General features: G+C 35.2%; 16 protein-coding genes and 8 pseudogenes across 18 annotated transcripts in view; 13 read left to right on the forward strand and 11 right to left on the reverse strand.

Annotated features, from left to right (window-relative positions):
- Positions 1-1027: 1027 nt before the first annotated feature.
- Positions 1028-2875, forward strand: LOC120218542. The gene is made up of 2 exons (XM_039215468.1): positions 1028-1210; positions 1598-2875. Exons 1-2 carry the CDS (start codon positions 1028-1030, stop codon positions 2873-2875), a joined length of 1461 nt encoding a protein of 486 aa, XP_039071399.1.
- A 13394-nt stretch (positions 2876-16269) lies between these two features.
- Positions 16270-23685, forward strand: LOC120113956 (clathrin interactor EPSIN 2-like). Its single transcript, XM_039135013.1, has 14 exons — positions 16270-16393; positions 16869-16938; positions 17166-17217; positions 18138-18217; positions 18299-18377; positions 18671-18754; positions 18865-19010; positions 19700-20038; positions 20409-20450; positions 20700-20795; positions 20885-21042; positions 21414-21628; positions 21807-22854; positions 22945-23685. Exons 2-14 carry the CDS (start codon positions 16904-16906, stop codon positions 23367-23369), a joined length of 2799 nt encoding a protein of 932 aa, XP_038990944.1. The 5' UTR covers positions 16270-16393; positions 16869-16903; the 3' UTR covers positions 23370-23685.
- An 811-nt stretch (positions 23686-24496) lies between these two features.
- Positions 24497-25945, reverse strand: LOC120218552. Its single transcript, XM_039215480.1, has one exon. It carries the CDS (start codon positions 25943-25945, stop codon positions 24497-24499), a length of 1449 nt encoding a protein of 482 aa, XP_039071411.1.
- Positions 25946-25948: 3 nt separating this feature from the next.
- LOC120218560 lies at positions 25949-26506 on the reverse strand. Its single transcript, XM_039215491.1, has one exon. The coding sequence runs from the start codon at positions 26504-26506 to the stop codon at positions 25949-25951; it is 558 nt and encodes a 185-aa protein (XP_039071422.1).
- A 518-nt stretch (positions 26507-27024) lies between these two features.
- On the reverse strand, positions 27025-29341 carry LOC120219342. Its single transcript, XM_039216157.1, has one exon. It carries the CDS (start codon positions 29234-29236, stop codon positions 27236-27238), a length of 2001 nt encoding a protein of 666 aa, XP_039072088.1. The 5' UTR covers positions 29237-29341; the 3' UTR covers positions 27025-27235.
- A 2128-nt stretch (positions 29342-31469) lies between these two features.
- LOC120218570 lies at positions 31470-32841 on the reverse strand (annotated as a pseudogene).
- A 2765-nt stretch (positions 32842-35606) lies between these two features.
- Positions 35607-37433, reverse strand: LOC120218578 (the record flags this gene model as incomplete). The annotated part of the gene is made up of 1 exon (XM_039215512.1): positions 35607-37433. A coding segment is annotated over exon 1 (1719 nt), but the record flags the coding sequence as incomplete, so codon positions are not given.
- Positions 37434-39626: 2193 nt separating this feature from the next.
- Positions 39627-40706, reverse strand: LOC120218587. Its single transcript, XM_039215521.1, has 2 exons — positions 40373-40706; positions 39627-40276 (listed from the first exon to the last, which is right to left on the reverse strand). The coding sequence occupies exons 1-2, from the start codon at positions 40704-40706 to the stop codon at positions 39627-39629; spliced, it is 984 nt and encodes a 327-aa protein (XP_039071452.1).
- Positions 40707-42353: 1647 nt separating this feature from the next.
- Positions 42354-43223, forward strand: LOC120218595. The gene has a single exon (XM_039215531.1). It carries the CDS (start codon positions 42354-42356, stop codon positions 43221-43223), a length of 870 nt encoding a protein of 289 aa, XP_039071462.1.
- Positions 43224-46682: 3459 nt separating this feature from the next.
- Positions 46683-50384, forward strand: LOC120114017 (pentatricopeptide repeat-containing protein At1g06710, mitochondrial-like). The gene is given in 3 exon segments (XM_039135052.1): positions 46683-46868; positions 46871-49680; positions 49781-50384. Coding segments are annotated over 3 exon segments (2979 nt in total). The 5' UTR covers positions 46683-46744; the 3' UTR covers positions 49826-50384.
- A 4913-nt stretch (positions 50385-55297) lies between these two features.
- On the forward strand, positions 55298-58512 carry LOC120114035 (PTI1-like tyrosine-protein kinase 3). The gene is made up of 8 exons (XM_039135071.1): positions 55298-55458; positions 56007-56175; positions 56805-57058; positions 57158-57284; positions 57390-57663; positions 57787-57919; positions 58006-58092; positions 58192-58512. The coding sequence occupies exons 2-8, from the start codon at positions 56082-56084 to the stop codon at positions 58318-58320; spliced, it is 1098 nt and encodes a 365-aa protein (XP_038991002.1). The 5' UTR covers positions 55298-55458; positions 56007-56081; the 3' UTR covers positions 58321-58512.
- A 2946-nt stretch (positions 58513-61458) lies between these two features.
- LOC120114026 (probable E3 ubiquitin-protein ligase ARI7) lies at positions 61459-68589 on the forward strand. Its single transcript, XM_039135063.1, has 15 exons — positions 61459-61844; positions 62504-62628; positions 62933-63038; positions 63150-63240; positions 63503-63675; positions 63869-63973; positions 64062-64150; positions 64677-64784; positions 65491-65581; positions 65679-65768; positions 66828-66875; positions 67206-67277; positions 67363-67462; positions 67569-67695; positions 68224-68589. The coding sequence occupies exons 1-15, from the start codon at positions 61683-61685 to the stop codon at positions 68396-68398; spliced, it is 1662 nt and encodes a 553-aa protein (XP_038990994.1). The 5' UTR covers positions 61459-61682; the 3' UTR covers positions 68399-68589.
- A 188-nt stretch (positions 68590-68777) lies between these two features.
- On the reverse strand, positions 68778-70501 carry LOC120114080 (annotated as a pseudogene).
- A 1735-nt stretch (positions 70502-72236) lies between these two features.
- Positions 72237-75172, forward strand: LOC120114069 (L-aminoadipate-semialdehyde dehydrogenase-phosphopantetheinyl transferase-like). The gene is given in 6 exon segments (XM_039135092.1): positions 72237-72465; positions 72679-72811; positions 73466-73607; positions 73610-73709; positions 74056-74227; positions 74793-75172. Coding segments are annotated over 6 exon segments (858 nt in total). The 5' UTR covers positions 72237-72349; the 3' UTR covers positions 74988-75172.
- An 859-nt stretch (positions 75173-76031) lies between these two features.
- On the forward strand, positions 76032-79738 carry LOC120114045. Of its 3 annotated transcripts, none has more exons than XM_039135080.1 (8): positions 76032-76188; positions 77155-77331; positions 77485-77547; positions 77657-77723; positions 77818-77918; positions 78322-78366; positions 78669-79139; positions 79392-79738. In XM_039135080.1, exons 2-8 carry the CDS (start codon positions 77197-77199, stop codon positions 79560-79562), a joined length of 1053 nt encoding a protein of 350 aa, XP_038991011.1. In that variant the 5' UTR covers positions 76032-76188; positions 77155-77196; the 3' UTR covers positions 79563-79738. The 3 variants fall into 3 exon arrangements, with proteins under 3 accessions (XP_038991011.1, XP_038991018.1, XP_038991014.1); XM_039135087.1 differs by having other exon boundaries at positions 77192-77331; XM_039135083.1 differs by having other exon boundaries at positions 76033-76188; positions 77184-77331.
- A 452-nt stretch (positions 79739-80190) lies between these two features.
- On the reverse strand, positions 80191-84285 carry LOC120218605 (annotated as a pseudogene).
- A 763-nt stretch (positions 84286-85048) lies between these two features.
- LOC120218615 lies at positions 85049-87054 on the forward strand. The gene is made up of 2 exons (XM_039215552.1): positions 85049-85715; positions 86666-87054. The coding sequence occupies exons 1-2, from the start codon at positions 85049-85051 to the stop codon at positions 87052-87054; spliced, it is 1056 nt and encodes a 351-aa protein (XP_039071483.1).
- A 486-nt stretch (positions 87055-87540) lies between these two features.
- On the reverse strand, positions 87541-95822 carry LOC120114091 (annotated as a pseudogene).
- A 1168-nt stretch (positions 95823-96990) lies between these two features.
- Positions 96991-98817, reverse strand: LOC120114101 (protein WHAT'S THIS FACTOR 1 homolog, chloroplastic-like). The gene has a single exon (XM_039135107.1). It carries the CDS (start codon positions 98534-98536, stop codon positions 97061-97063), a length of 1476 nt encoding a protein of 491 aa, XP_038991038.1. The 5' UTR covers positions 98537-98817; the 3' UTR covers positions 96991-97060.
- Positions 98818-104253: 5436 nt separating this feature from the next.
- On the forward strand, positions 104254-105805 carry LOC120218626 (annotated as a pseudogene).
- A 3931-nt stretch (positions 105806-109736) lies between these two features.
- LOC120218635 lies at positions 109737-110684 on the forward strand (annotated as a pseudogene).
- Positions 110685-119386: 8702 nt separating this feature from the next.
- LOC120114112 lies at positions 119387-120262 on the forward strand (annotated as a pseudogene).
- A 1925-nt stretch (positions 120263-122187) lies between these two features.
- Positions 122188-123837, reverse strand: LOC120218646 (annotated as a pseudogene).
- A 19305-nt stretch (positions 123838-143142) lies between these two features.
- Positions 143143-144179, forward strand: part of LOC120114122 (xyloglucan endotransglucosylase/hydrolase 2-like) — a 1109-nt gene continuing 72 nt past the window's right edge. The window contains exons 1-3 of the mRNA XM_039135125.1: positions 143143-143460; positions 143552-143745; positions 143826-144179. The exon at positions 143826-144179 is cut by the window's right edge and continues 72 nt beyond it. Coding sequence (XP_038991056.1) covers positions 143179-143460; positions 143552-143745; positions 143826-144179 — 830 coding nt within the window. The 5' untranslated portion in view covers positions 143143-143178. The remainder of the gene's footprint in view (positions 143461-143551; positions 143746-143825) is intronic.

The following is a 144179-nucleotide window of genomic DNA, read 5'->3' on the forward strand; positions in this document are numbered from 1 at the left end:
TTAAAAGTTACAAAATGAGTTATTTGATACTCAACTCGAAAAGCTCGCGAACAACTCGAAAAAATTATATATTAAATTTTAATTTTTAAAAAATAAATTATTAAAAATATCAATATTTAGTGTTTATTTTCTTTAAAAAATACAATAGAATGTTTTCATGTACTTAACGTTCAGGTTTGAATTTGAGTTTGAGCTTCAAACAAGTTAAATTCAATATTTTTTTTATTTCGAGTTATTCCGAGCTTCAATTCACGATTTTGAGTTCGATTCGAGATTGAAAATTTTAGACTCGTAAATTTTCGAGCTGAGTCGAGCTCCATTTTAGAGTTTTCTAATCGAGTCGAGCTCCACAATATCGAGCTCGACTCGGCTCGTTTATATCCCTACATTAACCTATTGACTGAAATATGATAAAATCTAATTTCAGAATCTCAAAACACTATCATATCCAAGTCAACATGTTAATGTCTAGCTCACGACCGCCAAATTTTTAACCGAAAATGATAAGTCTGGAACATATGAATAGTCACGTGACTATTTTATAACTTTTAATAGTCGAGAGACTTAATAAAACAACATCCTATAATTAGAGAACCATCTTGTAAGTTTTAATAATCGGAGACTAAACAAAGTAATAACTTATAATTGTAGAGTTCATCTCAAAATAAATAGCTTACTCTCTGTAAAAGATACTACAATGATGAATGATAAAATAGATATAATTATAGCGACCAAGTCCGGACCCCCGATGATGAGATGAAAGAAACTGAGTATGAAAATTAGTATAAAATGAAATAATGTGTGGAGCAGAGCAGAGCCTAAAAAAGAAAAAAGATAAGATTGAAGCATTGACATGTTGACCTCTGTTTACTATAATTGAGTGTCTCCCTCTAAACCTCAAATGATCTCTCAGTTCCTGAACCATTACCTTTCTTCACTTGTGATGCTGTTTTTCCATTGAAACTTTGCTTTCAAAATCAAGCTGTTGCTTTATTCATTTGGGGACAAACACAGGAAAGAAGGAGAAATGGAGGTTTCAAAGAATTATGGCCACCAACATCCACTCGTGTTGTTGAATGAAGAGCAGCTGATGAGCAATCCAAGTGGAACAATACTAGCTGATGAGCAATCCAAGTGGACGACTTCCCTAACAACTCCCTTACAGGATATGCCAAGAAACACAAAGGACATGATTAGTTTATTATTGATTGTAGATCACCATCACCCCCACTCATGATCGAAGATGAAAATCACCCACACCCATTTACCTTGTTTTGGAGACGAGTTCCGTTAATTTGTGAAGCATGTGGCACCGAGGGAAACCGTGTTGCATATACATGTGGAACATGCAGCGTTATAGTCCACCAAAACTGCGTCTCATTGCCCTGCATTATTAAAAGTAGGTGACATGATCATCGTCTCTTTTACCAAAATTTTCTACGAAGAAGATTTTAGAACTTATGATTGCATAATATGTCATGAGGAGGTCGATGCAGGATTCAAACAATTATGACCACCTTTGGTACGCTTGAACGAAGAGCAGCTCATCGGCAATCAAAGTGGAGTATCAGCTGACTGCTGAAGATGTGGGGAGAAGGTGTCTGCTCCATGTTTTGGCTGTGCCGAAGACTGTGGGTTTTACGTCCACAAGATATACGCCGAGGCACCTTCGGAGCTCAATCACCCTTTCCATCAGCAACATCCTCTTGTTCTTCTGCAAAATCCACCGTCTACATACACATGGTACGCTTGCTATTTCTGTGGCCAAAGATGTGAGAAATTCGTTTATCATTGCTCCCCTTGCAATTTGGGATTTCATATTAAATGTGCTTGGTTTACATTTAATATTGCTCAAAATAATTTGAAAGAGCTTGAGCATGTTCCCCTCGAACCTCCAATGATTTCCACTAATAAAGATGATGAGCAACTTGAAAATGTTCCCGAGTGCTTCGCCTGCTGGGAACCATTAGCAAATTATACATACTTCTCTCCTCATTGTGGATTTAATCTACATCAGAAATGTGCTGAGCTTCCTCTCAGACTGAATCATATATGCCATCGCAAACATCCGCTTCTTTTACAATTTAATAGCGATGGGCTCTCTTGCAAGATATGCCAAGAAACCCCAGGAAGAGGATTTCCTTATGTTTGTTCATCTCGTAAGTTTGTTGTTCATTTTGAATGTTTATCGTTACATCTTGCTCCTGTTATCAAAGATGAACGTCATGAACACCCATTCAGTTTGTTTCCGAGACGAGCACCTTTCGTCTGTGATGCATGTGGTACTGAAGGAACTTACTCTGCTTATATATGTTGTGAATGCAACATTATAGTGCATAAAAAGTGTACCTCATTGCCAAGCATCATCAAGAGCAAGTGGCATGATCATGCTATCTTCCACAACTATTTCCTTCCTGATGATTTTGGAAGCTCAGACTGCATTATTTGTCATGACGCGGTAAGTCCAGAGCATGGGAGTTGTTGTTGCTCATATTGCAGTATTACATTCCATGTTCGTTGTGTGACGGAGGAAGCGAGTTCATATTATATACTTTCACGTGAAGAAGCATATAAGATATCAGATGAAAGTTCCGTCACTTGTGTTTTGGAGAGGAACGATGCTGGACAAACTACATATATTCAACATTTCAAGCATACGCATAATCTTCAATTAAGTGCTTATGTTGGAGGGTACGAAAACAACTGCGATGGGTGTATGTTACCGATATCGAATCCATTTTACTGTTGTTCACAATGCCAGTTTTTTATTCATAACGCTTGTGCCGAGTTACCGAAGAAGAAGCATGAGTGGCACTATAAATGCCGGCAACAACTACAAGATGTTTCTCACTTTACAAGTCATGTTTATTATTAAACTTGTTTCCGAACATGTTCTGACCTAACTGCCCATTTTGCCAAGCTTTCCAACTATCATCTGCAACAACTCCTCCTATAGGTCTTGGCATGCAACTTCTTAGAAAAATATAATCTCAAAAGCGTTTCCACATAACACCTCTTTGTCATATATAATATAATATAAGGTAAATTGTGCGTTTAGTACTTAAATTATCAGTTTTGATCCGTTTTAGTACCTAATCTTTCAAAATTTTCAAAATTATATCTAACATTTAGTTTTTGTTTCATTTTAGTACCCTGTCGTTAAAAATTCAACGGATGGGCTCGTTGGCCACTGCGTCTATAGTCGTATGACGTTGCATTCATAGGCCGATGAAGCACAAATTTTCCGGCCCACATCTTTCAAGCCCTTGAATGTGATTTTGACTTTCATTTCACTAGAAAATGTCTCAATCTCACTAAATCAACGATAGATTCTTCGACTTCTTCATCATTCGATCTCCGTCTTCAACCGTCCGATAAGCCTGAAACTGAACTATGTTGGTCGACTCATCATTCTCGTGTGGTCCACTATTCAATTGTTCATCCGTCCATCAGAGCTATGCCTCATCAGCTTGTCCGTTAAGTTTTTAATGGTGTGGTACTAAATGAAACAAAAACTAAACGTTAGGTATGAATATGATTTTGATTTTTTTAAAAAAAATTAGGTACTAAAACAAACCAAAATTGATAGTTTAGGTACTAAATGCATTGTTTACCCTGAAATATATAGTAATTCAAAAAATACTTTTAAATGGATATTACTTTATATTAATAGTTGCATAAATAATGTATTTAGTCACTCAATTATTCGTGTACTACCATTTCGATCATTCAAATGCTTTTCTTTTAAAAATCATACATAAAGTTACATATTGGTTTCATTTTGGTCACCAACATTAAAAACTTAAGGGTAAACTATACCATTGACCACTCAACTATATAGCCCTTTTACTTTTACCACCAATTTTTTAATTTGTTAATCAAACCACTCAACTATTTTATTGTTGTCAATCAAACCACTTGTCGTTAACATTTGACGGAAATGCTGACATGGCAGTTAACGAAATTGGCATATTTCTACATTTAGTCCTCAATATTTATACATTCTATTAATTTGATCTTAATTTTAATTTAATTTAATGAATTTAATATAATGTATAAATATTGAGGACTAAATAGAATTATGCCAATTTTTTAACTGCCACATCAACATTTTCGTCAACTGTTAACGGCAAGTGGCTTGATTGATAACAACTAAATAGTTAGGTGGTCTGATTGATAAAATTAAAAGTTCGATGGTAAAAGTAAAAAGGCTACATAGTTGAGTGGTCAATGGTATAATTTACCCAAAAATTAATGATGATGCTAACATATCACCATAAGATAATGTCAAGTCATCATTAAAAAACTGCATATCAAAAGTTTTGTTAATTTTTTAACAACGAATAATCAAAATGTAACATCAAATGATCTTAAAAAATAGTTGAGTGACTTAAACAAAACTACATACTTAGTTCACCCTAAAATTTTTAATGATATTTATGTAAAAATGCCAAAATATTCACAAACAATTATCTCTTGCACCTTAAAAAAAAAAAAAGGTGATGGGAAATAGACTAGCAACCGAACCTTCTACCCACTTCTCTCTTCTGGTTATTCTAATATTTTTTAATTCTATTGAAAACCCTAACAAAATCTATATTTATAGCATAGCTAGTCAAAGTACCCAACTTAGTCAAAAACTCTCTAGAAGTAATAAAATAACAAAATTACTTCTTTTAAAAATAAAATGGGTTTTCATTCATTTATTTAAAATCACGAAGTTGTTTTCTAATAGGGTGGTAATCGAGCGAGTTTATCATGAGTTGAACAGTGTTCGATTTGTGTACGTTAAAATATTTTGTTACTTGATTCGTTGTTCATTAAACTCGTTAAAATTTTGTTTAATTTGTGCACGTTAAAAAACTTGTTGCTCTACTCGTTGCTTATTAAGCTCACTGAAATTTTTATCTTATTTTTTAACTATAGGTAAAATCTACTAATCTTATATAGAGCTTAATATAAACTTAAATTAATAACTTTAACAAAAATTTATCAAAAGAGTATAAAACAAATTTAAAGTTTAAACTCTAAAATTATAATCCATAAATATTTAAAATAATAATTAGAGTTTGATTTTTTAGTGCAGTAAAATAATAATTATTAATTAATAATTTAGTCTCTTTTTTCTTATTTATTAGAAAATTAATAGATTAATAATTTATCGTATTTTTATTGTCTATCAGTAAATTAATATTTTTTGAATAAAATATTTTTAAGATAATCACTAAAAATTATAAAAAAAATATTAACGAACTGCTCACAAACTTATCGAGTTAAGTTTGGTTTTGTTCGATTCAATTTGTTATGTTATCGAGTCGAACTCGAGTACAACTCGAATCAATCCAAATAAAACTTTTATCGAGTTTTAACTGAATTAAACTTAAGCTACTCACGAGCTACTCAACTCATTAAGCGCTCATACTTTTAATATAGAAAGAGAGAAAGAGAAGAACGAGATTCAAACATATTATTTTATATTTAAGTTAGCTAGTAAAGAGTGTTTAGGGTCAACTTGGTACCTAAGATCAAATTCAAGAACCAAATGAGTCCAAGAAAATTAGGTGTCAACCATGGTTTTCAGAACCGGACCGGTTAGCGAACCGGTCATGCTATCAGTTTACTGGTTCAACCGGTCAAACCGGTTCGACCGGTCGGAAGAACCGGACGACGTCATAATTATTTAAAAATTAAATAAAAATACCAAAAATATTTAATAAAAAATAATTTTTTATATCACGAGTCATATTCAAAGCAAGTCATAACATATATAAGTTAAAAACCATAAAATCAAGTGAAACAAAATGATTCAAATCAACTACAACATAATATTTAAGGTAAAACATATTAAATAATAAATATAATTATATAACTATAATTAAAAAAATAAATTTGGGGTTAAAAAAATCATAACAAAATGATATTGTTTGGTTTAATTTTTTAAAAAAAAAATCTCACATGACTAAGAAACATAGAAGAGCATCCCAAAAGTCTAAAGAGTAAAAATATGAGAACAAAACAATCTCACATTTCTAAGAAACATAGAAGAGCATCACAACTAACTTCTATAAATAATAGATGTAATTTGGCATTCAAAATCATGGAGCCTTTTGGTGAGCATTGAGTGAACTATTCTTTCACTTCAATCAAGCTCGAATTTTAGGCTTCAATCGAGCTTCTAAATTTTTTTTGAGTTCAAGCCTTTTTGAGTTCAAGTTTCAATATTATATTTCGAGTTTGAGTTGAACTTGATAATTTTTAGCTTGTGAGTTTGAGTTGAGTTGAGCTTACTTTTAAAGTTTTCAAGTTCGAGTCGAGCTCAGCAATACTCGAGTTCGACTTGGCTCGTTTAACAAACGACGTTGTTTGGTTTAATTTAAAAAAAACAAAAATCCCAGTTTTCAGCCGGTCCGGTTCGAACGGTTCAGCGGTTCTGGCCGGTTCACTAATAGCGGTTCAACCGATTTAGATTGAACCAGACTAAACAACGGTTCCCGGTTGAACCGACCGGTCCGGTCCGGTTTTCAAAACAGAGGTGTCAACTAGGTACTTGAGACCAAATTCATAAGGTAAAACATACCTTAACCCTAATCTTTAAGTACCATAGTTATTATCAAATTAAAATGCTCCAATTATTTTAGATTTAAATTAGCTAGTAATGAGATGCTAGAGGAAAGTAGTGGAGAACCTTTGGTCGAAAACAATTCTCTAATAATTCTCCTTTTGTACCTAAAAATGAAGCATTTATTCTCAACAACGGGCATTCAAAGAACTTGTAGAGAAGACTAGAACTAGCTAAGTTGATGCCATTAATTCATTCATTCATTCAGTTGGACATCAACTTTTTAATTTGATATATACAATTAGGGATGGACACCGGACCGACGGGTTTCGATTCTGTTGTGTTAGAATTTTTTTTAAAAAATTCGAGTTTGGATCGGATTTTTCAGAATAGAAGTTCAGGTCAGGTTGGGTTCGAGATTAGGATGAAAAATATTCGTCCAATCCGACCCAAACATAATATAATTTTATCTAATATATTTAGAGATAATTACAAGAGTTTCTCTCTTTACATTATTTTTTTCAATTAGATCATTATTTTGTTGAATAAAATTAGTATTTTTTACAAATATATTTATTTCGAATCGGGTCGGGTTCAAGTTTTATTTTAAAAACTAGGATCGAATTTTGGGTCGTGTGAAGTCACTCTAAACTCGAGTGGGGTCGGGTCGGGTTCAAGTTGAGGAGATCTATTTTTCAGGCAGGCCGGGTTGATTGAAATTTGATCTAACCCGACCCATGTCATCCCTAGATATAATGTTTTGTTAATTTATACCTTTTAACTAATAAACGTGATTAAATATCAACTCTTTGATAGATAGATTTTTTAATTTAATTCGATTTGATTTAAAATTAAAAGAATTAAAAATTCTAATCTAATAATAAAATCTTAAATACTTTATTATGATTTGAATGATAGAAAAAAGTTGATCAATGGATGAAGTCGAACTTAATTTAAATCTGAAACATAATTTTTTTTAATTAGATCATGTAATCTTTTACATTGACAAGTCTAATTATGGAAAGGAAAGTTTATTAAAATTATTTGTCAATTTAAAGAGAGTTAAAGCACATGAATTAATCAGAGGAACCCATAGATAAATTTAAATTATATACCAAAAAAACCATTTAGAAAAGTGGTTGAATATTCTTAATGGAAATAAAATTTTATATCAGACTCTGAACTTTCAGAAAGTTATATTAAAAATGAACAGAAGTGTAGAATATTTTATTCAATAAAAAATATTAGTATAAATTTTCTAAGGTAAATTACATCTTTAGTATTTAAATTATCAGTTTTAGTCTGTTTTAGTATTTAAACTTTTAATTTTTTCAAAACCATACCTAAAGTTTAGTTTTTGTTTCATTCTAGTACCCTATTCAAAATTTAAATAATTGACAGTGGAGGTACTAAAACGGATCAAAACTGATAGTTTAGGTACTAAACTCATTAAGTTTTTAATAGCGGGTACTAAAATGAAACAAAAACTAAACGGTATGTATGATTTTGAAAAAATTGAAAGTTTAGATACTAAAATGGATCAAAACTGATAGTTTAGGTACTATATTTGTAGTTTGCCCATTTTTTAAAATAATATGAGATGATTACAAGATAATAATTTTTTTTTTAAATTTTCATAATTTATTCACAATACACAACTTGTAAACGTTGTTGTTTGAATATATAATTTCTGGAGAGAATAATCTTGTTTTTTTTATCACTGAGAGCACTTAATTATTTCAAAATATCAATATATTTAAAGTAAAATAAAATATTTTTTCACAACCCAAAGTAGGGCCTAAATTTGTTTCTTTTAATTTTCAATAAAATCTAATTTAATTTTAGTTGCATTCGAGGCTAAAATGAACTTTCTGTTAACCTACGAGCCTAAAACCTAAATCCTTGGAACCTCAATGACTTATGGTGCAAATTTTCCATTTCTTTTAATTAGATAGTGGTTCGATAAAGTTGGGACCAATCCCGGTTTGAACAAAAAATCAACATTTTCTCTCTTTTTTCTTTCTCCTCCAAATAACTTTCACCTATGTTTTGTCGATGCTCGGGCCTCTGTTTGCAACACCGCCGGTGCCATTGTGTTTTTGGAGTTGAGAGTAGTCGGCTGGTGTCCTTGGTTTTCCCACCGTTGCCGATGTAAATGGTGGTGAAAGAATTTTCAACGAAGCTCTAAAATGCTCCCTGTCGTGCTTCATCGCCATTTAGCATCGGTAAGTGTCACCTCGTTGTATAAAATTCAATTATACGTATTTTGATGGCCGATCGACCTCCAAAATCGGTCGCACGCACCACCGTCGTGCGTGGGCTTGCTTTTGGTCAGCCAAATTGGTTTGAACCCTCTAAACTGCAACCCATCCGAGCCAAGCCAAGTCGAGCCGAACCGTGCGCCTGAGCCATTGACCGCGTTGACTGTAGTTGACTTTTCTCGGGACCACCTATCCTAAGGTTTTTCGACATTCTGAGTTCAATTTTTGCTGTTCGTTTCGCCATATTCCAACCTGAAAACCTCGAATCGAGCACTTTCATCCGAAACTACTTAGTATTTTTAGCTTATTTATTTAAGATTCAGATATGGTATTGATATGAACTTATATTTTCGTGAAGGCACTCGTGTTTCCTCTGATCTAGGGTCAACTAGATTTGGTGTGTCACGTCCAAAAGACCAGTACGGTTCGCGTTCTTCGAGCATTACCCGTAGGTTTCGAAACTTATTTAATTAGAGTCTTAAACTAGGATTTTTACTTAGTTTCAATTCATAGGATCTAGAATTGCCCCGCTCGTGATAGGTAGACCAAACCCACTTGTGGACTTCCATACCTGACTACTCAGACCGGTTTAAGTGTGTTTATGTTGGTGTTACACTTATGTCTTAAACTATTTGTTTGAACTATTTTGGAAATTCTGATGATACTGAATACTTCGTTTTATGACGATTGTTTTATTGTATTGTTTTTATTTATGATATATATATTCTGCATATTCTGATATGATATCTGGTTATTGCATTTCTGTATCTGATACTAGAAAATTGCATGGTTAATGTTTTACAAATTACGTTCGATTTTCACTAACATTTAGGGGGTCTGTTTGGAGGAAGTTCTTAGGCATAGTCTAGTCTACGACTACTATGACCTTCTGTTAGGCACCTTTATTTTGTGCATACGTTGTTCTTTTGTAGGCCTTATACTTTCAATATAGGGTACTCCTGGGCATACAAGTGGGTGTATGATTCTGGGAAACCTACACACTTCGGTATTCAGATGGGGGTAGCTAGGGTTCGGAATAGGCCAGGCCGGCCTACAGGGGCCTACGGCCTGGCCTATTTAATAAAAAGGCCAGACCAGGCCTTTTTAAAAGCCTATTTAATTAAACAGGCCAGGCTTAGGCCTATTAAAAAGCCTTATAAGCTTGATAGGCCGACCTATTTAGAGTGACTACTTTGTAAAATTCACTAAGTTAGAGTGACTTAATAGGGATTTTACTCTAAAATTAATGACTAAACTGAAAATATTAAATGTTTATTGTTAAACAGACTTTTAAACATGCTTTTAAACAGGCCAAGCTTTTAAATAGGCCAGGCCAGTCCTAAATAAAAGCCTTTGACAGGCCACAGGCCAGGCTCAGGCCTACAAAAATCATTGTAGGCCAGGCCTATTAAAGCCAGGCCTGGCCTGGCCTATTCTGACCCCTAGGGGTAGCATCCATACTTTAAAAACATGTTTTCTGAAATACATTTGAAATAAACTATATAAAAATAATTATTTATATTTCTCGTTATATCGTAAGAAGTACACTGAGCTTTTTAGCTAACACTATAATTTTTACATTTTCAGATATTACCTGACAGTAGGCTAGCTGACTGGGCATCAGGAGAATTTACCGTTCTCCATTTTAAAATTGTGTATTGACTATCTGCCCCCTTTTGATATATTTTGGTGATATGTATTTTGCTATTGTCTTTATATTCTTTTTTATCAGTATTTTATATTTTTGACATTGGAAACTTTATCCGCTTATTGTATGGATGTTTCGATTATTGTTTTCTATTTAGTATCGTATTATGGACTTCTATTTAGTATCGTATTATGGACTTGAAATTTCTTGTGGCTTTTCTGGTGTTTATTTCGTGCCACTCTATTATCTGTATTCTAATTTTTGAACTATTTTAAAAATGTTTTAAATATGGAAGGAATATGTATTCGTTATGTGATCATCTAGACTTGGTCAAAACGCTTAGGCCATGTCTAGGGGTTACACTTGGTGGTATCAAAGCTTCAAGTTTTAAACATTCGGCCTATGGATGAGTTTTAAATATTTTCAAACAATGTTTTCTAATGTTTTCAGACAACATGTCATCATACTTTTAAACTTATATATATATATATATATATATATATATATATATATTGAGGCCATTGATGCCAGTCTAACATATATTTTAATTTCTTTCTATAGAGCCTAGTGGACTGAGATGAGTGCTCGTAACCAAAGGACTGGTCGTGGTAGAGATCGACTTAATCAATTATTGTTTTCGTAGATGACCAAACATTGGCTAGAGATCCTTATGCTCTGCGTGTTCGATCGTCTCCTGTTACGCTAGTGAAAGACTCTTCTGCCTCTAAGCACAAGTTTTTTTAGTTCGATCACAACGCCTTCGACAGGATTGTTTACCACATGTTTCAGAGAGCATCTTGGGCCCATATTAATATGTCTGTTATGGATATATCTTCTTCTTTGGTGGTTGTTGGGGTAGTACTGTTTGAGGGTATTTATGGGGGACCTCCGACCGACACAACGTATTAGTTGGATGATAAAGAGAGGACTATGAATGTGATGGAGCGATGCCCTAGTAGAAACTGTAGGGAGCGTTAGCTTTACTCTTGAAAGAAAGGTTTGACATGGTGCGTTCGATCTCTAGGAGTATTCTAGCGGATCAGTTGACTTGAGATTTTTTCAATGAGCATTTCTGTAGTCGCTATATCGGGGAGAGGTACTTGCAAAAGCAACGTTAGGAGTTTCAAAATTTGCAGTAGGGTAGAATGTATGTCATGGATTATGAGATCGAGTTTATTAGATTGAGTTTCTATACCCCTAGGTTGGTGGACTATGAGATAGATTGATGTTTGAGGTTTGAGAATAGACTCAGATATTAGATCAAGAATCGGGTCGCTACTCACCGAGAGATGAACTTTGACAACTTGGTTGAGATAGCCAATACTACTGAGGAGTTAGAGCATTTGGGTTTAGAGCGTAGTAAGGATCGATATCATTTTAATAGGCATTCTGGTTCAGTTGACACGTCTTCACATCCCAATAAGAAGAGTAGTGATGGATCTTCTCAGAGATGTGGTACGACTTCTAGGTCTACAACGTCAGTCACATCGATGACTCTAGTTTCTAGCCATGGTGGTTCCTCTAGGTTACCATTATTGATCGCTTGTGAGCATTGTAGAAAATATCACTTGGTAGAATGTTGAAAGACGACGGGTACTTGTTTAGATGTGGATATGGTGATCATTTTCTGAGAGATTGTCCGGAGTTAGCTCATACTGTTCAGATTTCAATTCAGATGTTTGTTCATACTCAGAGTATTGTTCAGACTCCAATTGAGAGTAGTAGTCAGTAGAAGACATCTGTCAGAATAGGGGTACAACTAGGACAAAGACCATGCAACCTGTGTTGGTGTATGTAACTAGAGCCCGACAGGACCGTGATAGACTCGACGTGATTGCAGGTACTATTACTATTCATTCAGTCTCTTATTTTGCTTTAATTAATCCTAGTTCTACTATTTCCTACTTGTCGTATTATGTGTCTGGTGGACTTAATATTCCTATAGAGTTTATCGAGAATGTCGTAACAATTCAGAGTCCGTTAAGCCATTCCGTACAATTGAACCAAGTTTTTAGAGGGTGTCCTATAGAGGTTTATAGGGAGTTTTTCTTGTTCGACCTATTGGAGATACCATTAAAAGACTTTGACTTAATTATGGGAATGGACTGGCTAGATAAACATCAGGTTAATGTTGACTGTGATACCAAAAGAGTTGTTTTGAAGACTCTTGATGACAGGAGGATAGTGTTAATTAGGGAACATCATGGTTTTTTGACGAATGTTGTATTTACTTTGGTTGCTGAAAGGATGATCAGGAAAGGTTTTGAAGCGTTCCTCGCCTCTATTCTAAATACTAGGGTTCTCAATCTGACTTGGAGAGAATTCAGACTATTAGGGAGTTTTATGATGTTTTCTTTTATGAGAAATTGCCTGTTGTACTGTCGAATAGGGAGGTTGAGTTCTAGATTAAAGTCTATTATGGTTTGGTTCCAGTTTCGATGACCCCTTACCATGTGGCCCAAAGGAGCTTAAGAAATTGAAGGTCCAACTTCAAGAGTTGTTGGATAGAGGCTTTATCCGGCCTAGCATTTCACCGTAAGGTGCTTTAGTTTTTTCATCAAAAAGAATGATAGGACTTTGAGACTCTGTGTTGACCATCGAAAACTGAACAATCTTACAGTTAAGAATAAGTATCTTCTGCCTAGAATTGATGATTTGTTTGGCCAGTTCCAAGGTGTTACCATATTTTTAAATATAGATTTGAGGTATGGTTATTATCAACTCAATGTGAAGATTTTTGACATCCCTAAGACTACTTTATGTACTCGATATGGGCATTACGAGTTCCTAGTGACATCATTTGGGTTAGCCAATGCCCCTACCACCTTTATGAACCTGATGAATCGGGTATTTTTACCTTTTTTTGAACCATTTTGTAGTCGTTTTTATAGACGACATCCTGGTGTATTTCGAACTGAGGTAGAGCACAATGAGCATCTGAGTATTGTTCTACAAACCTTAAGGGAGCATAAGTTGTTTGCTAAGTTGAGCGAGTATAAGTTATGGCTCAGCGAGGTGACTTTTTGGGCACATAGTCTCTGCTGAAGGTATTCGAGTAAATCCGAATAAAATGGAGGCTATTCTGAACTGAAAATAACCCAATAATGTTTTGAATATCCATAGTTTCCTAAGCTTAGCTGGTTACTATCATCGTTTCGTTGGGTGTTTTCTATCATCACGACTTATTTATCGAAGCTACTAAGGAAGAATGTTCCATTTGTTTGGTCCCAAGCTCAACAGTCTAGTTTTGAGAAATTGAAAATCGTTCTGACTGAAGCTCCTGTGTTGATCCAACCCGAGTCTGGGAAGGATTTTTTAATTTAGTGATGTTTCTCACTCTCGATAGGGTGTGTTCTGATGCAAGATAGAAGAATTGTGGCTTATGCGTCCCGTCAGTTGAAACCGCATTAGTGTAATTACCCCACCCACGATCTGGAGTTAGTTGCCGTTGTTTTTGCTCTAAAAATCTGAAGACACTATCTCTATGGGGAGAAGTGTCATATCTTTACTGACTATAAAAGTCTAAAGTATCTACTTACTCAAAAGGAACTGAACTTGAGGCAGTGTCACTGGTTGAAACTTCTGAATGACTACGATTTTGAGATCAAGTATCATATGGGTAAGGTTAACGTGGTGGCTAATGCCTTGAGTCATAAGATGATTTTGGATCTGAGAGCCTTATTTCCAGGTTGAGTTTATATAAAGATGGAAGTTTGTTGACAAAGTTGCAAGTTAAACCGACCTTAGTTGAGGAAATTAAGGCTAAACAACTTTTGGATAACTCATTGTTTCCCTTGATAGAGCATATTGAGCAAGGATTGAGCTCAAATTATAGTTTTGATCAGGATTGTATTCTGTGTTTCCGTGGCCACTATTGTGTTCATAAGGATAGTGAGTTGAGGCAGACTATTTTTCAGGAAGTCCATAATAATCCTCATACTATGCACCCTGGTGGAGACAATATGTATAAGAATCTCAAGGAACGTTACTATTGGGTTGATATGAAAATGGATATTTCTGAGTTCGTGGCGAGGTGCCTGACTTGTCAACAGGTTAAAGAAAAGCATCAACATTTGTCCGGTCTGTTGTAACCCATCATGATTCTGGAGTGGAAGTGAGATCATATTACGATGAAATTTGTGATTGTTTTACCTCTGACTCTATTTTAAAATCGTGTATTGACTATATGTCCCTTTTTGATATATTTTGGTGACATGTACTTTGTTACTATCTTTATATAATGTTTTACCGATATTTTATATTTCAACGATGGAAACTTTATCCGATTATTGTATGGATGTTTCGGTGACTGATTTCTATTTAGTATCGTATTATGGACTTGAAATTTCTTATGGCTTTTCTGGTGGTTATTTCACGCCACTCTAATATCTGTATTCTAATTTTCGAACTGTATTTTGAAAATGTTTTAAATATGAATCTGTATCCGTTCTATGATCGTCTAGACTTAATCGAAACGCTTAGATCGGGTCTGGTTAGATAATTAATTTTACTTAAATACAATTTTAAATTCAAGTGGATTAATAATGATTGTGGGTGAAAAATGAAGATGAAAAGTAATAATAATAAACAAATAAAAAAGCAGGTGGGAGTGTAAAGACATATATATTCCTCCAAAGCATCTTCTCACTATTATTACAACTCGAAATGTGGAGGAAAAGCTTTGCATTACGAGATTCTTTTTTTTAAATAAAGAATAAAATACTAAATGCAATACTTGGTTTAATTAAAAAAAGTTTTATTTTGTGTAGGTTGAGCTGTCTTTTTTATATTTTATTTTATGAAATTACAAAAATGGGGCTCTGTTAAGGTTTTATTAGTGGATAAATGAGAAAACTATTATAAGTAAACTATTAAAATAAAAAATAATTATTTATTAATTGATGATGATGCATTAATTTTTCTTAAAAAAAAAATACTAAAAGAATATAAATAGACAAATTATTACAGCTTTAATCTTTACTTTCATAATTTTTTTATGAATTACCCATATAATAAAAATTTAATCACTGAGGTCACTTAGTTTGTATTATAATTTTAACCACTCACATAAATAATAGCTAAAAAACTAAAATATTTTAATTTTTTTTATTTATTTACAATATTTCTTTTACATTAAATGTATTTTTACTAAAATATCATAAATAATATGTTTTAAAATTAACATATATAGTACTTTTTTTTGAAATTGATATCCTTTTATAAATATACGTCACGTTAGATTTGTGTTTAACAGAAAATATATTTTGTTTTCGTGATAAATAATATCTTTGTTGTCGTGATCGGAAATTAGTTAAAATTTTTAAAGATTAAGACGATAAAGTAAAGAAAAAATTTAAAATATAAAAATATTATACAATTTGATCTAAAATTATACTTATAATATATGTTGTAGATATATATTTTTTATTAATTTGAGGTAAGTATAAGATAATATTTGTTCAAAAATAGCTTTTAATCTTTTGATATTGAACGCTTACATCTCTGACACGGATGATACTCAAACCCTGATCCTCAAGAATACCAATAATTTTTTACCATAAAAACCATTTGATTCTTGTATATTATAGATACAGATTTATATTTATATGAACACAAATATAAATCGATTAATTATATACAAATATTATCCTGACCAACTTATAAATATTTAATATTAATTTTCAAAAATTAATTATAGTTTCTTAAAAGTTAATTAAAAATATGAATAAAAGGGGTAGTTTTGAACTTCTGCAATTTACTATTTTTTTCTCAATTGCTAATGTGAATAAATGACTTCGTCGCATAATTTTCTATTGAAATTTCCCATTTTCTCTTCAATTTTTTTTCCTCGCTCTAACAGCGACGATCGATTTCATTCAATTTCTTTGCCGTCAGATCTTAAATTTTCATTCTAGATTCAATCAGGTTAAGATTTCTCTTCTCTTTTTTGTGTATTTTCGTTCTCTATTTCACTCTCTTTCAGATCTGATTCTATTTTTTTTTTTGAATTTGTAGTTTCGTTTTGATATCTCATTTTCATAGACCTAATTTTCATGTATCTAGATTCAGCTGAATTTCACTTCGTTTTGATTGATTTCTGTTTTTTGAATTCGTAATTGTTCTGAAAATTTCGTTTTCATATTTATTTATCTGTTTGTTTTTCTTCGTAAAAGATTCTTGTTTTGAATATTTGAAGATTTAGGGATCTTTCGGATTACTCAAAAACCGAGAGGTCTATGACAATTGTCATTATTTTTCCTGTGATCGGTCTTCAATTGTTCGCTTTTGTGTTCTTTGACTTTTCTTTGTAATGATTTTAATTTATTTGTCTGGATGTATTTAATTATATACATTTGTATGCCTGAAAATGGTCTAAGCTTTATTTTTTCCCCTTCTTTAGTGTGACAGGCTGCTTCATTTCGAACTCAGGCGAGGATGAAGAAGGCTATCGGTCAAACTGTTAGAGAACTGTAAGTGTATTACTAGATACTAATTCCCTTATAATTTATATGATGTAATTTATTTATTTTTCTTCAAATATCTAATAGTTTAAAGAAATAATTTGGTCGTAAATATTTTACCTACGAATGATGATTACTGCCAGTTTAGTTGCTTTTGAATCAATTTTTTGTATTCCTTATTATCGGTATTTGCTGTAACTAGTTGCTAAATGATCGTTTGTTCTATATTCTTGCAGCAAGAGAGAGGTTAATAAGAAGGTTCTAAAAGTTCCTGGAATAGAGCAGAAGGTAAGAGATACTCTAGAAAGTTCACTGTTCATTTGAGTACTTAAAAACCTATTGTTGCATAATTGTAAGTATCAATGGTTGGTAGACAAGGGGGTTTAATAAACTATCCAGATATCTGATTCCCTGTTGAGGTACTAAAAAGTTGGGGCTATTTAGCATTATTATTAAAGTGCTATTGTGATTTTATAATTTTCATGTTCTAGCAATGGGATGGAAGAAAATGAAGAGAACAAAGTGTGAGATTATATTAATTGGGCTTGGTTGTGACTGTTGGATACGATATGGTTATGTGCCTGACATTGTTATGTTCATTTTTTTCTTAGCTTTCCATGTATTTGGAGGGTCCATGGAGGGTCATATCCCCATACCTATATTTGTATATGCATTAGACATGGTGTTGTACACCTGTACTCCACGAAAAGTGAAGAGTTGGTGCACATAGGTGTGCGAGCTAATTTCAAATTAATTAAGTATTTGGATTTGTAGCCTAATTGATATTTAATATATGAGGGGTAGTTCCCTACCGGTCAAAGGCCTACATATGACACCAAATACTACTACGAATGGGGTCAGAATAGTATAATTTGGACAAGCGGCCAATTCGGTTTGGGAGAGGAGCTCACTGACCTGTGTTCTCTACATCCTTTGCCTGTCTTATCAAGTTTGTCCTAACATGCTGAATCTTGATTAAGTGCCTAACATGCCGGTTGAGCTGAATCTTGATATAACATATTGGTTCCGAACTACTTTCTCCATACTTATTTTTTGTCCTTTTGGTAAGGAGGGGATTGTACGTAGAAGTATTTAACTTAAATAGGTATAGTAACCTTGAACAAAAATGATCTATAACGTTATATGTAATACTATTAAAATTTGCTTTATCCTAATGAAATAATATTCTTTTTCTTTTTGTCTTTCAGGTTCTTGATGCCACCAGTAATGAGCCCTGGGGTCCTCATGGATCACTTCTTGCAGATATTGCAATGGCTACAAGAAACTAGTAAGCTTGAGACAAGTTATGTATGATTTTCATTCTATCCATGTTACAGGGGAACTCATTTTCTTTTAAATATTCATGCAGTCATGAGTATCAGATGATCATGACAGTAATCTGGAAACGTCTAAGTGACACTGGAAAGAATTGGCGTCATGTCTACAAGGTCAGCAAATTAGTTGTATTCATTATCAATTTGTTTCTCTGCAACATGTAAAAGAGATCGTATGGAAATCTCATTTAATTGCGTGCATTTATCATTTTACTAAATTTCCATCTTTAATTTTGAAACTGTCATTGTGTTCTAACACAATTTTTGTGTACTACATTTCTCTTCTCTCTTTCTCTGTATATATTTTATGTTTGTTTTTTTTTTGATAGGATATTTTATGTTTCTTCAACTTTCCCTCTAAATAAACTGTACCAATTTAGTTAGGCTTTTGCTTTAATGATCTTCAGGCTCTGACAGTTCTGGAATATCTTGTTGCTAATGGATCAGAGCGAGTCATAGATGACATAAGAGAACATTCTTATCAAGTATCGGTAATTTCTGTTTCTTAATTCTATACGACACTATTGATGATACAATCTGCAGCTTACTGTACTTAAATGCTTCAGTCTAAATTCTAATTAAATATTTCTTTCCGTGTCAGACCTTGTCCAATTTTCAGTATATTGATTCTAGTGGAAGGGACCAAGGTAACAATGTCAAAAAAAAATCTCAGAGCCTTGTGGCCCTAGTAAGTGATAAAGAAAGAATAATTGAAGTAAGACAAAAGGCTGCAGCTAACAGGGACAAGTGAGTTGGCAAACTGCCTTTATGCTTCAATATTGTTGCTGTATTTAATCATCCTCTCAAATAAAAGTGTTTTAACACTAGCATTGGAAAATATTGGTGGTTCTTTTGGTTCTCTCCTGCTTTTAACATTACATTCATCCGTATGGTTATCAATAGTATTTATCTTTGTGCTCTCAACTTGACAAGTACATGTATGCTTGAACATGCATATATGCAGATGCACTTTCTCTTTGGTAGGAGACTTAATGTGTTATGTGGTAGCTGTTGTTCCCATAGCAACGAGAGACATGTGCATGCTACATGTCAGTTTCGATTGGAAGCATCATTAATATGTCCATGGAAAATTGGTTGAGATTGATTAAAATGAGTTTTCTCTCCAAAGGTGCAATTGAATTTTCGCAATTGTGGGATATTTCTTGTTCATCTGTTCACCAGTTGACATCCTTTTTATCTTCCTTTCTTGACTAATAAACTTAAACCTTTGAGAATATTAGCACAGAAATGGAAGTCAAATAGAAAAGGTTCTAGTAATATTTCTTGCTCATGATCAGTGGGATCTGTATGATTACTCTTCTTCTCCCATTAGCAGTTAGTTAAAGATATTGCTTCGGAGTTTCAGTCTTGATATGAGAATATAAACTAATGGGGATGTTGAATTTTTCCATGATGTACTCTTTTTTGTTCTACAGGTTTCGGAATACATCAACAGGTGGAATGTATAGACCAGGTTCAGGGGGATATGGTGACAGATATGATTATGGAAACAAAGATTATGATGATCAAAATGGTTATGGAAGAGACCGGGAGTATGGCTACAAAGATGATGATCGGTATGGCAGATATGGGGATTCAAACAGTCGCGATGGAGATCGTTATGGCAGAGATTATGAAGACCGCAACAGTAGAGATGGTTACAGGGATGATGACTACCGAGGTAGAAGTACAAGTGTTGATGATTATCAATATGGCACAAGATCTAGGAGCTCTGATAGAGACCATACTTTTGATGAGGATGGTGCTTCTTCTCGGTATGCACGTATTTACATTGTTATATTCTTTTACGAAACATTAATATTTTGATTCAATTATGTTAACCATGTCTCAATTTTCTGTTGGAAGTATTTTTCCCCTTTTTTTTGGATGTCATGAAAATAATTCAAAATTCAAGGTGTAATATTAGTAGTTTCTGTTGCACTAGATTAGGATTCTTAAATGGTGCATTTACTTGGCAACTTTTCTTGGAATTTTTCTATCCAAATGTGCTTTTGGATGCCACTTCACCAAGTAGCACATCCAGATTTAATAGTTCTGATCCTTGTGAATTTTAAGTATGGTGTTCATACCTTTTTCGTGTGCTTGACATGAAGAATGTAATTAGCTTGATCATCTTCTTTGCAGGGACAGCGGTGTTAGAGCTGATGTTCACTCTCAGGATGGAAGGTAACCATGTGTTTATGCAGTCTCAACTTGTATTAGTTGATTTTTTGAATCGAGATCACAGCTTAGAGATTACAGAAGAGGTTACAACTGCTGAAATTCAAATTCTAGGCTTGTTGAATGCCACCTCATAAGGATGTCTTCGTGAATCAGCTAGTCTAACCTTTGATTGCAGTCAATGAAATTTTTTATTAGACAGTAATTATTGGTTTCTAGTTTCTAAAATTCTGGAAAAAATATATTTTTGTGCAGACAGCATGAGCGGAAGCATTCTGAACAAAATGTTGGTGCTCCTCCTAGTTATGAAGAAGCAGGGAATGAGACTCAGAGTCCTGTCCATAGTGGAAGGTATTTCATTTCAGCTTAAGTTACAGAGACATGTTGCTTGCAATTGTGTGTTGTTTGATGGTGCATACTGAAAAAATCTTTCATTATAGGGTTGGCCAAACTTCTGCAGCAGCTGCTCCCGGGGCTTCTCCTCCTGCTAGTAATAATAATCCTAACCAAGCAGCCCCTGATCGTATTAATTCAGCTTCTCCTCCAAATCAACAAGTCGAGGCCTTTGATGAATTTGATCCCCGCAGTCCAGTTTCAGGTATGAAATACTATATGAATTCCATGGTTTTTATGTTCCAATGTATTAAATGGATGGTTATAGTTGTCTTTCACAAGGAATACTGTGACCTTTTGCTAATCTATTATGAAACTTAGTTAATATGCTGTTCTTTTGTCTTGACATATCATCCTTGGAAGTGTATTTTTCTGAGTTGTCCAAATATTTGGTTTGACATGCTCTGTTGCTTCACATTCCATTTTATTATTATTATTATTTATTTTTCATGTGGTGGATTTTAGTGTATTTTCTTCTCTGTGTAAAATGTATATATCTTGACATAAAAGACTATTTGGTGACTTATCCCTTATAACTAGAACTAATTTTTCATCTATTTCTCTCATCAATTGCAGCTGCCCCAACTGCTGCTCCTGCAGCTGTCCCTGCTCCTGCTGTTCCCACTGCTTTAACCAATGTTGAAATGGATTTGTTGGACGCTCTGTCTGATTCATTTGCCATCGTGCCAGTTACACCTGAAACCCTTTCTACCGAGTCTGATGCCCATGCAAACTCCGGTGCTATGTCCACCTTTGCTGCTAATCAGTCGGCATCTAGTTTTGGAAATCAGGTAATATGGTTCATATAATTGCTGCTCTTGTTAAAGATTTTGCTCTATTTCCTCTTTCTCATCCCTTCCTTTTTTGCTCTGAACTTTTTCTTCGTTCTTTGAGTTCAGTGGACTTCAATGTGTATTTTCTATTTACTTTGTTGCCATCTATATTTATGGGATATTGTTCTCGATTCAGGGTTTTAATGATCCATTTGGTGATAATCCTTTTAAAGCCGTCCCTTCAACTGATACTGCCCCAGCTGCACAACAAATTTCTACTTCCATGCCTACTTTCCAACCTGCAACAAACCAAAATGCAGTAGCTCCTCAACTACCTGCAAATTCCGAGACAGTTGCAAACTTCGACTTTGGGGATTCATTCTCTGCCAATGCTTACTCTGCACCTGGTGTCTCCACCGTACAACCTCCATCAACAAACCCCCAGTTTCTGCCTCAGGAATTGTCAACTCCAAATCAGGAAAATAATACACTGGCAGATATTTTTCCACCTTCTGGACCTGCACAGCTGAGTGCTAGCGCATATGGCCAATCTGTGCAGCCAAGTGCTAATCCTTATAGCCAACCGCCACAATCTGGTGCTAATCCCTATGGCCAACCCTCACAGCCAAATGCTAATCCATATGGTCAACCTGCACAGCCAAATGCCAGTCCATATGGTCAACCTGCTCAGCCAAATGCCAGTCCATATGGTCAACCTGCACAGCCAAATGCCAGTCCATATGGTCAACCTGCACAGCCAAATGCCAGTCCATATGGTCAACCTGCACAGCCAAATGCCAGTCCATATGGTCTACCTGCACAGCCAAATGCCAGTCCATATGGTCAACCTGCACAGCCAAATGTCAGTCCATATGCCCAAACCATGCAATCAAGTTCGAATAATTCATATGGTAATTTCAACCCACAGATCGTGTCTATGGCCCCTCAGATCCCAGAATGTGCTGCCCAAAGCAGTAATGGGAGCTTCAACTCTCAGATAGGTTCTAATGCTCCTGTCAGTTCACACATGCCTGCTCAACCTCTAAATAACAATGATCTCCTGGGTGGCTTAATGTCACAACCAGGCTCAAAGCCTTCAATGGCACCACAGACAGTCACTCCATCGGCAGGAGCACTTGGTATAGTTCCAGTTTCACAACTATCGAAGGATAAATTTGAGACCAAGTCAGCAGTTTGGGCTGATACATTGAGCAGAGGACTAGTCAATCTGAACATATCTGGACGTAAGTATCAACTATTCCTTTGTAAAAAAAAAATCTCATGCAGTAGCTCCTTTCCACATGCGCTAACTTCCTTTTTATTTCTGTATGCAGCTAAAACAAATCCGCTGGCTGATATCGGAGTGGACTTTGATGCTCTTAATCGGAAGGAAAAGAGGATGGAAAAACCCGCCCCAAATGCAGTAACATCTACAATCACAATGGGTAAGGCTATGGGATCGGGTTCTGGGATTGGTCGTTCTGGTGCTAACACTTTTAGACCTCCAGCAAATCCTATGGCTGGAGGCATGGGCATGGGGGGAGGCTATGGTGGTATGAATCAACAACCTATGGGCATGGGAATGGGGATGAACAACATGGGAATGAATCCAGGAATGGGGATGAACAACATGGGCATGAATCCGGGAATGGGGCAGAGACCCTACATGCAACCACAAGCTGGAATGCCTGGTGGTTATAACCCTATGATGGGTTCCGGTGGCTATTCTCAACAGCCATATGGTGGCGGTTATCGATGAGAATGAGTTGCCATACCAGACGTGTAAAACGAAGTTACATACGAAGCTTGTGATATAACAGAGTTAAAAAGAGATTGAAATATAGCTAAACCTTAGGTGTCCCTGGTCGAATCCCCCGAGTAGAAGCTGTAGTTTTGAAGTCCCGCAAAATTGTGTTGGCAGTGGCCTGATGGGATCCAATGATGCTTTTATTATTTCTCATTCTTGCTTAAGCTATTGCACAGTTTGGACCATACTGAGTCCTATTGGTTCAATGCCTGGTTTGAGCTGTTGTGAAATTGTGTATTTCTCATGTTTGCTTTATTAGTATTTCTGCCTTCCAACTCTTCCATGTAATATATTTTTTTAGAAAAGACTTGGATCTAACCTCACTTACATGTGAAGGTTCGCTATTCGAACCCGGGTTAAAGATTATGTTATTCGAATCCGGATTATCAAGGGAGAACAAAATTTTCATTTAATATTTATACACAACAAAAATAGGCTCAAACTAAAAAAAGTAATTAAATTATGTTATTTTTTTACTTTAGTTATCTAAATTATTTTTTGGTCATATGTAATCATTTTGGTCATATGTAATCATTTAAACTATTGTTTGATCATATGTAATCATTTTAAGTATGAACTATTTTTTGATCAAAATAAATTCTTAAATTATAGTCATTTTTCTTTAAGTTAAAAATAAATACGTAATTTTGTATGATTTGTCAATGTCGAAAAATAATTTTCTAACTGAAAATATTAGGACTAAAAATAATTAAATATAATAGTTTAATTTCTTACTTTAAACAATAATTTAACTACCTAAATTAAAAAAAAGTATAGTTTAGGTACTTATTTGTACTTTCAAGTCATAAAAGTATACTATTTAAATACATTTCCTTATTGAAACTCAAAACAGAACAAGGTGTGAAAGATAGCTCACACTTCTTTTCTACTAAACATTACAACATTTATCCAACACCAAGTACATGATGAAAAGCTAATTTGAGCTCAAATGTTGAAAAAACCAAATCACAATGACAAATGTAGCTAGTACCAGTACAAGGATATGACCAAACTCTATTTTCCACTCTTTGATTTTCCCTACAAAAGAAGGGGCCATTTTAAAAAATTAGTACTTACTACTACATATCATAAAAACAAAATCCTTGTAGATCATCAGGTGCTACCCAATTCCAGTGGACAATATAGTTGCATCCGGACTTCGAGCATTCAAGAGCCAAATCTTCACAGGGCTCACCACAGACACCGCAATCGGGGTAGTAGTAGCTCTTCTTGACGAAGGCGAGTGGGTGTGGATGATTCTTTTCTTCGTAGATTCTCCCGAGTTTGATGAATGGATACTTTCCAAGAACACAATTGACATGAGCATAAGTATCACATAGTGTACAACGATAAAACCAACGATTTGGATCTCGACTTTCTTCACAAATATCACAATAATGACTTTCTGGATAATTATTACCACCACGGTAGATGAGTTTGAGAAGATGTTCATCACATTTTTGATGAGCTGTGATCGGTAGAGAAAAACATTCAAGGTCTAGCACAAAATCACTATCCTTACAACGGAATGCAGCTACTATATCATCATTGCCACAAGCATTGCATTGCCCTTCACACTCTCTATAGTAAAAGAGGGGGTGATCATGTTTCGAACATGTTTGAGCTCCAGGAGTAAGAGCAATCACACATTGGAGACGTGTCTTTTCCTCACATTCACAACACTCATAAGCAAAGGCATTAGACACTTGCCAACACTTTTCACACTGAAAAGCTTCGTCTGAAATAAGACGGAGAGGTATTTGGCAAGGATGATGCCAAACATGCTTCATTCGAGGAAACTCGGTACAAGCTTTGTGAAGAAGAAAATCACATTCCGAACAGCAGTAGAACGGATCCGACATCGATAACATACAACCGTCACAACTGTTTTCATGCTCTCCAAGGGAAGAACTTAACATTAGATTATGACCATGCTTGCAATGTTTTATTTTTGTAGCTTCTCTAGCATCATTCCTCTCCAAAACATTAATTGAACTTTCATAAGATAACTCATCATCATCCTCATCTAAAACTATAAAATATGAATCTTTGTCCTCTATGACGCAATTTACATGGGATGTAATATTGCAATATGAACAAGAGTAACTTCCGTGGTCTGAATTGACTTTATCATGACAAATAATGCAATCCAAACTTCTAAAATCGTCAGGAAGGAAATATTTGTGAAAAATGCGATGATCATGCCACTTGCTTTTGATGACGCGGGGCAATGAAATGCACTTTTTATGAACTACGATGTTACAAGTAGAGCATACATGGGAAACGTAAATTCCTTCGGTGCCACATGCATCACAAACGAACGGTACTCGTCTCAGAAGTCGAGTGAATGGGTGCGGATGGTTTTTCTCTTCAACAACAGGTGGTGGAAATGCACAATCAATATGAATAACAAACTTACAAGGTGAACAACAGTAAACAAATCCTCTTCGTTGAGTTGATTGGCATATCTTACAAGATAGCCGTTCGGTATTAAATTGCAGCACAAGCGGATGTTCCCGATGACACATGATTCATTTTAAGAGGAAGCTCAACACATTTTTATGCATACTAAACCCAGAATCAAGAGCGAAGTATGCATAATTTGCTAATGGTTTCCAGCACCAGAAGCAGTTAGTAACATCTCCAAGTTCTTCATCATCTTTTTTAGTGGAAATCAAAGGGTCTTCAAGGCCAACATGCTCAAGCTCTTTCAAGTTATGTTGAACAACGTCAAGCGTAAACAAAGCACATTTAATATGAAAGTCAAGATCGCAAGAGGAGCAGCGATATATGACCTTGTTACCATCTTTATCGCAAAAATCACAAATGCAAGAAGATGGCTTTATATGCTTAAGAAGAAGAGGGTGATCGTGATGTAAAGGGTGATTAAGCTCCAAAGGTACATCGGCGCATACCTCGTGAAGGTGAAACCCACAGTCATTGACACAGCTGAAACATGGGGCCGAAACCTTCTCCCCACACCTGGAGCAGTCAGCTACTAGTCCGCTTTGATTGTCCATGATCAGCTGCTGGTCTTCCTTCAAGAGTGCCAAAGGATGTTGGTGGCCATAATTCTTTGAATCCTCCATTGCATTAGTAGAACAACTTTGTTTTGAAAATTCAGTTTTGGGTCGGGTTGTATTTGAGTTTAAGATGAAAAAAATCAATCCAACATAATGTTATAATTATCCTCTATATATTTAAGAATAATTGCAATAATACAATTTCTATATTTTTTTCAATTATGTCCTTATTTTATCTAATAAAAATGAATATATATATATTGGGTTAAATCAAGTGTGAGTTTTGACCTTAAAAATTGGGTTAACTTTCGGGTCAGATGGACCCTCCTAAATTTGGGTCAGATCAAGTACCTATGGAGGGATTTAATTTTTGGGTCAGATTTGAGTAGGTTAAAAATTTGACCCGACCTATGATCATCCCTAAAGATATTATTTAAATACATTTCCTTATTGAAACTCAAACATAAAAAAGATAATGTCCTTTTCAAATGAAAAATAATCAAAGCAATGCAATCAGCACTTGAAATTTGTAAAAGAAAGAACAAAATAGAACAGGTTGTGAAAGATAGTTCACACTTCTCTTCTACTAAACATCACAACATATATTCAACACTTCTACTAAACATCACAACATATATTCAACAACAAATACATAATGAAAAGCTGTTTGGAACTTAAATGTTGAGAAAAAAAACCAAATTACAATGACAAATGCAGCTGGTACCATTACAAGCAACAAGACAAGGACCACACTCGGTTTTCCAGTCTTAATTTTTCTTGTAGAAGGGACGGTTTTCAGGTGTGATTAGCTCCGAATAATTGCGGCATAAACCTCAAAAACGACAGATTTAAATCTACACAATCCCAGTGAATGATGTAATTGCATTCTGTGCATTCAAGAGCCAAACCTTCACAAGGCACACCACATTCATTGCAATCAGGATAGTAGTAACTCTTCTTGACAAAGGTGAGCGGGTGCGGATGATGCTCAACTTTGTAGATGCTCCCCACTTTGATGAATGGATAATCTCCAAGAACGCAGTTGACATGAGCAGAAGTATCGCACGTTGCACAATGATAGAACCAGTTATTCGGATCTCGACTCTTTTCACAGATATCACAAAAATGACTTTCTGAATAACTATTATCATCATGATCGGTGAGTGAAAGCAAATGTTCATCGCATTTGTGATGAGCTGTAATTGGCAGCGAAAAGCAGTGATGATCCAATACAAAATCATCTTCCTTACAACGAAATGCACCCCATGTTGTATCTCCACATGCATTGCAACGCCCTTTGTAGTTCCGGTAGAAAAAGAGGGGGTGCTCATGCTTTGGACATTTTTGAACACCAGGAGTAAGAGTAATCACACATCGGAGACATATCTTTTTCAGACATTCACAACATTCATAAGCAAAGGCATTACACAACAGGCTACACTCTTCACACTTGAAAACTTCGTTTGAAATAAGGACGAGAGGTTTTCGACAACTATGATGCCAGACATGCTTTTTCCGAGGTAATTCAGCGCAGCCTTTATGAAGACAAAAACCACATTCTGAACAATGGTAACATGAATCCGAAATAGGTAACATACACCCATCACAACTATTTTCATACCCTCCAACAAGGGTTAGATTATGATCATGCATGAAATGTTTTATTTTTGTAGCTTCTCCAGCATCATTCCTCTCCAAAACAGTGATTGAACTTTCATCGGATATTTCATATTCCAATGGAAAGATAAAATATGAATGTTTGTCCTCCGTCACGCAATTTACATGGAACGTAACATTGCAGTACGAACAACAATAACTCCCGTGCTCTGGATCGATCTCCTTGTGACAGATAATGCAGTCCGAGCTTCTAAAATCATCTAGAAGGAAATATTTGTGAAAGATGCAATGATCATGCCACTTGCTCTTTATGATGTGTGGTAATAAAGTGCACCTTTTATGGACTATGATGTTGCATGTACAACATATGTAGGCAGAGTAAGCTCCCCCTGTACCACATGCATCACAAATGAACGGTGCTTGTCTCGGAAACAGACGGAATGGATGTTCATGATGCATCGATTCGATGACAGGAGCAAGACATGGTGATAGACATTCAATATGAACAATAAACTCACAAGGTGAACAGCCATATACAAGTCCTCTATGTGGAGTTACTTGACAGATCTTGCAAGTGAGCTCCTTCTCATTAAATTGCAGAACAAGAGCATGTTTTCGGTGGCACATATGATTCAATTCGATAGGAAGTTCGGAACATTTCTTGTGTAGATTAAATCCAGAATCAGGAGAAAAGTATGTATAATTGGCTAATGGTTCCCAACACCCGAAGCACTTGGTAACATCTTCAAGTCGTTCATCATCTCTTTTAGTGGGAGGTTGAAGAGCAACATGCTGAAGCTCTTTCAAATTATTTTGAGAAATGTTAAATGTAAGCAAAGCACATTTAATGTGAAGGTCCAATTCGCAAGAGCCATGATAAACGAACTTCTCACCGGGTTTATCGCAAAAATTGCAAATGTATGCTTCATTACTATAAGGTGCTTTTTTCATAAGAAGAAGAGGATTATGATGGAAAGGGTGGTTAAGCTCCGAAGGTGCTTCGGCACATACCTTGTGGAGGTAAAATCTACAGCCCTCGGCACAGCCAAAACATGGAGCAGACACCTTCTCCTCACACATGGAGCAGTCTGCTGATGCTCCACTTTGATTGCTGATCAACTGCTCTTCATTCAACAAGACAAGTGGATGTTGATGACCATAATTGTTTGAGTCCTCCATTTCTTCTTCTTCCCTGTGTTCTATCTTTCTCTTCAAATAAATAAAGCAAGATCTTGATTTTGGGAGCAAAGTTTCAATGGAAAAACAACATAACAAGCGACTGAGAGAGAGAGGATGTGAGGTTGATAGGGAGGCTAGCTTACATAGAAGAGTCCAACTGGTGGGTCTGAAGTTGTTGGCCATAATTATATCTATTTATTGCTAGAATATAATAGTTGCTCACAGATTTTGTACCATTTCGTAGCAGTAGTAGTAATAACACTGTTGTTTTAATTTTATCATTAGTGTCTCCTAATTATTTAATTATTATCAATGAAAATTTTGATGCACGAGGAGAGATGATAGTTAAAAATTAGTATAATTATACATTTGGTCATCATTATTTACACATTCAATTAATTTAGGATCAAATGTAAGTAATAAGAAACAAATATGTAATTATACATGTAATTATACTAATTTTTTAACTATTATCTCAACTCCTCCGTCAAATATTAACGACACGTGACTTAATTAACAATATTAAATAATTAAGTGGTCTGATTGATAATGTCTTATATTGACACATCAGCATTACCTTTAATTTTTAATGACGAATAATCAAAATGAAACCAAAACATAACCTTATAGTGGTCTAATTTTTTAAAAAAAATCAATGATTAAGTAATGTTACCTTATAGTGACACATCAGCATTACCTTTAATTTTTAGTAACGGTAATCAAAATGAAACCAAAATATAACGTTAGTGATGATTTTATAAAAATAACAATTGAGTGACCAAACCGAAACCAAAATGATAATTTGATAACTAAATATGCAATTTACCCTAGAAAATATAATTGCACATAGATTTTGTACCACTTTCGTAGTTCTAGTAATAGCTGTTATTGACTAAGATCCACTGGGTATGGATGGATTTATTTTCTTCACCAGATTCATTTATTTCAGCAACGATGGGTACCGGTTTGGTGGCTATAATTATATCTATTTATTGCTATCTTTCGTATAGTTTTTTTTTCGATTTTAAAGGATTTATATTGACTAATCTAAATCGATTCGGATCACATATCTAATTTTTTGTAGGTGAATTTTTTAGCGGAAATTTTCAGCATGCACAAGAACTCGAACTTAAAACTTACTTAAATAATATCAAACTACTTACTATTTAAACAAATATGTTAGTATATAATTTCTTTCATTATCATAAGTGACAGAGAGAGAGAGCATGTGAGATTGATAGAGTGGTCTCTTATCTTTTCTGTAAGGCTATGCTTCACACATTATTTAATTTAATAGAAATTTTGGTTCACGGTTGGTGGCTATAATTATATCTAGGGTAAAGTATATAATTAATATCTTGACTATATGATATTATTTTATTAAGTCTTTGACTAATAAAATTATAAAATGGTTCTTCAACTATAATGATTTGTTTTGTTGAGTCTCTTTAATATTAAAAGTTACAAAATATCATTCGATTGTTCATTATGTTTCAAATTCGTCATTTCCATTAAAAATTTGAAAATAGATTGAACTATACATTAATATGTTGATTGAATTATGATAAAATGTGTTCCCATAATCTCAAATGACTATCATATCTCAGTCAGCATATTAAAGTCCAACTCAGATGATCATTAATTTTTTAATGTAAAAAGATGAGTTTAGAATATAATAAATAGTCAAATGATCATTTAATAACTTTTAATAGTTGAAAAGCAACTCTCTATAATTGGGGGACAATTTTATAACTTTTAATAGTCAAAAAAATTCAATAAAGTAGTATCCTATAATCGGGACCATTTGTCCCTTATATCTATTTATAATTGGTGATTAAAAAAACAGAGAAATGGTGATTGTGAAAAATTAGAGAAAAATGGGGACTAAAATCTTCACAAGGACCACACTTTGTTTTCCACTCTTCAATTTTCTTGTTAAAGGATCAGTTTCCAGGTATGATTTGATCTGAATAATCACCACCCCATCCTCGTCGTCGTAGATCATCGGGTGCTACACAATCCCAGTGAACGATATAGTTGCAACCAGACTGTGTGCATTCGAGAGCTAAATCTTCACAGGGCTTACTACATTTATAACAACCAGGGTAGTAGTAGCTCTTCTCGACAAAGGTGAGTGGGTGTGGATGATCCTCTTCTTCGTAGATGCTCCCGAGTTTGATGAATTGTTATTTTCCAATAACACAATTGATATGAGCAGAAGTTTGAGGAAATATATACCTTAATAGCAACTTGCATCTAATTTCCTCCGTCTGCAAGACCACTAGAGTCACCGGACTCCTGTTTCTCCCTCCAGATCGCGTGCACCTCGTCAGTCCGAAACCGTTGAGTGAATGTTGATTCCACGAGTGCTGTTGTGGACCCATGAGCATAGGCAAGGAGACCCGTATACGCTATCATTGCCCCGTTGTCAATGCAGTACCTGTCATCAGTAGCGAACAATCTCCCACCCCGTTCAGAACACATGTCCGCACCATCTCTTGCAACCTCTCATTGCAACCCACACCGCCAACTATGAGAACGTTTTTCGAGTCGCAATGAGCCATCACTCGTTCTGTGATCTCCACGAGCATTGCAAACAAAGTTTCCTTCAACTTTTTACTGTATAAGTCGAAAGCAATACATAAGGATGCAGACATAAAGATCCTTGGCCTCTTAAGTAATTCACCTGAAGCGAATAGCATAAATCCGCAGGGGTGCATTCGTTGTTCTTAAGCTTCTCCACAGCAGTAGCTTCAATGTGGCTCAATGTTCCACTAAAGGAAACATCCATCCCTTTCACCACATATGGAAGATCGATAAATTTTACTGTATATGTCAACTGAATGATTAAATCGAACTTCTGCAAGATGTACAGATTTGAAATGGATGGAACCAGATTGAATCAAACTCGGACTTGTGTGTGAGTGCATGGTATGTTCAATTTTTTCTAAGTTGTCCAAGTTTTCGGGGCCCCAGGAAGACCATATCGCCATACCGATTCACCAAAATCCGACTCCTTTCCTTATAACATACGGTTATATATACACACACACAAATCACTTTAAGTACAAACATGCCCTGCATTTGACAACCTAAAGGTATTCAAGCAGTGGGAAAACTTCCAATGTTTGAACATCTAAAGCATAACAGTAAATCGGAAATATGTTCAACATAAGCATTGCAGAGGAACTCTGTTATATCCAGGAATCAGAAAAATATTTGTTGTTTCTGAACTCGAAAAATACAACACAACAACTTTAAAGTACCTGCTCGATGTTATATCCAGGGCTCGGATCATTTGAGACTCGAGCAAACCGATCCAAGCAATTCCAGACAGCAATATCAATGGTCTCTTGTTCTTTATTTGTATTATTTCATAAGTTTTCTAGGGTTTTAGAGGCTATAAATACTCAACTCGGATAAGTCATTTGGATCATTCGGTAGCGTTCTTTATTTCTTTTATAAAAAGTTCTTTCCCTTTACTTTTCTTGTTTTTAATTTTTAAGTTTTTGTTCTTAACCTTTTTAGCTGCGGGTAAAAGTGATGACTCAATTATGACGAGAGAATTGAATAGTACTTCAATTACTTCGAAATTTTTCTCTCATTCTCTGTGCTTATTTTTATAAAATCAAAACAATTTTTCAAAACTAAAGATTGACTTCGGTCTTGATTATTGTCGCGATTATATATGTGGGAGGAAGGATCGGCTCAAAGGACTTCCTATGAACACAATTTAACAAGATTGCCTTGTTAAGTGGGAATTGAGATCGGGGAAGCGATTATTGAAATATCTTGTCCAAGTTGGTTGCAAATGTGCTTGGATCTTGATCATTATCAAGATTGTCTTGGTTTGATTAATTTCCAAAATCGAAATCGAAGATTGACTTGGGTATTCGGTGTACAACTTAGTCGCTTGGATTGCCCATGCTTGACGAGGTAGCCAACGTAATTCCCGAAAGATAAATCCGTTTTGATGATCCCAAGAATTTGAGTCAGAAATATTACCCAAGGCTGTCTAAATCAAATGAATTTTCAAATTTTATTTTCTTTTATTTACCGTTCTTTATTTTCTTTAATTGTTTTTCTTCTTTAATTTCTTTTCAATTTTTTCAATTTTATTTTTTATTCTCAAACCATCAAATCCCCCATCTTATTTACTTTCTACGCAAATCACGCCTAGGCTATAATCAAGGACGAAGAAATTTATTAGTCTTCTTAGTCCATGTGAGATCGATCTTACTTCTCCTATACTATTTAATTTAATTTCCTTTATTTATTTTTATTTTTATTTGAGAAGGAATGAAATTATTTGACGTGAAAAACGACGCATGTCACAACTTTACCCCTATTTCTTCTATTTCAATCAATATATTTTCAGTTTTTCCAATTTAATCATTAAACTTTTGAATTACTACTATTTTGACTGTTCTAAATTATTTTATTATTATTATTCTATGATGTGACATTTTTTATTATTGTTAAAATATAAAAATAATTTAAAATAAATAACAAAATAAAATATTTTCACTTCTCCAACATCTATGTCATCACCACCACCCTTTCTCGTCGTCGTCGACCACCGTCGCCCTTTGGAATCGACAACCGTTTGATCCCAAATTGTATCAAAAAACTCGCTTTGACATGCTGAGTTTGAATCTGATGGTTGTTTTACTAGAAAAATATCTCAAAACACGTGAATCTCGATTGAAATATTTCAGTTTTCTCACTTTCGATCTCTATTCGTGGATTTCAGAGTATGTTCCAACAAAATGAAGGTCAGATCCGAACTCAAGGGGTCGAGATGAAGCGACCCATGAACTCAGGTACCGAACGATCACTATCTATGGCGGTTAATGGTGGCATCCAACATTGGCAAACAGGGAAATACCACCGTATGGTTTTATATTTATATTCTAAATTATTTTTATATTAAATAATAATAAAAAATGTCACATCATACCAAAATAATAATATAATAATTTAGAGTGGCCAAAATAGTAGCAATTCGAAAGTTTAATAAGTAAACTAAAAAAATTAAAAAGTACATTGAATGAAATAGGATAAAGATAGTTATGTTCAGTAAAAAATGATGTAGTTTACCTTTTTTAAAAAGTTATAATTTAAACACTCATTTACAAACTCTTCTTTTAAAAATGAAATGTAAGTCTGTCGTTACTTGGTATAATAACAATTGTAGTCTCCAAATTTTCTATATTTCGATCTTAATTCATTTTATTAATTTGATCTTAATTTTAAATAGTTAAAAAAATTTAACCATTCGTATTTAAAAATTTCATCAATTTCATCCTTTTTCTTAGGGTACTGTCAAACCAATAGAGTCTACTTATTCTACTATAAAGCATCAACAAGTTATTAATAAAAGTCTTCCATCAATGAACAATAGCCAATTATATGGTTGAACAAGTTCATCTTGCAGCCTCACAAAGTACATGTGTAACAAAATATACGACTCGAAAATGAGATTGATCAACGGTTGATACAACATGCACTCGGTTTTTCGCAAGCAACAATATAATACAAGATGAAAGAGCGATAGATTAGAGTAGATTAACGTTTTTTCTAAGGTAAGAAACATGTTGAGACTATTGCATGACAAACAACCTTATGAATATCATCATTATGTAAGTAAAATCACACAGCAAATTACAATCGAAGTCTAGAAATCAACACTCAAAGACAATCCAAACCACACCTACTCAAAGTTGAGATTATTACATGACAATCAATACGAACTTAAAAGGTTGAAAAACCAAGTTACAAGGACAAGCATAGCAAGCATCACAAGTAACAAAGCAAAGATCATACATTGGGAAGCCAAATTTTCACGAGGCTTATCACATTCATCGCAGTCCGGACGGTAATTAATCTTCTCGATGACGGTGAGTGGGTGCCGATGGACTTCACTTCGTAGTAGCCAACAGCCATTGCAAAGAAGAAAATGACAACATGATCAAGATAGAATATATGACAACAACAATAAGCAATCCAAACGAATAAAGTGTCCGCATTACATTATATAAACTTACATCAGTTTCTTCACTCGTCCGAATTGTCTCCGGAAGCGAAACGGCTATCAGAGCCATCTGGGTTTTATACATTTCCAATGAACAATGTAGTTGCACTCAGGCTCTGCACATTCAAGGGCTAGATCTTCACAGGGCCTACCACATTGGGTGCATTCTGGGTAGGAATTTATCTTCCTAACAAATGTGAGAGGGTGTGGATGATCCTCTTGTTTGTAGATGCTTCCGGTTTTGATAAATGGATATTTTCCAAGAGCGCAATCCACGTGAGCCGAAGTATCACAAGTAGCACAATGATAAAACCAGAGTTCCGGATCGGTTTTTTCCTCACAAATGTCGCAGCGATGGTGCTTCGAATAATCATTAAGCTCGTGATAAGTGAGTGCAAGGAGATGATCGTCGCATTTGTGTCTTACTCTCTCTGGCAGTCGAATACACCGAAGATCTACAGAATACTCGCAATCCTTACAACGATATAAATACCTCCATCTAAATAGACCGCAAGCATTGCACTTCACTTCCTCTTCTATATAGAAAAGAAGGGGATGTTGGTGTCCTGGACATGTCAGAGAATCAGGAGTAAGAGTGGCACATCGAAGGCACATGCGACGTCCACATTCATTACATTTATAGGCAAAGCCATTAGAAACCCAATAACATGCTTCACATTCGAAAATGTCGTCTGAAGTGAGGACAAGGGCGGCTAATTGGCAATAATGAAGGCAAATATTCTTCATTTTTGGTAATTCGGCACAACTTTTATGAAGAAAGAACTCACACCGACTACAATAATAGAACGAATCTGAGACCGGTAATATGCACCCATCGCAACATTTATCATCGAACTCCCTATTTTTTTCACTTAATGTTAAGTAGTGGTTGTGCTTGAAATGTTCGATTAATGTGGCTTCTCCGGCATCGTTCCTCTCAAGAACATTAGTGATGGAGTCAGGAGCCTTCTCATCTTCAATTTCCAGTGAAACAGCATAATACCAATGACTGAATTTCGTTGCACACTTCACATGGAATATGACATTACAATCTGCACAATAATAGCTGCCATACTCTATATTGACCTCATCGTGACATATTAAACAATTCAAACTTTCAAAATCTTCTTTGTGAAGAAAATATGTGTGAAAAACACGATGATCATGCCACCTACTTTTGATAATTCGTGGCAATGAAATGCATTTTTTATGGACCATAATGTTGCACGTACCACATGTATAGGCAGCATGACTTCCTTCAGTACCGCATGCATCGCAGGTGAATGGAGCTTGTCTCAAGAGCAAAGAGAATGGGTGTGGATGGCTTTTATCTTCAATTATGGGTGACGGTGACACACATTCAATGTGGATAGCAAACTTACAAGCTGAACAACCATAAACAAATCCTCTTCGTTGGGTTTCTTGGCATATCTTACAAGCGAGCCAATCGCTATTAAATTGCAAAAGAAGCTGGTGTTTGCGATGGCACTTATGATTCAGTTTGAGAGGAAGCTCAGCGCATTTTTTGTGCAAATTAAACCCACAATGAGGAGAGAAGAAGGCATAATTTGTTAACGGTTCCCAGCACCCAAAGCACTTTCTAACATCTTCAAGTTGTTCATCATCTTTGTTAGGGGAAATCATTGGGGGTTGAAGGGCAACATGCTCAAGTTCTTTCAAATTATTTTGAGCGATATTAAATGTAAACAAAGCACATCTAATATGAAAGTCCAGATCGCAAGAGGAGAAGCGATAGCGATACACGAAATCCCCACTCCGTTTATTGCAAAAATCACAAATCCAGGGTATTGAGCTTCTTTGCAAAAGAAGAGGATGCTTGCGATGGAAAGGGTGATTAAGCTCTAAAGGTGCATCGGCACATACCTTGTGAATGTAAAACCCACAGTCCTCGGCACAGACAAAACATGGAGCTGACACCTTCTCCCCACACCTGTAGCACTCAGCTAGTATTGTTCCACTTTGATTGCTCGTCAGCTGCTCTTCATTCAACAACACGAGTGGATGTTGATGCCCATAATTCTTTGAATCCTCCATTGCTCCTTGTGATTTAGCACCGAAATTGAAATCCAATAATCAAAGTAAAAAGCAGACAATTTGGAGAAAGGAGAGAATGGTGAGCAATCTTACTGATATTTCTTTGGTTTTTAAAGTCTCTCTCTCTCTATCTATGCTGCTTTGGATACTTTGCTTGAGTGCTTGGGGGTGTAGGTTACCCTTATATTTTTCACTTTATTCTTTGTTCAATGTGTGCTAGGAGTGTGTCAAGAAAGAATATTGGGAATCTTCTTAATCATTTGGACAGGAGAGTATACATTTATTACTTTTCACTTTATTCTTTGCTTTGGGGATTGGGCAAATGATATTTGATGCCAAACCAAATGTGTGTTACGTGTTATCTATGTTTCAAGAAGAATGTTGGATAAGTTTGATTCATTTTAACCAATTATATTCAATTCTTAAAAGTAAGAGCCAGTGTTTGATCAAATTGAATTAAAAAATTTCGAGTTTATCAAGTTGACGGGACTTATTTTAGGATTTAAATTTTATTTATAAAAATTTCAAGTTGTGTTTATGAAATTCAAATCGAATTTTTACATTTATGTTCAAATTTAATTGTAAATAATAGTAATGTTCGAGTGCAGATTGATTCAATGTAACAAATTTATTTGAAATTTTTTCGAGTTAAATTTCAAGTTTTTATTCTATTTTAATTATAAATATTTACATTTATATATTTTTATATTATATGTTATTTAATAAATCAAATATCATACAAAATTATAAAATATATTTATATTTTTAAAGAAGGCATCTTAGGGACAATATTAATTGGAGTAAAAATGAGTCAAGAAAATGATTTGAAAAATAAATTTTATAAAATTTGCAGTAAAAAAATTTAAATTGAATAAAATATAAAATTGAGAGATTAAATTATAAAAAAAGTAAATTTGTTGTTAAAAATCAGAATTGAAGCTACATAGATATTTTATAATAGTAGGGAAGAATGTAATTCAAATTTGATATAAAAAATAAGGTAAAGTAAACAAATAATCCCCCGACTATAGGGTATTACTTCATTAAGTCTCTCGACTATTAAAAGTCACCAAATTGTCCTCCGACTATAGAGTGTTTCTTTGTTGAGTCTTTCGACTATTAAAAGTTACAAAACGATCATTCAACTATTTATTAGGTTCAAAACTGCCTCTTTTTGTTAATTATTGACGATAATATGAGCTGAACATTAACTTGCTAATTGTGATATGATAAAATCAGATCCTAGAATCACAAACGATTGTCATATCTTAGTGATCATGTTAACATTCAACTTAAATATTTGTCAATTTTTTAACGGAAAGGGACGAGTTTGAAACATAATGAATAGTCGGGTGATGCTTTTGTAACTTTAAATACTCGAGAGACTTAATATAGCAATACCCTATAGTCAAGGGACCATTTGTGTACTTTGCCTAAAAAATTAAACATAAAATGAATGAAATATTAAAGCGAATATTTATTGAATTAAGTAAAATATTTAGATTAATAAAGACTAATTCGAAAAAGGATTTAGATGTGAAATCATAGAATATAGAATTATGTTCCAAACTCGACTATTACCAGAGTGCCAATGCTTTACCTGACCGGTCCCCTGCATGAACATCCGAAAACGCGACCATGACACCACCAGCAACGCGTATAATCTCACCGGCGATCTCTCGGAACCAGCAATCCAACAGCACATGAAGTCTTTCTAATTTTCGTATAATCGAAGTCGAATCCGTTTCGAGTGGTAATAACACAGAAATGTGATGATAAAAGATATATTAAGACATAAAGACATGATTACACAACAAGATAGACAAACAACCTTATGATTATCATCGTTATGCAAGTAAAATCACACTCCCAAATAACAACAGAAGTCTAGAAATCAATACTCAAAGACAATCCAAACCACACCAACTCAAAGTTGAGATTATTACATTACAATCAATACGAACTTAAGAGGTTGAAAAACCAAGTTACAAGGACAAACATAGCAAGCATCACAAGTAACAAAGCAAAGATCATACTCTGTTTTTCTAGTTTATGACGTGCTACCCTGACATTGGGAGGCCAAATCTTCACGAGGCTTATCACATTCATCGTAGTCCGGACGGTAATTAATCTTCTCGATGACGGTGAGTGGGTGCCGATGGACTTCACTTCGTAGTAGCCAACAGCCATTGCAAAGAAGAAAATGACAACATGATCGAGATAGAATATATGACAACAACAATTTGCAATCCAAACTAAAAAAGTGTCTGCATTACATTATATAAACTTACATCACTGTTGTCACTCGTCCGAATCGTCTCCGGAAGATAAACTGCTATCAGAGCCATCTGGGTTTATACATTGCCAATGAACAATGTAGTTGCACTCAGGCTCTGCACATTCAAGGGCTAGACCTTCACAGGGCTTACCACATTGAGTGCATTCTGGGTAGGAATTTATCTTCCTTACAAATGTGAGAGGGTGTGGATGATCCCTCCAGGTTTTGATAAATGGATATTTTCCGAGAACACAGTTTACGTGAGCAGAAGTATCACAAGTAGCACAATGATAAAACCAGAGTTCTGGATCCGTTTTTCGCTCACAAATGTCACAGCAATGGTGCTTTGAATAATCATTGACCTCGTGATAAGTGAGTGCAAGGAGATGATCGTCGCATTTGTGTCTTACTCTCTCTGGCAGTCGAATACACCGAAGATCTACAGAATACTTGCAATCTTTACAACAATATATCGGCTCGCTATTCTCGCCACAAGCACTACACTTCCCTTCCTCGTCTATATAGAAAAGAAGGGGATGTTGGTGTCCTGGACATGTCAGAGAATCAGGAGTAAGAGTGGCACATCGAAGGCACATGCGACTTCCACATTCATTACATCTATACGCAAAGCCATTAGAAACCCAATCGCATCGTTCACATTCGAAAATGTCGTCTGAATTGAGGACAAGGGCGGCTTATTGGCAATAATGAAGCCAAATATTCTTCATTTTTGGTAATTCGGCACAACTTTTATGAAGAAAGAACTCACACCGAGAACAATAATAGAACGGATCCAAGACCAATAACATGCACCCATCACAACATTTATCATCGAACTCTCTGCTTTTGTCACTTAATGTTAAGTAGTGATTATGCTTGAAATGTTCTATTAACGTGGCTTCTCCGGTGTCGTTCCTCTCAAGAATATTAGTGATGGAGTTAACATCAAGAGGTTTCTCATCTTCATTTTCAGGTGAAACAACACAATACCAACCACTGTATTTCATCACACACTTCACATGGAATATGACATTACAATCTGTACAGTAATAGCTGCCATACACATTCAATGTGGATAGCAAACTTGCAAGGTGAACAACCATAAATAAATCCTCTATTCTGGGTTTCTTGGCATATCTTACAGGACAGGGCTTGGCTATCAAATTGCAAAAGAAGCGGATGCTTGCGATGGCACAAATGATTCAGTTTGAGAGGAAGCTCAGCACATCTCTTGTGTAAATTAAACCCACAATTAGGAGAGAAATATGCATAATTTACTAATGGTTCCCAACACCCAAAGCACTTTCTAACATCCTTTTTAGTGGAAATCATTGGGGGTTCAAGGGAAACATGCTGAAGCTCTTTCAAAGTATTTTGAGCAATATTAAATGTAAACAAAGCACATTTAATATGAAAGTCCAATTCGCAAGAGCAATGATAAATGAATTTCTCACATGTTCCATCACAGAAATCGCAGACGCACTGTGAGTAATAAGATGGTGGATACTTCGCTTGAGTGCTTGGGTGTATGTAGGGGTGTAAACGAGCCGAGTCGACCTCGAATATTGCTGAGCTCGACTTGAATCGAAAACTCTGAAATGGAGCTCGACTCGACTCGACTCGAAAACTCGCGAGCTTAAAATTTTTAAGCTCGACTTGAACTCGAAATCTTAAACTGAAGCTCGTGAGCAGCTCGAAAAACTCGAAATAAAAAAAAATCTTAAACTTAACTCGATTGAAGCCTCAAACTCAAAATCGAACCTGAACCTTAAATACATGAAAATCTTATAGTTTGTTTTTTTTTAAAAAAATTCAATACATAAATGTTAATATTATTAAGATTTTATTTTAAAAAAAATAAAATCTTAATATATATTATATTTTAGAGTTGCTCATGAGTTTTTCGAGTCGAATATAAAGTACCTCGTTTCAGCTCATTAAGAACTCGAGTTCGAGTCGAGTCCATTCGATCCGAGTATTTATCGAGCCTTAATCGAGTTAATATGGAGTAGCTCGCGATCTGTCTCGTCTCATTTACAGCTCTAGGTGTATGTAGTTTACCCTTATATCATTCACTTCATTCTTTGTTCAATGTGTGTAGGAGTGTGTCAAGAAAGAATATTGCGATTCTTCTTAATCATTTGGAGAATGTATATTTATTACTCTTCACTTTATTCTTTGCTTTGTTGTTTGGACAAATGATATTTTATACCAAATGTGAGTGTTTGGTTCTATCTCTGTGTCAAGAAAGAATATCTTCCTTGTATTTATTTATCTTACCATTTTATTATTTTCTTTATGTTTCTTTAAGGGGAAAATGTTGGTAATTTATGACTTTTCGTTAATATTATTTATAATTAATAAAATATAACTTTTTTCTGAATAAAAAGTGACAAAGCTAACAACACCTATATCTTCCACTCGTTTACGATAGCATGTCACATTTCTTTGCTCAACGTTAAAATTGTCACCCGACTGTTCATTATGTTCCAAACTCGTACTTTTCCGTTAAAATATGGACAATATTCTAAACTGAATGTTAATCTGTTGACTATGATATATATTACATTATATTAACTGTAATTAGTTGTTAGTTAGCCTTACGATTAGTTAGGTTTTATGTAACTTTATAGATGCATATAAGCAATCTTTGTATTCTTCTTCATATAATGAAGCAAAAACATTTCTTCATTCTTGAGCTCTTTAGTCGTAATATGGTATCAGAAGATTATTTTTTTTTCCGCTTCACCATGGTCAATTCTTTAAGTGATAGTTTCGATAATGGGGTCAATCCCTATTATTTGCATCAGTCTGATAATTCTGGTACGATTTTGGTAACTCAGCTTCTTTCCAACGATAACTTTCATAGTTGGAAAAGGTCGACGATGCTTGCTCTTTCTGCCAAAAACAAGATTGGTTTCATTGATGGTTCGATTACAGCTCCTGATTCGTCCATGGTAGATCAATACAACGCCTGGATGCGAGCCAACAACTTAGTCAATTCCTGGATTCTCAATTTCTTTTCCAAAGATATTGCTGCAAGCTTGCTTTATCACACCAGTGCAGCCGAAATGTGGAAGGATTTGGTTGATCGTTTTCAGCAGTCGAATGGACCAAGATTATTCCAATTGAAAAAGCGTTTGTGTGAGTTTATGCAAGATCAAATGTCAGTAAGCCATTACTATACCCAATTGAAGAACGTTTGGGATGAACTATTTTCAATTCGGCAGTTGTGTAGTTGTCTTCAGTGCACTTGTGGAGTAGTGCAACGTATGATTGCTGAACAGCAGCAAGAAGAGGTGATTCAGTTTCTAATGGGGTTAAATGAGTCTTATGCTCATATCAGGGGGCAAATTCTTTTAATGGATCATCTTCCTTCCATTTCAAAGGTGTTTACTTTGGTTGTTCAAGAAGAGAACCAAAGAAATGTGCAAACTATTCATCCTATTTCCGAGCCCACCTTTGCTGTCAAGGCTCGTCCTGGTGTTAGCGGTCGCAAGAACGGGCCTTTGTGTAGTCATTGTAATATTCTTGGTCACACAAAGGACAAATGTTATAAATTGATACGAGAAGAAGAGGTGTCAAAGCAAAGAAATACCTTAAGCTCTTGCCTTCGGTAAAGCATGACACTTCCATAGACAACCATCAAGAGTACATAATTCAGAAAAGACAGATGTCGGAGCATTGATTCCTGACATACAACATAAAACAGAGAAATAAATGAAACTACAGACTGATATCACCAGACAACTGGAAAACTACCTTCATATAAACGATCGGTCAATGCTACATAATTCAAACACCATGTCAATGCATTACTCTTTTCTCTTTTGTGATTTATAGTTTGAGCTTTGACAATCTACCACAACATAGAACAAGCAGCAGCTAAGAAAGTACCAATTGTTATTTCTCGAAGTATTTATGTATGACTCGTTTCCTAAGGATATCAAGACATAAGTACGGAGATGAGATCCACCGAGGACCCTCCGAATACATAGGAAACTGAGAAAAACATATAAGATATCCATCTCACACATACTATCATCCAACACTAACACCCAAATCCGAGTATAGAGGTTCTCAAAACACATAATTTAAAACTTTTTGTGCTAATGAGTTAAAAACAAGGAGAAAAATCAGAACAAATACTGAAATTAGAACAAGAAATACAGTTAACCAAACCATAAATTCACTCTTTTTTAACCTAATATCATGAACAAACAGCAGCAAAAAGCTTTAAAAAAACCCCAGAAGATCACTCTCTGCAATCAATCAGCACATGAAAAATACATACAAGTTCAAGACTGAAAAAACAATCAAATCAAGCACAGAATTAAACTATATTTCCTTTTCGATCCTACCCAAATTTCCATACTATCACCAAGGGCAAAACACAAAAATATAGAAGTCAGAAACTAAAAAAGAAACCTCTCTTCGCATGCTCAGAGGAAGAGAAGCTAGTAGAAGTGATGAGAAGAGACAGAAACTGACAAAAGTCTTGAGCTTTTTGAACAAATGGGTCCCAAGGGTGTTGCTCCAAACTCCATCACATATAGGGTTTTGATAAACCACTGTTGTACAGTCGGCCTGTTGGATAAGGCGTATGACCTTTTGGAAGAGATGAAACAGACACACTGGCCGAGGCATACGTCAGGCTACTGTAAGGTCATTGAAGGGCTCAGCAAAGAGTTCATAATGTCTCAAGGGCTCTTAGACGAGGTCGGTAAAAGTGAATCTCTGCCGGTTATTCCTGCTTATAGAGTGCCTATGAATAATTTTATAAAGGCTGGGAGACTGGAGGTGGCTTTACAGCTTCATCAGGAGATAGCATCATTTTCACACGTTTCTGAAGCATACTATAGTACATGTAATGCCCTTATTGAGAGCCTTTCGCTGGCTCTCAAGGTTAACGAGGCTTTTGAACTGTACACTGAGATGACAGGAATGGGCGGAGTTCCTGAGCTAAGCACGTTTATTCACCTTTGTGCATGAGCACTTGTTTTTTTTCCTTTATTGTCTGTGATTCTTTATTATATAGTCGTGTCTTTTCTTTCTTTCTTTTCCTAGTATCTTTATTGTTTTTAATTCTCACTTGTGCAGGATGTTCAATGGCTTCAAGGAAAAGAGACGCCTGATGCGGCTTAAGCTTTTATGAACATTTGGTTTTCCGGTTTGCCCGATTGATCACCGAGCGGTTCTGGTAAAGGTTGAATTGCTTGGTTGAGTATTTGTTTTGTTGCATGCATAAGAATACAGAAGACAAGGCCAACAATGGAATGCTCGAGATAACCGTCTCACAGAGACGGTGGCGATGGTGTGAAGTTGATTCGAATTGGAAGCGAGCCATGCCAGCTTTACGTCACATGGATTGTGTACTCTTCATGTTACATCATCACGTACAATGTGGTGCCTGTAAAGTTTAGGTGCAATTCATATCATCTTTGTTAGCTTTGCTCATATTGGTAGGAAAAATCTCTCATTCATAGTTGCTACATTGATCCAAACCCTACACCACAAAACGACTAGGGTGAGCCGACGGCAGGAACAAAAAACCGACGACCAGCAACTTCGCGATGAAGGGTTTATACAAAGGGGTTATTGAACAATAAATCCATGCCATGAATGAATTCCTGTGCTTATTTTCTATTGACATGTTCAAATCTTATTTTCAGACCCTAATCACATTGGCTATACAAAAGGTGAAGTTTTATTGTTGTACTTGGTTTGACTTTCTTCTCTTTGGTACTTGCATTTTGTTTGGTTATAAGGAAAGTGAAAGAAAATAAATAGGGTGGGAGGAAAATATTGAGTTATTTACTTATTTTTATTTTGCATATTTTGTCAGGTTTCCAAATCACGGTTCGAAAACGTGATAGTGCCTGCGAAATAACGATAGCGCCGCCGTCCGAATTACCCGTTACACCCGCAATAACGCCCGCGACGGTCACAATCACGATATACATGAAAATACCGAAAACGCGACCGCTGTGTAAAATCATGTAGGTTGTATCTTGTAGTTTTTTTATCTGTTTTTCATGGATTACTTAAATTAATAAAATTTATATTTATTTTATTTATTGATTTCTTGTAAAGTTTTGTGATGAAACTCAATAATTATTTTTTTATTTTAAATATAAAAGGTAATATAAAAGCAAATATCATTGTTTCTCGAATATCTAAATTAAAAAATAATAAATCATATGTTGTCTGGGACTTCTAAAAAAAAATTCATTCCTTGAACCACTAAGATAGTTTAAAACAATCACTTATTTAATTACTGAGGTAATTTGGTTCGTATTAAATCTTCAAAAAGTTGAATATCCTTTCGGGATATTCCTTTCGGTATTATATAGATTTGATAATAATATATTTCTATTTGTTTTAAATCTCTGACGAATGTTATTGTTAATATCTAGGATGAATTTGTTACGTTCGACGAGTACTGTTGAGTACCACTAACGATGAGCACAATTAATTTGATTTATAAAAAATTTAAAATTCTAAAAACTCAACGCATAATTATAAATTAGTTGAAAATTTAAAGATAAAATATTTAAAATAAAATATTAATTACATTATTTTCCATAATCTTTTTTAAAATACTAATTCCTAAATTAAAAAATCCTAAATATTTATATTTTTAAATAAATATTTAAATATATAATTTGAATATATTGATGAACCTATAAAGTAGTATCTGCTTTAAATATTCTTAATCATATGACAATGAACACTCAATTTCTCTTGTTACAGTTTCTGATGCTCGAACTCGAAACCTCTAAAACAATCATTTCTTCAACTACCGAGATAACTTAATTCGTGCTAATTAACTTATTTAAACCTGATCCGAGTATTATATTCTTCATTTGTCATTCGAGTTTAGGGAGGCTCCAGCTAACACTTTGGATAAAAAATCATACTTGATCCGATATTCATACGATCCGACTCGAATACAATTTAAAAGGAAATCGATCCTAGAGTTGGAGAATTAACTGATGGCTTAATTTTAATTTTTTAAAATTGACTTAATATTTGGCTTAACGTTTTCCTAAACCCCATGGCCGTCGTCTCCATCTTAAACCCTACACCAGAGCCCTTAACTGCTGAATTCTAATAGAATCCAAAGTATACCCCAAAGCAAATGAGAAAAAGATTGTTTAACCCTCTCTTCTCTTACTCGAAATCACTGCCTTTTTCCTCTCAAAATCCCCAACTTCCCCGCCAATTCTTCTTCTCTCCACTCACCCACTTCATTTCCACCTCTTCCCTGACAATCTCGATGGCCTGATCGATCCAAACGACCCATTCCCGATGCAAAACAACCCACGGGTCGAGCCCGTTTCATCCCAAGACTTTGCCTTCATAAAGACCGATTCAAAGCCTTCTTCACAACCTAAACTCGATGCTGGTAAGTTCTCTGACGTCGCCGTTTTGATTGCCAATGCCATTCTGAGTGACGATGGGGAGTTTGGGAGCAAAACCCAGATTTTTCTTAGGCAATTTAGGGAAAGAATCAATGAAAAATTGGTCGTTGAAGTTTTGAACTTGGTGAAACTGAAACCTTATTTGGGTGTTAAGTTTTTCATTTGGGCTGGGAGGCAAATTGGGTATAGTCATACTGCTGCTGTGTTTAATTCTTTAATTGATTCGTTGGAATCCGGTGCTAACGACCGAATTCCAGAGAAATTTTTGTTGGAAATTAGAAATGATGATAAGGAAGTGCTGAAAAAGTTGCTTACTTTATTGATTGGGAGATGTTGCAAAACTGGGTGTTGGAATATGGCATTAGAGGAATTAGGTAGGCTTAAGGATTTCGGCTACAAGCCGTCGAGAGCTACTTACTGTGCATTGGTTCAGGTGTTTTTGCAAGCTGATAGATTAGACACTGCTCATTTGGTTTATAGAGAGATGTCAGATGCTGGGTTTCGCATGGATAGCTATACACTAAGATGTTATGCCTATTCCCTTTGTAGAACAGGGCAATGTAGTGAGGCCCTTACATTGATCGAGAAGGAAGAGTTCAAGCCGGATACCGTTTTCTACACTAAAATGATAGCCGGGTTGTGTGAAGCTTCGCTTTTTGAAGAAGCTATGGATTTTTTGAATAGAATGCGTGCTAATTCATGCATTCCTAATGTTGTGACATACAGGGTTTTGCTTTGTGGCTGTTTGAATAAGAGACAGCTCGGTCGGTGTAAGAGAATTCTTAACATGATGATTACGGAAGGCTGTTATCCTAGCCCTAGCATTTTTAATTCTCTTGTCCATGCTTATTGCAAATCAGGAGATTACCCTTATGCATATAAATTGCTAAAGAAAATGATGAAATGCGGGTGCCAACCAGGCTATGTGGTTTATAACATATTGATTGGTGGCATTTGTGGCAATGAGGAGTTACCCGGCTCAGGAGTGCTAGAATTGGCCGAGAATGCTTATACCGAAATGCTTGCTGCTGGAGTTGTACTTAATAAGATCAATGTCAGCAACTTTGCCAGGTGTCTATGTGGTGTTGGGAAATTCGAGAAAGCGTGTAAAATTATCCACGAAATGATGCGCAAAGGCTTTATACCCGATACTAGTACATATTCCAAAGTGATTGCTCATCTGTGTGATGCCAAAAAAGTAGAAAAAACTTTTCTATTGTTCGGAGAAATGAAAAAGAACGGTGTCCTACCTGATGTATATACATACACAATTTTAATTGATAGTTTTTGTAAGGCTGGTCTGATAGAACAGGCTCGTAGTTGGTTTGATGAGATGGTAAAGGGTGGTTGTGCCCCTAATGTGGTGACTTACACTGCCCTAATACATGCTTATCTTAAAGCAAGGAAGGTGTCCAAGGCAGATGAACTCTTCGAGACGATGTTGTCGAAAGGTTGCACTCCGAATGTTGTTACATATACAGCTTTGATTGATGGCCATTGTAAAGCTGGACAGATTGAAAAAGCTTGTCAGATTTATGCTCGAATGCGCACAAATGAGGAAATCCCGGATGTAGATTTATATTTTAAAGTGGTCGACAGTGATACCAAAGCTCCAAATGTTTTTACATATGGAGCTTTGGTGGATGGTTTATGCAAGGCTCACAAGGTCAAAGAGGCCCATGACTTATTGGAAGCCATGTCCGTGGTTGATTGTAAGCCGAACCACGTTGTGTACGATGCTCTTATAGATGGATTTTGCAAGGTTGGGAAGCTAGACGAAGCACAAGAGGTGTTTTCCAAAATGTCTGAGCATGGCATTAGCCCAAGTATTTTTACCTACAGTTCATTAATCGACAGGTTGTTTAAAGATAAACGACTGGATCTTGCTTTAAAAGTCTTATCGAAGATGCTTGAAAATTCTTGCGCTCCCAATGTCGTCGTTTATACAGAAATGATCGATGGCCTATGTAAGGCTGGTAAAACAGATGAGGCCTTTAAGCTTATGCTGATGATGGAAGAAAAGGGGTGCTATCCTAATGTGGTGACTTACACTGCAATGATTGATGGCTTCGGCAAAGCAGGTAAAATCGACGAAAGCCTCGAGCTTTTAGAACAAATGGGATCCAAGGGTGTTGCTCCAAATTTCATCACATATAGTGTTTTGATCAACCACTGTTGTAACCTTGGCCTATTGGACAAAGCTTATGAACTTTTGGAAGAGATGAAACAGACATACTGGCCGAGGCATATGGCAGGCTACCGTAAGGTTATTGAAGGTTTCAACAAAGAGTTCATAATGTCTCTTGGGATCTTAGACGAGGTCGGTAAAACCAAATCTCTGCCAGTTATTCCTGTTTATAGAGTGCTTATTAATAATTTTATAAAGGCCGGGAGACTAGAGATGGCTTTACAGCTTCATCATGAGATAACATCGTTTTCACGAGTATCTGCAGCATATTGTAGTACATATAATGCCCTTATCGAGAGCCTTTCACATGCGCGTAAGGTTAACAAGGCTTTTGAACTGTATGCCGACATGACAAGGAAGGGCGGAGTTCCAGAGCTAAGTACATTTATTCACCTTATTAAGGGGCTCATCGCCGTGAACAAGTGGGAAGAGGCACTTCAGCTTTCGGATAGCTTCTGTCAGATGGTTTGTTTCCATAACCTCATTTCTTCGTTATGCTGTTATGTTTTTCCTTTTTCCCCCCTTCCCTCGCATCTTTGTCGTCTCAAAATCTTCACTTGGGCAGGATATTCAATGGATTCGAGAAAACGAGACGGCCGCTGTGGCCTAGGCTTGTTTAAACATTTGGATTCCGGTTTACTTGATCGATCACCGAATGGTTGTGGTAAAGTTCTGCTCTATATGCATACGGAAGCAGAAGACATGGCCAACAAGGGAATACTTAACAAACTGAGATAACAGTCTCACATAGACCTTGGTCGTTGTTTAAAGTCGTTTTGAATCGAAGCAAGCCATGCCGACTTTAACCGAGTATCACTATTCGCTTATTCAATCTAATAATGGTTGTATGGTGCAAGAATGTAACTATTTGCATCACACTTGATGCATATGATGCAAGGTGGCACCTCCGAAGCTCAGGTGCAATTATCGACCAGTAGTTGTGTCTTCTGTCCGGTAACCGGACTCCGGTTATATTCTATAGCTTGTAGATTTGTTCATATCCTTCAGCTGATAAAGACTGCTTATTCATTATGGCTTGATTGCAATTACAGGACTTGGCTGGGAGAGAAACGGGTTTTATTCACCGAACTTGCCGAACCAAAGCACTTCAAAGTTCAACCGGAAGTGACGGTGGCCGGTGTGAAAAGGCCCACCACTCACAGCTTCCGATACGGCAGCGATATTCACACACCACACAATGTATGGTGGTACTAGAGTCTACCGGTCAAAGATGGTCTCCGTGACTCGATTGGTTTTTTGGTATAATGTTAAGGGCTTAATTGAGTGCGCATTAGTGCGAGTTATTTAATTGATTTTTGGCTTAATACTTATTTTGGCCCCTGTATTATGGTGAAATTCTCATTTCGTCCTATTAATTTTTCCGATTAGTTTGATCTTTGTACTTTCATTCGCTCTAAAATTATTAATAATTTTAAGAAAACACTAAATTGATAAATAACTTTTTTCCATTTTCTAAATCAACAAAGAATCATTGATAATTGCTTATACATTTAATATTATTTATATTTTTTAATCATTGATATCATTTTTATTAATCGATTAATTCAAATCGGATAACATCAAAATTCATTACGGGAACAACACAATTTGCTTCATTCACAATTAATAATAATTTATTTCATTAGTGGACATGCTATTGTAATCCTTCTCAAAGCACGCCGCTATCGCTTGCTGGAAACCATCGATCACGTCGTGGTAAGTGTTTTCGCATGTCGTGAGCGCGTTCTTTTCTGCCGGATCGATCGCCTTCTCGACAAGTCCCTCGACAAGAGTATGTGTGTCGATCGTGATCTTCAGGGTTTGTTCCACAGTTATCTGTGTTAGAGTCGTGATATCCACGGTCAGACCTCGTAGGTTCCGATTAAATGTATCATTTTAGTACCCGTTCAAAATATAATGTTAAATTTTGAAAAGATTGAAAGTTTAGGTACTAAATAGACTAAAACAGATAGTTTAGATAGTGATTGTGTTATGTTTTTAACGGAAGGATAATAAAAATGAAATGAAAACTAAACGTTGTGTATGATTTTGAAAAAAAAAATAAAAGTTTAGATACTAAAACGGACCAAAATTAATCACTTAAGTACTAAATGCATAGTGTATCTAGTGTTAGATATAAGATTTGGAAATTTTGATATAAGTACATATAATCTTTTTCTTATAGAAAGTAAAATTTCAATCCCATGTGTCATTTCAATTTTATGACCTACATATGATACCACAAGGACAAAATGTTTAAAATTTTGGCCAAACTGAAAACCGATTAGATTAAGTGATTAAATGTTAATTTCTTAAAAATTGATGATAAAAATAAACAAAAATGAAACTGAAGTGAGCATTTAATAGTTTACACAAATGATTAGCAAATACTTTTTAATATACATTTTGTTCTAATTCCTATAGATCTCCTCTAAAAATGGCACTTTCGCAATTATTCATCTATTGATATGACCATTAGTAGATTAGACCCACATAATATATCCGAGCTAAATCAGACTTTATGACATCTATATGGACTACATTTACAAATCTTGTCAAGTCTACTAATCAGAGACGGAGCCAGAATTCCAATTCAAGGGGGCAAGGTATATTTAACAATATAAAATGAGAGAGATAAAATCAAAATAAATAAAAAAAATAGGGACAAAATCAAAATAAACCAAAAGTTAAGGTCTAAATACATGTTTTTCCCTATATATTTTTTGATAATAATAAAAAATTAAGGGACAGTGGCCCTCAACCATACACATGGCTCCGTCTACTAGGGAGAGGCATGGAACCCAAATCCAATGAGTTTCGATTTGATCTGATCTGATCGGGTTTGATTTTTTTAAAAAAAATTAGGTTCATGTCATTTTTTAAGTTATGTTCGGGTCGGGTTGAATTTCGGGTTTAGGGTGAAAATACTCAATCCTGTTTAGGGATAATTACAATAATATCCCTATATATTATTTTCTTTCAATTCTATCCATATTTTTATTGAATAAAAAGTTTTTTTTCAATAAATATATTATTTCTTGTCATGTTGGAGATTTAAAATTTTTTGGTCAGGTCAGATAGATCGGCTACTAATAGTCATTGTGACCCTAAATTTTACACCAACACTAAGGGCTTAAATATAAATTCTCATGTAAGATTAAAAAAAGATCTCAGATTTTGGACAATTCAAATAAAAATATATGAATTGTCCATAATCATTACAACTCACGATTTAATCATTAACACGTCTAAACAAAATATATATTAATTAAAATTTAAGATAAAGTATATAAATGATTCCATTTGGTATTACTTTAATGAGCCATTTGACTATTAAAAGTTATAAAATGATCCTCTAATTATATGACATTGTTTTTTTTAGTTTTGCGACTATTAAAAATTATAGAACAGTCACTCGACTATTTATTGTATTCCAAACTCATCGATTTTTGTTAAAAATTGATAGCAGTTTGAGTTAGACGTTAACCTACTGTCTGAGACATGATAATTATTCGAGATTCTGAGGTCATATCATATCATATATCAGTTAGCAAGCCGATGTCAAACTCAAATTGTCATCGTTTTCAATAAAATATCGTTCAACTATTCATTACGTTTAAAATTATTTCAACATTTATTTTACACGCATCATATGGATAATTCTACTCTTAAACAAGAATTTTTTTAATTAAAAAAAAGCCATGGTTATCTTCTCTCCACCAAGCATCCATTCTTGATTCTTTCTCCTAAAGCAAAGCTAAGAAATTGTCCTCTTTTCAACTAGAGGCAATAAAGAGAACCGACCAATATTCCTTTTTCTAGTATTGGGGAAATTAATATTTTTTGTAAAAAAATTTGGTTTAATCATGACTTTCATCCTTCAATTTTGATTTATCATAAATTAGTACATATATTTTTATGAAATTTGAAAAATCGGTTTAATTAATTGTTTTTATTTTGTCAAGCAATTTGGTTTAAGGAAAATTTCATCAATGGAGCATGGAATTCGAGATAATGGGTATAAACCAATGTTGTTAGAATCATTGGATTCTTACAACATAGGTACAAATAAATTAATATTAATTTCTGAAATTAGTTATAACATAGGTACCAATTGTGATATCAGCTAAGAAACAATGACTAATTCATGATAAATCAAAGTTGATGGGTCAACTTTGTCATTTTCATAAAATAAAATTTTCAGAAATTAATTTTGAAATCTAATATTAATTGGAACTAAAACGATATTTGTTGGCTATATATAATAGGCTTGGAATATGCTATATTATTATTAATATTATGGTAAAGTATCTAAATGGTCCCTGATTATAGGAAGCTATTTTATTGAGTCCATAATTATTAAAATTTACAAAATGGTCCCTCTACTATAGGACGTTATTTTGTTGAGTCTCTCAACTATTAAACATTACAAGATGATCATCTAATTATTCATTCCAAACTCGTCATTTTTTGTTAAAAAATAATGATAACCTGAGCTCGATGTTAACATGTTGACTGAGATATAATAGTCGTTTGAGATTTTATAATCATATTTTATCATATCACAGTCGATGGGTTAAAGTTCATGGTAGACTGCCGTCACTTTTTTAATAGAAAATGACGAGTTTGGAACATATGAATAGCCGAGTGATCATTTTTGTAACTTTTAATAGTCTAGGGACTTAACAAAGCAATGGCATACAGTCAAGGGATCATTTCATATCTTTAAATAGTTAAGAGACTTGAAAAAAATATCACTCTATAATTTAGGGACCATTTATGTACTTTATCCTTATATTATAAAGTTTACTTTTTTTTTCTTAATGTATAGTCTTATCAGCTTCAATTACTAGCACAATAGGTGGAAATATTCCATTCATTGTTTATTTATTTTATCATTTTCCCCGCGTTGCCTCTCTGTCATATCTTCTTGGTATAATAAGAAATTAGTCCTCAATAGTTATTTTTTTGTCAATTTAACCTTTATTCTTTTTATCTTAAATTGACTATCAACATTTGGAAAAGAAAAAAAAATTATTTTCAACTTCTTAAAAGAGTTAAATCATTATTTTTTTTTTTTTGTAAAAATGATAATTGAAATATTTAAATTTTAATGATATTCACAAAATTACTTACAATAATAATATATATGTTTCATGTTTATCAGAGTCGGCTTTAAAGGGGAGCACCCTGAGCGATTGCTCAGGGCCCTCACTTTTTAGTTTTTATTATTGACCTCTAAATTTTTAAAATTTATAAAATAGTCCTTATTTTTATTTTTATAATTGAGGAACCATAATTTAATCATTTTCTATGATTTATTAATGTAATATTAAATTAATTGCTCAAAATAATATAGTATATTTTCATTCTATAAGACCAATTTTTGAGTTTTCGCTCAAGGTTTATTACTAAGGATCCCTAATGCTTTTTCAATTTTATAAAATAATTCCTACTTTCTTCTTTTATAATTAAGGGCCCATAATTTAATCATTTTATATGGTTCATTAATGTAATATTAAATTAGTTTTTTTTCAAAATAATATAATATACTTTTTTTTCTATAGGGTCTTTTTTTTAGTTTTCAATTGAGGTTTATAACTAAGGGCCCCTAATTTTTTTTTCAATTTTATAAAATAGTTCATACTTTCTACCTTTATAACCAGACACATAATTTAAACATTTTTCTATGATATAATAATATAATATTAAAATAATTTTTAATTTTCGCTCAAGACCCTAAAAATATTCGAGACACCTCTGATTTTTATTATTAAAATATTTATTAGTATGGTCTAATAAGATAAACAATATCATACCAATAAATTATAATAAAAAAATTTCATAATTATCAAGTCAATAAAAACCAATGTTTTAATCAATTTTTTATTAAAAATGATTTGAATCTGTAAAACTAAATTTAGTTCAAGAAATATAAAGAGTTAAATTGAAAACTTATATAAATATTGAGGACTACAGTTGTTATTATACTTTTTTTAAAATTTTCTGTCCTCTTTCCTTCAAAAACAAACCCACAAAAGCATAAAAAAACAACCTTTAAAAATTAAAATTCTTAAAATTTTCCTCTCTCAGTTATATTTTCTTTTCTCTATTTTCTCTCTTTAACAATCCCTTCATCCCAAACCAATTAACTGATAACAAACCCTAGAAAGAGGAAGAGAAAAGGGGAGGAATTTCTTCCAACAAACCAAAAGAGGAAATCTAGAAAGAGAGGAACTCCAGGTATTCTTCTTCTTCTTCCAATTTTAATCCATTAGTTTATTGGATGATGTTTCTTTTTCTGTTTGCCTATCTGTATCTTTTCTTTTAATATTTTTCAACAGTTCAGTTGTACCCTCTCTTTTTCTTCATATCTTTTCATTTCGAGAAGAAATTTGAGGGTCTCATTTATATTTAGATTTTTTGGAGTTATTTCTTGAATTTGAAGCAAACCCATTTCAGAATCGGGGCTTAATTTTTCTGGGTTGTGGTTTGATTTTAGAATCGTTTATCTTTTCCTTTGGTATAATGGTAAGCGAGTATAATCGGCCCGGCTTGTTGGTAAGGCTTTTAATGAGTCTCATTCCTCTTACAATTTTATATTTATTTGAATGTTTAATTAGTTCATTATGATTAATTGGAACTTTTAGTTTGAATTTATCACTTATGTTCCAGACTCTTAATTGTTATAGGATGATAGGGTGAATTTGTTGCTTATTAATGTGTTAAAATGACTTGTTTTAATAATGTTTACGTTGGATCATGAATGGATGTATTCTGGAACTATGCAGGCACATGCATCTCCTAGAGGCTACTTGTTCAATTAGAAAATACTGACAATTTGTATTTGAAGAAAAAGATCGAGGATGCGTCGTTGGCTTTGCTGTTCCTGTCAGGCAGACGAGAGTTACCAACCACATGAAAACGAGCACCTGAAAGCCCACAAGGATCATACAGATGGTGTGCCACTTTATTGTTAACTTGAATCGATAATTCCGATTTACTGTTAGAAATCCATTGGCATTGTGAATACTGTAGTTATTTTCTTACAATCTTATATGTATTTAACATTTAGCGCAATCGGGTTCACGGGAAGGTGATGCATATTTTCTATTTGTTAGTTCTTCACCAGAAAACTATGTTACTGTTGGGTGCTAGTGTCGGGCATGGTATGGTTAGGTTTTTCTAAGTTTTTCCATATTTGGAGGATCCCCTCATATCCCAGTGTTGGAAATGAGTGTCGGACACAAGTACTTCACGAAAAATGTAGAGTCCAAGCGGAATAGCCCAAAAGTACCAAGTGCCATGTACGTTATCTGATGGCTGTTCTTTGACTCTCTTTGTTTCCGCTTCAACAATGAACAATTATCATTTTTGTATACGTGACTAAGCCGTTTCTTATTTGTTTTATATTCGGCTTTTACTTGCTGAGATAGGAAGATTGTTTTAGCATGTCTTCTTAATTTGTTAATGTTCCCCGAAAAGAAAATGGGTTTCATGAAATGTAAAATAATTGGTCTGATCATTTTTCTGTTTGCATGATTATGTTTTTGTAATAATTTCTCATTGCTCATGCTACGGGCTTTCAGGGTATAATAGAAACTCAAAGGTTCCAGCCCCTATCAAACCTGAAGTGCAGAAATCACCGCCACCTATCGAAGTTCCTGCATTATCATTGGAAGAATTGAAAGAAAAAACCGATAGTTTCGGATCAAAGGCTTTGATCGGTGAGGGTTCCTACGGAAGAGTTTATTATGCCAACTTGGACAATGGAAGAGCTGTGGCTGTTAAAAAGCTCGATGTTTCCTCCGAGTCTGAATCAAATGTGGAGTTTTTGACCCAGGTGTGTATAAGAAATTGTACTCCGTAAATTCAGGTTGTTGTCACGTCATGTTTCCCCTTGCTTCTTGACACTTCCACTGCATGAATTTTCTATGTTTAGGTTTCCATGGTTTCAAAACTGAAGCATGACAATTTTGTCGAGTTGCAAGGTTACTGTGTTGAAGGAAATCACCGTGTGCTTGCCTACGAGTTTGCAACAATGGGTTCACTACATGACATATTGCATGGTTTGTGATGCCATCACATTATATATCGATTCCCGATATAGGCCAAATGGATTCTAATGTCTGTATCATTTAGTTTTGACATTTTCTTGCTTTTGGGAACCATAGGAAGGAAGGGAGTTCAAGGGGCACAACCAGGTCCAGTTCTTGACTGGATGCAGAGGGTAAGAATTGCAGTTGATGCGGCAAGGGGCTTGGAGTACTTGCACGAGAAGGTTCAACCCTCGATTATCCACAGAGATATCAGATCTAGCAACGTGCTTCTTTTTGAAGACTTCAAAGCGAAGATTGCAGATTTTAACCTCTCAAACCAGGCTCCTGACATGGCTGCTCGTCTTCATTCTACTCGAGTTTTGGGAACCTTTGGCTACCATGCGCCAGAGTATGCTTTCAAAGCCCTTTATACCCTTTTTTTTCCCTTCTCGAACTAACCAGTTATTGCCTATTGCCGAGCTGCAAAGATTATTCAGGTTTAGAACTCATTTTATGGCTCTAATGTTTCCAGGTATGCAATGACTGGTCAGTTGACGCAAAAGAGTGATGTTTACAGCTTTGGGGTTGTCCTTCTAGAACTTCTTACAGGGAGGAAACCCGTTGACAACACGATGCCTCGTGGACAGCAAAGTCTTGTTACCTGGGTGCGGATATTGTTTTCTCTTTCTTCTGCTAATCTTTTTACTTAAAATTCGATCAACACTAAAACGTTTTGTTTTCTCGATTTCAGGCTACTCCAAGACTGAGCGAAGATAAAGTTAAACAATGTGTAGATCCAAAACTGAAGGGAGAGTATCCTCCTAAAGCCGTTGCCAAGGTATTCTTATTCCGTGTCTGCATAAATTGCACGAGTTCAATTTCATAAAGCACACCATACTAACACTTGATCGCTTTCGATATGCTTCTGCTGGTACAGTTGGCAGCTGTGGCAGCATTGTGTGTGCAGTATGAAGCCGAGTTCCGTCCAAACATGAGCATCATGGTCAAGGCTCTCCAACCACTGTTGAAGGCTCCAGCAGCAGCAGTAACGGCACCTGAGACTTAAAGAGACCCAGGTTTCTTCACCAATTATCGAAATTTCCACAACCCGTGAATGGTTTGGTTTCATAATCAAATACAGATTTTAATCTGATCACTAAATATTAATTATATATACATTTTCATATTCCTTCATATATGACATCTTAGGATCGGGTTGGTCTGTTTAATTTCTGTCAGTTGCCCGTTTTCGGACCCGCAAAGTTGTTTCCGGATGTAGTCATAAAATTGACCAAGGGATTGGGTCGTGTTGGTGTTGGGTACGTATCGATTGGTTTGTACTTTTTTTCTCCCTTATTTCATCGATATGCTTCGTAAATTTGTATGAATAATGTCGTCGAGTAAGATTGAAAATTAATTGAAGTGCTGTAGTCTGTGATTTGTTGTTTATATCTTTCTCCATGAAAAATCTGGGGTTTGTTATAATTTTCAATGATATCTGCCAAGCTTAGATGACAATGATCAATGAATACACACTTCCATAATGCAGGTTTTGATGATTGAACATTCAAAACTTGTATGCAGTTATTGAACTTTTAATTTCTTTTTAGGCATAATAACAAAATTTACCCTCAATGTGTATACAGATGGTCACTTTGGTCCCCATCCTGGTTTTTTTTTGGAACATTTTTCATTTTGGAGCAAAGTATCATCTCGTTCGATAAAAATTGTTAGTTGACTAACCGTCAATGTTTCATACAGATAATACATATCCATGTGTGATGCCACTTTAACAAAAAAAAATATTTTTAGAGTAAACTATAATTATAATTATTCACATATATATTTATGACGTGAAATCACACAAGGACCTATCACTTCAATAGGAAGCGTTTCGTTAGTCAACTTACGGTTTTCATCCTCTCAGTGGTCCTTTTATTCTAAAATAAAACATTAAGGGTTAAAATGCTCTAAGAAAAAATAGCGGTAAAGTGACAATTTGTACAAAAATGGTGGATAATTTTATTATTGTCTTGTTTTTGTTAAGGTTATTGTTGTCTAACTGCAATTAGAAAATGGTGATGTGATATGTTAAAGTGACTTTCTTTATGAAAAATCTTATGTTTCTCGCATTATTTGACAGTCGTCGATCGATCTCTTTTCGCTTGTGTCATCACCCTCTAGCATTCTTCCGATCATTGTTGCATGTAGACACATCATATTATATTCAAGAGTTTTTTCATCTATTCATGATTATCGAATTATTCATCATCATCATTTCATTTAAGTCTCAAACATCGTAATCACAAGTTATAGTCATCATCTAGGACTATATTAATCTTGAGTCAAAGAAGAGAAAAGAAAAATCACTTATCTCGACCTTGATGAGTTTTTAATGAACGGAGTGGTTATCAATTAATTATAACGGTGGAAAAGTTCTATTTGACTAAAACAATTAACATAGTGTGATTTGAAGTTAATCCGGCGATTAACAATATCGGGTAGTAGAGTTTTAACTTCTAATTTTAGTTAAGATTTGAGAAGATTAAAAAAGTTATATGGTAATATCTATTTGAAAAGCTCAGTTTTCGACAATGAACACTCATATATTCCTATAGACGTCGTGATTAAACTTAGGATCTTAAAAAATTAACAATTATCTATTTAATCATTGAAATCGTTTAATTTGCATAAATTATTATATATTTAAATATGTAAAATATTCCTTTCCTCTTGAAAAGCTATCAAGCAATACCCTTATTTTGCATCAACGTATTCTTTGCTTAAAACCATTTAATAAATAATTTACTTTTGAAAATATTATTTAATTTTGTTAGTGTTTAAACAATTCAATAACAATATTTAAATGCATTAATCATGCTCCTTAATCACATTAATTATATTTATTACCTTTTCTATTAACTCCATTTGAGAGTTTAGTGTATTTTTTTTTATAAATCTAGATTGTAAATAAGGTAGTATTTGCTTAAAGACTCGTAATCATTTGATATTAAACGCTCATACTCTTGTATACACGGTGTTCGAACCCGAGACCTTAAGCATAACAACAATCATTTAACCATTAAGGTCACTTAGTTAATGCATTTTGCTTGTATTATTAAATTCCAAATATTATAAAAGTATTTTATTTAAATTGAATAGTTTATTTAATTAATATTTTAAACTAGGGTAAAGTACATAAATGGTTTCTCGATTGTAGGATACTGCTTTGTTGAGTCTCTGATTAGTAAAAGTTACAAAATGATTACCCGACTATTCATATGTTTCAAACTCGCCATTTTTCATTAAAAAATTGACGAGAGTCTGAGTTGGACGTTAACTTGTTGACTAGGATATGATAGAATATGATATCAGAATCTCAAAAGACTATCATATATCAGCCACCATGCTAACGTCCAACTTAGACAACCACCAATTTTTAATGAAAAGATGAGTTTGAAACGTATTAATAGCCAAATGACTATTTTGTAACTTTTAATAGTTAAAGACACAATATATCAATACCATATAATCAAAATAACGAATTAAAAGACTCAATAAAACAATATCCTATAGTACAGTACAAGTAATCATTTGTGTACTTTCCGCTTTAAAAATAAACATGATAAAATTATATTATTATTTTCATTTAGACTTTAGTTATAACTCATTTTTTGGGTAAATATAAAACATATTATTACCAACGATGATTTTATCGAGGAAGAGACAACAAATTAAATTGATATATATATATATATATATATATATATATTAAATTTTAGGATAAATTATATATTTAGTATCTAAACTATCTGTTTTAATACTTAAACTTTTAATGTTTCAAAATCATACATAAACATTTAATTTTCATTTCATTTTATTTTAGTACCAAAAATTAAAAACTTGACGCATTTAGTACCTAAATTATCAGTTTTGGTCCGTTTTAGTACTTAAACTTTCAATATATTCAAAACTTAACATTAAATTTTGAACGTGATACTAAAATGAAACAAAAACTAAAGTTTTAACCGAGAGGTATTAAAATCAAACAAAAACTAAACTTTATGTATGATTTAAAAAAATGAATGTTTAAGTACTAAAACAGATAAAAATTAATAATTTAAGTACTAAATACATAATTTACCCTAAAATTTAATACTTAAAAAATTCAATTAAATATGTACACAAATGTAATGAAAAATTGTAACAAAAAAATGTAATGAAAAATAAAGAAATATATAGTTTTAGTCCATTTCTCTTCCTTTACACCTAATTCAATTACATATCTTTTTCTTACCAAAATTTCCTTCTCGTTCCTCACCTAAGCTTTTGTTTCCCTTCTCTTTGTGCTTTCCACTTTCTCTCCATCCAAACAAGACTTTGTCTTCCTCATCTTAGGTTTGTCGGGAAACGGAATCGGAGGACGATATGATTGATGACTCGGAAGACGATTTCTACAGCGGCGATTTGAGCTATTGCTACGACGACCCCAACGACAACGATTATTACTCCGACGATGACAATGATTACGGCTTACTTGAAGACGGAGATGAGGACGATCAAGATGCCATGATTTCTCGTCGCCCTCAGGTCATGTTATTGATATTTTCTTCATTTCCGCGGAATATTAAAAAAAAAATTATAGGTCGATTCCGTTTTAAGTTCAATACATTTTTAGTTTTTTGTGGAATTTGGAGCTACTGAATAAATTCCATGGAATTACGGATGTTTTGATTTTGTAAAATGGACAATTTAGACAAAACTAGAAAGGAAGATATAATTTTTAGTGGATTTAGTTGCCAAAGTTGAGGCGGCAACGACGAACTTTGATAATATGACAAGTAAAAGAAAGAAAAGGATAATTCAAGGGAATGATTGGGAATTTGTATCCTTTTGCTTATCAGATCAGTGGTAGAATGATGAAATAGAGTTATATGCAGTTAATAATGACTAATTTTCAGACTTACATAAAAATATTTGATAGTTGTTGTCGTTAAGGAGGGGTAAATTGGATTAACAGGATTGTATATGGTGTCACAGAATCTTCATCAATACATATGCTGATGTTTTTGTTGATTATTTTTCTCCTTTGATTGGTTTGGAATTCAATTAGCTGGTTCTTGATTATATCTTGAGTTTAATAGAGTGGTTAAATATTTTCAAGGTTAGGTTTTGTGGTGTGAGTTGTTAATGATGATGAAAACTGAAACTGGGTACTAATAACATTTTTTTTTTGTTTACTATTTCAGCTAAGTTATACTGTTTTGAAGGAAGCAGATATAAAACAACGACAGGAGGATGATATTTCTAAGGTTTCTACTGTTCTTTCAATATCAAGAGTTGAGGCAACTATTTTGCTCCGATACTTTAATTGGTAATTTGTTTTTTTACCCATTCTTCTGTTCTTTTGGTGGTATTTAGGTTGATATTGCATTATTCATATTTGTCTGCTGGTATAATTCTCAAAAGTCAAGGTTGTCCATGTTTTCTATTTTAAGTATTAGTCTTTGTTCGCCATTTTTAGGCATCCTTTGTTGTATCAATCATCTCAAGTGAGCCATTCTGCTTTTTCGGAAAGGTTGATGTGGCTGCTTCACTTGCTGTTAATTTTCATGCATTAGGCTGTTTGTATTATTAGATTTGGAAACTTGTTTTCCTGAACATGGTTGGCATAGCAGGAGTGTCAGTAAAGTACACGATGAATGGTTTGCCGATGAAGGAGGAGTTCGGCAATCTGTTGGATTGTTGGAGAGACCGGCTGTTCAAGTATCCAATTCTAGAGAAGTAAGTTTTACAGATCTGTGGATTTGCTTATTCTTTTAGAAACTTGTTCTTTTCTGATCGTTTATCTTTTTGAATTACCTATCCATGACACTCTTGTTGCTTCCCTATCAGCTCACTTGCGGGATTTGTTTTGAATCTCTTCTGCATGACAATATTACTTCAGCTGCTTGTGGTCATCCTTTTTGCTTTTCTTGCTGGCGAGGTATATCTCATATGCTTCGTCTGATAGGTTAATTTTGTACAAATGCAAGTGATAGTTTTAGGCAAATGTGTTTAGATTTCTTTGAAGTTAATGTTTTCTTCCTTAATAACATACCACCGGTTGGCTTCGCTTATCAGTGGTTTTATTAGCTAAAATCTAAACACCGTGTGCTTTGTCATTCAAATATTTCATCCTTTTCTTTTATTATGCTTTTGACTGGAAAACTTATATTTTTGTTGCTATATTTGGTCTATTGTCGTAGGTTACATTTCCACAACCATTAAGGATGGTCCTGGTTGTTTATCACTGAGATGTCCCGATCCATCTTGCAATGTTGCTGTTGGCCAAGATATGATTGATAAAGTGGCAACTTGTGAAGAAAAAATGAAGTATTCTCGTTACCTACTTAGGTCCTATATTGAAGACAGCAGGAAGGTATGTTTTGTATTTTAAAATCCTGAGATGTGACATTGCATGAATGCATGCAAGTGTCCCATCTTGTTTAGCACTTGTATTGTGCGTGCAATGGATACATGAGCTTGAATTAGTAATTCTGTTAGTATCCATGGGGTATGCCTTTTTGCTTCTTACCGTTGTTGTCCTTATTTCTTCTTTTATTCACTGGTAGACCAAGTGGTGTCCTGCACCGGGGTGTGAGTATGCTGTTGATTTTGCTGTTGGCGGTGAAAATTTTGATGTCTCCTGCATATGCTCACACAGCTTTTGCTGGAATGTAAGTCCTGATTTTTTTATTATACTACATTAGATTTCATGACATTACTCTCGAACGAATGTCTAAGTTAAGAAAAATCATGTCTCAGTGTACCGAAGAAGCTCATCGTCCCGTCGACTGTGATACTGTGGCGAAATGGATCTTGAAGAACAGTGCAGAGTCAGAAAACATGAACTGGTAAATATACTTCTCTTCATTTTTTTAATTTTTTTGGCTGGATTCATATTCCTTAATCTGAATTTGGAATGAAGTGCTAGAACTGTTTTTCTATTTGACATATGATAATCATATCGGTAATTTGAGAAATCCAAAAGGTTCTACACTAAACCTCTTTTCTTTTTGGCCAAAAGTAAAACCCCTTTTTTGCATTTGCATTGACTTCCTATATGCCTGTATTTTCTGTATTCCTTTATTTGCTTAAGAGAAGGTGCAAGGGAGATGGAAGGAAGTATCTGAGCTAGGTTATTTTCTAAGTTAATTTTTTTTTATGATTGCACATGCTAATGATACATTGTTAACTTTTATATAGAAGAGTGCAACTTTTCTTAAATTCATTTTATTATAAAACCAGTACTCCTATTTTTACCCTATTCCACATATTACCCCCTTAATTTGTTTATAGTCTCTTCTCTTGTAGCTTGGGTAGAATATGGTGGAAACTCTTGCTATCTTGTTTACCATTTTTGTTGGATGTTATGTTCAGGATACTAGCCAACTCCAAGCCTTGCCCCAAATGCAAGCGGCCAATTGAAAAGAACCAAGGTTGTATGCACATTACATGCACCCCACCTTGTAAATTTGAGTTTTGCTGGTAAGCTTCAAAGCCTTCATTGATCCAAGGAAAAAAAATGCTGCTTGATATGAGACATTTTTGGGGTAGTCGCTGTCTGTCTACTTGGGGTACATAGCGGGTATGGTTAGAGCTAGTAATTTCATTGATCAATCAAGGTTTGATTTAATCATAAGTCTCAAAAAGAAGATTGAAATTGAGTGAAAAGATTTGCTGGAAATTCTGAACAGTTTGCTGTAAATGGTAAACCAAAATTACTTTAACAAAAAAATAAGTAGGGGTAGGGAGAACGAGGAAGAATAATTTGGGTATCCCTAACTTAATAATCTTTACTCTTGTAATCAATTGATTAAAAAGATTACATTAATTCACATTTTTCTGGCTTTTTTTGATTAATTCCAGAATGTGAAGATTAATAAAGAACACAGGGCTATCCTTAAATTTACTAGGACTAGGATTTGTAATAAGAATTAGCCAGTACATAGAAACTTTGGAGAAAATAAGATTAAATTTGTAACGTAAATTAAACCATTACTAGGGTAGGGTGGATTATTTACTGAAATTATGATCCTGTTCCTGAAATATTATCTACTTAAAAGTTCATGATAGATAATACTAAGTTCCTAAAAGCATGTTACTGAAAATTTGGGGGAAAAAATTAAGGTCTCCAGTCACTGTACATATAACATTTGTAACCTTTATGGGATTTCAATTTATGTAAATGCAGGTTATGCCTTGGTGCATGGGCAGAACATGGTGAGAGAACTGGTGGTTTCTATGCTTGTAACCGTTATGAAGCCGCTAAGCAAGAGGGTGTGGTATGGAGACTAGTAATGTATTTTTGGTCTCTGTGTTTTTAAAATCTGCTTGATAATGGTTGAGCTAGTGATTCATGATTCATATTATTTCTTGCAGTACGATGAGGCTGAAAGAAGGCGAGAAATGGCAAAGAACTCCTTGGAGAAATACACCCATTATTATGAACGCTGGGCAAGCAATCAATTGGTACTTGGAAGGCTTCCCTTATTTGTCATTGCATAGGCCCTCAATAAATTTTCATCTTCTTTTGCATTTTCTTAAATCAATATCTATAATCTGGATTTTATCTGCTTTATGAATGTGCTGCTGACATGAATGTGCTGCTGACATGAATGTGCTGCTTCATGTCAAATATGAGCCTTCATGTGCCTGTGTATCAAACCATGGTGTTTGGCATGCCAAGGGTTTCTTAAGTTACTTCTATATGAGCTATCAACTTATTATATGTAAAAAAACAGAGAGAGTAAGTGATGAAGAGGGTATACTAGATACAAGAAAGAAGTCATTATCTGTTTCTGTGAACCTGGAACCCTTGAGACCTTTTCTCTTTCGATGTGTCATCTTTGAAATTGCATTTAGAATAGAGGATCCTGTACACTGCTTCAGATTATAGTAACTAGTAATATATTCTATTGGTAACTTGGCAAGTATTAGAATTTTGAAAAGAATTTTATTCACTGATATTTTAGAGGCTGTTGTTGTAGCTATGTTGGATTAGGCTTGAGCTACTGTTGCTGTTTGGGGTTGTTTTTGGTGTATTGTTTTATGTTGGGGGTGGATCTCTGGTTGTATCTTGGTTTTATTATGTTTAATAAAATCCTAAGGCACTCTTTTCCTCCTTCCGCTGATTAAGGAGCTTCTCTATAAGCCCCTCTAATCAAGAAGGAGGTTTTTAATGAGGCCTTCAATTCCTATCAAAAAAAAAATACAGAAACTTTACATATATATACAAATCGAATCAGTAACTAATTAAGTTACAAACTGTTATAGCTAACTTAACTAGTGAATTAACTAACTACTGCTGCAGACTAATACGTAATAACAAGTGTAAGTGGAGAAAGTTATAGCTTTAGTTGAAAACAATGAGTTGGCATTGTTTTCTAAATGTTATTTTGGATGCTATATGCTTCTGCAACTGATTTTATCTTAGCTTCCTCTTTTGTTTCCTTTTTTGATCACATTGGTAAAATATTGAATTTTTCTGTTGATAATAAATTTGCATAACCTGAAAGTTCCTATTTGCAGTCGAGACAAAAAGCTCTTGCAGATTTAAATCAGATGCACACTGTGCAAGTAAGTTCTTACCAACTTTCTTTTTCAAGTTTGAGATGTCATCTAGGTATTCCTTTTTATACCTTCTGTAAGCAATATCATTTGTGCTTTGGTTTCTGCATCTTCATCTTTTTTGGCTCACGTGGTTGGTTCACTTGTCGTTTCTGATGGTTTTCTCTTCAAGTGTATTTTTTTTGCCAAAGTTCTTTAAGTGAAGTTTAAAAACTTATTTTCAACGGAAGTAGCACTTAAAAATGATATTATGAAGTTTTCAGTGTAGAATGAAGCAATTCTACTACATTTTTATTCGGCTTAGCTTATATTCCGAGCAAATTTCTTTAATTTTGCCAGCTTGAGAAGCTGAGTGACTTACAATGCACACCCGAGTCCCAGCTTAAGTTTATAACAGAGGCATGGCTTCAGGTAAATGATTGTTGAGCATCCTCTGCTTATTTCTTTGTCAGGAAAATATGTAATTCATGTTTTTGTGGTGCATTTAATGTTGCAGATAGTTGAATGTAGACGAGTTCTCAAATGGACTTATGCGTATGGATATTACCGTCCTGAGCGTGAGCATGCTAAGAGACAATTTTTTGAGTACTTGCAAGGTATATGCAAATTTAAAAAAATGATTGGACGAAGTTAAATTTGTTTAGAAAATTGTTTTTTTTAAATGGACTAGTAATAATATGATCTACTTTGTATTTTGTTTAGGGGAGGCCGAGTCTGGTTTGGAAAGGCTTCATCAGTGTGCCGAGAAGGAATTAAATAAATTTGTTACTGGCGATGGCCCATCAAAGGAGTTTGATGACTTTCGTGCAAAGTTAGCTGGGCTAACTAGGTATGTTTATTTACTTCTGAATGAATGACTAGGTTGCTCTGATCCTTCATTTTTCTTGAGCATATCCGAATCATATTCAAACATGAATACGTAGGATATGATCCTCTAAGAACCCTCCAAGTATATGGAAATAATTAAACAAGCGAACATACTTGTGCAGGCACATACCCGAGCATTCACACATGTATTCAACTACCTAGTAAAATAGTTCATGGGTAACCCGACTTTCTATTTTTCTCATCTTGAAGCAGTGGGAATAAAAATTAAACCTATCTTGACTACATTGGGAGGGACTCGCTGAGTCTTGATGATTTTTTATTTTTTTACACCTTATTCTTTTGATTTTTACCCTTCGTTTGTTTGTACTTCTCTATTTTTTGTTCTCCTTTGCATTGCTCTCGACTTGCACAAACTTCTTTTCTGCATTTTTAACAACATTTAGTCAAAATGTTCCGCACGAGTGGCAGGATCTAGAATGATTGCAAGTGTCTTTTCTGATTCAAATTCTGTCACATTTCTCTTTTACAGCGTGACAAAGAATTACTTTGAGAATTTGGTTAGAGCACTTGAAAATGGCCTAGCAGACGTCGACTCCCAGGCTGCAGCCGCCAGCAGTAAGACAACGAGCTCGAAAAATACAGGAGGGACTAGCAAAAGAGGGGGCAGGGGAAAAGGGAGTTCTAAATCTGGTGGTTCAAGCTGAAATGTAGATGATACGGGTAATTAGTCTTGTAAACTGCTGTGCCACTATTTCCCCACGGGGAGGATCCTACCGTTTATCGTAAGTGTTATCTTTTGCTGTATATATATCTATATAATATATGTACACATACATATAATACACAACATATTACCATATATATATATATAACTTGCCAACTTGCTTTTGTTCTTGAATTATGGTATTTGTTCCATGATCTATTGGTTTTACCTTGTTTCTTGTACAACAAATTTGTAGCATTAAGAATCACTTTTAAGCTAATGATAGGACAAATTTTAGAACCAAAACAAAGCTGAAATATAAAAAAGAATTAGGGTTAAAAAAATTTACAGATTGACAGATTTTTCGGTGCTCGAGTTTGTTACTTTAGTTGGCCAGATTGTCTTAACATTTTGATACCCACTGCATTTATCAATGCTCTGGAATATTGGCGGGAAGCCATTTTCCAGTCCATTCCTGTTAGCATCATTGCCTTGAACTCTTGGTAACTGATTTGAACATCCTACAAAACAATCGATAAACTCGGGTTTAGTTCAGTTATTTCATTCAATAACTTCTTGATTTCTAGGGTGTAATCGAGCTGAGCTGAGCTTGAGCAGTAAGAAACTCGAGCTCGATTTGAGATGGAAGTCGAACTGTTTGATCTCTCTAGGTTAGTTGATGAAGCTTTTGGTTATTTACCAAAAAATGAACTCGGTTCTTATGTTTGACTTCTAACTCTGATTGCTTATGTTTGAGTCAGTTCATTACCTTATCCTTGTCAACATCCTGCATTATATCCTTGATGAGCTGTTCATTGTTAGGACCAGGGTCATCCTTCAGTAAAGCTTCCCTCAATTCTTCGAATTCGATATAACCACTTTGGTTCTTGTCGAAGTGATGGAAAGCTTGTGTTAGGTGCTCGTCGTTCCTTATCCTTTTCAAGTGAACCACCATTATCACGAATTCCTCACAGCTCAACGACCCATTTCCATCAATGTCCGCCTTCCCCACACACAAAAAAAAAAGTTTCAGTTCGATATTCATAGTAATTTATTAACTACCGCAACCGCAATAAAGAAAACAATGACCTACTGCTTCTATTAACATCTTGACATCATGTTCACAAACAGAGTGACCGATCTTTTGAAGCCCGTCTCTCAGTTCCTCGAACGACAAGTACCTGTTGGCGTTGGTGTCCATCGTATTGAACATCTCGATGATCAAATCGATTTGCTCATTCGGCAAGTTGTTCTTAAACACTTAAAATGGCGTGTTCTTTTTTTTTTTTCCTTCGTAAAGCCTTACCCTTAGAACCTTCTTCTTGAACTTACTCATCAATGAGAACTGCTTAATCCTGCTTCCCACATTTTCACCGAGATTAAAGTTTGGTGCTAGCTGCAGGTTTTGTATCCATTCGTCTTCTTTATATAGCACACAGAAAGAAACATGTTCAACCTATATTACTCGAAGTCCGATTCAAGAAAAATTAACGATCGTAATATCGTGTTATGATCGGTTACGTACTGAGAACCTCTTGAATGGACATGCGAGTTAAGGGATTAGGATCGAGCATGCTTCTAACAATATCCTTGGCTTCATCAGAAACTTTAGGCCAAGGATCACTTTCAAAATCTATTCTACCTTCCATTAATGACCTTTAGCGACGATTCTATCAAAAAATCCACCTCCACGGCAAAGCTCCATCACAAGATAAACAGCTTCATTATCCTCAAATGCTTCCCTAAAGGCCACCAAATTTGGATGTCTAGGCAAATGTTTCACGATCTCGACTTCCCTCATTATATCGTCGATGTCGATCTCCGTCTTCAGCTTCGTCTTCGATATTTTCTTGCACGCGCAAGCTTCTCCGGTTTTTAAATCGAAACATTGATACGTGACCCCGAACTCGCCTCTTCCTAATTCTTTCCCGATGCCGTATTTCTCCAAGTTCTCTTCCAACGGATCTTTCAAGACCTTGTGGTTAGCCGATTGTGTGCTCTTCGATTTTCGCATGCGTTTCGGGTTGAAATAGGATCTCAACTTCGGATGATGACTTCTTTTTACGCCTATTAGTTTCGACGGTTTCGCGACACAACTTCCCATTGTATGGAAGATATTACGAAGATGATGAAGTTTGAGTCAATTCGAGTCGATTCGGCTTTATCTTTTAGATCGTAAACTATCCAATGGGAAGCATGAGAAAGATCATTATTTTTGTTTGGATAGGAGGAAAATGTAAACCCTAGCAAAGAAAAAGGGAGGGTAAATTTGATATTTTTTTAAGTTATTGATTTTTGTTAGATTTGTTCCCTCGTTTTCTTAAGACTGTTTAAAATTAGATTATCTCACTGCTCAAATTCTAAGGTTTTAATGCTTTATTACTACCACCTCTAAAACCTTGGAATTTTATTTTGATGTTCTTGAATTTTCTTTTATATATATATATACACCTTTGATTAATAATGTCAAATCAAATTAAAATAAATAATATACGAAATTTGCTTAAACAGTTCAACGATCTTATATAAAATTATATTCATAATTTGACATGCATGGAATATAACGTTTATAAGAGAATCGAGGTGGCGGAACATCGGCACGGATGTACACAAAATTTTATGTTACGTTATAAAAAAATACTTAAAATATATATATAAATTTAAAAATTTTAGAGGGATGACCGCCCTATCCACCTTTCGTAGCTCCATAAAACAATGCGCATGGAAAACGGAGGTGCATAGAAGAAGAAGAAACCGAGATGATTAGTAAAAATTAAGGGTAAAATAGGATTGGATTTTAAGGGTCGATGGGATTTAAAAAGATGAGTTAAATAGTCAATTATTTTAACCGACAGTTAATATTGATCGATCAGTCACATCAATATTATGTTATTCTCAATAACGATGATTAACGGTGAATAATTGATTTATTATAAATTGATAATGTTAGTGACTAATTTATTGCTTTTAAAATTTTAATATGGAAAATAAAAATTTACTCTAACATTAGTGACCATTTTTGTAATTTTCTCTAAATGCATTCACAATTAACTAAAAAAAGAGCTTACAGATTTTTTTAAGAAAGAGAAATGAAATAAGAAAAAAATAAAGTTAATATGTCACACGAACTTACTTTAACGACAGTTAGCAATAATGACTATAGTAGGAAATTAGGTTTAAATGTTACTTTCGTAATAAATTTAATTTATCATTTTTATCGTTATCGTTTTTTTCCCATCAATTTAACATGAAAGGTGCTCATTTTAATTCTTAAAGTCTATTGATTGTTTTGATTAATAAAACTATAAGTTTTCCGCGTCTATAGTTTAAAGTATTATGTTAAAATATTTATTAAATACAATGATTAGCATAATTTTCTAAAAAATTATTATTTATTTCAATAAGATTAAAAGATTAGATTAAATTTTAGAGATTTTTCCTCGGTTTTATTTATTGAATATTTTAAAAATTTTATTTATTTTTAATAAATATCACATCATCAAGCCGCATTAGTAATATTAGATTATCTAGAAACTGTCAATAGACTTTGAAGACTAGGAGGAACACCCTGAACAACTTCGAGGACTAAATTGATGTAAAAAATGATAAGGATAAAACTGATAAATTGAGTATAACAGAGGGCAAGAATACCCTTAAGGATAAAAATAAATTAAAACTTAATGATTGTATCTCATAAGGTTTAAAAGTAGATGACTAAAATGCATCTAAAATGTTGGGGACTATATATGTAGTTTATCCTAAAATAAAGTATAAAGACTATATTTTAAATTTATAATAGTATAGAGACGTGTGACTGATTTATACCTATTTCCCGTTGTTACTGGCTCCTCTTAAAGAATCTAATGATCATCACTTTTGGCACTTCAATGGCTGTATATAATACGACAGAAAGCAAAGTGAGAAACTTTGGGTAGAAATTTTTGTTGCGTTAATGGAGAAGGGAGTTCAAAGATGGTTAGTGGACATATCGAAGTGGAACCCATCTTCCATCGATTTCTCATTTGCTCTTTCTCATCTTCCTCAAACCCATCATTCTTCCATCACCAGGTTTGCCTCTTCTGCAACTTTCTGGTTTTTTTCTTAATTATGTTTGGGTTTTTTTGTTTGATGATGTTGATTATGTTGCTTTGGTTCAGTATGTCTGGTTAAGTTATTGATGTATGGTATGTTTCCAAATATGATATGCTGCTTGGATAATGGATATGTATGAGCAAAGTTTGTAAAATTAAACAGATTTTTCATGGATTTTCACCTTTGTAGATTTGTGAAGATGGAGGATAGAAAGAGGGCTCTTGTTAGCTTGTTGCTTCAATACACTGTTGTACATGAGGTGCTGGGAATCCCGTTTGCCGATATCGCTATAAACCGCACATTGGAAGGCAAACCCTTTTTGGTATGGTAGAACTCGATGAACTTTTCGCTAGCTTTGATTCGAATGCCTGCAGTCTTTCTTTGTTATCATGGTTAAATGAATATTTTAGTAGAATTTGGATGGCAGATTTTATGCATATTTTTGGTAGGAATATAGCAAACTTCTGACCGAATCCAGTAGATTTTTTGGGTGTATTTGGATGGGTTGAATCATGTTTGTGGGGTTTGTGTTTTGTTTATCCCCCTTTGGCACTTCTGCAGTGTCTATGATCAGTGTCATTTTCGTTTGTGCGTACAAACCGCACATCGGAAGGCAAACCCTTTTCGGTGTGATAGAAATCAGTGAACTTATTCGATAACTTCAATTCAAATACCTGCAGCCTTTCTTTGTTTTCTTTGTTAAATGAAATTTTACTAGAATTTGGATGACAGATTGTATGCCATGCATAACTTCTGACTGAATCTATTTGATTTTTTCGGGTGTATTTGGGTAGGTTGAATCATGTTATTGGGGTTGCTGGATTGGGCTATTTCCAATTTTGCGTTTTCTTTATCCTCCATTTGGCACTTGTGCCTATGTTCGTGTTGATATTCTGTCAATAACATCTCTTGATTTCGTTTGTCGGCTTCCACGTATAGCGACTTTTATCATTCCATGAACATTCTGTATCTCCAGGAATGTGATGGATTTTGCTTGGACTTTCCCAATTTTAATTTCAATGTTTCTCATCATGGTGACTATGTGGCAATAGCATCTGAACCTCTATGCCTTGTGGGGTTGGACATCGTTAATTTTATGGTTCCCGGCAAAGAGACCGTTCGGAATACATTCAGAGTTTCTCATCATGCTTCTCAAGTTTGGAATGGGATCGGATAACAACTGCCGGTAGTGATGAGGAGGTTTTGACCGATTTTTACAGGTGTGTTTGTACAAATCTATTAAAAGTAAAACTTTTAAAAGTAATAACTGGCGTATTTTGATTAGTATTCTCAGAATTTAGTTTCTCAAATATATGTAATCGATCATAAGTTCATGATTACTAGCCGAGTTATAGCCGCACAAATTAACAGGACATCGATTGGAGTTCAATTTCTACCCCCAGTTATATAGTGTTTTTCTTGTACTTAGCAAGGAAATCATGTTGAACCCTATGCTTCAAACTATGTGTTAACTTGTATTCCCGTACTTATGGCTGTTTAACTTGCATAACACTTCTAGTTTAGAGTTGCCGATAAATCCGTTTACGGTTTGGACATGCTTTGTAGATACTGGTGTTTGAAAGAAGCGTATGTCAAAGCAATCGGGAGCGGTATAGCATATGGGTTGAATAAAGTGGAGTTTCATCACACGAACTGGACAAACCTATCTGTTAAAGTCAATGGCATTATAAATCCACAGTGGAAATTTTGGCTTTTCGATCTGGGCAAAGGACACTTGGTGAGTCCTCCATCTGATTTCCTCTGTTACTTTTATTCATTTTCTCTTTCACGGAACTGCACCGTGTAGGTTTCGAGAAACGAACATTTTAAAGTTCTGTTTGATATATGCATGGAATTAACATGATGTGCATGAGAAGAATTTGAATTCGGCAGCAATTCATCGAATCTGCTAACTTTCCACCGGAAGTGTGCCTATGTTACTCAGACTCGAGTCTCAGTGTGGGATATGGATACACGTCCGACATGAATATATTCGATCTTGAATCCTCAAAGGATCATATCGCAATACCCCATATATGGATATATGTCGTAGACCAATTAAAAAATGAAGAGTTGGAGCAACATAAGAGTCTAGAATTGGCAGAAGGCTCTGTCCCTCTCTAAGAAACCTAAATATTAAGTCGGTACTTCGGATGCAAGTAATTTCTTAAACAATAGTTTAAAATTTGTTACGCCATCGTACCGAGAATACTTTTTTTTGTTCTTTCGGGTTTATGGTAATAGGATTGGTAGAAGGGTACTCGAGTTATCCATGTAAATAGAAAGCTTTTGTTGGATTTCAGGCATCGATCGCAAGAGGGCACCCGGGATCGGCCATCGAGAGTTATAAGAGATCATTAAAACGAACAAAGTTTGATGAAGAAGAGTACAATGTGAGTCTTCATCTTCCCAATCCAAGGTTTGTCTTGAAAACTGTAGAAGAGCTCATTTCAGTCATACACAAAAGTGTGCTCGTTGATGGGAAACACAAGGTATAATAAAACGTCCCTAAAGAGGACATTGAAGTTGTTCAAACTCGAGACTCGAACTTGTTGACCCCGACTTCGAACCTTGAGAGCCAAAGGGTCGAACATATGTTACTTGGACTCGAGTGTGATTGTTATATGTCTAGCATAGGCATGTTTAATTATTTGACGATAAATATTCATATACTCTTGTACACGAAGTGCTTGAATTCAGTATCTCAAGAGATAACAATAATCTCTTAATCACTGAGATTGATTGATTCGTGCAAGTAAACATGAAATTAAATGTAATTAAACACGTAATATCTTTTATGTATGGCAAGTATTTAATTCTTGATTATGATGAGCATATACATGCTTTCTTTTCTTTGTTTTTTCCTTCTTTACGCAAATAATGAAGAGTATGCATGTGCAAATGTGATGTTAAGTGTAATTTTACTAATTACCCATCTAATGCTTAATTATGCATTGTTTTAAGTATTTGGTTTGCTAAAATTACTAATTTCATTGAATTATAATATATTAATGGCATATTCCTTTTGACAAAAAGACATCAAAGGTCCATGTGCTTTTAAAAAAGATCAATGTGGGCCTCGATTATTTTCTCTTAATGAGATCCTCCTACTCATAAAATAAACTCAATGTGGCCCTTTAATCAACATTTTCTGTTATTGACTGTTACGGTACTGACGTGACAATTCACAATGTTGATATGATAGTTCACGGTGCTGACATACACGATAATGGTTAAATGTTGTGCATAAATTGTATATGAAATTTATGTTCTTCAATTATATTTTTTTCTTAATTGTTTAGTTATTTATTTAAATCTGAATTGAAATTTAAAATAACATACGTTAAAATCGATCAAAAGAGAATGTAAAGACTAAATACTTAAGTTATGCACAATAAAGGGACTATTTGGAAAACTTTAACCACTTCTTGTTCGAATGTTAATGGCATATCCAATAATGGAAAATAACACAGTAGGGGCAAAACCGGAATAAAACTATTTCAGTGAAAGGAAGTCTGAAATCGAAGCTTCTTCTCTCCTGCATTCTTCTAAACGAGTCATCTTTTTCTTTTTTGACTTTCCAATATCGTAAATCTCCTCCCTCAGAAAATTACAAAGCTTTGGTCTTTACTTATAAACCCTCAAGCAACTGAATTTTTGTATTTGACAACTTGTTTTCTGATCATTTCTCTTTTCTGGGTAAGTTTAGTTTCAGGTTTTGGATTCTGGGTTTTTGTTTTTTGATTTAATTTCGATGTGGGTTGGCTTTAATTTTCTGTTTTTACAAAGCTTTTTTTTTTGGTAATTTGATTTTGGTTTTTTTCAGGTTGAATGCTATGAACAGCTCTTTTTTAGTTTGTGTGGTTAAGTAAATCTTGTAATGACAGCTGTTTTTGATTCTATTGATGATAATTAGGACTCGGATTCATCTTGACTTTCGTTAATTACCCGTAGTTTAGCATTTTTTTTCTGAATTATATATGAACTTTCTTTGTAGTTTTTTTCCTTCTTGAAGAAGTTAAAGATTTGAGTTTGTTTTTTTCTGAATTATATAAGGAAAAACCATTGCTGAAGAACGATTTTGATGTTGTCTGCGTTTAAAACTGCTTATTTTAGTGCAAATTTGTTGTCTTGTTTTGTCAGAACATTTAGGTGCGTCCATGGAAGCTGAGTTATCTCATGGTATTATATTGGATTTTTGGCCCCTCTGATCACTTCCCTTGTTCTTTTCCTTTGCTTGGGAGTTAGGCTGAATTATGTGCTTTGAATGCCATTGTATGACTTTATACCAGTTTTAGTCGTTACGAATGCTATTCCGATTTTCTTTTTTCGAGCAATAGATTGCATTATTGCAACTCTTGTGATGTTTCTCTGGAATTTGAATTGAAATCAGTATTTTTAGTTTAGTTACTTGGATTTTTTATGATATGTATTGTAGTTTGTAATGTATTAGTTGAATCCAACCCGGTTTCTGTCTCCTGTAATGTTGTCCTATATAGATTTTCCATTATCATGCTGAGTCCTTTTTGATCTTTCATGATGATTATGCATATATGTGTCTTCCCCCTTTATTAGTTTTGATATTGCGAAGGGTTCTTATTACCGGTAGCAAGTATTTCTTCTACAAAATGATCTTCGTATTAATGGAAATGTTGATATTTTCAGATTCTTCGTTCTACATATCTATTTCCTAGTATATCAGCCAAGATGCGTGCAACCTCATTGCTTGCACAATGCTTGCCGGGGTTGGTGCCCCAAGACCGAGGAAGCCAAAGCATGTCCTCTGTATCAGAGAAAGATGTGTATCTCTCGTCTCCGGCGGTGGAGATTCTCCCCTCAAAGGTACATTTCATCTCCCTACCAAGACGTACTTGTGAAATTTACACGTGTCAAGTATATATGGTTGAGTATCGTCTAAATAGATGGCTTACTATGTGAGTGACTTGGCGGCGGTTAAACTTGCATACAAAATTAAGACATCCGATAATTGTGCAGACAGCTCACCCTTATAAGTATGCTGGGGATAATGTAGACCTGCAAGGACTCAACGTGTTCAAGGTGTGTTGACTCATTGCTTTTTCCAGACATCTTATCTTTTCTCGCTCACCCTTATAATGTTTATTGTGGCTTAGGATATGTTTGCTGATACCTGTAAAAACTTCTACAGGGAAGAATTAGTGTCGTTGATATTATTGGTTTCACTGGTTCCGAACTGATTTCTTCAAAACCTGACGGTAAGCTAGTTATCCGCTACTTTTTGAGTCGTATATTTTATTTGTTACAAAGTATGATGTAAGTTCAAGTATTTAATACTATTTTGTTTTGCAGGGTTTCTGAAATCTTGTGACAGCTCTATTGATCTAGTTAACGTCCTTAAGCACGAGATTCGTGATGGACAATTGAGCTTTAGAGGGAAAAGGGTTCTTGAGGTAGTTCAATCATAGAAACATCTGAAAATATTATCGATCACTGCACGCAGCCTTTGTTTTCATTTCTTTGAATTAAGTTTTCAACATAAAACACGATATATAGGATTTTTCATTTTCCTTATAGAAAAACATGTTTTAGGTCCATTTAATGATATTATTAAACTGGTGAAATAAAATGCTTTGAAGGTCAAGTAGATATACTAAGACGGAAAACAATTTTGGCTTTTATGTTCGACTTGAACTAACCGACCTAAGATGCTATAAGTTGCTGCATTCTTGTGTTTCTCTGAAAGTTCTCATTTCATTTAAGGAATAAAATCTTAGAGTTATGGAACAACTTCATCGGTTTTGTAGCTTTTGATGTAGACTGTGCGCTAATTATCCTATTCGATCACTTTTACAGTTGGGTTGTAGTTACGGACTTCCCGGGATTTTTGCTTGTCTGAAGGTATACCTTTTCATTGATCTTAGATTGTTTATAAGATCTTAACTCTGGCTACTATTAATAGACTGCGAATTACATTTGTGCATATATTATTGTTGTTACTCAAGCATCAGGACTGTCTTAGCATTTTCATGTATTTGGAATGTCCTTGGAGGATCGTGTCCTCGTATCCATGCCGGATATTGGTTCGGACATGGGCGTTGGACATGAGTACTTAGTTGCCCGACTTCTTACGCTGAAAAAGAAGAGCAATTTATTTCTTATAAAGGATTAAGTTGCACCCCATTTTTTCATTTCCGATACAGGGTGCTTCCACTGTGCACTTTCAAGACCTCAGTGCGGAGAAAATTCGATGCACTACCATACCAAATGTTCTTGCAAACCTTGAGCAAGCCCGGGACAGGCAAAGCCGACAGCCGGAGAGTCCTTTGACTCCATCCAGACAAACTATTGCCCCAACAGTGCACTTCTACGCGGGGGACTGGGAAGAACTCCCCTCTGTATTATCTGTTGTCCGGAATGATGTGCCCGATCTGACTAATGGGTTGAGCTTTAGCTTCTCCGAGGAGGATTTCTTGGATGGATGCAGTAGCCAAGATGGAAGCATCATGGCACAAGAAATTTCCTCGAGGAGATCGAGAAGGCTTTCGAGAAGTCGGGCATGGGAAAGAGCTAACGAGATCGATCAAGGAGAAGGCGGTTATGATGTTATATTGATGACTGAAATCCCATACCCGGTGTCATCATTGAAGAAGTTATATGCACTAATTAAAAAGGTAAGGTTCTCATTTCGCTTTGCCTGTTTTCTTTATTATGTCCTTGCTGGTTTTATAAACGGACTGAAGTGACACTGGCATCCCGAGAAATGCATGATTTTTCGTAAGGGTGTACGTCTATAGAGCCCTACATAACACCCGAAGCCCTGATGCCGCTGCATATGTGAACTTCCTCTCTTATAGCCTCATTGCCTTTTTAACTCCGCATTTCGACATAATGTATCATTTCTAATTCTTATTATGAACAACCAGTGTCTGAGGCCTCCGTACGGAGTGGTCTACTTGGCAACGAAGAAGAACTACGTCGGCTACAACAGCCCAGCGAGGCACCTAAGAAGTCTAGTCGACGAAGAAGGCATTTTCAGAGCCCATTTGATCAAAGAGGTGACCGATAGAGATATTTGGAAGTTCTTCCTCAAGTGAAAAGTTTCAGGACTACACAAAGAACAAAAATGGCTGCTGAAGTGATTGCAAATGTTGTGCTTACTTCTGTGGTATTGGTGTTAGTTATTACATATACCAGAAATTGTTTCAATTCTTTTAATAGTAATAATCAAAGTGAAACATTTGGGAAGAATTAGTGCAGGCTAATCTTGCTATTTTTTTGTCATATTTTGTTTCATTTATTATTGTAAATCATATATATATGATTTTTCTAGTTTTCTTCATGCATTTAAAGGGGGGTTATTCTCGTACTCATGTCCGAATATGCGATACGCACAGACAGATGTTTTCGAGGAAAATGAAGAATCGATGTAACATAGATGAAACTGATAGATGAAACAACAAAAGCTTCACAATATGATCAAATTGACTACTGAAAAGTCTCAAAGATAGATAAGCAAACTAAACATCCATTGAAGTAGGCAAACTAAGTAGAAGTGCCTCTGTGGTGTAGGAACTTGTCATTGTTGCCTTGCCGCATGAAATAACAAGAAAAACGGACCGGGGCAAGACGATGCCAAAACTATACGACTCGTTAAGCATCACGACCATAAACAGTATGCATATAATAATCCGCTAGACGGGTTCAAAAGAATCGTCTTAGTTGTTGCGAACTTTCATTCCTTGAAAAAGGAGACAATACATGGATTATATGTTCTACTACTTGCATGAGAAGAACTGTGCAGGTGCCAACTAAACAAAGGGAGAAACTGCAAAGTTTCGAATTTTTATGAGTTACCCTGCCTTTGTTTTTCGCTAATCTCCGCCAAACCATCCTCCCGCAGTGCATCAGGTCAGGATTGCCATTAAGAAGAGAAGAGGAATCCCGATAACACAGCCATCATAAGCAAAATTTATTAAAATCTGGAGGAAAAATGTCGGCAAGAATCATTCACAAACGCCAAAAGTTATACGAGAGAAGCGAACTAATTTCGACAATACAAGAGGACAAATTACGAATTATCGACATGTCAAAGGAAAAAAAGTAGTTGTTTGAAAAGCAACAGGTGAATGCTTATATCGTAAACTATCTGCTGTTAAATGGTCCGACGTGCATGGAATAAGCATCAACTCATGAGGCTACTTTACCAAATTCATTTCTTTTACTAAAATTTCATGTATTCGAGTAAATAGTAATCTCACAAGGTATTTATAACAAACTGAACCAACGGAAAACATCCACTGGCTACAAAAGTCGAATCCGAACGCATGAGGCTACCGATGCATAGATTATTGATATTATCAGTTATTTTATGCCTCAATGTTGCATGGCTCAAACGAATAAGGCTACATGGATGCTGAACAATCACTGTTTAAAGATTTGAAAATTTGCAAATTATTGGGATGATAAACTGTTGCAACTGAACATGAAAGTGTGGCATAAGCTCGTAAAACAGAAGTAGAATGTTACCCTTTATATTCCCTTCAGCGTAGCCATTAAATGCCATAACCACTAAGAAAGTGTGGGCCGTTACAAATGCAAGAGCAATAATTGCAGCAATGTTAGATGAAAGCTATTAGAAAAGATAAACTTAACTTCAAGTCCAATTTTTACATGGTTCTTAATATGTGCTAATCCACAGAAAATTAAGACTACCTAAACCTTGAAATCTGTTCACTAATCCAATCTCAATCTACGGGTTGCATGATGCTTGATGCATCACATGCAAATGAAAATATACATATAGATGCGTGTAATAGAAATAAAGAAAACACAACTCACCGGAAACAAGGAAAACTGTATCTGTGAAACCGATCGACAAAATAGGTTGCTGGACCAAATGCTGGCGTTAAGAGGCTGAGACAAAAGAATACTGCACTGCATATGCTACACCATGACCTAACCCGCCAGCTGAAGCAGTTAACAGAAATTTGATATCAGTGCATAAATCAAGAAATAATGTTAACAGAGAATATAAAATGGATAAAAATGAAATTTACTATTTCCAAAAAGATCCACAAGAACAAGAGAAAAAGGGGGATCATAGTATGGCTAGACTTATGCCTTTGATCTATACTCCCATCGAACATGTCTTTCGTACAAAATGATGCTTCTCTAGAACTAAAATTTACTGCAAGTCGGCTCATAAAAATTCTGATAGAATAACTAAGACGATAGGAGGGGTCTCTTTTGCAAAATAACATAAAAATAACCTCTACTACGCCCTACAACAGTTCACCATATCCAAATTCCTTTTTTCCTATTCAAGTATAGAAGCAAGTGAAGAATGGAAGCATCTTCCAATCTTACCAAGAGCAATCTGCATCTTATCAGTCAGATACAAGCGTGGCTTCGAGACCCTATCTGCAAAAGCATCCGATATGTCTTCTAACGTCCTGAGAAAGACCAAATGCAAGCATTTATCGGCAGTGCAAAACATACTGTTATATCCAAGTAAGCAAGTACACAGACTCTATACAACTAAACAAAAAAACCATTTATATGCCTAAGCATTTGGCTCAATGAAAGATCCATATACATATAACTCCTAATGAACAAGCTTCAAAGTTCCCCCTAGAACAATGGAATAAAATGAAGGACCTAAATAACATCAACTTAATAAGTAGATTCATTCATTTTGTCATCCCAAGAAAGGATTTAAATTTCCTAAATGTTCAAAAACAATACTACTAATTGATGTCAAATTTTGTTTTCAGCTTCTGAAAAAAACAGAAAGGCAAGCAGTGATAATAATTGGCATAACAATTGGCTTACTTATAAACTTTCCAGAAAAGAAGGCGAAGACCTTCTTGAAAAGCAACAGAAGTGAATATAAGAATTGCAAAAGGAGTCGAGCACTGGCTCGAGTGGAAGTTCCTAGCTGCACAACAGGTACTGCAGGAGACAGCCCGAGATCATCTGGAATTTGAGTCGGACCACCTTGAGCAGCAATTTTGTCACAATAAGCGACCAATGCAGGGTCCATCTGTGACAGCATCCCGTCTACCTGATAAAAAAGAAACTAAAACGCTAAGAAAATTGGAAAAAAAAGGGGAAATGGTGAGACCCCAAGTAATTACACGCTTGAACAAAGTAATTTAATATTGCTCAAAATAATTTGAAAGAGCTTCAGCATGTTGCCCTTGAACCCCCAATGATTTCCACTAAAATTGATGATGAAGAACTTGAACATGATATCAAGTGCTTTGGGTGTTGGGAACCATTAGCAAGTTATACATGCTTCTCTCCTCATTGTGGGTTTAAGTTACACAAGAAATGTGCTGGGCTTCCTCTCCAAATGAACCATATGTGCCATCACAAACATCCTCTTGTTCTACAATCTAACAACGAACGGCTCTCTTGCGAAGAGGGTTTGTTTACGGTTGTACACCTTGTAAGGTTGTTATGCACATTGAATGTTTATCAGAACCTCCTGTTATTGAAGATAAAAGTCATCCACATCCACTCACTCCATTTTCAAGACGAGCACCATTCATTTGCGATGCATGTGGCACTGAAGGAACTTATGCTTCCTACATATGTTCTACATGCAATCGTACTCTCCATAAAAGGTGCATTTCGTTGCCACGCATCATCAAAAGTAAGTGGCATGATCATCGTCTCTTTCATAAATATTTTCTTCCACATGATTTTTAAAGTTCAGACTGCATAATCTGTCATGATGAAGTCATCCCAGAGCACGGAAATTACTGTTGTTCAGATTGGAATATTACATTCCATGTAAACTGCGTCACAGAGGACAAAAAATTCATATTTTATAGTTTCAGATGAAGATGAGTTATCCAATGAAAGTTCTTTCATTGTTTTGGAGAGGAATGATGCTGGAGAAGCTACAAAAATAAAACATATCAAGCATGATCATAATCTAATGTTAAGTCCTTCCGTTGGAGAGCATGAAAATAGTTGTGACGGGTGTATGTTACCAATCTCGGATCCATTCTACTTTTGTTCAGAATGTTGTTTTCTTCTTCATAAAGCTTGTGCTGTGTTACATTAGAGGAAGCATCTGTGGCGTTACTATTGCGAACCACTTCTCCATCTTATTTCAGATGAAGTTAATAAATGTGAAGAATGTTGGATAGTGTCTAATGCCTTTGCTTATTAGTGTTGTAAATGTGAGGGAAAGATATGTCTCCAATGTGTGGCTCTTACTCCTGGTGTTCGGACATGTTTGACACATGATCACCCCCTCTTTTACTACAGTGAGTATGAAGGGCAGTGCAATGCTTGTGGTGAAAATACGTTGGGTCTACTACAGAGGTAAAGATTGCCCTTTTCCCTAAAAAAATCAAATTTTTTTTAATTGAGTCAAGTCGAGTTGATCTTAGAAATAATTACAATAATACATTTCTCTATATTTTTTTTTTCAGTTTGGTCATTATTTTCAATTAGATCTATTTTTAAACATGTGTAAATGTATGCATGTATGTATGTAAAGTATGTAACGTAGAGAACAGCGATTCGCATTACTCGATAATATGAATTGGAAGGGAAAAAAAAGTCCCGACTTTAGTGAGAAAAGATGTGCATTAAAGAGACGAGAAATTAGACTCATCCTCTGCAAAACTCAAAAAATAAAACTTCAAAGTCGAAGGCTTCGGATCGTCGTCTCCTTTCAAAAATGACTTTCATTACACGACTGTACAACCTTTCCGGCTCCGGAATTCCATAGTTTCCTGTTCGCTCCACAAACAGTGCCTTTGCAGATACGGCTAAGGTTGAAATCTCATCATCCGACATTCTAGCATCCCGAGATCCATTCACGTCGGTGGAAGTGATTCATGTCATTAGTTGTTCATTTACTCTACCCAGCGGTTTGGTAGGCGGAGTTCGACGAGTGAAAAGTTGCATATGTTACCACCAAACAAAGATTAAAATCCGATCCATCATGCACCAAACAAGAGTCAGCTAATCTATACATACAGATATCACGATACCTGCAGGGGCAGCATCAGCATTCTTCTTTGGTCTTTCCGAAGCCTTGTAGCTCTGAAGATTGGTTTCTGGCTGGACATTGCGGAGTCGAGCACTGGCTCAGTGGCAGTTCCCAGCTGCACAACAGGAACTGCAGGAGACAACCCAAGAACATCTGGCATTTGAGTCGGACACCCTTGGGCGGCAATTTTGTCACAATAAGCGACCAATGCAGGGTCCATCTGTGACAGCATCCCATCTACCTGATAAAAAACAAACTGAAACGCTAAGAAAATTGAAAAAAGAAAGGAAAAGGTGAGATCCCAAGTAATTACAATAAAACTCTGGCAGAAAAGAACAAGTAAACTTACCTGACCATAGGGTAACGGAACGGAAGGCGCTAAATCTTTTATCATAAAGTACCTCCCGAGAACCTTACCCTACCAAGTTTACTTTCCTTTTTCTTCTTGGCCCTTGAACGTAGCTCTAGCGCCCCCTTTAAGCTGCCCTGCTAATTTGTTTCTGCCTTTTGAGTTTCATTTTACTCTTCTTCTACTTTGGAAAGAGACAGAAAGGAAAGGAAGGAGAAATGGAGGTGTCAAAGAATTATGGCCATCAACATCCCCTTGTGTTGTTGAACGAAGAGCAGCTCATGACCAATCAAAGTGGAACAATACTAGCTGACTGCTCCAGGTGTGGGGAGAAGGTGCCTGCTCCATGGTTTGGTTGTGCCGAGGACTGTGGGTTTTACCTTCACAAGGTATGTGCCGGCGCACCCTTAGAGCTTAATCACCCTTTCCATCAGGATCACCTTCTTGCTCTTGTGCAAAATCCAACTTATTTATGGAAATGCGATTTCTGCGATAAAGAGGGTGAGAAGTTCGTTTATCATTGCTCTTGTGGTTTGAACTTTCATATTAAATGTGCTTTGTTTACATTCAATATTGCTCAAAATATGTTGAAAGAGCTTGAGCATGTTGCCCTTGATCCCCCAAAGATTTCCACTAGAAAAGAGGATAAAGAACTCGAAGATGTTAGAAAGTGCTTTGTGTGTTGGGAACCATTAGCAAATTATGAATACTTCTCACCTAATTGTGGGTTTAATTTACACAAGAAATGTGCTGAGCTTCCTCTCCAAATGAATCATATGTTCCATCACAAACATCCTCTTGTTCTGCAATTTAACAGCCAACGGCTCTCCTGCAAGATATACCAAGATACCTTTATCGACGGATTTGTTTACGGTTGTAGGCCTTGTAAGTTTATTAGCGCCACTCGTTCTTGAAGATAACAGTCATCCGCATCCACTCATTCCATTTCCAAGATGAGTACCATTCATTTGCGATGCATGTGGTACCGAAGGAACTTATGCTTCCTACATATGCTTATGCTTCCTACATATGTTCTACATGCAACATTATACTCCATAAAGGGTGCATTTCGTTGCCACGCATCATCAAAAGTACGTGACATGATCACCGTCTTTTTAATAAATATTTTTTTCCCACATGATTTTAGAAGTTCAGACAGCGTAATTTATCATGATGAGATAATCCCAGAGCACGGATATTACTGTTGTTCAGATTGCAATATTACGTTCCATGTAAACTGCGTCACTCAGGACGAAAGTTCATATTTTATAGTTTAACCTGAGGATGAAGATGAGCTATATAATGAAAGTTCAATCACTGTTTTGGAGAGGAATGACGCTGGAGAAGCTACAAAAATAAAACATATCATGCATGATCATAACCTAATGTTATGTCCTTCCGTTGGAGAGCATGAAAATAGTTGTGACGGATGTATATTACCAATCTCGGATCCATTCTACTGTTGTTCACAATGTGTTTTTATTCTTCATAAAGCTTGTGCTGAGTTACCTCAAAAGAAGCATGTCTGGCATCACTATTGCGAATCACTTCTCCGTCTTATTTCAGACAGTTTTTAAATGTAGAAAATGTTTGCAAGTGTCTAATGCCTTTGCTTATGAGTGTTGTAAATGTAAGGGAAAGATATGTCTCCAATGTGTGGTTGCTCTTACTCCTGGTGTTTGGGCCTGTTTGACACATTATTAGCCCCTCTATTTCTACAGAGAGTGTAAAGGGGAGTGTAATGCTTGTGGTGATGAGACATGTGGACTTGGTGGATTTTCTTGTAAGGATTGCAATCTTGTGCTATCTTAAATGTTTTTCACTGCCAAGTACAGCTTGGCACAAATGCGATGGACATTCTCTCAAACTCACCGACCATCATGATAATAATTATTCAGAAAGTCATTATTGTGACATTTGCGAAGAAAGTCGAGATCCAAATCGTTGGTTCTATTGTTGTACAACATGTGATACTTCTGCTCATGTTGATTATGTTCTTGGAAGACTTCCATCCATCAAACTCGGGAACATCTACGAAGGAGAGGATCATCCACACTCACTCAGCTTTGTCAAGAAGAGCTACTACTACCCTGATTGTGATGAATGTGGCAAGCCTTGTGAAGATTTGGCTCTTGAATGCACGAAGTCCGAATGCAATTATATTGGCAACTGGGAATGTGTAGCACCTAATCATCTACGGTGGCAGTCGACCGTAGCAATGTAGGTTGCAACAAGCGCTGCTGCTGCACCAACGGTTGCGCCCGCAACGGTTGAACCAGAAACAGTTGCACCCGTAATATTTATAAAGCTTGTTGTATTTATTATCCAAACTAGGCTTTCCAGTTTTAATAGAAATGTAGGGAAACTGTGTTTTGAGTTTGAATGTGTGAAGTGTGAACGTTTGATTGTCCTTGGATTATTCAAACTATAATTGTCTGCTTTCTGTGTTTTATTTTCTCCAGTTGTTCGCATCTCTAGTTATGTTTTTGGAAGTAGAGATTGTGGATGCTTTTGAAAGTTTTATTCTGATTAATTTTCTGTCTGCTTTCGACAAGTTTCGACCAATCTGATCGGGTTATTCTCTCTTTCAAGTGAATATATTCTCATTTTCTACTATTAATCTTAATATTTAATTTCTCTCCTCTAATGGTCCTAAAATGTATAAAACTAAAAGATGTGTGTGAATGTATGTAATGTAGAGAATAGCGATTGGCCTAACTCAATAATATGAATTGAAAGGAAATAATAAAAAAAAAGTGCCGACTTTACGACAACTACCCGAGTAAAAGTTCTCTTTGTGAGAAAAGAGGCCTTAAAGAAACGAGAAATTAGACTCATCCTCTGCAAAACTCAACAAAAACTTCAAAATCGAAGGCCTCGGATCATCGTCTCCAATACCTTTCTCCCTACTTTCAAAAATGCCTTTCATTATACGACTGTACACCCTTTCCAGCTCCGGAATCCCGTAGTTTCTTGTTCGCTCCACAAACAGTTTCTTTGCGGATTCGGCTAAGGTTGAAATCTCATCATCCGACATTCTAGCGTCCCGAGATCCATTAAAATCTGTTGAAGTTTCTTGCTGCTTACGATAACCCAAAATAGGTTCAGCCCCTCACAGTGTATCTCGCTTACCTCTGGAATTTGAGGTGACTTTGTTTGCACTGAATCCGCAGTCTGGGATTTGTCATCTGCGTCGGCACACGGATTAACAGGTAAGGGATGAACATTGAGAATACTTCTAACTGAATATAGGCAGAGTGATTCATGTCACATTCATTGTTCATTTACTCTACCCGACGGTTCGAGGATACAGTGGTTCAAGCCAGCACAACATATAGGCAGAGTGATTCATGTCATTCGTTGTTCATTTACTCTACCCCCACGGTTTGGTAGGCGGAGTTCGACAAGTGAAAAGTGCATTTGTTAACAAATAAAGCTTAAAATCCGACCCATCATACACCAAACAAGAGTCTGCTAATCTATATATACAGTTACCAATATACCTGCAGGGGCAGCATCAGCATTCTTCTTTGGCCTTTTCAAAGCCTCATGGCTTTGAAGATTGGTTTCTGGCTGGACATTGCGGAGTCGAGCACTGGCTCGAGTGGAAGTACCTAGCTGCACAACAGGTATTGCAGGAGACAGCCCAAGATCATCTGGAATTTGAGTCGGACCCCCTTGGGCGGCAATTTTGTCACAATCAGCGATCAATGCAGGGTCCATCTGTGACAGCATACCATCTACCTGATAGAAAAGAAACTAAAACGCTAAGAAAATTGAAAAAAAAAAGGAAGGGAAAGGGGAGACCCTTGGTAATTACAATAAAACACTGGCAGAAAAGAACAAGTAAACTTACTGTCGCGTAATTCACAAGCTCTACTAACGATTCTAGCACCATTATAATCATCTCCATTGTAAACCTGAAATTCAGGATAGCAAACGAATCAGGCACGGGTAGACTTGCAGGAGGGAACAACACAAAAGAGCCACACAAAGCAACAAATGAAAATTGGACCTCGTTATCGTAAATCAAGTTGCTAGACTTTTTGAACAAAATTTGAAATTTGAAACTTCCAGTTACTCGATAAAAACCTAAAATTCCTAACAATAAACCAAAACTGCATATCAGATTATTTAAAAACGCTTTTTGGCAAGTGTTTGCCACAGCGAGTCTCCATGTGTTAGCAAATCACATGTTTATCTTAAAATAAGAACTCGAAATAGATTAGATTTCGGATTTGACAAACCCACACCTTTGCGTTGGTTACAATCAGGTCAACATCTTGCACAAAAGCAGAACAGGTAAGATATTGTCCAGAGTCAACCCGCTGCAATAAAGTAGCAATGTCCATGGGGTTCTGGATTATCGAGTGGTAGTTTGGAGCGTCCTCATCAGTAACCGGGTAATGGAAGGCACTAAATCTTTTATCATAAAGTACCCTGCAACATGATCAACCATCGTTTCTAAAGTGTACTAATAGTTAAATATAGAAGCAGAAGATATCAATCAACAATAAATTAAAACCTAGAAGCCCATCCTATGCCAACTTTGGGGCAAGGCAACAAATATAAGTTAATATAATTAAGGATCGCATGGAAGGAGATCTTACGACCCAAAACACATTCATGAACCATCTTGGAAAGATCCAACAATGATACTACGAGGAGGCAAAAACCACACCACAACAGAATATCAGCTTAACCACATCTCGAAAAGTTGATTTTCTCTTTTATTCTTTTTTTTCTCATGGTTATAATTTTATAATTTTTTTCCACAAGCTTTTTCATTTTCTAAACTGAAATTTCTCTTAAAGTCACTTGACAGAACAGTTCTACAGGAATATACCTAATAACTTTGGATGATTCTTTCGAAAGCTTTAAGCCATCCTCCAACATTAGTTATATTGTTTTCAATTTCCAGAATTTGAACTCCAAATTAGAACCTTAGTTCCACTTCCAGCAACTATTTCTCTTAAAGCTACACCCAAATCAATTGAAATATGCTCCACAGAGCTTCCATCGCAAAGAGAAAGGAATAGCAATCAATGAAAGGGGCAGGGAACAATAAAGGAAAGGACCCTAAGTTAAATCTTACACTATATTACATAATTAGGACTGATAAATTTACCGGTTGCAGACATCTCTGAGGCACATGCGTAAGCGACGAATTGCATGTTGCTCGGCCTCTACTTTGGCCTTCAATTCTGAGACCTTTGGTCCACTTTCCACTTTTGACGCCTTGGGAAGTTCAGGAAGGGATTTTGGTTCCTGTGACTTTTTGGCCATAGCCTCCAACAATACTGATAATGCAGCTTCAATTAAACGGTCAAAAAACAAAGATCTATCTTCAGTTGAAGGTTTGTCCAATTGATAGCTGACAAAAAAAATTAAATACGTGACTGTCAAACTAAGTTTTAATAAACAAAAAGACATGTAAATAAATGCTGCAGGCGAATTGGGTAAAAAAGGTCCTCCTCATGAATATTACCCAAATAAAAGCAAGACAAAACAGAAAAAATGTAATACAAGAATATCATTCTACTCGTATATTGAATTTCTGAAAAAAATGTGTGAAACTATGATGTTTCACATGTCATATCAGCATAAAAGAGAATGCAGTTGGATTGCATTCTGTTGTGGTATGCCTCAACAAGATCTGTAACTTGCATGAAAGGCCAATAATGGTTTATTTACTGAAAACAATACTTAAAGGTGACAGCAATAACCAACTCAGATTATGGAAAATAATTGGCAAAAAGGTCAACATTATGCCCATATAGTCACAAAAATGAAGGGCGGAAATGCATAAAAGGTCATTTTAAGGATTAGATACACGTACACACTACGCTGAGGAAATACTGAACAGGGATTCCCATCTAATTCAGCAAGTGAAGTTGATGAAGTTCCAAGTAGCAATATGGGTAAGTCTGAAGGCAACTCTTCTAAAAGGGTAAGCAGAACAGCTCTTAGCTGTTCATATGCCTGCAACAACAGATTCATCGAACTTAGAAAACAAAAGAAAATACAAATAGTACACTAAAAAACAAGACCTGAAAATTCCATATGCCAACACACTAAGTGCATTCATTTGAACTAATACTTTTAAAAGAAAAGGAGGCCTCGTTAAACAGATTTGAACTAATACTTAAAATCCGAATCAGATTTGAATAGTTGCTTAATGCATGAAGCACTCACGTTATCCCACCACAGATTAAACTGAGGTATATATAGTATAGATGGTGTGGTTCTTCTTGCTTCACCAAATATATGCACCAACGCTTCCTCCGGTGTCTTTGCACTAGGATCCGAAAGAAGTGATGGAAGACCAAGAGGATGTACAGGAAATTTCTCTAGCTCGTGTAAAATTGCTGGTCCAAGATGATCCTGTATAACTAGATCAGTAAGTATATTCAGTTTCTGGCCCAATAATTACAGTTACAAAAATTCAAGGGTACGCAAATATTTACCAAGCCAGAACCATCACCACCATATAGTAGCAGTCGAGGCCTATAAACAAGAGGAATTGCTGATCCATATGAAAGCAACGAAAGCTTAGTCAACTCGGATGAAATTGTCAGGGGAGGAAATATGTCAGATATATAGTTCATGCTTTCTTAAGATGTCTCTTCAGGCATGGTGCAACTACCAAAGACAACGGTCTAGAGTGAACAATGGAACCTCTTTGAGCAGCAGGAGTAATTGTTGACATAGCCTCTATAAAGTGATGCTTTTCCACCTTCACCGAGTCAACATCTATCAGAAATTTGTCATCACTAGTGTACACTTGCGGGTATTTTTCACGAAAAGCACGAATAGCAGCTTCAGTGCATAGAGCCTTCAAATCTGCACCACAGTATCCCACACAACTAGCTGCAAGTTCCATTTTAAGTTCCTTCGAAGGATGTTTCTTCCACTTCCGAGTGTGAATATCCAATATTTCAGCACGTGCTTCACATCCAGGTAATGGAAAATTGAATTCACGATCGAATCGCCCAGGGCGCCTTAAAGCTCCATCAATAGCATCAATCCTATTAGTAGCTCCAATCAAAATGACTTGTCCACGGGAGTCAAGACCGTCCATGAGGGCAAGCAAAGTGGACACAATAGAGTTGTGGATCTGCTCTTGTTTACTAGACCTCACAGGGGCAAGCCCATCTATCTCATCAAAAAAAATAATGGAAGGCTGATTCCTTTGTGCCTCCTCAAAAAGAAGTTTCAATTGTCTTTCAGCCTCACCAACCCACTTACTAAGCACATCGGCACCCTTTCGCATGTAAAAACTGACTTTCTGACCAGCCTTTGAAGCGGCACTTGCTAAAGCTCTGGCAATCAATGTCTTACCAGTGCCAGGGGGACCACACAACAGAACACCCCTAGGTGGAGTGATGTGATAACTTGCAAAGAAATCTGGATACAGCAAGGGGAAAAAGACCATTTCCTTCAAAGCATCAACATATTCAGAAAGCCCGCCTATTTCATCAAAGCTTACACTTTCATCAACCTGTAAGGGTTGAATATCTGCCCCTCCTTTAGAGCTGGGTCCAGCAGTCTGAATCCCAGAAGTCAAAGTAGCAAAAGCATCACTTTGATTTCCCCAACCCGATGCAGCAACATTTAATCCCCATGCTGTTGTCCCATGCATGTCTAATCCCCCAAACAGCCAAGGTGGTCCAGATCTGCTTCCACCTCGACCCCAAGGAATAGCAGGACCTTGATCCAGCTCATCCACAAGAATAGAATCATCAGAATCCTCAGCTCTTGTTAGACGATGACGCTTATGGACACGTGAGCCACCCTTCCTAACATCCCTGCTGACCTTAGTCCCCATTCCTTGACGTAAAACCCTCCGAGGAGATCTAGATCTTTGCTTGCTCTCATCCATAGATAGCCTGTGTACATCAGCACGATTTCGAAGATCATATCGCCTCCTTCCTTCCTTCTCTCTCCACCCTCTTCATCATCGCCTTCATCCTCTTCTTCATCTTCACCCTCAGCTTCTTCATCACCCTCATCTTCAGCATCATTTTGGTCATCATCTGCAACCTCATCATCTATATCATTCCCATTTTCACTTTCATCTTCTCCAACTTTCTCCTCCGAAGTACTTTGCTCATCACCATAATCAAAATTGTTCTGCTTAATTGCAGCTGATTTTGAACGACGAGGGCGTAATCCTTCACGTCGAGGAGTTTCTTTAGTCTCCATGCTCTTTTTCTGCTTGGGAGAAGGAGACTCATCTTGACTTACACTGTTAGCAACCCGATTCCTCATTGGTCGATATGAAGGTCTCTGAAAAAAGTAAATAGTGAGGAGTTGAAATGGAATAAGCTTTTGTGATGTGATAAAATTTATGTTTCATTAAATGTGAGAAAATTAATCCAATTCCAAAAATTTTGTATGCTTGGACGGTACCATCATGTCTTCATCCCCTGAACCGGAACTCTCAGTATAACCAGCTAGATTCACAGAAACTCTCCTCTTTCTAGATGAACGCCGAAGATTGACCGTGCCTGACTGCATAAGACAATGAATAAAATTAATCAAATTCACAAATCACAATGCAAGACATCATAGAAAAAAATGAGTCATTTAATCAAATCAGCTTCAAGGAAAGAGGCAATGATATGAAAACATGCAAAGACACAACTTATTAAAGAAAACCTACATAAAACATATCCTCCTACAACAATGCCTGACATAACTAAGAACAAAGGAATTTACATTTTGATCTAAAAGGCCACAGAAGGAACTTGTATCTGAAAGTGAATATAAATTATATAATACAGCCACAGCACAAAAAAAGTGTCTCAAAAGAAGGTATATTAAAATATTCTAAACATCAGTGTCCACTAATATGTTCCTTTTCTTTAATTGCAGCCATAGAAAATAACTTAAACGCCTTCTTTTTCTTTTTGCTTTCAGAAGAAATCAAACAAAATTTTACATTTCTGAAAAGTGTAAACTAAATATTTGATGTAGACTGATTATGAGACATTGATGTTCTATTTTAGTTATGGTTCATTTTGAATTAATTCAACTCTGCTTTTTAACTTCTCCTCTGCAGCAACTTTTCAAGAAGCAATAGCAAAAATTAAGTTGCAAGAGCAACTGGCAATCGGAGCTTTAATGCAACACATTTTCAAAACAACTATAGTCACAAAAGAATTATGTTTCCAAGTAATCTACAGCCTAGAAAAACTTCACATTAAAAAGGATGAGCTAAAAATGTTCTCACAACAGCTTAAAGAATATCAGCATGGCATATACAGTCAAAAAAGTTTGTATAACTTACATTGCTGTTTGAAGCACGCACCGGCCGATCCCCCGAACGCAACATTTTGGCAATGCGAGAAGCTGCTGTCCTTGTCTTTGTCTTGCTCTTCTTTCGAATGATGGTAGGACTGTAATACAAATATGGTCGGCCATATACTTTTGGCCTTCTCCTAAGCCTATCACTTGAGCGCACAGGCCTAGTAATTGGCCCATCTCCTTGACCAGACCTCTTTGGATACATAGGCAAACGCTAGCTTTGCAGAGTATAGTCTTCCATAAACTCTGTAAGTACACCTTAAAATTGAAAAGTACTAACAATAACAAGCAGACATTCCAAATTGCTATGCCTGAACTTTCTTACATGACTAACTTCTCAGTTATCTAAAAAACATACCACAGTTAATGGTAAATGATTCTGGACAATTATAACAAATACCATATGGAGCAATAATGTACCATAAAACAGCGTAACTAAAAAATTCAATGAAATTAACCAGTCCACATTTTTGACACACAATGTCATGAAAGAGGCCACAGGATCACCCCTGTTAGTTGCCACACATTTCCATTGAAATATATAGAGTTCGAGATCAATGGTGCTAGCAGGCTGTGGAGGAACTTATTCAACAAGGAACTAAAGATTTAAGAATAAACAGTGTGAGTCAGATAGTTCTAGGACCAATGCTTCAATAAGGGAGTTGTCAGTACACTGTAGATTACAGGAAAAAGGGCAGGGGAGGGGTATGAGATGGGCTTGAAGGATATGTAGAGAACTATAAAATGCTCATTGTTACTTTCTAATCATATTTTCCATGATTTAATAACTCTATCCTTCTTAAACACATTTCAAAGTCTATACACAGAGAACGAATTTATGCGTAGGTATAACTGGAGAATGAAGACAAATGTCTCCAACCTTCAAGGTCTTTTTAAATAACTCTAAGCTCCAGTTAACCCAGTAAATCTAGATTTTAAATATGCAACACCATTTTCATCAACAACTAAGGAGCATACAATATATCAAACCATTAACAGCTCAATGCTAATTCCACAGTAAAATAAATTTTTAATTTCGCCTATATAAAAAATACAGTGTTCACTTCTCCCTCACGCATGCATGGGGAGAAAAGCTCAAAACAAACCATATCCTTCATTTGTTGCAATTTGAAATTAAATATTAGCACAACGATGAAAGGATTAACTCAAACAAAAGCAAGTATTTCAGGTAATTGCGATTATTCAATCTCCTCCTCCGGAAATAATCAAAATCAACTGCAAAATCTAACAAATTAATCACAAACAGACACTGGAGCAGTTCATGCACATGCAATTGCATGTTTCTTATATACTGTAAAATAAAAAACAGAGGAGCGGAGAACAGAGAGAAAAGGCAAAAAATGCAAAATCCTATAAGAACGGAGTTAAACTAAATCAAATAACATACAAGATAAATCTTAAATTTACTAAACAAAACAATATACTCTGATTTTTTTCCTATGAAATGAAACATATATTGTTTTAAACGACGGAGAGCAAGAGGATTAGAATCGGAGATTTTGCTTTTCATACCTAATCAGAAAACTAGCTGCCACAGACGAGAAAGTGCGAGAAAAAGAAAAAGCAGAGTGGTTAAAACCTCGGGAGCTTTGGAAGGGAGAGAGCTCGAAGTTTTATAAACCAAAAACCTAGGAAGAGAGAGAGCCAAGGGGAAACGAGTTCTCTCTGAGTTCATTCGACTCACGAGTCCGCAGAATGGGACCATCAAGAGGTAGGCCCCACTTTGAAACGTCGGAACGAAATGAAAAACTGTCGTGAAATCGTAACGAGAACGGGTCAGAGAGCCAATGTGAATTCGCCACGTGTCAAATTGTTTATGTTTTATTTTTTATTTAAACACTAATATTCGATTAACTAATCCATATTAAATACTACAAAGACGTATTATAAATTTACGACTCACTTAATTCAGTTTGTTTTATCCGAAAGTGTTAGAAATTTAAATTTCTGATTTTATTTTAAAAAATTAATATTTTATCCCATTAGATCAACTAATTGCGAGTATTTCTGATTAAATTTTGATTTTTGATGATAGTTTATTTCAAAATTTTAATCTTTCAAATGTAATTTATATTATTTTAAATAAGTTTAGATAATATTTTAATTTTAATAAAAAAATAGTCAATTGGAAAAATAATTTAAACATAAAATCAAACTTAGCATTCTCACATACTTATCTTCTTAAAAAATAATTAAATATTAAATATTATTATCAAACACTTTTTAATAATTAAGCATTGGAATTTTTTTGTTTTAATGAAATGAATTTTTTCAATGATATATCAGATACGCATTAACTGTTTTATCTTAAATAAAAATTAAATAATTTTTCTACATGTAAATATATATTTCTTTTATTTTGATTTTAATCCGACTGGAATTATTTATTTTAAATATTAATTAAGAATACATGACAGTGAAAAATAACTATATCACTAATATATTAAATAATAGTTATTAATTTAAAATAAATGAAATAAAATAGAACTCAATTAGAGTTTAGTTAGACAACGTATAAAGATAATTTGAAAACTAATTATACTTTTATTATTTTTTAATTAAAAATCAAATTATTGATGTCACTCAATTAAACTCGTTTACATTGTAAAAATGTGTTCAACTCTCATGATTGATATAGGGCTCGATTATTTGAGATCGAATCGGAGTATAATTTTAAGTTTTTAATATAAATTAAGAATAAAAGATTTGAATAAACTCACAAACTACTCGAATCAAATATTAACATATATCAATTCAACACAATGGCTCGAACTCAACCCGACAATGATCGGATCAAATTCAAATTTCTTTCGAGACAAACTCGAATAGCTTGTGAGCACAAGTGTCTCGTTCACCCTTAATTACTTACAAATATGTACAGCATGCACCATCATTCATCGTTACCAAGGTTCTGAATCTCTATTGTCATCACCAGAATTCCTATTGGAAGCAAAGGGGAAATCAGCAGTCCAAAACTCTGCATTTGCTCCATTAGCATACAACATACTGCTCCCGCTATCATCGTCGTGAAAATCGTAATCAAGGTCCGAATCTTCAGAATTGAACAGATTCTCAAATCCATCATCGTAATCACTGTCGTCATAATCGGCATCTTCAACTTCAACGTTGTCGTTGCTATCATGGTCACCATCGATTGCACCGTAAATTCTAGCTTTCCTTTTCTCACGTCGAATCTGTTTACCTTCGGCGACTAATGCCATCAGTTGATCTCTTATCACTAAACTTTCATCTTTCTCCAAAAGAACTCCCTTGTCATTGAACCCTTCGACTAAGAAAACCGAATCCCTCATGCCTTTCAAACTCACGTAGAACAACTCCGGGTGTCGAACAATCATTGCCCTCAACTTGTTCGGTAGCCCAAACTCTTTCCTGAAATGTGTCAAGTGGTCTATTAATGTCCTCTTCTCAACCATCATCCCCAACACCTCTCTCACTACTCCACAAGCTCTTTTCTCAGCCTCAATGAATGACATTGCAAAGTCTTCCAGAGACGAATTATAAGGACAAACATCGGGCACTTCATCGAACTTCATCAAAAACTCCCGGTGTCGTCGCTTTAAATTCAGCCCTTTCCGGAGTTTCAATTGTTTAAACTTCAAAGGCCTATCGACAATCAACCCATGGTCCATCGGAGGAGATTTCATTGGAACAGCTAACTCAGGGTCCCAATCCACAAGCTCAAGTCCCCTGCCATACGAGGTATCTACAACCTTAAACTTATCCGGATGATCATTACAAAGACGGGACCGAAAATTCGGAGATAACCCGAGATGTGGAGCAAGGTGAACAAGCTTAGACAAAAGAAGCCGACGGTGAGAAGAAAGCATGAGAAGTTTCTGTAACTTGTTTGCCAAGAAACCTGACATAGCAGACTTAAGACTCAATTCTCGCATAGCGATGGATTTAGCAGCGGGAGTTAAACGAACGCAAAGCTGATATCCCGATTTCGTAGCGTTTAACGGAGTCTCCGGCATGGGGATCGTAAAGAGCTCAAAAATCGTCGGGTACCGATAGATCATCGAGAGAATGGAACGAGGCTTGTCCACACAAAGGTAAGCACGGCATTTAGCGAGAATGTGGATCGGAATGAAATGTTTCGGCTTGGAAAGCAGCAAAGTTTTCAGCTTTTGAACGAAACGGATTTTGTTCTGCTTCACTACGTGTTTGTCTAGTGGAGCACTTCGAACAATTTTGATAGAAGAACACGAAACCGAAAGAGACGAACTCCGGGGTTTACCATAAACGTTTTGAAAGCTCGTTTTGTTTTTCCCAAGGGTAATGAAAGATGGGTTTGGTGATTGAAGGAAGCTGGAGCTGAGGACATTGCCGCCTTGGCAAGAGACAGAGAGCAACATGGTCGCTCTATAGACCTTTTTCAAGTGGAGGTTATGGTAGTAACAACAAGCGAAACTCTTTGAGGCATAAAATCAAACACGTAGAGAGCACTGTTTTTAGCTCAGAGATAACAACTTTCACATGAACATTCCATCAAAGGGTGTGGTGAAAGAATGCTTGGGGCAAGAAAACTGGAAGCAAATTAGAACAAAATGCCGTGAAAATGGTTGTGTTCTGAGGAAAGTGAAGAATTTTCGTGAAGCAGGTTAAGCCAAGTGAGAATCATAAAGTGAAAAAAAAAAATTGGCAAAATGTAGGCAAACCGGGAGAATAGAACCACCTGGCTTGGTCCCTTATTACATTAGGCTTTGGGCTAATGGGCTAAGATGATTTAACCAATCGAACCCATTAAATTTTATTATTTTAGGTCGGATGTGAATTTTTAAACTCAGGTCAAATTCGAATTAGGATATGCTTCTCGAGTTCGGTCGGGTCGATAAAAATCTAACTCAATCCGGGTGAAGACAAAAATATTTTTTTAAAGTGTATAAATAAAATTTTAAGGTGATCGTAATTAATAAAATAATTAATTAATTTAAGAATATCTGAATTTCAAGGTGAACAAATAAATATTTACGGGTGTAAATGAATCGAATTTAAATCAATTAGATTGTATGCGTGTTCGTTTATTTATTTTTTAAGGTATTCATATTTGGTTCGTATTCGTTTATTTAATATTTACGAACGTATTTATTTAATATTCATGAACATATTCGTTTATCGTCCACGAATATGTTGTTTTAGAATAAAAGAGAAAAGATAGGGACGGGTAAACGGTTTTTTGTGTGTTATAGGGAAAATGGTAAAACTACAAAATTAGTACTTAAACTTCTTAAGTTTCATAGTTTAAACTCAAATTTTCATGATATATTCAATTTAGTATATGCCTTTCACTAATATTCAAAATATATATAAAAATTAGCTTATAAACGAGTTTGTTCGTGAACATAAATGAACTGAACACACCTCTGTTCGTGTTCGTTCGTTTTTCAAATGAAAATAAAAAATTTGTTCATACTCGTTTATTCAGATTAATAAATGAATATTATACGAACGATTCACGATCAATTCACCGAACAATCTGTTCATTTATACCCCTATAAATATTTACTGATTATGAATAGAATAAACTCGATTTTGAGAACCGTGCGATAATAAATCATTACAATATTCCATTCGTACTAATTGAATAATGAGCCGATGGTTATAGAAAAAAATATTTGCCAACATCTTGTACAAATTTGGTACAATTTCAAGCCCAGCATCCCGCAAAACCAAACTTTGTATACGAAGCTTCTTTTTTCCTTTTTCAAATCCCAGCAAGATAACTAACCTGCTTTGCTTAGAGGCAGGTTCCTAGGAGGTAAAGAAAAGGAAAGAAAAAATGTCATATGCTGTTGTAGGAAATTTCTCGGCTTCCAAACAAATTGGTTACCAGGGAAAAAATGAAAAAGAAGAGATGCAGATGAGAAGAGCAAGAAGTTTGGTGATGATGACGTTTAAGCCAACAACAATGGTGATGAGGATGATGGCACGATGAAATATGAGAAGGAATTGGATCGTGGTCCTCAATTTTCACTCAAGGAACAATTCGAAAACGACAAGGTAAATGTCAGAACGGTCCTTAAGCTTTTTTAGGGCTATGACAGGGAGCGATCAAACTTAATTTTGTAAAACATTGATTTTTTTTAAAATAAATGTACATGTAACTAAATTTAGAGTCGCCATCGACCTTTTGATTAGGTAGGTCGAATACCTAAAAAATATCATTTAAAATAATTTTAAGAATACTGATTTTAAAAGATAAAAAGTGATATACATTTAACCAGAAACTCATTTTGAAAAGGGTTTGGGAGTCGATTACGCTTGGAGAAGGATTAGCACCCCACAGCACCAAAAATCGGTACCTAAGCGATTATACATCATCTAGATATTGGAAATTATAAAATCGAATGGTATTTAAATTATGATCCTCTCCTTTAAATATTTTGTGAAATGATATTCTTTTATACGCACAATCCTCAGAAACACACTCCTTGCCAGTTAAGGCATGTTTCCATTGATTCCCCAAATAAAAGACCATTGCCTTGATCTTTGTAATAAATTAGATATATATTTGATATGTTCGGAAAATGATCGAGTAACAAAAGGATGTCATTTCGTACAATTATTGGGAAACACACTCCTTGTGAGTTAAGGCGTGTTTCTATGACTCCTCTCACGAAATGACATTGTCATCTATTTAATACTTACTCGAATAAGAACATACCATTTCGTACGAACAATTTCGATGAGACACACTCCTTACTAGTTAAGGAGCATCTCCATAAATTATTCGCACAAAATAATATTTTTTAATATTTTTTAAAATAATATTTTTTTAAAAAATACTAATATATGTATATTAATCTAACCCAAGCATATTTAATGATAACAATTATATAATCTGCATATAATATTTGAGCCAAAACAAAATATAAAAAAACTCACATAGCATACATATATAATACTTGATTAAATTCTTAATATAAGCATATATAAAACATGCTACTTACATATATGACACAAATTAATACGGACTATGGCATAAATACATGGGAAATCAGAATACAAAGTGCACAAACTAAAACACATAACAAATAAGTGACCAAAATAAAAAAAATGTGACAACTTTAAAGATCAAACAACAAAACCAGCAAGGACTAGGGCAACCATTGCAAAAATTATAAAAACTAGGCAATGAAATCGTAAATAAACCATCATCAACATTTAGGACTAAAATGAAAATTATTAAAATTTAAGGATTGAGTCAAGCATTTGGCCAAAGAATATATAAATGTGAGCAGTGACTAAAACAAAAACGGAGTGAAACTTAAAACGCAAATTAAAATAGATGAAAATTAATTTTAGTGACCAAATCGCAACTTTACAAAGCTAGAATGACCCAGAAAGGGGTTTATCCATGCGCTGAAACACGCAATCTTCCCTCCCAAAACGACATCGCGCAACATGGGGTATATAACCCCGAAACCATGGCAAAAAATGGCCTAACTCTTTATTTTCCCATTTTTACTCTTTCCCCAAAAAGGGAAAATTCTTTTTTCCTCTGTTCTCTCTCTTCCCCACTCTTCGCACACGACGATCGAAGCTTGAGAAAACCTCCCCAAAACCATCCTCTCTCTTACCTAAACCCATATACGAACCCCTTTAACCCTAAAACCCATTAAACACACTAGATTTAGGTATTTACCTTTGAGATCTGAGACTTTTCGACGACGTTTAAAAGCTCTGGTGCACAACCAAGGTTCGTGCTTCTCTCCGATCTCTTCTCCCTTCTTTTTCTTTTCGAAAAATGCTCTCGATTTCTTTGCCTGCTCTCTCTCTCCTTTTTTGTTTTTGAAAAAAGTCCCCTTTCCCCGATTTTTGCTTAGAATATAAGAAGGTCTTCTTTTTTGTTTAGTTTTTTTTGTTGCATGCTTCTGGTAAGGGTTTGACCCTTCATTCTTTTTGTTGTTTAGCTATTTTCATGCTAGGGGTGTTGATCGAGGATGATAGTTCAGCGGAATACCCTATCCCAAACGGTGGTGACGTGGGTTAAACAGGGGGTAAAATGGTTTACCCGAGGCCTTTTCATCAGTTTTAAGGCGATCGGCGAGCATCTTGGTGGTGATGGAAGTCCTCGGGACGCGACAATGAGTTACATGTAGCTCTCGATCGGGTGGTGTGACTAAAGCGCAAGGAGCACCGAGTGCGTGGATTAATCCTTGCTTGGATTAATCCGGGCCATTGGATCAAATCTAATCCTACGGCTGAGATCCTTAACGGAGGATAGAAAGGGAGAACCCTAGGGTTTCTCAAACCCTAGATTTTTGGGCTGCTGTTGGTTCGGGCTTGCTTTAGCTGGGCCACTTCGGGTTTGGGTAAATAACATGTTAAATATTTATTTTAAATTCTAGGTTATATATATATATATTGTATAATAATAATAATAATATATTACTATATAATATGCAAACCACACACATAATTTAAATAATTAACCCAATATTCAAATTAATTAATAATATATATATAAACACAAGCGAAAATTGAATGAAACTCTCGGACAAAATAATCATCTACAAATCTATTGAATGTTTATATGGTACGAATTAATATGAAATTTAAACCAGACGAATTCTAAGTCGATCTTATAAGAATAATTTTTTAATAATATTAAAAGGTAGGCTTTCAGGTGACTATGAAGCTGACCTGTTTGACCAGCTCCTATCACCAAAAAGGAAATGTCTTTTCTCTACCTTTTGGTCGACTCAGACACTTGTTTTTGTCAGCACACGTTAAGTCCATGATTACTGCCTTTTAACCTTCGATTCATAGTAAAAATTTAAGGGTAAATTACAAAAATAATCCCTAACTACATGGTGGTGCTTTACTGAATTATCTGACAATTAAAAGTTGTAAAAAAAGTATCTAACTATATGATATTATTTGGTTGAGTTTCTTGACTTTTAAAAGTTATAAAATGGTCACCTGATTATTTATATGTTTTAAATTCATCCGTTTTTGTTAAAAAATTGACGACCGTCTAAATTGGACGTTAATATTCTATCTAGATGTGATAAAATCATTTTTTGGTGATAAGAGAGCTAGTAGCCTAGCTTAACATTCAATGGTAACTTGTGTTACAGTCCTCTTGGAGGGTTTCTATGATAGCAATGGAGTGGTTTACAAAAACTTTCCCATTTCTCTTATCTTTGCCATTTTGTCCGCCGCTTTGTTGGCCTCTATGTGCGCGCTGAAATGTAACTGTCCACTCCCTGCTCAGGAGGTCGAAAATGTTGTCTAGTCTTGTGTTTGGGGGGTATAGATATTTCCCCTGTTGAATTCTTTTAAAAACTTCCATGTTGTCCACTTCTGCAATCACCTTCCTGCTACCCAAGTTTCGAACATGTATGAGACCCTCATGAATACCCCCATAGCTTTTCTTCCACCTTCAAGCATATGTCTATCGATCTTGATAAACTTAATAGCAAACCTCCCTCATTGTTTCGAATAACCCCCACAAGATGCATAGCCCTCATTTTCCTTACGCGCACCATCCGAGTTTAGTTTACACCACCCTTGGGGTGGGGGAGTCCATATCTTACCCTCGCTATCTATATTAATCCCATTCTCGTGCTCGACGATGCATATTGAAGTGCCCATATACTTTCCTTCAAGATTGCCCATATACTTTCAAGTATTGGCTCGTGACATAATGTAAACGGATACTTTAATCCACAAAATATAATTCAAATAATTTTGGGATTTTATCGTATCTTATTTAGTAGGTTAAGTTCAGTTCAGATAACCGTCAATTTTTTAACGAGAAATGACGAGTTTGAAACATATGAATAGTCAGATGATTATTTTGTAATCTTTAATAGTTGAGGGGACTCAATAAAATAACAATATATAATTTAAAAACTATTTTATAACTTTTCATAGTTAAGGGGCTCAACAAAGTAATATCTTATAGTGTATAATTATTTGAGTACTTAACCTAAACTTTAAACTTCTAATGAATAGTTGGTAGGTTATTTTTTTTCTTTTTCACAAATTCCTATGTAGTTTCGGCTACCTTTTCTTCTTCCCCTTGCCTTGTCATGAACATATGTTACGTTTCATCTCGAACCCAATGCGTTTAAAGCACTTGTCAACCGTGCTTTTCAGACTAGTCCCCTCGGTTTCATCTCCTCTAAAATCTAGTCCACAATCCAAAGAATCACCATCGCCTTCAACCCTCAAAAGAGAAAAAAAATCCATTTTCATCACCATTAACAACTCTAATACTTCTACCCTAAATCAGACCAATGAACCAGACCAAAAATCCATGAAAAACAAGCGTTATCTTCCTCTTTTGCTGCTCAACTGTGCCTTCTCTTCGTTGGTTCTTTGTCTTCGAGCTTGCTGTCTAAGTATTATTTCAACGACAGGGGCTCTAGCCAATGGGTTTCGACTTGGATTCAACCTGCTGGGTTTCCATTACTTGTGATCCCCATTTTTCTTCCTTACTATGTTTTCAAATCCACTGAACGTAGACCCTTCACTCGTTTCACTCCTTAAGGATCTTAGGCTTCATGTTGTCGACTTCGTCGACTTCGTCGTATCATCTCAGTTGGTGTTCAATCTGATCCTATCTGTACTCATCGTGAAGCAGAAGATCACTTTCATGAACCTGAACGGTGTCATCTTGTTAACGTTATCGTCTGTGTTATTAGCCTTGGAATCGAGCAACGATAACCCCATGGTCTAACCCGAGTCAAGTACTTCATCGGGTACTTCACGACTATCGGTGCGGGCTTGCTTTTCGCGGTGTATCTTCCTATCATGGAGATGGTGTAAAAGAAGGTGTATTGTTATGCGATGGTGGTGGAAATGCAGCTGGTGATGGAGGTCGCCGTGACGGTGTTGGCGAGCGTCGGGATGGCGTTCGACGGTGGGTTTGCTCGTTGCTGAGATGAACAGGGAGACGGTGCTGGTGTTCGATAAAGGGGAGGGGGTTTATTGGGTGACGGTGGTTTCAAATATCGTTAGTTGGCAGCTTTGTTTCATGGGGACGGCGGGTATGGTGTTCTTGACGTGTTCGTTGACCGGAGCGATCTGCATGACGGCGTTGCTGATGATGAACGTGGTGGGTGGCGTGGTGGTTTATAGGTAGGGATGGGCATGGGACCCGAATCCGAAGGGTTCGACCCGACCTGACCGGGTCAGATTTTTTATAAAAAGTTTTGGATTCGGGTCTAGTTTTTTTAAGTGTGATATTCGGGTCGGGGTCGGGGTCGGATTTAGGGTGAAAAATACCCGATCCGACCCGAAAAAATATATAATTTTATCTTATATATTTAGGAATAATTACAATAATACCCCTCTATATATAATTTTTTTCAATTAAGTCATTGTTTTTTTAATAAAAAATATTTTTTTATTATTTCGGGTCGGGTCGGATCGAGTTTCTAAGTTATATCGAGTTGGGTTCAGGTCGAGTGAAACATTGTTTTGGTCAGGTCTCGGGTGGAGGCTCCCTTGTTCTCGGGTTGGGTCGTGTGGACCAAAAACCCGACCCAACTCGACGCATGCCCATCCCTATTTATAGGGATGATTTCGATTGGATTAAGGCTGTTTCCACCGTGATGTATGGGCAGGGCCGGCCCCAATACCTATGCCTCCTGGGCCTTAGCCCAAGGTAGCATGTATTGAGGGGGCAGTAGCAGAACGTAAAATCCCATCTGCAGTCATTGAATTTCATTCATCAAATTAAATGTGCAAACCGTTTTACTTCTAAACAGTAACGGAAAAGGCTATAAAACGGACCTTGTCTGTTTCGTTTCAATTTGGTTTAAAGTCCAAAATACTAAACCTACTACTTTCAATAGCCCTCTGGCCTCTTAGCTCTTGTTATTGCAACTTGGGCACTTGTACTGCTTGATATCAATATCATATGCTCGGCCTTTGGAGGTGTAATCTTCCATCAATCTATCTCTGGTACTGGTATGTTGACTTTCCTATGTGTGTTTTTAGTGAAAAGGACTTCACTTGATGTGTCTATTGTTCTTGAATTTTTGTTCAAAATTTGAGTGTTTGATCTATTTTGATTTATATTCTGATTGGGAATTATGTTTTTTCGAATTTAATGAATCAAATTCATGGATTTAGCATTTCATTAACACATTGAGCATCCACAATCATAAATCCATTTAAAGTGGAACATATATAGAACTATTTATTTATTTATTTTATTTCATTCGAATACTTATCTATATGAATTTTATGCTCAAATAGGGATGTGTATAGATCAGGTGGATATGTGATTTTGACTTATCTGAATCTAATTTATGTATTACACACTCAGGTTGTCATCCGATTTAATTTAGGTTTAGGAAGGTTTTACTTGACTCAAAATTAGATTCAATTGTTTAGAATAAAACTTGTACTTCCAACTCAACCGACACACACTTACATACATATGTATATATAAGGTTACGATCCACTTACGTGTATGTGTATGTATATTATGTTGGAGCCCTAAGCATATTTGGGCCATTTAGTAAAATTTGGTAAGATATATATGATTATATGTACATACATGTCGATGTATACACAAATATTTTATATTATGAGTATAATTTTTAAAATTTAAGAATTTGAAGATATTATATAAGAATTTGAAGATATAATGATATAGATTTTAAATTATGAAAAAATATTAATAAATATATAAAAGTATTTAAAAATTTAATTTTTTAAAGTATAATTATTCCAATACTTCTTCGATTTATCACTCCATAAAATACTTCTAAGAAAAGTTGATAAAAGTTTGTGACAATTAATCAAATAGAAAATTGACAAGTGTCATTTTACTCGTCAAAATAATTCTCTTCAAATAAAATAAATAAGTAGTATAGTAAATAGGTCGATCCACATGGACTTAGTAATTTCTGATGCAATTCCGTGTCGATTTCAATCCAGGAAACTGTAACAAAAATAAATAAAAATAAAGGGGGTTAGCGTGAATGAGATGAAGAAAATGAAAGTAAAAAAAAATAACGATCAAGGTTAAATGGAAGATTAATAATGAAAAATCGTCTCGAGCTAGTTTTGTTTCAATTACATCGATCATCAAAATGAATTTTTGCTCGGGGTTCATATCTGTTACAGTCTACAAGGCACAAACCATTGTAACTTATCCTTCTCTGATGTAACCGATCTTCCCAAGTCTATCTTCGAAAGATGATTCTTGATTGGATTAACTGCAACTATTGTCGTTAAAACAATCAGAATTAAGTACTGAAAAGGCCCAACTCGGATTATGTTGTCTCGACGATAATCAAATCTAATCTCGTTTTTCCTTAACGGATCGCCGCTAAGTGTGTTCACAGGAAGTCGAATTGCCACGGGCCGATCCTTCCTCCCAACTATATATTAAACAACATCCAGAACAACGAGTTCTTTTTTATTTGAAAGTGTTTAAAATTTGTAAGTAAGGCTGATTGCCAAACTAATAAACCAGAAAAACGAGAATGTATCCTGAGGAAATTAAGTGATGTTCAATTCTCACACATGGAATTAATTGATTACTAGCTCTCGACTAAAAAGAAATTGACTAAGTAAAATAAAGTGAAAAGGAAAAAGAAAAACAAACTTTTATTAAAACGACTCAAGATGAAGATGACTAAGCCATGCCTCAAGGAAGGTATTTATAGGGTTCTAAATCCTAAAGATAACATGGAAATTAAAAAAAGATAATCCTAAAATTTTGGAAGATAATTCCAAATGTTTAAATTCAAACTTAATTTCCTAGAAAATATCCTCATATCATGCTGACTAAGTTGTTTCTAGAATGCTCAGCGTGCTGATCGGGCCTTCTAAAAACTGCCACCTCAAACCGTGTTGTGCCTATGTCCTCAACCGAGATCAGGTAAAAAAAATACGAATAACACCCCTTTCTGATGATTCCAAAAGCAACCATCTGCATGAAAATAATCAAAACATAACCCAAATCAGTAGTAATAAATTCATAAATGGAGAAATTAACAAGTAAAAGTGACAATTTAAATCGTTCATAAAAAATATACAGAAAAAAGAAACCAATTCATTAAAAACAAATCATTACCGAAATAAAATGAAAATTTAAATAAGTTTTTATTAATATGTGATAAGTGTAAGTAATATATGTTTAAAAATAACTCTAATCATTTGACATTGAATGCTTATATTCCTAACATTCATGATGTCGAACCGAAAACTTCAAAGAATAACAATGATTCATTTAACATCGATACCGATATATAAATATACCAATGTATTGCATTCTTGTCGCAAATCAGAGGTGTTGCACTCTTGAAGCCTGATTCCATGAGAAAAAGGCTGCAAACACATGGTGATTCCTTGAACCACTACAATTCAATTAGGGATAGTAAAAAAACAACTGTGGAATTAAGCCGCTTTAATCCGATTCGAATTAATATATTTATATTTTTTAAAATTAAATATTAATTTTTTTAAAAAAATTTGATCAGGTGAAACCACCAATTATAAGCGATAGTATCTATTCTAGGCTATCATTCATTAACAATAAACGTTCACCGTATCTAAATGCATTGAAATAAGCATCAGTTCTACTTTCGTAGAGTCCATGATTCCCACCGTATAAAAAGAATAAATGTTAGTGACTTTTTTTAATTAAAAGTAATAAAATAGACAAATGAAGGTTTACATTTTTGAAAGTGCATAGACAAGTGAAAATTAATCAAAATTTTGAAATACAAAGGCTTATGTTTACCCATTTTAACGATTTAAATAAAAATAATTTTAATAGAATTATTGATTTTAACTTATTCATCAATTAATTTAAATTGGTTTGATCTTAATGAGGATCAAATCGTAAATATAATATTTTTTAATTTTCATGTCAGTTCTTCCGTCAAATGTAAATGATAAAATAACTTGATTGATAATATTTAAATAATTAAGTGATATGATTGATAAAATTAAAAAGATCGTTAGTCAAAAAAAATCCTCTCATAATTAGTGATTGTGTCTCTTAAATGCTTGATAATGTTGTGAGAAAAATGTTTCTCACATAAGATATTTGTTGAAATAGTACATTTGCTACAACGTTAAGGGGAAACGCTAAGATCGTTATGGGTCTTTAGGAGACGTTGAGAAACATCATGCGTCTTCAGTATTTATGTGTCTTTCCCATGAAATTGAAGACGCACTGCAGTCCATACATCTTCCTCGACAAAATTAAAGACTTGTCGTGTTTCATGTGTCTTCCACCATGCATTGTTCCTATCATCCTAGTTGAGTTGTGATTATATTTATTTTCATTGATGCCTGGAATAGGCATGCATGGAATTATATTTCAAAGCAAGAACAGATGCCTGTTAAAAAAGTGGGGATCGACTATCGAATAAAAGAATTTCAAATCCAATGGAGGGGGTGGCTTCAGTCCTTTATTTCAGGTCCTTTGGCATCAAACCCAGATTTTCTTGTTCTCATACTTCCAACACAACGACTGGTGCAAAGAAATCACACCCATATAGTAGAAAAAGGTGTGTAATTCCCATCGTCTTCATCACCAAAATCAACCATGAACAACTCCAATGGAGCTCACAAATGGCTGTTCCCATGTCAAACAAGCGATACCTCCCTCTTTTGCTCTCAACTACGCATTTCTTCGTTGGTTCTTTGTCTTCGACCTTGCTGTCTAAGTATTATTTCATCCACAAGGGCTCGAGCAGATGGGTTTCGACTTGGGTTCAATCTGCGGGTTTCCTCTACTTGTGATCCCCATTCTCGTTCCTTATTAGTCTCAAGTCCACTGAACGTAAACCCTTCACTCGGTTCACCCCCAAGCTTCTGGTCTTGTCGATCTTCATAGGGTTCATGTTGGGCTTAAACAACCTGATGTTCTCATGGGGGAATTCGTATCTCCCTGTGTCGACTTCGTCTCTCCTTTATCATCTCAGTTGGTGTTCAACTCATCTGTCTGTGATCATCGGAAGCAGAAGATCACTTTCATGAACCTGAACTGTGTCATCTTGTTAACGTTATCTTCTGTGTTGTTAGCCTTGGAATCGAACCACGATAAGGCCCATGGTTTAACCCGAGCCAAGTACTTTCATCGGGTACTTTTCAACAATCGGGCGGGCTTGCTTTTCGCGGTGTATCTTCCCATCATGGAGGTGGGTACAAGAGGTGTATTGTTATGCGATGGTGATGGAAATGCAGCTGGTGATGGAGGTTGCCGCGACGGCGTTGGCGAGTGTCGGGATGGCGTTCGACGGTGGGTTTGTTGAGATGAAGAGGGGGAGTGGTGTTCGATAAAGGGGAGAGAGTTTATTGGGTGACGGTGGTTTCGAACGTCGTGAGTTGGCAGCTTTGCTTCATGGGACGGCGGGGATGGTGTTCTGACGTGTTCGTTGACAGGAGGCATCTGCATGACGGGTTGCTGATGATGAACGTGGTGGGCGGGGTGGTGGTTATGGGATGAGTTTGGTGGCGTTAAGGCGTTCCACCGTGATGTGTGGGTGGGGCTTTTGTTCCTACGTGTATGGGATGTAACTAAGCAAGACGATCAAGTATTTGAATCCGGATTCGAATTTAACGGTAGTTACAGATATCCGACCCGATTCAGAACCATGATCATCATCATGGTGTTAATTCCATGAGATGACTCAAACTATATCTTCATCTTCACCTACTAATAATCACTTAGGGTTGAAAATGTCTTTTACCAACTGGATTAGGATTATATGTCAGAAAATATGTATATGTTTCTCTCTATTTAATTATGAGTTGATGCTTGCATGGAGTGGTTAATTATTATTATTCCTTAGATTTTTGTTATATTCAGACAAAGTTATATTGAATGTGAGTTTTATTTTAAGTTTTTAATGATAATTCTCAACGAAGTCGTTTTGATGTAGTGTTCACTATAGTAATTGTTAGTCACATATCATATCGTTAACGATTTAATGATCTATTGTATAATTAAAACGAAAAATTAAAATTTAATAATATAATACAACACTAAAATTCAGTGATATCTCTTGTAATTTCCCCTTAATATTACACATATTCACCTTTTTTTTCTTTTGCAATTTTAGCACTAACACTATAGGAATAGAAAAATATGTACCCATATGAATTTTATTCAAGAGATCGTCAATCACAGACGTTGGGAGGTTGTAAATGAGATGAGAAAATTTTGAGTATTTGAATTTGACTTAATCAATCATTTATTCAAATAAATTTAACTTGAGCACATATTCGACTTGAGTTCCTAACAAGTCTAGTTGATTACTTGATATTTGACTTGAAAAACTCGCGAACAAACTTAAAAATATATATAATTTTTTAATTTAAATTTAAATTATTAATCGTATTAACATTTCTATGTTAATTTTTATATAAAAAAGTGAAGTATATGTTTTTCATGTACTCAAGGTTTAGGTTTCACCCTGAGTTAGATCTAAGTTTGAGAATATTTGAGTTCAACTTCTTTTTGATATTGAGTCAAACTTCAATTTTTGATTTCGAGTTCGATTCGAGCTTCAATTTTTATTTCAATATTGAGTTGAGCTTGATAATTTTAAGTTCTTGAGCTTTCGAATTTAGTCGAACTCAACTTTATACTTTTGAGTTGATAGAATATGGATGATAATTTAACTTGAAATCGATAGATTATGCCCCGAACCTGATCTGACAGGGTTAAATTTTTTAAAAGGATTTCGAGTTCGAGTTTGGTCATGTTCAGGTGAAAGGTGAAAAAACTCTAACCTGACCCAACCTAGGGGTAATAGTGTAATTTCTTCAAATAAATTTATAGATAATTGTTATAATATCTCCTCTATCTATTTTTTAATTAAGCCCCTATTTATTTGAATGGGTCAAGATTTTTACTCTAAAAATTTGGATCATGTCGGAGTCGGATAAAGATTTATATTCTCGGGATTGATTGGATAAAAGATATATATATTTTTGGATCGTATTAAATTTAGATGAAAATATATATTTTGAATCCGCTTTGGTCCCGTTTCCATCCCTAACTGTGAATTTAATTAAATGATCACTAAATTTGTTTTTCTCTTCACATAATCGATTGATATCACTCTATTCTTTTTAATTTCTTTATTACATCATATCAACGATGGATCTTCATTTGGGCTGATTTGTTATCTATTAGTTGCTGGCTGACTGGTGAGAGGTTCTTTGTGTCCCGATCGTTTCTTAAGCTTTAAAGAAATCCAGTTTACCCCAACACAGCAACACTCCCATCGTTCCATATCTCACTGTCACCGACGTTGATCTCACCGGATTATTCTACTAAACTGAGGCTGTTTTTAGTTGTTTTTCTTCTGAAATGGATCCCATGGAGTCTAGAGCAGGAAAGAGGGAAGATGGAGCTTCAACATATCGGCTATCGACATCCTTTGTCTTCATCCAAGGTCTGACTGTTGCAAGTGAAGATGAAGACGAATGCTTTGTGTGGTAACCGGCAGAGGGTGGAGCTACGGCTGCAATGAATGTAAGTTTTATCTTCGTAAGGGTTGCGCCGAGTTGGAATTACAAACCCAACTCAACCATCCTTTCCACTCCAAACATCCTCTAACCTTTTTTGCCAAAAACAAATCATGGAGAGAGGAATACTGGTGTGATTTGTGTGGTGAGGTATTTTGGGGATTTGTTATCGTGATGATACTTGTGATTCAATCTGACTTTCAATGAATCAACGTGCTTTGTTCAAACCGCTGTGAGCTACCTGCAATCCATTGTTTTATCTTCGTAAGATTGCTCCGAGTAAGGAATTACAAACCACTCCGATCCTTTCCACTCCAAACATCCTCTAACCTTTTTGCCAAAAACAAATCATTGGAGAGAGGAATACTGGTGTGATTTGTGTGGTGAGGTATTTTGGGGATTCGTTTATCGTGATGATACTTGTGATTTCAATCTGGACTTTCAATCTGGACATCAACTGTGCTTTGCTTCAAGCATCCATGTCTGTGAGTTTTCCTGATTCCTTGCACCTTCATCCATTGTTTTTTTTTATTCAAAACCATGACAACGAGTCGTATATGATTGCTCCGGATGTAAGAGATTATTATCTGGTCCAATTTACCACTGTTCCGATTGTTCCTATGAATCAGACTTTAACCTTCATAAGGAATGTGGTGAACTACCCCTTGAGATTATTCATCCATATGACCGTAGACATCCTCTTACTCTCTTGCCAAAACCACCTACTCATCCTCAAAACAGTAATTGCAATTTCTGCAAAATCCGATGGGACGGGTTTCTTTATTCTTGCTCTGTTTGCAACTTACAGCTTTCTCTTGATGATTTTTCTTTACCACGAACTATCACTCATGCAAGTCATGACCACCCTTGGATGCTCATAGCAAGAAAAATTTTGTGATTTCTGTGCTGTCCCCGGAGATGGCTTCGCTTACCTCTGTACTACATGTGACCTTGTTCACAAGAATTGCATTTCATTGCCATGCAAGATCATGATAACACGACACCGTCACGTAATTTTCAATTCCTATTCTCTTCCCCGTAGTCAAGTTGAAGATTGGACGTGCAGAATTTGTTACGAGGACGTTGATATGAGGTATGACAGTTATTGTTGTTCTAGTTCTGATTGTGCTTATATTGCTCATGTAAATTGTGTAACTGATCCTGCAGTTTGGGATGGAACAATTATCCCAGAAGACCATGACGAGAGCTCTCTGGATGAATCTTCAAACTTGATTACTGATGTTGTTGAACAAATAAGTATTGGAGAGGAAATGGTAGCAAGTGAGATTAAACATGCTTAGCATGATCACAATTTAACACTCACTTTAGTGGTGGCGAGATCAACAATGACAGCCAATGTGATGGGTTGATGGCCTATCTCCACTCCTTATAGTTGTGATCAATGCAAGTTTTTTCTCCATAAAGATTGTGCGGAATTACCTAGAACAATGCGACATCCAATCCGCAAGCACTTTCTCAATGAAGATTGCTGGGAAATCAGGTTTGACATTCGATGTATGTTATTATCAGACACCTGAAGCATCCAAATCATGACATTCACTCTTTCTAGTCCACAACTTTGAAGGGAGTTGCAGTGGTTTTCTCAAAAAAAAATCCATGCAACAATATTGCATATAGATGCATGAAGCGTTGGATTCATTCTAGATATATCTTGTGCTACACTACCACTCATTGCTTGGTATAAAATGACAAGCATGCTCTTAATCTCACTTATTCTGATGATTCTGACCCTTCTCAACTTTACTGATCTTTGTGAGAATGAAAGACGATCAATGACTGGTTTTACCATAGTGCTGATTGTGAAATTCTCTTCATTCCAAGTGTGCTCTTGGGGATCTCCCATATATGAAGCTTGGAAACAAACTTGGAATTTTGGTTGACATCCACATGGACTCAGTGTTGTGAAACGTATGGAATTGCCCTCCATGTAGGTGTGGTGAGCTTTGCAATGGGCAGGCCCTCCAATGTAAACAACGTCAATGCAATTTTACCGTCCACTGGCTATGCAATTGTTTAAGCACTTGAATGATATTCTGCTCAAGTTATGAAACAGAGGTGATAACTCCACAAAACTGTGTATCAGATTTGGTAAAATGGCTCAAGGCTTTCGTGTTGCATATTGGTTTTTCATTAATGTTTAGCACTTGTAGTTGGTTTAGGTCCAACATGAATTGTAACAAGACTGTATGCCTTCTGCTTTTCTATTTGGTGTTATTGTGTTGTACCACTGCTTTGTTCTTTGTCAAAGAAATTTTATTGTTAGATGGATCGTTAACAGTTAGAGAAATTACATTGAAGTCCCAAAGTTCGAATTTTTTTAATTGTCTTCTCAATTTTTTTCAGAAATTTTATGTTCGAAATGAATCTCAGAAGCAATTTGTTACTTCTGTTCTGCAGATTTATTACCAAACAAGTTGCAGACTGGACATGCATAATTGTTACTTCTGTTCTGCAGATTTGTTACCAAATCAAGTCGATATGAATTTGTGAGAATGCAGCCATGGAGGCTGAGAGTGATGGAAGGCTGTGTTGAGTTAGCAAAGGAGGAAGGGGCGGTAAGAGGGAGAGATGATAGAAAGCTTTTTTTATTGAACAGTGGAAAATACTCAGCTTACAACCTAATACAAAGGAGGCTTATAGCCCAAGTAACCAACAAATCATAACAAACAATATAACAACTAATAACAAACTAATAACACTCTAACATTCACCCTACTTTTCAACCTTTTAATTCTTCAAAATGAACTTGCTATTAGAGAGTTGGTCAAAAGAATGCAAACTTAAAGCTGGAGTTCAATCGTCTTGCCGTCTTGATGAACAATTTACCGAACAAATTCTCTTTCACCTAAAGCATCTTCTTTCTTCAACTTTCCTCGGCTTTTCTTCTTCTTCTTCTTTTCAAGAGTTATTTTTCATCTTCACTTATTGGGACTTTCTTTTTGTTGGAAGCAAGGCGGTTAAGCTACGAGCTCCCGGATGCAATCTGAAGCCTCTTGGGCAAGAAAACATCATATTTTGTCTGGTTAAGGAAGGTAAGGCTGTTAAACTCTTAATCCTCCCAAGATTTTTTCTGTGGTAACTTGGTTTTAAACCTCAAAGTTCCATGTCAAACTTTGAGAAGAAGTACAAGTGATGAAGATACTCTATGAACACCTTAAAACTGTTGTATATTTGAGAACCGAACGGAAAATGCATAACCAGCAAAATAGTAGATGCACCAACTCAATTCAGGAGTATTAACCACTCAATGGTCACTTAGAATCAGACCATCAACACTTTGTAGCAACAAACCACAATACAATGAATACACGAGCAGTAGTGAACTAAAGCAACCAAATATTAACTAAAACAACAACTAAAAAAATTGACATCTGCAACAAGCTCCATTGAAAAACCATCAACAAAACTGGTAATCAACCAAAGCATTAAAGAGAAACATCAGACAAGTTCGATCTCATCCAGTGGTTACGTTCATCTGATAGCCGCCAGCAAATTCAAGTTTGATTGAATCACAACCAAGAGGAGACAATCCACACCAAACGAAATTGAAACCAGGGAAATACAACATCAACACAGGGACATGTAGAGGGAAAAGCTAAGCAGCAAACTTCAAAGTTACTCATTCAGACATTTATTCAACCAGTTTCTAGGCATTCAAATTAATACGCATCTGTAAAAAAATCCAAGAAACTGGACAACAAATTCAGTAGAAGCCAAACAACAGCAGTTGCATGCAACCAGGAATCTAAGATCTGATGCATCCAGAGCATCGATGTAGTGCATGCACGCTAAACTATAGAAACAAGAGGAATAATGAACATAAGTGTGTCGATCTCAATTGAAAGGTAAATGACAATATAATTGTGGAGGTATCTCTCAACTTAAGCAAGCTGGATTGAACCAAACCACATGGAAAAACAGCAACATAAATGCCCAACACAAACCAGATTACAACTCCAAGAATCACACTCCAAAAATAAAAATGAAGAATCAAAGTGCAAGAATAACCATAAAGGTATAGATCTCACCGGAGAAACAAATCGACGATTCCAGATCGCATAAATGCAACATCAGTCAGAAAAAAAAACAAAGGAACGACGATGAATTAGCAACAAATCGCACACCGGCGGTAAAATCAGCTCCAAAAGGCAGCAGCAAAAGAAAAACAACATTAGGACCGTTGGCGAATGATACCATGTGAGAATGCAGCTATGGAGGCTGAGAGTGATGAAGGCTGTGTGAGTTAGCAAATGAGGAAGGGGACGGTAAGAGGGAGAGATGAAGAATAAGCTTTTTTTATTGAACGTGGAAAATACTCAGCTTACAACCTAATACAAAAGGATGCTTATATAGCCCAAGTAATCAACAAACCATAACAAACTAATAACAAGTAATAACACTAACAACTAATAACACTCTAACAGAATATTGTAGTTACTTTTGTTATGCGTCCAATTGTCATTATACTTCTCATGTAAATTGTGCAACTCATCCTGACATTTGGGATGGAACAATTATCTCTGATGTTGTTGAGAAAATGAGTATCGGAGAGCAAATGGTAGCAAGTGAAATTAAACATGCTTACCATGATCACAACTTAACACTCCCTTTTAGAGGCGAGATCAAAGGCGAAAGCCAATGTGATGGGTGCATGACGCCGATCTCAATTCCTTTTTATAGTTGAGCTCAATGCAAGTTTTTCTCCATAAAGATTGTGCAGAATTACCTAGAACAATACGATATCCATTCCACTAACACGTACTTATGATTACAAACTCACATGAAGAGTTTGAATTTTCGGATTGTAGTGCTTGTAGTTGTGTTTATCAAGGATTTAGCTACCGATGTAACATAAAGTTTGCCTAGACAGGAAATAATTTTGACATTTGATGTATGTATCATGGGACACCTTGAAACATTCAACTCATGATCATCACTCTTCTTGCCCATAACTTTGAAGGGGATTGCAGTGTTTGTCTCATTGGATTATACTTGATGAACATTGTTGCATATAGATGCACGTTGTAATTTCACTTTAGTACGGATTGTGCGAAACTACCACTCACTGCTTGGTACAAGTATGACAACATGCTCTTAATCTGACTTATTCCAATGATTCTGATGCTTCTCAGTTTTATTGTGATCTCTGTGAAAATGAAAGACAATCGATTGAGTTACTGTTGTGATGATTGTGATAATTCTCTTCATTCCAATTGCTCTTGGAGATCTCCCATGTATGAAGCTTGGAAACCAACACAGATTTTATCATCTACATCGACATCCACTCACTGTCGTGAAAAATATCTGGAATTGTCCTTCATGTAAGGTGTGTGGGAGCTTTACAATGGGCAGGCCCTCCGATGTAAAGAACCTCTATGCATCTTTACTGTCCACTGGAAATGGGAATGCCGTAATCCCGCTACTTAAATGATATTCTGTTCAAGTTTATGAAACAGAGACGTCACAATTTCTCAAGTCTACTTAATGATATCTGCTTTTTCATTATGTTTATTAATGTTTAAGCACTTGAACTTGGTTTAGCTCCAACATGATCTATAACAAGACATGCATGTCATCTGCTAGTGTATTTTTTTGTAACACCTGGTTCTGGTAGTTTTCTCAACGGGGATTTTTTTACATACACGATAATTAGAACTCAAACCCTTACTTAAGCGATATTAATTACTTATCATAAATCAACCCCTTTAAAGCATATCTGCAAACATCATACATAACATGTTGTATAATAACTTTAAACCCAACATTTGAATGCATATGAATGTGTATAAATTAGGTCACAGTGCTTGGTTGGGATGGTAATGGCCAAAGGCATGTGGGGGTTTGCTCTCTAATTCAATTCTAAACTGAAAGCTTTGATTGGCTTTATAGTTCCCAACTCCCGACTACTTCATCCGTGCTATTCTCCGAGGGAAGTTCTGTTTCCCCCCACGCGCCATATCTCCTACGCGCGGTGCCCTTTAATGTGGTAGAAGTCTTATTAGGCCCCTTTACTAGAGGGAGCGTATCGGTTTAGTCTCTTACTATTGAATGGATAATATATAAATATACCACAAGCGCATCATTTATTCTCAAAAGATGAAAGATATTGTTTCATTCATGTGTCGTCGACGTTACAATTATTAATCTCTAACGTCTTAGACACTACATATACAAATGAGCTCTTTTCATAATTTTCTATCACTCTATCAATTTATAATTTCCCAAAAGCACTCTAAAACTCATGAAATTAAACTTTAAATCTAAACTCGTAAGAGCCTAATTACTCTAATATAGTATCATATTCGGTTATCATAGAATCAAAATATACAACTCTTTTATTCCTTTCCCACCTCTCCCTGCTGAGATTTGAAGAAAGATAATTCATTGTTGAGAAATCAAAAGGAATGTGAAATCATAAGCTTTTTCACAAAAGAATGGATAAAGTTTAGGGATTTCATGATTTTTAAAAAAATGTATCCATAAGTAGGTAAAGATAAAGTGATTAAATTAGAACAGATGAAGTTAGTGAGTAAATAAAAGATGAATTTTAGTGACCAAGACAAGAGTGAAAAGAAAGTTGAGATATGAAACTTGTAATTTACCCTACACATAACAAGCGCGTAGGCTTAGCAATTAAATCCATTACAGAACAAGGTCCACCGTTGGTCTCTAAACTTTCTCCTCACTTTCTTCCCAGTTTTTTTCACGTCAAAAAGCTTCTCTTCACACATTTTCCCAGCACCCAAAACTCCTAGAGCAAGAAAAAGAAAACCCAAAGCCCAGAAACGAAAAAATGTCAGACGATGAAGCAGAGGAAGAGTACTTGTTCAAATAGTGATAATAGGAGACTCGGCCGTGGGAAAATCCAACCTCCTTTCTCGTTACGCGCGGAACGAGTTCAACGCTCACTCGAAAGCGACCATCGGAGTGGAGTTTCAGACCCAGAGCGTGGAAATCGATGGAAAAGAGGTTAAGGCTCAGATTTGGGACACCGCGGGACAAGAACGGTTCCGAGCTGTGACTTCGGCTTATTACAGGGAGCTTTCGGTGCTTTGCTGGTTTATGATGTTAGCCGGAGAGCTACGTTCGATAATGTTGCTCGGTGGCTCGATGAACTCAATTGTAAGTGCTTCTTCTGATTTTCTGGGTTGCTCTGAATGTTCTTGGTTTTATTGCTTTGAATTGAATGGGAGCTTGCTTTGGCTTATTACATATTGATTTTCGATCAATCACGGATCAAATTTTTCAGCATCTTCGGATACAACAGTGGCAAAGATGCTGGTGGGAAACAAATGCGACTTGGAAGATTCAAGGGAAGTGAGCTTGGAAGAAGGTAAAATCTTGGCGGCATCCGAAGGGTTGTTCTTCGTCGAGACGTCCGCGCTCGATTCGACGAACGTCCAGACGGCGTTCGAGATCGTTATCAGAGAGATCTATAACAACGTGAGCCGGAAAGTGTTGAGTTCGGATTCGTACAAAGCCGAGTTAACCATCAATAGGGTGAGCCTGGTGAATGGTGATGGGTTGAAGCAATCTGAGACCAAGTATTCGTGTTGTTCCTCGTAGTTTATGGGTTTCGATCCGATGCAACCATCGAAGGGTTTCCTGATGTTATTGTCCTTTGCAGTTTTTTTTTAATTTGTTACTGTATTCGATCCAATTTGATGTACTGAAACTTGAAAACTTTGTTTTTGACTCGCAATGTCATGGACTCTTGTTAAATATGCACTAGAAAGGTTTTCATGAATTTGTTTACTTGTAGGAGAGAAAGCCCATTGGTTTGACCCAACTCTTATTCCTATGAGGCCCACTGTTTGATCTTAATGCGATAAGGAAATAATTTCAAAGATAACGTAAATTATTCACCTGCAAGAGTATATCAACATTTATCAAGAACAGATCATACTAATTAAACACACCAAGAGATCATCCACTCAAATTTTAGTTACAGAGCGAAAATGGCAGTCATATTGCCGAGATTCATCGTCCTGAACCCATCGACAAGCTTGATTACTTGAGCTATGTTCGTGAAGGCAAAGACACTGATGGGTATCTCCGATTTTTGGAAGATCAGGCCGACTACCCGTACGCGAAGTTTGAAGTGGAGCATTCCGATACAAACGGCTCGGTGCACATAAGAAGCTGTCAAAACAACAAATATTACGGCCACCGCCGGCAAGAAGGAAGAAGACCAATCCAAGGAGTCATGCACGTGTTCGAGTTTATCTCTGTAAACTCTTCTGGGAAATCGGTCCAATCAAGCATGTCCAATCAGGATGCTATTTATGCTTTATGGCGATGGAGCAATCCGATATATACTCGTTGTGTGTTGGCGAACTACAAGGTTTGATGGTCACAGCGCTGATATCTTTACGATTATTGATTGGAGTTCGTTGTTGATCCTGCCTAGGTACGTGGCCTTCAAAGGATATAATGGCAAGTACCTGAAACGTTATTACGACGGCAGCCATCAATATTTGCAGTTTGGAACTACGGACATCGGTGAATCAAATGTGGCTAGCGAGATTTTTCCTACCAGAGACGGAAGCATCCGCATCAAGCATATCTCTAACCAAAGGTTCTGGAGGCGTAGTCCGAATTGGATTTGGGCAGACTCTGATGACACCAGCAGCAACAACAAGGACACCTTATTTCACCCTGTCAAAATTGACTATAAGACCATAGGACTTGTCAACTTGGGCAACAATTATTTCAGCAAAATGCTCACAACTGATGGCAAAAACAGAATGCCTTAATGCAGCAGTCGAATCCGCTACCAACGAATCCCGACTAACGGTGGAAGAGGCTGTGTTGAGTCAAGAAATCTACATTGTCAACTATAGTACTGAAAATGCTAGGGTCTACGACGAGACACCACTCGTCGTAGCCAGGAATTCTGCTAGTAACTATACGCAAGAAGCCAGCACTTTGGAAGTGAAGCTCTCATATACAGATACCAGTACCAGATCATGGAAGACTAATTTTTCACTAACGTTGGGTATGAAAGCCAGTATGGAGGTCAAGGCTCCATTCGTCGCAAAGGGAGAGATCAAAATATCGAGTGAATTTCAATCAGGAATCAAGTGGGGAGAGACCACGACATTCACCATTGTTAAAGAAGATGTACACACAATTGTCGTGCCACCGATGACTAAGACGAATTGAAACACAAGGTTGGTGCGATGTTCCCTTCACATTTATGCAGAGGGACACTCTTTATGATGGGACCACCGTCACAAGCGAAGTTCAAGGCGGCACTTTCACCGGTGCTAATTACTCCAGGGTCAACTTTGATGCTAAAGAAGAGAAGCTGGAGTGAGTTAAACTTCAGCACAAGGAATGTGTATGTGGTGCGTCTGTGAGCAGAATAAGATCATGTTTCATTCATGGAAGCATGCATTTACGTTTTCTTTTAATTGATTGTAATTGATAAATGTTGCATGCAATATAGACCTTGTATGCTATCTTTGTGTGTATGATCAAAATATTTGTACTTCAATTGTAATTTATGAGTTGCATTACATCATAAAAGAAATTTTATTCTAAACAAGACTGAAGAAATATAATCTTCTTTTCTTCGATCAATGAAAACGAGGAGGATGCTCTGTTCATGTCTGAAGAAATTCTCTGGATCGATCTTCGACTTAACATAACCAACCTATTGAAATTCCTCTTGAAATATTTACGACCCCAAACACTCGCTTGCTTATAACTTGTCTTGCCGTCGTCGTCGTTCCGTCCGATATCGAGATCTCTGTAGTTAATGTACGCTTCTCGTGGAGATTTCGAAACAATGGAGCCATATACCGATAAAGTTCCGAATCCAGTTTTATACCTTTGAGGATTGTTGTTTTCCTCCTCCTGCCAGCCGATGTTGTAGTTTATCTTGTATAAGGTGCCTTTCCGATGTGGGAAAGGAAGTGCACTCTCTGGGATTTCGTCCATTTTACCACCGTAAGAGATGATGTTCATAGTTGCGGTGGTTGCTACGTCCTCGAGAAGTTGGGACCATAGCCCTTGTAATGCAATTTCAGGCATTGGTTTCCTCACATAATCGGATTTTGCTTTGAATGCAGGACTGAGAAGGGTGTTCCTATAGGTCCTGTCGAGTAAAATCTCCGAGGTTTCGTTCGGAAGTTGTGTCAATAACATTAGAGATTCGATCCATGTCGTCTCGATGAAATTTTCCCGAACGAGTCCGAGTTCGGGGAATCGTTCTTGCATCAGTGCCATAAGCTCATTTGTACTGCCTTGGAACACTGAAGTAAAAGTTGCTAGAACCGTCCTCGTCCCGGTTGCAGTACCGTTAATCGTCGATATCGAGACGACTGAGTATACATCATTCGGAAGATTGGGTGCGACGTATTGCCAACGATGGAGAAGCTCTGTTGCATTCTGCTCCAATGTCCTGCCTATGAGGAAACAGTCACGGTTGTTGGAATAGGAACCAACTTCACTTTCCACGAGAGAACGATCCCGAACTTCCTCCGCCGCTCCCCGAATGGCCCAAAACAAATCTTCGCCCATCGATCTTCTATCGAGAACTCCCGTAGCATCGACTAATTGTGCATCGAGTACGTTATCCCCCGCAAGTCCATTTTCGGAACAATAAACCGTACCCTCCACCACTAATCAGTCCACCAATTCCCACTGTGTGACAGAGTGCACCAGGGAAGGTAAGATTCGTGGTTTGTTCATTGATTCTGTAGTACAATTCACCCGTGATTGCACCGGATTGAACCCATGCCTCCTGGTTTTCGACATCGACGTCAATCGATCGAAAATGAACCAAATCGACGACAACAAACGGGACTTCGGAGACGTACGAAAGACCTTCGAAATCATGACCACCACTTCGAGTCCGAATCTGGAGGCCATGTGTTTTCGAGCAACGAATCGTTGCTTGAACATGGGAAATGTTCAATGGCGTTACGATGACCAAAGGCTTCGGGGTATTCGCGTAGAGAACCGGAGGTTTTGAATTGAAGACTCCAAAATCGCAGAATATGACGAGTTTCTTTCGGTGTAAATGACTTTAGAAATCAAGAGGAATCTTTAGGATGATATGAAGAAAGACAATCAAGGAAATCCCCATGGCTATCAGCTGAAGAAGCGACAATCCCAATGAGAAAACAACGATGAAAAGCAATGGTAAATGGTAAACAGACTTCATTTTTGTTTTCTGGAACTGATGAGTTTATGAAGAGTTGAACAAGAGAATTCCAGATTTATAGAGGCAATCCGTTGAGCCGCCATGTGAACAAAAGTGAAGCTTTTGTACAAGTTTGAAATTGTCAGCATTGGAGATAAATCTTTGAATAATTCTTGCATACGTGCTCTGCATGTTGACTTCTGGGTAATTCTAGGTTTTCTTACATGACAACAATATGGAAGACGATGATGCTTTGGTAGAAATTTCGACGAAAAGATTTGGTAATTGAGGGTAAGAAAATGATAAAAGTTTTTTATTCTATTCAAAAGAAGAAATAGCTTTTCAAAATTGAAAATAATAGAATCTACAGAATGAAAATAAATGAGTCAATGTTGCAATATATAATGTTGTTCATACATAAGTTTTATAAATGAAAATTAAATTCAAAATAAAGAAAATAAAGCATACATAGCTTAACCATTATATTCAATACTTGACCATTAAAATTGTACCAACTATTAGAGATGCCAGCAAAGTAGGTTTAGTGGGGATTTGTTGTTTTGCATCTAATTAAACGTGAATAGAGATAATTCATTAATAGAGTAGATTGAAGATATAAAAAAAATTTGGTTGCTCTTTCGGTTTCCAAGGCTCGTCTTGACTAATCGACCCAGGTCACATATTTAGCTTTGGTGATGTCGTAACCGTCCTTCGGGTGGTCTCGAATCGGGTTTTGACTTAAATTGATGTGATAGAGCCGTCACCGATCATTTTAAATTAGGTTGATTGAACACCTTAACCTACCATTTATCTGATCTACGATTTTCCAGAAATTAATCGGATTCGGAGTCGATTACAGTCAAGAAGGATTAACACCCTTACATTATCCTTTAGTACCAATTTGATTACCCGGTTGTTTAATTGTAAAATTAATAATTTAAATAAAAATTTAAATGCAATCCAATATTTACCTTTGATTCATTGGAATTTAAACGGATTCTATAGAAATAAATAATATTAAGGAAAAATAAATAAGTATGAGGGAAAATAGGATAAAATGAAATAAAAATAATAATTAGATTGTTGCAAAAAAAATAAAAGTTAGGTACCAAAAATAAATAAATAATAAGGGACTAAATTGAAATAAAGTTGAAATTCATCGATCAAATTGAAATTAGTGACCAAAATGATTTACATATCAAAACAACAAGAATGGGGCGGAGTTTAAAACTTTGCTAATTGCAAATTGGCCCTCGATATATATGCCCAACCCCCTTGTCATCTCATTCTCATTTCCTTCAAAAGCACTCTCCCCTCCTCTCAAAATTCTCTCGTCCCTGTCTGGAAAATCGATCACCGAACCACACTCTGTCGTTGCTCTGATCACCAACCACGTGTAGCACCCTATCTAGCCCGTTCGAAAGCCCTTTCCACCCCCAAGCCAATCTTACTGACCAAATAACGCCCCCTCTGTTTAGATCTAAGCCGAAACTATTCGGCTCCCTCTCCTTTTACGACGATGCTTCGAGTTCTGGTGATCATTCGTCTCCTGATCTCCTACCCTCACAAAAACTAAGTAGCCCTCTCGTTTTCTCTTTTTTTTTTGTGGGGTTTTCCTCTTTGAAAACTAAGCATGTTCCTTGATGCTTGGTTTTTTTCGATGCTTTTTCGGCGTGTTCTTGTTCGACTTGCATGTATATATAGCCCTCTGGAGGCTCTTCTCAAATATGATGGGGTTTTTCCCCCGTTTTTTTTTTCGGATTTGGGGATATATTTCCCTCTCATCGAAAATCATGAGAAATGTTGGTTCTTTTTTGTTTCCTTCGATTTGGTTACCAAACAAGCCTTGAATGCCTTGGTTTGGCATGTGTGGTGACCTCGTGGTCTTCACGCAAACTAAACACAAACCCTAATACCTTCTTCCCAACTGAACTTACTTGTTGGGTCAAGCCTACTTGCTTGGTTGGGTATTCATTTGGACCTCAACATTGTCTTGGACTTTAGCTAGACTTGGACTGATTTAAACCTAAAAATATCAAACCAAAAATAATATTATAATGTAATATAAATAAAAAATAATACTAATAATATAATATAATATAATATATAAATACTATAATACCATATACTATATAATATATATATAATATAAATATAAATAAAGTCCCGGACGAAAATGAGTGTCTACAGGTGGGTGAGTTTCTCAATAGGAATTTTTTGCATACATAAGACTCAAACTCGAGACTTATTAAACAATATCAAACTGTTTATCACTTGAACCGATCCCGTTAGTGAAAATATAACAAAAATTAAACTCATCGTAGATAATGAAATAAATATGAATGATTTTGCACACGTCCACTTGGAATACATAATAAATAACTAAAAAAAGATTGAATTAAAAAGGTTGTTTTCGTAATATTTTTGTGTAATATTATATTTAAATTAATCAATAATAAATTAAAATCAATATTATAAAAAATAATTTAAATTCAATTCCACAGTTCTTGGGGTGGATGATTGCATACTTTGTATATCTTTTGTAAAGGTTCTCACTTTTCAAACCGTTAAAATTGACCCAAGTCTTCATCCAAATTCAAGCTTAATCAAACAAATTATTAAAAAATTAGAGCATAATACAATTAGTTCTTTATACTATAATATTTAATAAATCAGAAAAGTCCACTCCAATATTCTACGAAACGTGTTTTAGACCGTAACATTTTTATAAAAGAAATAAGAAAAAGAATTATTCCACGATAATGATTTGACGAAATTGGATCCTTCTCCGATAAAAAGGATTAATATATAATTGCCCCCAAATTTACATAGTTCTTAAAATGGTACCTAAATCTTTCCAGGATCACTTGATGCCTAAATTTAAGAATAATCATTCTCAAAGTAGTACTTAAGCTAAAGTAGGTGTTTTACCCGTATTAGAAAATCGTTCTCGATTTGTTTTTTATGTTAACCCTTTGAAAAATACACAGTATTTGCTATAGGTATCCGTATCCTTTGATGGCGGTTTTCAAGTTTAGATATTGAAGTGGTTCAAAAAAATGTTCAGGTATTAAATTTTGATAGATTGTTAAGTCCAAGGACCAATTGGTATATTAAGCCAAAAAAGTTAAAACTATGTTTTCTTGGAGAGGAAAAAAAACAGGCAAAAAGGTTTATTTGAGAAAAATAGTTCCATCGTATTCTTTTTTTCTCTCGGTATGATTCTCCAATTTAGAAAATAAGTTAATGTGGCCCTTTAATAATCTCGTTGTTTAACCGTTACGGTGTTGATATGACAATCCACGGTATTTACGTGACAATCCATGTTATTGACATGAATTCCATCTGTTATATTTGAGTAATCAATTTAGTTCATCTGTCATATTCAATCACTATAAACTATTACGTCAACATCGTAAATTGTCGTGTTAGTAGAGAGATTGTCGTGTTAGTAGAGTAAATTGTCACGTTAGTACTATAACAGTCATAGATAAAATGCTTTGATCAAAGAATCATATTAAATTTTTTTTTTATTAAAATACCACATTAAAAAATAATACGATAATTACATCAAATTTTTTAAAAAAATACAGAAATCCATAATGTCTTTCCGAAAAAATAAGTTAAATAATAATAAAGCCGTCTAAATGGATACAGAATAATGGACCTTTGGAGAATAACACCCTAAAAGTTATTCGCAAATGTCTGTATTACAATTTTGGGTAAAGTAAACAAATGGTCTCCGATTATAGGGTTATTTTGTAAGTCTCTCGACTATAAAAGTTACAAAAATAGTCATTCGACTATAGAGTGTTGCTTTGTTGAGTTCTTCGACTATCAAAAGTTACGAAATGATCATCCGACTATCCATTACGTTCCAAACTTATCATTTTCCATTAAAAGTTGGTGACAGTCTAAGTTAGACGGTAACACGATGTCTGAGATGTAATAGTCGTTTTAAAATTCTAGGATTATATTTTATATCACAATCAAAAGTTAACGTTTAACTCATAATACTATTAATTTTTTTTATGGAAAATGACGAGTTTGAAACAAAATCAATAGTCAATGATCATTTTGTAACTAAACGTTAGGTATGATTTTGAAAAAATTAAAAATTTAGGTCCTAAAATAGACCAAAATTGATAGTTTAGTTATTAAATGTGTAGTTCACCCATTTTTTATTAGTGTGGAATGATTATAAAATATTATATGTTACAAAGATTCTCAACTAACTGGGAATGAATATTCAAGCATCCCTATAAATGTCGTACTTAAACTCTGGATCTTTAGAGATAACAATCATCCCTTTAACTATCAAGATTATTTGATTCGTGCATTGTACCTTTATTTTTAGGCAGTTAATTTCGTCTTTATTATTGGGAAAAATTACAAGTTAATAGATGGTCAAATTACTTTTGACCCTCCTAATATTATAAAGTTGTGATTAACTCCTACAGTTTATAAATTAAAAGTTGATGCAATAGTAAAATTGCATCTTAACTCCCAAAAAACTATAATTCAATTTCAACCAAAAAAATCTGATTTCTTTCATCCCAAGAATCTTTTAAGAATAATAACATTTACTTTTATCGTCGATACTACTTAATAAATTTATTTATCGAACGTTATATTTTAATAATGTTGATGAAGAATTCAAAATATTTCCCTTCATCTCAAATGTCTATCTATCCTGTCACTCGAACTGTAGAGATAATAATGGTATCTTGTCATGGTATTGACCAAATTTACAAAATTGTGGGTGAAGGATGCCCACCACTTTTGAGACATACGTATGTTGAGTAATTTGGTTGGCTATCTACAACTAAAGTACGACCATTTTTTCATGTCATTGGACAAGACAAACCTCTTTGCCCATCAATCATCATCTTCTCTTTTTAAACATTATTATTGTAGGGTTTTTTTAATTAAACTCTGCTATATTTACGAAAAATAATATATATTTTAAATATTTTCAATCATTAAATAATGAACGTTTGAATATTTTATGCAGTCGATGATATTTAAACTTAGGGTAAAGTATAGTAATGGTCACTGAATATTTCTGAAGCTTTCATTTAGGTCTCTCAACTTTTAAAACTTGTAATACAGTCCCCTAACATTTATTCCGTTTGCAATATGATCCCCCAACTTAAACCACTGTTAGAAAATTAGGGTAAATTATATAATCGGTCATTAAACTTTTCAAACACTTGAATTTAGGTCTCCCAACTTTTAAAACTTGTAAAACAGTCTTTAATTTCATTATAAACCCCAATTTCCAAAGTAATTCAATTTCATTCTAAACCATTGATTCTACTAAATCATAAATGATCACTGTATGAGTAAATTCAGGTGAATCATAAATGATCGCACCGTAAAGCACTGAAGGGTTAGGTACTCAAATCTGATAAAAAAAATAGCATGCAAGAACATAGTGGTACTTAAATCATAATGCTCCAAATGAGTGTTCCAAATTTCATATAGTCAAAAGTTGAAGAAATGAGCAGAGTTTATGGGAAGTTGAAATACCGAATAGAGTGCTTTCATTTTGCTATTCGGGATGTTTAATCAATGCATATTGTTATTCAAAATTGATATAAATAGTTAAACAAACCTCAAATTTATATTGAAATAAATATTGTCAAATAGTAAATTCATGTTCAAAATTTCGTTAAAATTTAATTGAATTATTTTGGAATTTAGGGTTTAGAATGAAATTGAATTACTTTGGAAATTGGGGTTTAGAATGAAATTGAGGACTATTTTACAAGTTTTAAAAGTTGGGAGACCTAAATTCAAGTGCTTGAAAAGTTCAATGATCGTTACCCTAATTTTCTAACAGTGGTTTAAGTTGAGGGACCATATTGCAAAGGGAATAAATGTTGGGGGACTGTATTGCAAGTTTTAAAAGTTGGGGGACCTAAATGCAAGCTTCAGAAATGTTCAGTGACCATTACTATACTTTACCCTTAAACTTAAAACTTTTAAAATTAATAATAATTTTTTAACACTGAAGTAATTTGGTCTGTATATTATTGTAATTTATTTGCATGGCTTTCTTCATTATTGATTAGACATTCTTCTAAGTTATTTTTTTTTTACTTTAAGGGTGTGTTTGGTTGACAGAATGTAAGATTATTAGTTGGAATAAAAGATTACCAAGGAATAAGATTACTAGGAATGTTGTATTTTGTGTTTGGTTGGTTTAGCAGGAATGCAAGATTTCTGTGTTTGGTTAAAGAAATAAAAGATTATTGAAATGTATATTTGACCAAATTGTCCTTATTATATATTTTTTTAATAAGTTGGAAAATATTAATATATTTTCTTTAAAAATTTAAATTCATAAAATTTATATAATTTTTTTACAAAATTGAAAATATAAAAAGGTTTAATGAAAGGATAAAATTTTATTTTTAACCCCTGCACTTCATATAAAATTTTAATTATAGATTTTTTTTTGTAAATCTAAAATAGTTTAAGGATAAATTTTTCATTTAATCTTCGTAGATTTTTTATTATTCAATGACAGAATAAATATATTTTTGAAAGAAAAATTTTTTAAGGGCATTTTAGTCCAAAACGCCGATAATCCAACAATACCTAAGGAAATGGAGGTAATGACATTCCCGGTAATATATCCCAAAAAATCCACTATTGGTAATATAAGATTACCGGAATGACATTCCAGGTCAACCAAACGGGGGAATGTGGATTTCATTCCCATGAGAATCTCACATTTCCCCAACCAAACATATCCTAAAAATTAGTGGAGATAAATTTATTAGTGACATTAGTTGTTAGAAAAAGTATTGTTTTTCATTAAGGTTTTAAGTTTTGAGTAATTGAACTTACCGGGTATATGTTATTAACGATTAAAAATATTATAAACATATATATCTTATCATCTCATAAGATTCAAGAAAAATTAATAGGAATGTTTATAGAGAGAAAAGGTAAATATTGTCAAATCTAAATATAATGATTTAAACTCGAAAAATCATATTTCAAATTCATTATATTAAATCAAACTTACCAATTCGAAAATAGTTGGATGTATAAACAAATTTATTAGCAATTCAAAAAATCATATTTCAATTTCATTTTATAAATCATAAATAATTTCTGCCAGTTTGATTGTAGGCGTTTGGGCATGGTTTTCAGAACCGGACCGGTCAGCGAACCGGTTGTACTATCGATTCATTGGTTCAACTGGTCGAACCGGTCAGACCGGTCGTAAGAACTTGACGACATCATAATTATTTAAAAATTAAAAAAATACTAAAAAATATTTAATAAAAAAAAAAAAATTTAGGTTGAACCAGTTCACGGTCCGGTCCGGTTCGAGCGGTTCAAACGGTTCCTTACGGTTCACTAAAATCGGTTGAACCGGGATAGAATAGATCAGACAAGACAACGATTTCCAGTTAAACCGGTTGAACCAACCGATCCAGTCTGGTTTTCAAAACACTACGTTTGGGGCCATACTTGGCGTCAAACACCAGTGCTTGGGAAATTGCCTAGCTACATCTAGCTTCAGATGCTTCCAAATTTAAGACAGCTTGCAATTGAAAGACCAGCTAAAGATAAAAGAAATTTTTTTCTAAAGAGAGTATATTCGAAATCTTTTTAAAATATTAACAACGTACATGTATCCTATAGAGGTAACTATTCGAATTTAAAATTTTAAAGAAAAATAATACTTTTATTTACCGATATATACAGCCAATGTAAACCTAAGATGGTTCCTATTAGAAACAATATGGAATGACCTATGCAATAAGCATGGTATAATTTGTCAAAATCTGGAAATGGGCTAGTTCTATATTGTATCCTTCTATTTTAAAAAATTAAGAAATTGGTCATTATACTTTAATTTATTATGATTTAATCCTCGTGTATTATGAAAAAAAAATTCATTTTTTTCGTTTAGTTTATTTTGAAGAAAAGGTTGGTATCATACATAGTTTTAGTTTCATACTATTACATTAAACTATATAGTATACATAAAGAATTATCAAACAAAATCATGCTTAGCTCTCAAATATAAAGTATATGTTTGAACTGGCATTTTGACCCAATGATTCAATTCTACAAGGAAAGGTATTGTTCGCCTTTGTCCTGGGTAATAAGGTTTCCCGTTTCCCACACACCCAAGCCAACAACAAAAATTTTGGAATATTTGAAATTAAGTCCTAGTATCTCTTCTTTTTAACCATCAGTATTTGATTTACTAATTGAGTAATCCATATTAAATATTACAGAAGTCGTGACATCCTTATCCAATTTACTCCATTAACAATGTCATAATTCGAATTACTGACGTTACTTAAAAGATTTAATATCATTCTGCTGGACCAACTATTAAAAAATGGTAACTTTTGTCCAATTAAATGTATCCATTTTGAGTTTAAAAATTATCCCATTTAAAATATCTTATTAGAAAAATTAACAAATAACATTATTATATATTTTTTACCCTTATTCTTTATATCTATCAAAATAAATCTGTTAAATCTATCAATAATTTTTTGACGAATATTTTTTCATTTCTCTTATTTTACATATGATTAAACTTATTTCTTAAAACTATGTGTTTTTGTTAACATGAGATATTAGTGGAAGGGAGAGAGTAAATATATATATATATATCTATATATATTACTTTTTGTGAGTGTTGGTGAAGGAACTCAAATTCCAAGAATTGGTGGCAAATTCCCCTTTGAAAAGGGCATGTCAATGATGATGATTTGTTGGCATTTCATAATAATAATAAAGCATAGTAACCAATCACGCGTCCAATGTGACAGTCCAATTACAATTGGAATCTTTAAAGAAATTGCAATCATGAACAGGCTCCTAGCTCTCACACTCACCGCCGAGCTTGCTTCTTTCTTGTTGTTGGGTTGGTGAATTACATATATTCAACCATTCCCATTTATTTAGTACTATCAACCAACATTCATGGGAAAAGGTTAGCATGTCACCTCATGCATTTCAAGAAAGACAATCAAAAGGGTGATTCAATCCTACATGTAAAACGAAGGTATAAATCTTGAGATCTATAAACGTCATTGTTAGGAATGGAAGCCAAATTTTAGATCTAGGAGTGATCCAACGACCTAAATTGAAGATCTAATCAAGGTCGTTGGATCACTCCTAGATCTTCGATTTAAGTCGTTGGATGGTATTTGGAATTTTCATCTTCATATGCACCGCTTCCATGTATTTTTCAACCCACTAAATATTCATACCATCTTTCTTTAGATACCTTATGGGAATTTCCTCTTCATATATGGTACTTTTGAACTAAATTTCATTAATTTTTAACATGTCAATTTATGATAGTCATTGATTAATACACTTCTAAGGGGGTGTTTGGTTCAGGTAATATGGGTTATTGGAGGGAATGGAATGTCATTCCCCGTTTGGTGGCCAGTAATCTTATTTCCCAGTAATCTTTTATTCCAAACAATGGTATTTTGGGGGTATATTACCGAGAATGTAATTATCCACTTTCCTTAGGTATTGTTGGATTACCGACGTTTTGGACTAAAATACCCTTGATTTTTTCTTCAAAAATATAATTTTTCTATCGTTGATAATAAAAATTATACGAAGGTTAAATTACAAATTTATCCTTAAACTATTTTAGATTTACAAAAAAAGTCTATAATTAGAATTTTATACGAAATTCAGGTTAAATAAAATTTTACCCTTTCATTAAACCTATTTATCTTTTCAATTTTGTAAAAATATATATAAATTTTATGAATTTAAAAATTTTAAAGAAAATATAAATTAATTATAGTAATATTATAGTAGAATTCAACTTGTTTAGAAAAACAAATATAATAAGGACAATTTGGTAAAAATACATTATAATATTCTTTTGTTCCTTTAATCAACAATATAATCTTATATTCCTGCTAAACGAACCAAACATAAAATACAACATCTCAGTAATCTTATTCCCGCCGGTAGTTCTATTCTCATTGGTAATCTTACATTCCGTGAAACCATGCACAGTAAGAAATAAGGAATTATTGTAAATTTAATTTTTAAAAATGATATTATAAGAGAGATTGTCATAAATCTCAAACTCGAGTGGCCTAAATCAAGTCTACCATTATTTTCAATGTAATCATTACTTGTGATTTGTGCAAACATTCAATACTCAAACATTGGTACAATGCATGTATCTTTCTGAATAAAAAAAATAATGTTGAGGTCCTTAAATTTAAACATTTGAATAAGGGATGGTCCCAAAACGGATAAAGGCTATCTCAACACATTTGAAAGAGCTATAAATAATGAGGCAAGTAGGAGCCAAGCTATGAGCGTTCAAAGCTTTTGCTTTTGCTTTGATTTGAATTGAATACTAACCTTCAATCAATATCATTCATGCTTGCAAGCTTTGTACTCAGTTGGGAATTCTATTGATGTTGGATTTTTATTTTAAAAAATATTTCTTACTTTATAGCTAATGTTTTTTAAAAAAATTATCACCGGTGATAAATGATTTTCTATCGGGTCACATTAAACTTCCATTTCAATTTTATAACAAAATGACATGTTTGTAAAATATTAATTGACCGACGAAATTGTATTTTTTTAGAGAAAAAAAAATGACATATTTGCAACTGAACTCATAACTGATTGACTTGGAATGTAGTTTACCCTAAATTTAATTATCATTTTATAATAAATCAATAAAATTTAATGACCCGTTTATAGTTTGAAAGTTTAATGACCAAACAATCATTTGGGTATAGTTTAATGACCCCCTATTGTACTTTACTCTTAATTTTACTTATGTAATCATGTAGTCATTTTTAATTAGTGAGGTGGTTACAATAATATATGTTCAATACTTTTTTAATCAATTGATAATGTACATGTAACTGCTCGAACTTATAATTTCTAAAAAAAATAATACTATTTCCTTTACCACTAAGACCACTTGATGGGTTGATCATCTATTATTTTTTGGGTAAATTACGTTTAGTATTTAAACTATCAATTTTGGTTCGTTTTAGTACTTAAACTTTCAATTTTTTTAATACATACTTAAAGTTTAGTTTTGTTTTGTGTATCATGTCGTTAAAAATTTCAATTTTGTTTCATTTTAATACCTGCTCAAAATTTAACGTTAAGTTTTGGAAAATAAATTGAAAGTTTAGGTGCTAAAACGGATTAGAACGGATAGTTTAGGTACTAAATACGTTAATTTTTTCCTGACGGATACTAAAATAAAATAAAAAATAAACATTAGGTATGGTTTTGAAAAAATTAAAAATTTAGATACTAAAACAGACTAAAATTAATAGTTTGGGTTCTAAATGCATAGTTCCCTATTTTTTTTATATAGTGCACGGGGCATCTAGGGTAACTAAACAAAGTGAGGAATAAAGGGAGCAATCATGGAGTTTGGAATAAATATGTAACCTTTTTTATTCCTGTTGGGGCCAATTTACTTTAATTGGTACATAAAAAATAATTAATCCATATTGTTTATATAAAAAATAATTTATCCATATTGTCCTTGTCCAGTTTGCATTACGAGTAAAACTGATAATATTAAAGTATAACAATTAAGGGTAAATTAGACAAATATTTCTCAAACTATAGAGTACTACTTTATTGAGTCATTTGACTATTTAAAGTTATAAAATAATTAAATTATAGGACGTTGCTTATTTAAGTCATTCTATTATTAAAAGCTATAAGATGATCACCTAACTATTTATATGTTCCAAACTCGCCATTTAAGAAAATAGTAATAAAATCTGATCCCAAAGCCCTTTGAGCTATATTTTTCGAGCCTTCATTTACAATATGTCGTCGAGCCACTGGTTGAGACATTATGTTGTCGATTCGGTGCTTAAAAGTAACAAAATATTGTTTTATCATTTCACAATTAACATATTAACGTTCAGTTTAGATAACCGTCACTCTCTCTCTCTCTGGGCCTCTTCTCTTTTCCAGTTTTTTTCTGTTCTCTCCTATGCTCTAAATATTCCGTGGTTAAACTTTAAATGCCTTTCTCCTCCGCCGTCTCCTCAACTCTTCTTCTTCCTCGATACTCTGTTAGTTAGTTGGTTTTTCCTTTTTACAGGTTTTTTGCACTTCATTTTACGTTTTTCCATTTTGGGGTTCTTTCTAGTTTCTATATATCTCCAAACTACTAATCCGCTTTTTGAATCTTCCCTTTTCCCCTTTTCTTTAATTTTTAGGGTTATCTGTTAAAAAACCATTTTTCCTAAAAAAATCTCGCTTTTGTATTCTCCTGCTAGCAACATTTGTAAAACCTGTCCTCATCCGATTGAGTTTCTCTACAACAGTGCCCGTTTGTGGACAGAGTTTCAGCTTTGTTTTTGCCTTTTGTTATCTTCAGCTGGGTATAATACACCAAGCATTTGCAGCCTTGTTCGAAATTTCCAAATTCCATTTCCAGTACTAAGTCAGTTTGAACAGATCCGTGGATAATTTCTTCTTCTGCTTGGTTTAATCCCTCGTTTGATTTAAGTACCGAAACTTCAGAATCTTCAGATCCCAGATCTTCCTGGGTTTTATTATTCTCGATACTTCCATCGTAATTTAGGAAATCAGTTTAGAATCAGGGGACACCGCTTATTATTATATTTTTCGCTTATTTGAATCTAACTTTCTGTATTTTTAGTATTATTATTTGTTTTCAGCTCAGTTTTCTCGCACTTCCGAACGAACTTTCCAGGCTCAATTTCTTCCGCCTTGCAGTTCGATCGGACCACCTTCCTCGTAGAGCAACGATCGCCTTCGTCAGCGGTTTAATTTCTGAACAAAAATTCTGGATTTTCTCTTTTTCTTCTAATTTCATAAGATTTTGTATGTTAATTTCTTGATAGGTAAAGGTTTGATTTTGTGTTATAGTACGGTTTTTATCATATTTTTATCTGAACAAAGATTGTTAATTTCGCATCCACGAATTTTGATATATCCCTTTTAGCTCTGTCGTTGTTTTGCATATCCCTTGCATATTTTTGTACTTTATATTTCTTAATCTTGTTGTTGTTGGATCTGCTTTCTTTGACTTAGCTTCTTGTTGTTTTTTCTCTTGTTTTTATACTGATCTTTTTTTACCAGCTTTGGGTTTGATGTTTTTCAATTAGTTGAGTAGGATTTCATTACTCTTATATCTCGTGTTACAATTTTAATCCTTTTTTGCTTAGCTCGGATATTTATTGAACATTTTAAATTATAGTTTCTCGATATTGGCCTATAGTTAAATAAGATAGTATTTTTTTTTCTTAAAATCCTATTAAGTAACCAACTAGGATTTTTAGTACTCCTCAATTCTCTAGCGTTTATTAGTGCATCTTCTGTCTTATTTGGATTTTTTCATAGTTCCTCATAGCTTCGGTTACAGATGATTACTTGAGGTCATGTCATTCTTTTAGATCCCATGGGGCGTATAGGGGGAGGGCTCGACAGAGTGGTGACAAGGAGACTAGATTAAGAGTTTGCTCGCTGAATGTAGGCACATTAAATGCTAGGCTGCTGGAGCTGACCGACGTACTTAATAATAGAAAAATAGATTTTGCATGTATTCAGGAGACTAGGTGGAAAGGGTCTCGCGCCAGAGAGTGTAATGGGTACAAGTTGTGGTATTCAGGCGTAGATAACGCTAGAAATGGGGTGGGTATCTTGGCATCCTCTAGGCTCAAGGAAAATGTAGTTGAAGTTTGCAGATACCGAGATAGGATCATGATGATTAAGGTTATTATAGAAGAGGAAGTAGTGAATGTCCTTTCAGTGTACGCCCACACGTTGGCCTAGGGGGGGGGAGAAATGTTGCTTCTGGGATCAGTTAGATGATATACTTAGGAGCATTCCGGAGGACCAAAGAGTTTTCATAGGGGGAGACTTCAATGGCTATATAGGAAGTGCAACCGACGGGTATGACGGTGTTCATGTGGGTTTCGGTTATGGTAGCAGGAACGATGGGGGGCGTACGTTGCTTGATTTTGCTACTGCTCACGATTTGGTGATCACTAACTCCTTCTTAATAAGAGAGATGCGAACTTGATTACGTTTCATAGCGGGGGACATTGTACCCAAATCGACTACATCTTGATTAGAAATCAGGAACGATGGGCTTGCATTGACTGTAAGGTGTTCCCTGAAGAGGCATGTGCATCACAACACAAATTGTTGGTTTTAGTGTACCGCGTTCCCCACGGGCGGAGCACTCATAGGAGGGCTAAACTTGGTAAACCTAGGATCCTCTGGAAGAACTTACATTGAGCGACAACTGATGACTTTAGGAGTAAGGTTTTGTCTAATACAAGTTTTGAAACTACAAACTCAAAAAATGCAGATATGTTATGGAAAAATATGGCAAATTCCATCAGAGATGTTGGCAAAAATACCCTTGGGTTGTCGACGGGGAAGGCCAAGGAACATAAAGAATCGTGGTGGTGGAACGACGAAGTCCAAACTAAGGTGAAGACAAAACAAACTTGCTTCAAGGAGTTTCTACAATGCAATGACGACGAAGAAAGGTCGAGAGCTAAACAAAGATACCAGGAGGCAAAGCGGGAAGCCAAGAAAACGGTAGCTAAAGCAAAGGATAAGGCATACAAGGAAATGTACAAGAGATTAGACACCAGGAAGGACAAAATGGCATCTTCAGACTTGCAAAATCTAGGGAGATTAGGAAAAAGGATCTAGGTAACATTAGGTTTATTAAGGACAACAATGGTGTTCTTTTAGCGAAAGATCACGATATTAGGAGGGTTTGGGGTAGTTACTTCTTTGGCTTATTTAATGACGGTGCCTCTCCATGTAGAGATAGTATCGTTGATGGGTTAGCCGACTATCATACTACGGCCAATGACTGCCCTACAAGTAGGATTGGGTTTGAGAAAGTCAAAATGGCTCTTAGAAAGATGGGAAGGGACAAAGTTGTCGGTCCTGATCAAATTCCTATCACTGTGTGGTTGGCCCTAGGAGAAGAGGGAGTTAAGTGGTTGACCAACATCTTTAATATTATTTTAGAGACTGCCAAGATGCCAGTTGAGTGGAGAGAGTCTACGGTGATACCAATCTATAAAAATAAAGGAGATCCCCAACGTTGTGGTAACTACAGAGGTATTAAACTCCTCAGCCATACCATGAAGCTATGGGAAAGGGTGATAGAGGCTAGGTTGAGACAAGTTACTAGGGTTTCGGAAAACCAATTTGGCTTTATGCCAGGCAGGTCTACCACGGAGGCGATTCATCTACTTCGAAGGCTTATGGAGAAATATAGGGAAAAGTCTAGAGATCTTCACATGGCGTTCATTGACCTTGAGAAGGCTTATGATAGTGTTCCCCGCGATACGATCTGGAAGACTTTGGAAACGAGACGGATCCCAACTGCTTATATCCGTGCGATTCGTGATATATACTGTAGATCTACTACTTACGTCAGGACTACAGTTGGCGACACCGAGGCATTCCCGGTGAAAATCGGACTCCACCAGGGGTCGGCTCTTAGCCCTTACATCTTCGCCTTGATTATGGACGACATCTATTGTGCGACACCAGACGGTGTACCATGGTGTATGCTTTTAGCTGACGACATTGTCTTAGTTGCTGAAACAAAATCTGAGTTGAATAGTAGACTGGCTACCTGGAAGACTGCTTTGGAAGAAAAAGGTTTAAGGATCAATATTGAAAAGACAGAGTATTTATGTTCAAACTTCAATGGGAACCAAAACGATGAAGATGTAGAAGTATGCATAGAAGGACACGTTCTCCCCTCAAAGGATTGTTTCAAGTACCTAGGGTCTATGATACATAAAGATGGGGGTGTAGATGATGACGTTACACACCGTATAAAGACGGGATGGCTAAAGTGGAGGGCCGCTACTGGAGTTCTGTGTGACAATAAGGTCCCTCTAAAACTTAAGGGAAAATTTTATAGAATGGAAATAAGACCAGCGCTGTTGTATGGATCAGAATGTTGGGCAACCAAGAAGGATCACGTAAGGAGGATTGAGGCCGCAGAAATGAGAATGCTTCGATGGACATGTGGTAGGACTCTGAGGGATATGACGACAAACTCTGCTATTAGGATGTCCTTGGGGGTGGTGTCTGTTTCCGAAAAATTGAGGGAGAGAAGACTACGGTGGTTTGGGCATGTCCTTAAGCGACTACCGTCGGATGCGGTAAGGAGGGTAGAGTCGATTACAGTCGACGGTGCCAGAAGGAAATGACGACCAAGGCGAAAGTGGGAAGACTGCTTGAGATCTGATTTGAGGGATTTAGCCCTTACCGAAGACATGACCTCTGATAGGAAAATATGGAGGCTAAAGACTAGGGTAGTCGAGTAGTGTGGGTCACATCTATAGGGTGTATCATCTCTGTCTTCTTTTAATGTCTTTGTAGTATTTTCCATGACTTATACTTTTTATATGTTTCTGTCTATATGCAGAGATTCTTTCGCAGGGATTATTATGCAGGGATTAATTCCCATTACAGACGCACATATGATTTTAATGACTGCATATGAATACTGTTTAGCTATGTATTTATGTATTTATTTATACATGCATTGCATTTTATCTAAATTTTTAATTTTCTGACTGCCGGAGGTCTTCCACGGAAGCTACTCTCAACCTGGCGTTGGGGGTAGCCTACTACCCTACCTCCCCCTTACCCCATACATATGAGAATTGGGTTTTGTTGTTGTTGTTGTTGTTGTTTAGATAACCGTCAATTTTTTAACAACAATGATGATTTTAGAACATATAAATAGTCAAATGACCACTTTGTAACTTTTAATTATCGAGTTACTCAACAAAACAAAATCCAATTGCCCACTGATCATGTTGTCGTTTTTAGTAATCTAAGGACTTAGAAAATCAATAATCCATAGTCGGGGACCATTTGTGCACTTTACGCAAAAGTTAAATCCACAATTTATGGATAGTATAAGGATTATTTACCAAGTTTAACTTTTATTTTTCTTGTATAAGAGCAACTAAAGCTGCAGTGTTCTGCCATGAAAGCAACGTGAACACAGCTTTTCTAATAATAGAAACAGTTTTTCTTACTTTCGTCACTGAACATCTCATGGTTTATTACTACTTTCTTTTCCCCACTAATAAAACAGATAATTGCTTTACCTCGTAACGATCAATGTTACAAACTGTTTTTTTTTAAATAATTTTTCAGTCACATTTGAAATTGAAAATATTTCATTTTATACGATTTTCTTATTTAAAGTTGTGTATATATAATACATATTATTTATAAATTTCAGTTAACCGATCAATTAGCTGAACTTAATTCGATTCGGTTAAATTTTTTAGAAAAGAATCTGTTTGGTTAACGGTTAATGGAGAAAAAAATTCGGTTTGAACACCCCTACTGAATTGTAATGTTGTCATCGGTGACAGTTGTTGACGACTTCGATTCGATTGTAATTTTTGTTCAAACCATAATGACCAGATGGAAATAAAATTAAAACTACATAGACTAAAATAACAAATTTAAAAACTTTTTAGAAAATTACATCTATTGAATCCTTATAAATAATGATAAATGTTTGTTAAAAAATAGATTTTCAAGTATAACGTATTAAAAAATATCTAAAATTATCGATAAAAGTTTAATATTAAGATCAAAACGATATTTTTCGAGACGAAAACGGCAACATGGGCCGTCGACGTATTACGAGCGCATGGATCTTGAAAAGTTAAACGAATTTAAAAATAACTCATCTCAATCGAACACCCGAACATAAAAATGTGACCTCTCAATCATAATCTTGAGTAAGGATTTTCCTTCAACTTCTCAACTTGTTTTATTGGTATGTTGATTGGTTTAAGGGTTTAAAACAACGGCAAGAACTTATCCAAGAATTTGAATTGTGAAGCATATAGATACAAAATAAACCATGCACAAAGGTCAAAATCAATTGTGGATCAGATATTAACAACAAAACCTAGTGTTCTCGTGACTCTCTTTATTGTTTTAAGGGCTATTCCCAAGTTGAAAGGTAACAAATCTTATGGCGTGGAATTAATTTCTTCATTTGAGTATTGTAGGGGGGCTAAAAGAACAATTTGACCAACAAAAAGTAGAATTCCCAATCAATTGATAATAGTTAAGATAAATGGCCCCACGTAAGATTTTATAATTTATAAAATTTCAGAAGACTAATGTGTAACATTTTAAGAGATATTGTTAATAAAAAAACTTAAAATTTTCAGAAGTGATCGCTCTCGTTAATCCTCTATTGATTCCTACTCAGATATTACTTTTCATCCCATGAAATGTGTCTTTTTTGTTTTCAAAAGTATTTCATCTAAAATGTCATATTAGAAAAATCAACAAACGACAATACTTATGTTTCCTTTTTAACCCTTATATGTCTCACTCTGTTACACCTACCAAAATAAAAATGTCAAACCTATCGATCATAGTTTAGGGATAATTTTGTCATTTCTTTTAGTCTAATACATCTCATAAATTATGTGCATAGTCAATATAGAACACAAATTATGGAACGAAGAGAGTACTATATTAGACATATGACAAAGATGAAAGGATAAACAATATAGTATAGGGTAAACTACACGTGTAGTACTTAAACTATCAGTTTTGATCATTTTTAATACATAAACTTTTAATTTTTTCAAAATCATACATAACATTTACTTTTTGTTTCATTTTAGTACCAGTCGTTAAAAACTTAATGCATTTAGTACCTGAACTATTAGTTTTGGTCCATTATTGTACCTAAATTTTTAATTTTTTTTCAAAAATTAACGTTAAGTTTTTAAGAGGATACTAAAATAAAACAAAAACTAAACGTTAAGTATGATTTTGAAATAATTGAAAGATTAGATACTAAAATAAACTAAAACTAATAGTTTAGGCATTAAATGCGTAGTTTACCCGACAGTATAAGTAGTGTCCACCGTGGCATACTAAAACACCGATTCCCCAATGCAGGAACCGAGTTGTCATCCACAACCAATAAGCAAGGAAATCATAGTGAAGGGACCCCTACCCTTTAGCTTATTTCCCTAGAAACACCATCATTGGACATAGTTTCTCTCACAAAATTCCAAATCAAAACTCCCTTTTTAAAATTCTTTTCCTTTATTTATATACTTTAATTTCCATTTTCGCTGAAACCCAAGAAAAATGTTTTCGCTCAAAACAAAAGCTTCCAAACTTCCAGCTTTGATTCTTATTTTATGCTAAGCTGTCACCAGCTTTACTTATTATTGCCTCACCTCCATACCCATCTCTCCTATATAAATCACCCTCTCTGAGCTATCTTCTTCAGCTCCTCTCTCATTCATTCTTTAGTTTCCAGATATGGGTTCTTGTTCTGGTGTTGTTTCAATGGCGTTCATGGCTTGTCTGGTCATGAACTGTTTGTTCTTCGTTGCCTATGGTGGTGATTTTTACCAGAATTTCGATTTAACATGGGGTGACAAAAGGGGCAAGATTTTCAATGGTGGGAAGCTCTTGTCTTTGTCGTTGGACAAGGTTTCGGGGTCGGGTTTTCAGTCTAAGAAAGAGTACTTGTTCGGGAGAATCGATATGCAGCTCAAGCTCGTGGCTGGCAACTCGGCTGGCACGGTTACTGCTTATTATGTATGTTGACATATCGCATATGTATGCATGCATGCATGTAAGAGAAAAAAATTGTTTTTTAAATGTTGTTTTTTTGTTTGTTTGTTTGCAGCTGTCTTCTCAAGGACCAACGCATGATGAGATCGACTTTGAATTCTTGGGGAATCTTAGTGGTGACCCCTACATATTGCACACCAATGTCTTCACACAAGGCAAAGGGAACAGAGAACAACAATTCTATCTATGGTTCGACCCAACAAGAAACTTCCATACATATTCCATCATTTGGAAGCCCCAACACATAATGTAAGAGCACCCCACACCCACCAATAATGTCTTTTTACCTAAAAAAAAACACAGTTGTTAATGTTGTTATGTTTTGTCAGTTTCTTGGTGGATAAAATTCCCATCAGAGTATTCAAAAACGCCGAAGCAATCGGTGTACCGTTCCCCAAGAGCCAACCCATGAGGATATACTCGAGCCTGTGGAACGCCGACGATTGGGCCACGAGGGGCGGATTGGTGAAAACCGATTGGACAAAGGCACCCTTTACCGCGTACTATAGGAACTTCAATGCCAACGCTTGTGTGTGGTCGGGAACCGGTTCGTCCTGTGCCACGACGAAGAACTCGGTTTCCGACGGTGCATGGGAGACCAACGAGCTCGATGCACCGGGGAGACGCAGATTGAGATGGGTTCAAAAGTACTTCATGATTTACAACTATTGTACCGATTTGAA

Source organism: Hibiscus syriacus, unplaced genomic scaffold (assembly GCF_006381635.1).
Source record: "Hibiscus syriacus cultivar Baekdansim isolate YM2019G1 unplaced genomic scaffold, ASM638163v2 tig00000778_pilon, whole genome shotgun sequence".
Lineage (NCBI taxonomy): Eukaryota > Viridiplantae > Streptophyta > Magnoliopsida > Malvales > Malvaceae > Hibiscus > Hibiscus syriacus.

Excerpts from the sequence above, each read along its gene's own strand:
- LOC120218542 (XM_039215468.1), top strand. The coding sequence starts at position 1,028 with ATGGAGGTTTCAAAGAATTATGGCCACCAACATCCACTCGTGTTGTTG. Across the intron at positions 1,211-1,597 it reads TGATTAGTTTATTATTGATT|GTGTCTGCTCCATGTTTTGG; the intron begins GTAGATCACCAT and ends TGTGGGGAGAAG.
- LOC120113956 (XM_039135013.1), top strand. The coding sequence starts at position 16,904 with ATGAAGAAGGCTATCGGTCAAACTGTTAGAGAACT. Across the intron at positions 16,939-17,165 it reads GGTCAAACTGTTAGAGAACT|CAAGAGAGAGGTTAATAAGA; the intron begins GTAAGTGTATTA and ends ATATTCTTGCAG. Across the intron at positions 20,039-20,408 it reads GAGGATGGTGCTTCTTCTCG|GGACAGCGGTGTTAGAGCTG; the intron begins GTATGCACGTAT and ends TCTTCTTTGCAG.
- LOC120218552 (XM_039215480.1), bottom strand. The coding sequence starts at position 25,945 with ATGTGTCATCGGGAACATCCGCTTGTGCTGCAATTTAATACCGAACGG.
- LOC120218560 (XM_039215491.1), bottom strand. The coding sequence starts at position 26,506 with ATGGAGGATTCAAAGAATTATGGCCACCAACATCCTTTGGCACTCTTG.
- LOC120219342 (XM_039216157.1), bottom strand. The coding sequence starts at position 29,236 with ATGGAGGACTCAAACAATTATGGTCATCAACATCCACTTGTCTTGTTG.
- LOC120218587 (XM_039215521.1), bottom strand. The coding sequence starts at position 40,706 with ATGGTTGTTCACCTTGCAAGTTTGCTATCCACATTGAATGTGTATGGC. Across the intron at positions 40,277-40,372 it reads GTTCTATTATTGTTCTCGGT|ACGACATTTTCGAATGTGAA; the intron begins GTGAGTTCTTTC and ends TCCTCAATTCAG.
- LOC120218595 (XM_039215531.1), top strand. The coding sequence starts at position 42,354 with ATGGTCAATTCTTTAAGTGATAGTTTCGATAATGGGGTCAATCCCTAT.
- LOC120114035 (XM_039135071.1), top strand. The coding sequence starts at position 56,082 with ATGCGTCGTTGGCTTTGCTGTTCCTGTCAGGCAGACGAGAGTTACCAA. Across the intron at positions 57,059-57,157 it reads ATGTGGAGTTTTTGACCCAG|GTTTCCATGGTTTCAAAACT; the intron begins GTGTGTATAAGA and ends TTCTATGTTTAG. Across the intron at positions 58,093-58,191 it reads CTCCTAAAGCCGTTGCCAAG|TTGGCAGCTGTGGCAGCATT; the intron begins GTATTCTTATTC and ends CTGCTGGTACAG.
- LOC120114026 (XM_039135063.1), top strand. The coding sequence starts at position 61,683 with ATGATTGATGACTCGGAAGACGATTTCTACAGCGGCGATTTGAGCTAT. Across the intron at positions 62,629-62,932 it reads TTGCTCCGATACTTTAATTG|GAGTGTCAGTAAAGTACACG; the intron begins GTAATTTGTTTT and ends TTGGCATAGCAG. Across the intron at positions 64,785-65,490 it reads TGTAAATTTGAGTTTTGCTG|GTTATGCCTTGGTGCATGGG; the intron begins GTAAGCTTCAAA and ends ATGTAAATGCAG.
- LOC120114045 (XM_039135080.1), top strand. The coding sequence starts at position 77,197 with ATGCGTGCAACCTCATTGCTTGCACAATGCTTGCCGGGGTTGGTGCCC. Across the intron at positions 77,548-77,656 it reads AAGGACTCAACGTGTTCAAG|GGAAGAATTAGTGTCGTTGA; the intron begins GTGTGTTGACTC and ends AAACTTCTACAG. Across the intron at positions 78,367-78,668 it reads GGATTTTTGCTTGTCTGAAG|GGTGCTTCCACTGTGCACTT; the intron begins GTATACCTTTTC and ends TTTCCGATACAG.
- LOC120218615 (XM_039215552.1), top strand. The coding sequence starts at position 85,049 with ATGGAGGTGTCAAAGAATTATGGCCATCAACATCCCCTTGTGTTGTTG. Across the intron at positions 85,716-86,665 it reads TGTTTACGGTTGTAGGCCTT|CTTGGCACAAATGCGATGGA; the intron begins GTAAGTTTATTA and ends TGCCAAGTACAG.
- LOC120114101 (XM_039135107.1), bottom strand. The coding sequence starts at position 98,536 with ATGTTGCTCTCTGTCTCTTGCCAAGGCGGCAATGTCCTCAGCTCCAGC.